The sequence below is a fragment of the Leuresthes tenuis genome, unplaced genomic scaffold (genome assembly GCF_036924035.1).
Source record: "Leuresthes tenuis unplaced genomic scaffold, fLeuTen1.0.hap1 SCAF_1, whole genome shotgun sequence".
NCBI classification, from domain to species: Eukaryota; Metazoa; Chordata; class Actinopteri; order Atheriniformes; family Atherinopsidae; genus Leuresthes; species Leuresthes tenuis.
In genome coordinates this window covers 33,472,482-33,594,377 of record NW_027325355.1, presented here as the reverse complement: position 1 = coordinate 33,594,377, position 121,896 = coordinate 33,472,482, and the positions used below count along the sequence as shown (strand labels likewise).

Below are 121,896 nucleotides of genomic sequence, written 5' to 3'. Positions count from 1 at the left end.
GAAAAGGAGGAAAGAGAAGAATGGTGGAAGTCTGTCTGAGCTCATTCTGAAGGTTAAAAGCACCAAATGTTCTCTGCAGTCAGATTATGGAGACGATGAAGTTTCTGTCTCTGAGTTCACCTTTGGAAGAATTTTCACTTTGATTTTCATGCTCCGATGGACTGGATGTGACGTCATCAGAGAGCTTCAGATATCAGATTTATCATCATGGTCAGATAATCGATAATCGACGACTCTTCTCGATGTCAGAGCCCAGCGCTCACATCACCAAACGCCACCTTTATTCACAGGAATGAACCTGAACCAGAACCAGAACCCAGCTGTGTGTCCATGAAGAGCAACGACTCAAAGCTGCGTCTCACGCTTTTTTCATTTTACCGACAGTTCTTCCAATTCCGACATCATATCGGCGAGTCCTGGAGTCCAGGCACCGTTTACCAGTTGGCTCCGTTAGCCCTGTTAGCTCCGTTAGCTAAGTTAGCCCAGTTAGCTCCGTTAGCCCGGTTAGCTCCGTTAGCTAAGTTAGCCCAGTTAGCTATGTTAGCTAAGTTAGCCCAGTTAGCTCCGTTAGCTAAGTTAGCCCAGTTAGCTCCGTTAGCCCGGTTAGCTCCGTTAGCTAAGTTAGCCCAGTTAGCTCCGTTAGCCCGGTTAGCTCCGTTAGCTAAGTTAGCCCAGTTAGCTCCGTTAGCCCGGTTAGCTCCGTTAGCTAAGTTAGCCCAGTTAGCTATGTTAGCTAAGTTAGCCCAGTTAGCTCCGTTAGCTAAGTTAGCTCAGTTAGCTATGTTAGCTACGTTAGCCCAGTTAGCTCCGTTAGCCCGGTTAGCTCCGTTAGCTAAATTAGCCCAGTTAGCTAAGTTAGCCCAGTTAGCTCTGTTAGCTCCGCTAGCTAAGTTATCCCATTTAGTTAAGTTAGCCCAGTTAGTTCCGTTAGCCCATTTAGCTCCGTTAGCCCGGTTAGCTCCGTTAGTCCGGTTAGCTCCATTAGCTAAGTTAGCCCAGTTAGCTCCGTTAGCCCGGTTAGTTCCGTTAGCCCATTTAGCTCCGTTAGCCCGGTTAGCTCCGTTAGCTAAGTTAGCCCATTTAACTCCGTTAGCCCGGTTAGCTCCGTTAGTCCGGTTAGCTCCATTAGCTAAGTTAGCCCAGTTAGCTCCGTTAGCCCGGTTAGTTCCGTTAGCCCATTTAGCGCCGTTAGCCCGGTTAGCTCCGTTAGCTAAGTTAGCCTAGTTAGCTCCGTTAGCTAAGTTAGCCCAGTTAGCTAAGTTAGCCCGGTTAGTTACGTTAGCCCATTTAGTTCCGTTAGCGCGGCTACAGTCAAATGACTTGATCTGACTCCCTAAAAAGAACCGAACTTCCTATCACTTGCTAGCGCTTGTGCACGATCACCTCCAGAGCCGTTAATGACTATCCCCACACTTCTGCTCATACTTATAACCATGGCTGCAGTGCACCAACCTTCAACAGGAACCAAAACAAAGTCCAATTCTGTTTTGGTTCTCCATACCCCTCTTTTTTATTATTATTGAATTAGTTTATGGCCCAGAGAGTGACCTTCAAAGAGAAAATACTTTTGAAGTTGGACACACACACTATTAACGCTGGTTTTTATTAGCTTAGCCATTTTAGAGATGACAATTCTAAAAAAAAAATGAATGGATATCCTCTGGAAAATTTGAGCTATATTCATTCAACACAACCAAAATGTCCCCATGATGCCTTATTGATCATTTTTCAATGGACATATTTATTGTTTTAGTGTGAAAAAGGGAGGGTGGTGGCAGTGGGGCCCGTTGGGTGCTCAGGACCCCGAAAGCTCCGACCCTAGAGTCGCCCCTGCCTGAGATTCTAGCGAAAATAATAAGTGTGTAAAACACACAGTCAGCGTTTTACTCCCATCACCCCATGAAAGAATGAATAAAGTCAGAGGTTTTCATGACATGTCACCAAGTGTGATTTTAATCCAACAAGATCACGCTGTTATAATTGGCTTTGTTCTTAGACATTATGTATTCATATTCTGTATTTTACTAAATAACCTCTGTTCCTAGCTGGTACTTTTCCACTCTGCTGCACAACAGATGACCTTAAATGGTCCAAGACCTTAGAAGGACATAAACAACTGGGTCAGACAGAATATCTCTATTAGGGCAGATAGGTCTGGTACATTAGATCCACGCCTAAAACAGCACTCACACACACACACATTGTTTATCACATCCAAAGAACACAACAAGGACAGCAGCTGGCCTGAGCATGTCACCCAAAACTGGCCAATTATACTCTGACAAGTGTGAAAACAACTTCTGTGAGATAAAGCTGAATATAAATATGACATGGTTCCGGATATCGGGGCTCGGCCTGACGGATTTCCTGCTCTGGCACTCCGAGTCCAGCTGCAATATACTTTACTATGTGACCACTAATAAATACTTTTTTAATAAACGATTTCTCCAGCTTGTTCTTGGGCTTCCAATGAAAAAATCGGGCTAACAACGCTGTTGACATTTTAACAGCTTGAGTTTGTAGCCAGAGCCTGAGTCCAACCCCCTTCTTTATTTCCGAACAGAGCCGTTTAACTTTCACTTTCCAATAAGTGGTGACGCAGTTAGTTTTCTGTGTCGCGCGCTGTTTTTCTCCGCGTGAAGCTCCCCGTGCAGGTAAAGTTAAGGTGTTTTAAATGTCTGACTGTGAACAGCAGCTCACTTACAGCAGGAGCAGCAGAAATCTGTGGCTTTATAGTTGGTAACAGAGCAACTAAAGCGACCGTGTGAGCAGGCTCATGGTTTAAGCCTCCATTTTGTGGCAGAAGCTGTGGAGCAGGAGCAGCGGTATTAATGTTAGAATTGGCTTTGTTCTTTGACATTATGTATTCACATTCTGTATTTTCCTAAATCTATCCAACTGGCCTAAATAACAGGGACAGGTGAAGCTTGTCAGTCTTGTCAGAGGTCTGTGAAGGAGGCGGAAATGAGCCGCTGAAAGCGCTCTGAGCGCAGCCGGACAGCCGCTGGAGAACAGCTTTATCCTCGCTGCAGGACTCCTGTGGAGACAGTTACTCACAGGGCCACATTCAATGTGAAGTTAATGTAGTGCTAGAAAAACAGATGTGCGCACATTTTCATCATTTTCACAAATCCCAAACAAGATATCAACGAATCTATACCTTTCTGGAATAATTGAATCCAGCTTAGATTTTTGTGGTTTTCACACAGCATCTAATCTGTTAGGAAAACATGTGAAAAAGTAGTGAAATGGTCCTTTATGGCGCGTTAATCGGCAGCGAACCTCAGCTCACAGCCAACGGAAATGACTGCAACCTGCCTTTTGGTTTCAAATTCTTCCACACTTTAAAGGACGCAACAACGTTTAAATTCATATGCAAACTGCAGGTTATTTTAAATCTCACATGTCTCTTCTCCCCATATTAACATATTCCAACACGCTGCTGTGTTCTGATTGGAGTTATATTTCCCTTCTCTGCATGAACTCTCTGGTTATGCTGAACAAGACAGAAAGGACTTTGTCCTTCAGTAGATGTTCAACTGAGACTGATATGAAACAGAGAATCTGAGCCAATCAGAGGAGCAGCTGATCTTTTACAGCCCAAACGATGGAAAGAGGGTTTGAGTTGATGTGCAGATGAATGATCTGTGTTTCCTCTGCAGCTGAAGGCAGGAAGTGTGTGAGCTGCTGTGAATCCAGCAGCATGGATCAGTGTGAGGACACTAAAACCACTCTGTGTGGGGAGCATGAGAGCCGGAGCAAAGCTCAGAGGTGAGACCCCCGTCTCCAACTGTCCACGACTCTTCTCCATGTCAGAGCTCACCTCACCAAACCACCTTTATTCACAGGATCCAAGCTGAACCTGAACCTGGACCTGAACCAGAACCTGGAGCTGGACCCAAATTACAAGCCTCAAAAGCAGAGTAAGTTAACATCAGTTATTTGATTTAAAGGTAATTAAGTATCTCATGCAGGCTTAAAAGCTTTGTTTTCCCATCAGGATCCACCAGAGACCAGAACCTGGATCAGAACCAGAACCAGAACCCAGCTGTGTGTCCTTTAAGAGCGACCAGTCAAAGGGTCTTGAGATAATTTTCAAATCAGACCAACATCCATCCTCTAAGAGGTGAGACCACCGTCTCCAACTGTCCACGACTCTTCTCCATGTCAGAGCTCACCTCACCAAACCACCTTTATTCACAGGATCCAGCCTGGATCAGAACCAGAACCTGGACCTGAAAATGAACCTGGACCCAGCTGTGTGTCCTTTAAGAGCGACCGGTCAATGCCTCGTTCTATTGAATTTAAATCAGGCCAACATCCGTCCTCTCAGAGGTGAGCTGAGTGTAAATGTTGTCACAGAGTAAAATGTAGCAGAGTCGGTCTGAACAGCTTTTATTCCAGCATGTGTTTAATGTGAGCTCAGCTCTGTTTCACATCCATTTCTATGTTCATATGGGTGATTCTCACCAAACTGTCCTAACTTTGGCAAAAACAAATTTAGGTCAATTTTAGGTCGAAATTAAGCAGGGTCTGAATTAACTGGCTCAATTAAAATTAGTGATCAATACACGTTCTTTAATACATTTTCGGAATGTTTTATTGAGTCATTGACCAAATAAATTCATTACCGTAACACATTTTCAATTGATGATAACTGAATATGTATGAAAGGTAGACCTTTTATTTTTTCCATGCATGTTCTATTAATAGTTCAGAATAGTCACATAGTGTAAACATTCAGAAATGTTTTTATTGATACAGTAATTTTAGTTATTATGTTCATTACCGTAACAAAATTGCTTTTTTTTTTACACTAAATCTTTCCTGTACTGTAAATTTCACAAATAATTAAAAAAACTGTCAATTCAGTAATCTGAAAAGACTTGACAAATAGTTCCTGTACAAAAATTAAATTTGAAGGTATCACTCATTCCCATCCAAATATTTACATATTTACACGACTCTTCTCCATGTCAGAGCTCACCTCACCAAACCACCTTTATTCACAGGATCCAAGCTGAACCTGAACCTGGACCTGAACCAGGACCCAGCTGTGTGTCCTTTAATGGACCTGAACCAGGACCAGAACCCAGCTGTGTGTCCTTTAAGAGCGACCGGTCAATGCCTGATTATATTAACTTTAAATCAGGCCAACATCCGTCCTCTCAGAGGTGAGCTGAGTGTAAATGTTGTCACAGAGTAAAATGTAGCAGAGTCGGTCTGAACAGCTTTTATTCCAGCATGTGTTTAATGTGAGCTCAGCTCTGTTTCACATCCATTTCTATGTTCATATGGGTGATTCTCACCAAACTGTCCTAACTTTGGCAAAAACAAATTTAGGTCAATTTTAGGTCGAAATTAAGCAGGGTCTGAATTAACTGGCTCAATTAAAATTAGTGATCAATACACGTTCTTTAATACATTTTCGGAATGTTTTATTGAGTCATTGACCAAATAAATTCATTACCGTAACACATTTTCAATTGATGATAACTGAATATGTATGAAAGGTAGACCTTTTATTTTTTCCATGCATGTTCTATTAATAGTTCAGAATAGTCACATAGTGTAAACATTCAGAAATGTTTTTATTGATACAGTAATTTTAGTTATTATGTTCATTACCGTAACAAAATTGCTTTTTTTTTTTTACACTAAATCTTTCCTGTACTGTAAATTTCACAAATAATTAAAAAAAACTGTCAATTCAGTAATCTGAAAAGACTTGACAAATAGTTCCTGTACAAAAATTAAATTTGAAGGTATCACTCATTCCCATCCAAATATTTACATATTTACACGACTCTTCTCCATGTCAGAGCTCACCTCACCAAACCACCTTTATTCACAGGATCCAGCCTCGATCAGAACCAGGACCAGAACCAGGACCCAGCTGTGTGTCCTTTAAGAGCGACTGGTCAATGCCTCGTCTTATTGACTTTAAATCAGGCCAACATCCGTCCTCTCTGAGGTGAGCTGAGTGTAAATGTTGTCACAGAGTAAAATGTAGCAGAGTCGGTCTGAACAGCTTTTATTCCAGCATGTGTTTAATGTGAGCTCAGCTCTGTTTCACATCTGCAGCCGGTCGAGTTTTTCTGCCTGTCTTGCCCCGTCCCTGTTTTTATTGGTTGGTGGCTCAGGTGGAACGTACAGGAAACTTAAAATAACCCAAATGAGACACAAAAAGACTCAAAGCTGCCACAACACCCTTAAAAAATCAAAACTTTTTTTAACAAAAAATGAACAGCCTCAAAGGGGTCTTAAGATGAGATTTATTGGGTTTAGGCACCTGTTGAACACCCTCATGGAGACAGATACCTCACACTGGCACGGAGCCGGGCTGACACCCCTCACCTCTTTTTGAATGGTGAGAGTGGAACCGAACCACCAACCAGGGGGGTATAAAAGGGGAACTCCGGTATTTTTAAACCTTATTTCTGGCATAAAATACGTTCATCTGCTCACCGAGAACAGTTAGAGTGCAGTTAGTGTGAAACTCCCTCCGTTAGCTAACCCCTAACCCTAACCCCGCTAACAGCAGCTATGAGCTAACAAAGCTATGAGCTAACAGCAGCTATGAGCTAACAGAGCTATGAGCTAACAGAGCTATAGCACACGTTCATTCATTCATTCTTCTTAAAGTGTTGGTGAAATAAAGACAGATAATGCCCCGTTCAAGTATTTAGGGGTTTTGAATATTTAACCGAGCATGTCTTCTGCAAGAAAGACCCGGGGGATGTTGCCATGAAAAAGGAAATCGAGTCTTTTATTAGACCTGCATGCTGTAATTTTAGTCATTCTTCATGATTCCTCCACAGAGTGGACCAGCAGAGCTCAGAGGTTCCCAGTGGTCAGTCTGCCCAGCAGCATCAGACACAGCTGGACTCCATATTTATGGTCTGTACATGTACAACAGCTACTTTTCCATCTATTGTGTTCAGTCATCTCCAGGCTGCACTTTGCAGACCAGCGGATTGTCAGTGTGTCCAACATGGATCTGATGTTTGGCTCCATGATTTCAGCCTGATTGGCTCATTCATATAGTGTTCTGTTCCAGCTGCTGGAGGACAACATGCTCACTTTTGTGAAGGAGGAGCTGAAGAAGATCCAGAAGGTCCTGAGTCCAGATTACCCAGAATGCTTAGAGAGTCAGAGGGAGGGTGAGGATGAAGAGCAGAGGAGCAGCAGAGAGGCATTAGTGAAGATCACAGTTCACTTCCTGAGGAGAATGAAGCAGGAGGAGCTGGCTGAGCGTCTGCAGAGCAGTAAGAGGATTTCTCTAAAGATTTAACCTGCTGGATAAATGACACATTTACTGATGTCTCAGCTCACAGAACAACACATGTTCAAATACTCATTCTTTACAGGGTGGAAATGTCTGTTTACTGATGTTATTTCTTGTCTTCATTCAGAACTTTTTCCAGTTTTGAAACTTAAATCTGCTCTAGAGAAGAAGTTCCAGTGTGTGTTTGAGGGGATTCCTAAAGCAGGAAACCCAACCCTGCTGAATCAGATCTACACAGAGCTCTACATCACAGAGGGGGGGACTGGAGAGGTCAATGAGGAACATGAGGTCAGACAGATTGAAGCAGCATCCAGGAAAGCAGGCAGAGCAGAAACATCCATCAGACAAGAAGACATCTTTAAACTCCCACCTGGAAGAGATGAACCAATCAGAACTGTGATGACAAAGGGAGTGGCTGGCATTGGGAAAACAGTCTTAACTCAGAAGTTCACTCTGGACTGGGCTGAAGGCAAAGCCAACCAGGACATCCAGTTCCTGTTTCCATTCACTTTCAGAGAGCTGAATGTGCTGAAAGAGAAAAAGTTCAGCTTGGTGGAACTTGTTCATCACTTCTTTACTGAAACCAAAGCAGCAGGAATCTGCAGGTTTGAACAGTTCCAGGTTGTGTTCATCTTTGACAGTCTGGATGAGTGTCGACTTCCTCTGGACTTCCACAGCAAGGAGCCCCTGACTGATGCTACAGAGTCCACCTCAGTGGATGTGCTGCTGACAAACCTCATCAGGGGGAACCTGCTTCCCTCGGCTCGCCTCTGGATAACCACACGGCCTGCAGCAGCCAATCAGATCCCTCCTGGCTGTGTTGACATGGTGACAGAGATCAGAGGGTTCACTGACCCACAGAAGGAGGAGTACTTCAGGAAGAGATTCAGAGACAAGAAGCAGGCCAGCAGCATCATCTCCCACATCCAGACATCACGAAGCCTCCACATCATGTGCCACATCCCAGTCTTCTGCTGGATCACTGCTACAGTTCTGGAGGATGTGTTGGAAACCAGAGAGGGAGGAGAGCTGCCCAAGACCCTGACTGAGATGTACATCCACTTCCTGGTGGTTCAGGCCAAAGTGAAGAAGGTCAAGTATGATGGAGGAGCTGAGACAGATCCACACTGGAGTCCAGAGAGCAGGAAGATGATTGAGTCTCTGGGAAAACTGGCTTTTGAGCAGCTGCAGAAAGGAAACCTGATCTTCTATGAATCAGACCTGACAGAGTGTGGCATCGATATCTCAGCAGCCTCAGTGTACTCAGGAGTGTTCACACAGATCTTTAAAGAGGAGAGAGGGCTGTACCAGGAGAAGGTGTTCTGCTTCATCCATCTGAGTGTTCAGGAGTTTCTGGCTGCTCTTCATGTCCATCTGACCTTCATCAAGTCTGGAGTTAATCTGATGGAAGAACAAAAGACATCCTTGCTGTCTGAAACAAAGGAAGATGAATCTGCAGAGACTGATATCTATGTGAGTGCTGTTGACAAAGCATTACAGAGTCCAAATGGACACCTGGACCTGTTCCTCCGCTTCCTCCTGGGTCTTTCCCTGCAGACCAATCAGAGGCTCCTACGAGGCCTGCTGACACAGACAGGAAGTAGCTCACAGACAGGAAGTAGCTCACAGGCAGGAAGTAGCTCACAGACAGGAAGTAGCTCACGGACCAATCAGGAAACAGTCGATTACATCAAGAAGAAGATCAGTGAGAATCTGTCTGCAGAGAGAAGCATCAATCTGTTCCACTGTCTGAATGAACTGAATGATCGTTCTCTGGTGGAGGAGATCCAACAGGCCCTGAGTTCAGGAAGTCTCTCCACAGATGAACTGTCTCCTGCTCAGTGGTCAGCTCTGGGCTTCATCTTACTGTCATCGGGAGAACATCTGGATGTGTTTGACCTGAAGAAATACTCTGCTTCAGAGGAGGATTTTCTGAGGCTGCTGCCAGTGGTCAAAGCCTCCAACAAAGCTGTGTAAGTGCAGAGATAGAGGGATGTGTATGAATATACTGCTGCTGGTTTTATAGGAGAGAAAGTCACAGATTTATCTCATTATTCCCTCCTCAGACTGAGCAGCTGTATCCTCTCAGGTAAAGGATGTGCAGCTCTGTCCTCAGCTCTCAGCTCCCCGTCCTCCAGCCTGACAGAACTGGACCTGAGGATCTACGACTCAGGAGTGAAGCAGCTGTCTGATGGACTGCAGAGTCCACACTGTAACCTGGAAGCTCTCAGGTCAGGTTTCTCTGCTGGTTCAGCTTCATACAGTCTCTGTGATGCAAGAACCTGAAAACATCTTCAGATCTTTTTTAAAAGCCACAAAGTAAAATGCTTCCAGATCTGTGTCACTTTCCTCTGATCGAGTGTGCACAGCACAGCACACACATGAACTGTGGCTGGAACATTTACTTATAGTCTGGTAGAGTTACAGGAAATATTCAGAATATTTGTTATAGCGTGTCATTTCCATTTCCAGGCAAAGATGAGAGGCTGAACAGCTCCTGCTCCTCTGCTGCATCCAGCAGCTGATCGGTCATGTGATCAGTCATGTGACATTTTAATTTACTCTCTGCATGTGTTTTTCTTCCATTTTAAAGCATGAAGCTACAGATTAATCTGTATATTTGTGGATCAGCCTTTATGAATCACAGATAAAGTGTTTCTGTGTACAGTGAGATATTTGTGGCCGATGGGAGACATTTTCATCATCTCTGCTGTGGATTAGTAATTAAAGTCCATTAAAACATCACTATAAAATACCAAGAATGAAAGCAGGGTGTATATCACCAGATTCAGAGACTCCTAACTAGAAGTTACAGAGATGTTGTGGCTGCAGAGCAGCTTCATATCATTATCGTCCCTTATTTGACTGTTTTCATTAAATGTGACTAAATTTAGGACTATTTAACATCTTCTCCTCAGGCTGAGCGTCTCAAACCTCTCAGATGAAGGATGTGCAGCTCTGTCCTCAGCTCTCAGCTCCCAGTCCTCCAGACTGACAGAACTGGGCCTGAGTAACAACGACCTGCAGGATTCAGGAGTGAAGCTGCTGTCTGGGCTGCGGAGTCCAAACTGTGGACTGGAAACTCTCAGGTGAGGCTGTGTTCATGCTGCAGCAGAGTGGGATGAGTTCATGTCGTCACAGTCGATGTTACAAAAGAAGAAGTTAAAATGTGTCAGTGAATGAAATGAAAAAGACTTTATTTATCCCAAAAGGAAACGATATCAGAGGGTGAAATCTTCAGCACAGAGTGAGAATAATTCTCCAAACACATGATAAAACAGATGAAAGTGTTAACAGCACTGATAGAAAGTCTGAGTTGTAGCTGTCACTGCTTTCCATCTTCTTCTTGTTTAGGGACACCAAAGTATTTAAATTCAGTTCCTTGTTCCATGAAAACGAAGCTCAGGATTTACTGAGCTTGCACGGAAATGTTCATAGGCTTATAAAGCTGCTGTTCCCTATAAGCTGCCTTTCGGTCCACATTCAGCATTAGAGGTGATTAATTCTGATGGCAGCTGTTCTTTTTCTCTGTAATTGTCTCTTCAGGCTGAGCGTCTGTAACCTCTCAGGTGAAGGATGTGCAGCTCTGTCCTCAGCTCTCAGCTCCCCGTCCTCCAGGCTGACAGAACTGGACCTGAGTAACAACAACCTGCAGGATTCAGGAGTGAAGCAGGTGTCTGCTGGACTGAAGAATCCAAACTGCAGACTGGAAGCACTCAGGTCAGGATTGATTCCCGTCTCTCGTCAGGTTTCCAACCGGCTGTAAGATGACCGAAAACCTGTCAAGAGGATCTTTTTGTTGTCTTTTGTCAAATCATACCCATGACCTGTTGGAGCTGAAAGCCAACAGACACATTCAGAGCAGCCAGTTGAAGGGGTTCTCTGTGGGTTTTATGGATTAGGGAGCTCCCTCGTGGGATTTTTCTTTGGTTTCATTTGCACCACAGCTAGGATGCTGTAATAATCTAACAGCCAGCCAAAGTTGGTAGATGAGTCAAAATCCGTAATTCACACCCAGCTTCACTCTCGCTCCATTCCTCAGTGTCATTGTTTCAGTCTTTAGAGGCTGATCTGCAGAACTGTCACTTATAATGGCAACATATACCCATGCTGAGCATGGACTGCATAGTGTGTACCATCTGCCATGAGTGTTGTTCTGTGTGTCTGCAGCCTGTCAGGATGTCTGATCACAGAGGAAGGCTGTGCTTCTCTGGCTGAAGCTGTGACCTCCAACCCCTCCCATCTGAGAGAGCTGGACCTGAGCTACAACCATCCAGGAGCCTCAGGAGTGAAGCTGCTGAGGGCCGCACTGAAGGATCCACACAAACTCAGGTAAAACTCCCTAAAATCTGCCTTACTGTGGGTGCTTCTCTCATAAAGTAGAATCTGCCGCTTCTTGGTGACCTTGAACATGTTGCATGTTCCCATCAGCAGCCACAAAGCCCGGATGTTCGTATCTGTTGAGCCTCTTCTGGACAAACTAACTGGGGAGTTTGTTATTCTCAGTGTCCTGATTTAGCTCGAGACTCCCCGACACAGCTGCTAGTTCTCAGACTTCTTATCACTTCCCAAAACAACTTTGCACACGTGGTAAATATCAGACACCTCAAAACCAATCAAAACACTTCTAGCGCCATCAGTTCCACCCACTTCCTGTCCCGCGTTAGAACCTCTTCCTGCGGAGCTGTGCGTTCAGAGATCACCAGAGAAAAAGGTTTGCTCTTGGATAAAATAACGCCAGAAAGCTCCCGCTTGAGCTCTGGATAGAGTCAGCCGTAAATACTGCTGCTGAGCGGTGGCTGGTTAAAAGTTACCGAAGTGAGTTTAATCCACTTTAGAGTCTTACGGTTAGCCTCCGTGTGCTAATGCTAGATGAAGCGTCACGTGGCTGCGGCGTGGCAGTGGCTGGGATCCAAAGCATAGAGTTTTGCTCTGCTCTCGCTCAGAGAAGCAACAATCTTGTGGTTATCCATCACGCTGTGTGCCTGAGCTCAATCCATCCAGAGATCGGTGAGCATGATGATTATGCGCCACAAAGAGTTTTTTTCTGTATTTTTGCACTTTTATTCTCAGGTAATATGTACAGTTCTGAGACATTTCATGCATTGCTGCTTTGAACATAGTTTCAGGAAGTTTTTCAAGAGCTTAAATGTGTTAAATAGCTTGTGATGGGACTTCATATCCAAGCTGCCCTGTTAAAAGGTTTTGAAAGGAATATTTCTTTATTGTTACATATTTCAGTTCTAAACTGAAGAAGAAAATGAGATTCATACAAGTCTCTGAACCGGTCTATCAACAGGTCAGTGGCCGTATTCACAAAGGATCTTCAGCCTAAAAGTAGCTCCTAACTGTAGGAGAGCTTAAAGTCCTCCAGAGGACTCCTAACTCAGTAAGACCTGTTCACAAAGAGTCGGAAAATGGCTGCAGCGACACCAAATGTTCTGGAGACGATGGCTTTGGTGCAGATCCTCCTCCAACAAATTAAATATCAGCTTCATTCACAACCTTTCGTGCCGCTGTAGCCTTTACTAATTGTATGTTTAATAGAACAGAAAATACTTTACTCATCCCCCAGTGGGGGAAATTCAAATGAGTCAAGCAGCTCATGCAAATGCATGTCCCAAATAAATGCGAGCAATGTTAAAAAGGACATAGCTGCAGCTGCGGCGGCTCTCTTAAGGCCTGCAGTCTGGAGCCTGCGCTGTGATTGCAGGGCATAACATCGCTTCTCGCAGTCCTCAGTACAGCGACGCACTGCTGGGAGCGTGCTGAGGCATATTCCTTCCCACGCTTCTCTTTACTTTTTACTGCTCTTCCCCCAGAGCCAAAGTTCCCCTTAATAATCCCTCTCCTCTGCAGCACAAACTGGGCCAGCAGTAGCAGCTGGTCCTGGGACCAGTTGGACTTTCGCCTGCGTTTGGCGATCTTCGCCTGTTTCACTCATCATGAAGGAGGACTTGAACGGCTGATATTTAAAGGCTTTAAATGCTGGAAATCTGCTCACTGGATAATGGATCATTTGCAGGGTGCAAACGCTGATTTAATGCAGTGGACGTATTTGTGTTGTTTGCTTTCTCTTTCTCTCTTTAACGTGCAGAACGTCATCATCGTGTTCTGCTAGCTGCTCTGTCCACAACTGTTTGATAGGAGCTCATCGTAGCCTCGGCTGGTTCCTCCTTTTCCTTCATTTAGGGCTCGTTTGTGGGATGTTGTGGAAGAGTTTCGCTGAGAGTCGCCGTACTCCACAGCAGCGGTGCGTCGCTCTCAGTGAACTCTGAGGGATTTATCCTCAGTGTGAGGAGGTCTCAGCAGCTTTTTGAATGACTTTGAAGGAAAAACTTCTCCGTAAAATGTTTTAGCGCGAGTTCGGAGCACTCCTAGCGCTGAGAGCTTTGTGAATACGGCCACAGGTTCTTTTCTCCCCCACCTTCTTTGATGGTTTATGGTGAAGTGGTTCAGATGTGGGTTTGATGGCGAGCCTCCCACCTGGATCGAGTGGAAAGAGACTGCGGTTTCTTCTGTGATCATTGGATGAAGTTTTCTGTGAGCTACAGTGCGGTTGGCCGGTATCAGCAACACCTTCATTCTCACAGTCTCACCTTATTTCTGACAACTGTAGACCTTTACTGGCTTTGCCAAGTTCCTTTGGACTCATTTTCTTCTCATTTCTTTGGGACTGTGTCTGGGTGCAAAGGAAATCCTCTTTTTCACAGAAGGTCGCTGTGACAGAGACCGTGAATCCCATCCAGTCTGAATCCTGTCAAATCCTGATGGCACACTGTGAAAATATGTCTGAGAGAAAGATTGGCCCAAAAACTGTATTATTATATCATATATTATATATATCATAAGCTGGAATGTGACTGGCTCATTCTAGGTACTAGTTGTGGAGTCCTGAAAACTCTAGCAGTTCTTTTCCTCCTTTCAGGGTGGAGCCTGCTGGAGAACGATGGCTGACACCAGGTCTGAGGAAGTGTAAGTGTGTTCTTCATCTGATTCATGACATCCAGCCATCTTCACTGTCACATCCCTCACTGATCAAAGTGAACAGATGATAGATCAATAACTGCAGCTGGATTGTGTTTGTTCTCTCCATCAGATTCCTGTCGACTCACCATCGACACAAACACAGTGAACAGGAGACTGAAACTGTCTGACAACAACAGGAAGGTGACACGTGTGGAGGAGGTTCAGCCATATCCTGATCATACAGACAGATTTAATGACTGTCCTCAGCTGCTGTGTAGAAATGTTCTGACTGGTCGCTGTTTCTGGGAGGTCGAGTGGAGAGGAGAAGTTTATATATCAGTGAGTTACAGAAGAATCAGCAGGAAAGGAGGAGGCAGTGACTGTTTGTTTGGATGGAACGATCAGTCCTGGAGTCTGAGCTGCTCTGATGGAGGTTACTCTGTCAGTCACAATAACAGAGAAACACCCATCTCCTCCTCCTCCTCCTCCTCCTCCTCCTCCTCCTCCTCCTCCTCCTCCTCCTCCTCCTCCTCCTCCTCCTCTGTCTCTCACAGAGCAGCAGTGTATGTGGACCGTCCTGCTGGCACTCTGTCCTTCTACAGAGTCTCCTCTGACACACTGATCCACCTCCACACCTTCAGCACCACATTCACTGAAGAAGAACCTCTGCTTCCTGGGTTTGGGTTCTGGTTCTGGTCACCTGGTTCCTCAGTGTCTCTGTGTTGAGCACAAAGAGTTTCCTCCTGTCAGAGAATCACTGTTGAACAGATAGTTCAGTCTCTACATGTCTGTCTCTTTCACTCAGAAACACCTTTTCAGATTCATGGATTCAGTCAGTTTCTGGTTGAAACTCTTCTGAATGATTCCTTGGAAACTTCTTCCTCTTCCAGTCCTTTAAAGATGGAAGCTGCCATTCTTCCAGGATGTTGTTTTTCTGTGTTTCCAGTCAAAGCTTCACACTGAATATCAGTATGTTGTGTTTCTCTGCAGCTCACTGCAGCTGAGACCATTCAGCTGCTGTCAGCTGCAGTTAGTTTGCTGCACATGTGACAAACTGTGACATCAGAGAGGAATCACTGAGCTGCAGTCAGCCCAGATGAATTTCCAACCTGCTGACAGATCTTCTCTGGTTCTGCTCCAATGAGCAGAAGTTTGCTGAGCAGCCAGGGTTCATCCTGATGTTTCTCCACATTCACTTCCTGTTAGATGATGAAAGGACAGCTGGACTGGAACTAGCTTCTGATGCAGAATGTTGCTGAATGTTGTTGTTGAACGCTCACAAAGAGGCCTGAAATGATCCTTTACAAACAACATTTGGACTTTAACAACATCTGCTTTGGACTGAAAGGTCCTGAACGTCTCGGCCGGTTTTCCTGGCTGCTGCTGTTTGGATCCAGATGTTGCAGACAATCTTCTTCCTTCTCTCAGTCCATGCATATTTACTGTTGTGTGAAATATAGAGTTTGCTGTGATCACATGATTTAAAGTGAACTGATGTGGACATCACAGGGTTTTCATGCATTTACATGCTTAATTTGTCTGTTTGTGTGCATGTGCAGACGGTAATAATACAGAAAGCAAATGTAACGCAGAACTAAATAAACACGAATGTTTCTTGATTTCTATTGATGGTCATTTGTGAATAAAATGTGTTTAACTGTGTAGCTGGATATCCCAGCAGCTGTAATGTTGGAGTAAAGAAAGATCCAACAAGGACCAGAATGTGGAATAAAGAGGCAGGTAAATCTGAGTGTGACACACATCGACACTTTGAGGAAGTTTTATTAGTTAAAAGTGCCCCATTTTTACTTCATAGGGAGTGGGAACCCTCTGTGCACTTTGGGCCACCGTTATCTTTTAACAACACCAGGTGGCGTTTAGGTTGAGCGAGTATTCACTTTCGCCCACCCGTGCCATCAGAAAAGTGTGCCAAATTGGACCATCCGCCAAAAAGGGTCCAATTCTGCATATTTTTTTAAATGACAAATGTTTGCCAAAGTGAACCGTTTGTTTACATGCTGCGTTTTCGAACACTTTTAACCCTTTTAAGTGATAAAAAGTGTGCCATATTTACTTGGTTCACTTTGGGGCTCTTTTATCGGTTAAGGGTACCCCATAGGTACTTCATTTTGGAACCCTTTTAACTGATAAAAAGTGTGCCATATGTAATTGCTTGACCATGGGGGTCTTTTATCGATAAAGGGTACCCCATAGCTACTTCATTTTGGAACCCTTTTAACTGATAAAAAGTGTGCCATATGTAATTGCTTGACCATGGGGGTCTTTTATCGGTTAAGGGTACCCCATAGCTACTTAATTTTGGAACACTTTTAACTAATAGAAAGTGTGCCATTTTTACTTGCTTCACTTTGGGGAACTTCTAGTTGTCAAAAGTTCCCCATTTTTACTTCCCTGGGAGTGGGAACCCTCTGTGCACTTTGGGCCACCGTTATCTTTTCACAACACCAGGTGGCGTTTAGGTCGAGTTAGTATTCACTTTCGCCCACCCGTGTCATCAGAAAAGTGTGCCAAATTGGACCAACTGCCAAAATGAGTCCAATTCCGCATATTTTTTTCAATGACGAACGTTTGCCAATGTGCACCCTTTGTTTACATGTTGCATTTTTTAACCCTTTTAACTGATACAAAGTGTGCCATATTTACTTGCTTCACTTTGGGGCTCTTTTATCGGTAAAGGGTACCCCATAGCTACTTCATTTTGGAACCCTTTTAACTGATAAAAAGTGTGCCATATGTAATTCCTTCACCATAGAGCTCTTTTATCGGTTACGGGTACCCCATAGCTACTTCATTTTGGAACCCTTTTAACTGATAAAAAGTGTATCATATGTAATTGCTAAACGTTGGGGCTCTTTTATCGGTTACGGGTACCCCATAGCTACTTAATTTTGGAACCCTTTTAACTGATAAAAAGTGTGCCATATGTAATTGCTTCACCATAGAGCTCTTTTATCGGTTACGGGTACCCCATAGCTACTTAATTTTGGAACACTTTTAACTGATAAAAAGTGTGCCATATGTAATTGCTTCACCGTGGGGCTCTTTTATCAGTTAAGGGTACCCCATTTTTACTTGCTTCACTTTGGGGAACTTTTAGTTGTCAAAAGTGCCCCATTTTTACTTCCCTGGGAGTGGGAACCCTCTCTGCACTTTCGCCCACCCAAGCCATCAGAAAAGTGTGCCAAATTAGACCATCCGCCAAAATGACTCCAATTCCGCATATTTTTTTCAATGACGAACGTTTGCCAACATGCACTCTTTGTTTACATGCTGCATTTTTTAACCCTTTTAACTGATAAAAAGTGTGCCATATGTAATTGCTTAACGTTGGGGCTCTTTTATCGATAAAGGGTACCCCATAGCTACTTCATTTTGGAACACTTTTAACTGATAAAAAGTGTGCCATATGTAATTGCTTCACCATGGGGCTCTTTTATCAGTTAAGGGTACCCCATTTTTACTTGCTTCACTTTGGGGAACTTTTAGTTTTCAAAAGTGCCCCATTTTTACTTCCCTGGGAGTGGGAACCCTCTCTGCACTTTGGGCCACCTTTATCTTTTAACAACACCAGGTGATGTTTAGGTTGAGCGAGTATTCACTTTCGCCCACCCGTGCCATCAGAAAAGTGTGCCAAATTGGACCATCCGCCAAAATGAGTCCAATTCCACATATTTTTTTTAATGACAAATGTTTGCCAAAGTAAACCTTTTGTTTACATGTTGCATTTTTTAACCCTTTTAAGTGATAAAAAGTGTGCCAAAAGTGTGCCATATTTACTTGGTTCACTTTGGGGAACTTTTATCGGTTAAACGTTCCCCAATTTTACTTCCTAGGGAGTGGGAACCCTCTGTGCACTTTGGGCCACTTTTAGGGACCCCATAGCTACTTCATTTTGGAACCCTTTTAACTGATAAAAAGTGTGCCATATGTAATTGCTTCGCCAGGGGGCTCTTTTATCGGTTAAGGGTACCCCATAGGTACTTCATTTTGGAACCCTTTTAACTGATAAAAAGTGTGCCATATTTACTTGCTTCACTATGGGGCTCTTTTATCAGTTAAGGGTACCCCATAGGTACTTCATTTTGGAACACTTTTAACTAATAGAAAGTGTGCCATTTTTACTTGCTTCACTTTGGGGAACTTTTAGTTGTCAAAAGTTCCCCATTTTTACTTCCTGGGGAGTGGGAACCCTCTGTACACTTTGGGCCACCTTTATCTTTTAACAACACCAGGTGGCGTTTAGGTTGAGTTAGTATTCACTTTCGCCCACCCATGCCATCAGAAAAGTGTGCCAAATTGGACCATCTGCCAAAAAGGGTCCAATTCTGCATATTTTTTCAGTAACGAACGTTTGCCAAAGTGCACTCTTTGTTTACATGCTGCATTTTCGAACCCTTTTAACTGATAAGAAGTGTGCCATATTTACTTGCTTCACTTTGGGGCTCTTTTATCAATTAAGAGTACCCCATAGCTACTTCGTTTTGGAAAACTTTCAACTGATAAAAAGTGTGCCATATTTACTTGCTTCAGGAAGTAAAAATGGAAATCTTTTAACCGATAAAAGAGCCCTATTTTTACTTCCTGGGGGAGTGGGAACCCTCTGTGCACTTTGGGCTACCTTTATCTTTGGGCCACCTTTAGGGACACGCAAGAAAAAACTCATGAACAGTTTCTCCCCAAAAGCCATCACCATACTCAATTCCCATCTGAAAATCAATGAACTATTAACTATTAACTATTAACATAACTTGTACAAATGCTCCACTTCTTATTTTGCACTACGTGTTTTTAATTCCGGATGCATACAATGGCACTGAGATGATGGCATAGTAGATGAATGGTGTGAATGAGACAGTGAGAGTATACTTATTTTTTTAAAACTTCCGTAAGTGCACTAAATTTCATTGTATCTGATGACAATATATTTCTATTGTATAATGAACAGTAGATGGCAGCAATATGCCATTGATGCATCTGGGCTGCCAAACCCAAAGAAGAAGAAGTACTTCTATGTCAGACCTGAACACCATGCCACACTTTCAGGTAACAAGAGTCTGGTTCCACAACTTGGAAGCCTGGGAGCTGAGGATTCTGCCTCCCATTCTACTTCTAGGAACCAAAGGTAAGCCTGCTGTCTGAAAATGGAACGCTTTGTTGGGTTAATATGGCTCTTTGAGGATTTTAAGTTTCACTGGGGCTTGGTCATTGAGTGCTTTGTATTTAGGGTGAATTATGATTCCCATTAGACACCAAGGATGTGCTTAACTTTGGACAAATTCCATCAGTGACAGAAGCTGCTCCCACAGACGGGTTTAGGTTAAAGGACACGTCCTGGGTCAAAGTTCTTTACAGTAGTTTTGGAAGCCAAAGTTATTTCGTTCAGATTCGCTGGATGGTAAGACGGTGCGTTCGTGGACAAAACGATGACTTGACATTTGTTTGAAATTAATGGCAGAAAATTCTTGTTCATTCTTGAAATGCTTTAAGTTTTACTGATCTGTTTTATTTATTCAACCTGTGTGGCAGTGAGTGTTGCCAGAAACAATACAGAACACCAACTGATGAATGTGTGCCTTTATTCATATCAAAGTGGGTTAAAATGAGTCACTCAAAAAGTAGTTCAGAGTAAAACTCTACATTGTGGAACTCTTGGTGAAACAATGCATTTGTTTTACCACAGATTATATACATTCCTAATGATGCTCCCAGGAAGGACCCCGGATGCAGTCGTGTTTACTGCCGATCAAGTCAAGATCGAGCTGGAATACCCACGACTACTGTGGAGTAAAATGACACCAAACTAAATGCCTAACAGATATTTTCTCTTATGAAATGCGTTCAAAGATGAACAGAACTGTTTTTTTTTGTAAAAACGGACAAATCTGGAACAGCAACATCTGAAAAAAGCTAGTTAAACAACAAAATACTGTCACACTTGTTATAGTTTGTGCGATTTAGCTGTGTCAGAGGTTAAAAATAAATGGCTTTTCTAAATTTGACACTTATCTCCATCCTGCACTCAGTTTCACCCCCAGTTTATCACAACGAAATGACAAAAATAAGATAAAACAGTATCGAATAACACCATTTATATACTTTGTACAAAATAGATAAACATGTAGATATACAAATAGTATCTGTCCATTTCTAATCAAATGTACTGCAATCGCAAGAAGTGCTTCTCTGAGTGGAAGAGACTATATCTTCTCAACAGAACCCAGAGACACAGAGGAGCCAGGCCAGAAGCCAAAGCCAGGATGCAGAGGTTCGGTGAATGTGATCTTTAAGGTGTGGAGGTGGATCAGTGTGTCAGAGGAGGCTCTGTAGAAGGACAGAGTGCCAGCAGGATGGTCCACATACACTGCTACTCTGTGAGAGGCGGCAGAGGAGTAGGAGAAGGAAGAGATGAAGTCCCTTCTGCTGTTGTGGCAGACGGAGTACCGACCTTCATCGGAGCAGCTCAGACTCCAGGACTGACTGTTAAATCCAAACTCGCAGTCGTTGCTGTTTCCTTTTTTCCTGATTTCTCTGTAACTCACTGATATCTCTACCTTCCCGCTCCACTCGACCTCCCAGTAACAGCGACCAGTCAGACCATCGCTGCACAGCAGCTCAGGCCAGAAGTCAAATCTGTCTGGATGATCAGGATACTTCAGATCCTCCTCCACCATGGTCACCTTCCTGCTGTTGTCAGACAGTTTGAGGTTTTTGTTCACTGTGTTTGTGTCGATGGTGAGTCGACAGGAATCTGATGGAGAGAACAAACACAATCCAGCTGCAGTTATTGATCTATCATCTCTTTATTCATGCAGCTTGGCAACTCTTTTTAGGATGCGTGCCTATCGTATGACCTACGACCTCAGCGTTATACAGAGAAATACAAGAAAAAGAACAGATACATCGCCCTGGCACCACTTATATTTCCTTTACTTACCTTGTTTGTGATGCAAGTGCCTGAATTGCTACACAGCTTTGTAACAAGTTCATCAGCACTGACGGCAAAGTTTTTGCTTTTGTTCCTGACTGTAGCACCACATAATGGTATTTACCTTAAAGCAGCACCTCAGCTGAGGTTCCAAGTGAGTTAAACTGATACTGAGAAGACTGCTGATTGGCTAGAGACAATCCTCGTCTATGGGCATTACAATGTCTCAGTGGCAGCGCAGGTAAAAAAGTGACCTCCCACTATCTTTTCCAAAGCTGTTTTCCTAGACCTCATGGAAGACGTGTTAAGAAAAAATGGCTGAAAAAATTCTCATGGACTCAGGAAAAGACAACCACTCCGCAGTGATAATTCAACCACAATTGCACTCTGTGCTCTTATGCCAAAGCATTGGACCTCATTTCCTTAGTATTTGGAGAATTCCAACAGCTCTTGGCTGCAGCTCAGATATAGTCAGTTAATTTCACACAGTTAGGAAGGTTCCTAAGCAAAATGGAGAACTGAACCAGACACCAGCACTATGATGGGAAAAGACCAATCATGCTGTGCTGAAAGAAGCGTCTCATGTCCATCAACCACCGCTGCAAACTGATGAGACGATGCATTGACACTTTGAGTCATGAGTGCTATTTCCTGAATTACCTTCCTTTTTTGTTGGTCCACATTTGTCATTGAAAAAATATGTGGAATTGGACTCATTTTGGCGGATGGTCCAATTTGGAACACTTTTCTGATGGCACGGGTGGCTGAAAGTGAATACTCGCTCAACCTAAACGCCACCTGGTGTTGTTAAAAGATAAAGGTGGCCCAAAGTGCAGAGAGGGTTCCCACTCCCTAGGAAGTAAAAATGGGGCACTTTTAACTGATACAAGTTCCCCAGTGAAGCAAGTAAATATGGCACAAATTTTATCAGTTAAAGTGTTCCAAAATTAAGTAGCTATAAGGTCCCTAAAGGTGGCCCAAAGATAAAGGTGGCCCAAAGTGCACAGAGGGTTCCCACTCCCTAGGAAGTAAAAATGGGGAACTTTTGACAACTAAAAGTTCCCCAAAGTGAAGCAAGTAAAAATGGCACACTTTCTATTAGTTAAAAGTGTTCCAAAATGAAGTAGCTATGGGGTACCCTTAACCGATAAAAGAGCCCCCTGGTGAAGCAATTACATATGGCACACTTTTTATCAGTTAAAGTGTTCCAAAATGAAGTAGCTATAAGGTCCCTAAAGGTGGCCCAAAGATAAAGGTGGCCCAAAGTGCACAGAGGGTTCCCACTCCCTAGGAAGTAAAAATCGGGCACTTTTAACTGATACAAGTTCCCCAGTGAAGCAAGTAAATATGGCACAAATTTTATCAGTTAAAGTGTTCCAAAATTAAGTAGCTATAACGTCCCTAAAGGTGGCCCAAAGATAAAGGTGGCCCAAAGTGCAGAGAGGGTTCCCACTCCCTAGGAAGTAAAAATCGGGCACTTTTAACTGATACAAGTTCCCCAGTGAAGCAAGTAAATATGGCACAAATTTTATCAGTTAAAGTGTTCCAAAATGAAGTAGCTATAAGGTCCCTAAAGGTGGCCCAAAGATAAAGGTGGCCCAAAGTGCACAGAGGGTTACCACTCCCTAGGAAGTAAAAATGGGGCACTTTTAACTGATACAAGTTCCCCAGTGAAGCAAGTAAATATGGCACAAATTTTATCAGTTAAAGTGTTCCAAAATTAAGTAGCTATAAGGTCCCTAAAGGTGGCACAAAGATAAAGGTGGCCCAAAGTGCACAGAGGGTTCCCACTCCCGAGGAAGTAAAAATGGGGCACTTTTAACTGATACAAGTTCCCCAGTGAAGCAAGTAAATATGGCACAAATTTTATCAGTTAAAGTGTTCCAAAATTAAGTAGCTATAAGGTCCCTAAAGGTGGCCCAAAGATAAAGGTGGCCCAAAGTGCACAGAGGGTTCCCACTCCCTAGGAAGTAAAAATCGGGCACTTTTAACTGATACAAGTTCCCCAGTGAAGCAAGTAAATATGGCACAAATTTTATCAGTTAAAGTGTTCCAAAATTAAGTAGCTATAAGGTCCCTAAAGGTGGCCCAAAGATAAAGGTGGCCCAAAGTGCAGAGAGGGTTCCCACTCCCTAGGAAGTAAAAATGGGGCACTTTTAACTGATACAAGTTCCCCAGTGAAGCAAGTAAATATGGCACAAATTTTATCAGTTAAAGTGTTCCAAAATTAAGTAGCTATAAGGTCCCTAAAGGTGGCCCAAAGATAAAGGTGGCCCAAAGTGCACAGAGGGTTCCCACTCCCTAGGAAGTAAAAATCGGGCACTTTTAACTGATACAAGTTCCCCAGTGAAGCAAGTAAATATGGCACAAATTTTATCAGTTAAAGTGTTCCAAAATGAAGTAGCTATAAGGTCCCTAAAGGTGGCCCAAAGATAAAGGTGGCCCAAAGTGCACAGAGGGTTCCCACTCCCGAGGAAGTAAAAATGGGGCACTTTTAACTGATACAAGTTCCCCAGTGAAGCAAGTAAATATGGCACAAATTTTATCAGTTAAAGTGTTCCAAAATTAAGTAGCTATAAGGTCCCTAAAGGTGGCCCAAAGATAAAGGTGGCCCAAAGTGCACAGAGGGTTCCCACTCCCGAGGAAGTAAAAATGGGGCACTTTTAACTGATACAAGTTCCCCAGTGAAGCAAGTAAATATGGCACAAATTTTATCAGTTAAAGTGTTCCAAAATTAAGTAGCTATAAGGTCCCTAAAGGTGGCCCAAAGATAAAGGTGGCCCAAAGTGCACAGAGGGTTCCCACTCCCTAGGAAGTAAAAATCGGGCACTTTTAACTGATACAAGTTCCCCAGTGAAGCAAGTAAATATGGCACAAATTTTATCAGTTAAAGTGTTCCAAAATTAAGTAGCTATAAGGTCCCTAAAGGTGGCCCAAAGATAAAGGTGGCCCAAAGTGCAGAGAGGGTTCCCACTCCCTAGGAAGTAAAAATGGGGCACTTTTAACTGATACAAGTTCCCCAGTGAAGCAAGTAAATATGGCACAAATTTTATCAGTTAAAGTGTTCCAAAATTAAGTAGCTATAAGGTCCCTAAAGGTGGCCCAAAGATAAAGGTGGCCCAAAGTGCACAGAGGGTTCCCACTCCCTAGGAAGTAAAAATCGGGCACTTTTAACTGATACAAGTTCCCCAGTGAAGCAAGTAAATATGGCACAAATTTTATCAGTTAAAGTGTTCCAAAATGAAGTAGCTATAAGGTCCCTAAAGGTGGCCCAAAGATAAAGGTGGCCCAAAGTGCACAGAGGGTTCCCACTCCCGAGGAAGTAAAAATGGGGCACTTTTAACTGATACAAGTTCCCCAGTGAAGCAAGTAAATATGGCACAAATTTTATCAGTTAAAGTGTTCCAAAATTAAGTAGCTATAAGGTCCCTAAAGGTGGCCCAAAGATAAAGGTGGCCCAAAGTGCAGAGAGGGTTCCCACTCCCTAGGAAGTAAAAATGGGGCACTTTTAACTGATACAAGTTCCCCAGTGAAGCAAGTAAATATGGCACAAATTTTATCAGTTAAAGTGTTCCAAAATTAAGTAGCTATAAGGTCCCTAAAGGTGGCCCAAAGATAAAGGTGGCCCAAAGTGCACAGAGGGTTCCCACTCCCTAGGAAGTAAAAATGGGGCACTTTTAACTGATACAAGTTCCCCAGTGAAGCAAGTAAATATGGCACAAATTTTATCAGTTAAAGTGTTCCAAAATGAAGTAGCCATAAGGTCCCTAAAGGTGGCCCAAAGATAAAGGTGGCCCAAAGTGCACAGAGGGTTCCCACTCCCTAGGAAGTAAAAATGGGGCACTTTTAACTGATACAAGTTCCCCAGTGAAGCAAGTAAATATGGCACAAATTTTATCAGTTAAAGTGTTCCAAAATTAAGTAGCTATAAGGTCCCTAAAGGTGGCCCAAAGATAAAGGTGGCCCAAAGTGCACAGAGGGTTCCCACTCCCGAGGAAGTAAACATTGTAGTGTACATCCACTGAGTTATCAAAAAGAAAGTCCTTATATTGGCCTGCTACTTACAACCATGCCAAGATGTTGTATGTTACCCTGTGCAGCCTTCTGAGACTAACTTTGGAGAGTCCAACTTCTGTGAGGCCTCTGAGTAAGCTTAGGGATCTCTTGCTCTTTGGGAACAGCTATTACAGTTTGAAGGTGGTTTAATGTGTGTTGCTTGTGTGTGTTGTCATGTATCAGATGAAGAACACACTTACACTTCCTCAGACCTGGTGTCAGCCATCGTTCTCCAGCAGGCTCCACCCTGAAAGGAGGAGGGGGGGGGGGGGGGGGGGTTAGAGCAGCACACATGGACATTACATGGTTCTCAGACTGGCATAAAAAGATCAAAACTTGCTGTTTCTTTCTTCAACACACCACTGTGCAGCACAGAGAACATGTTTCCAGCTCTTCCTCCTCTATCAGACACCGTGTGGCTGCAGCAGGCCTCCATACCTGAGTTTGTGTGGATCCTTCAGTGCGGCCCTCAGCAGCTTCACTCCTGAGGCTCCTGGATGGTTGTAGCTCAGGTCCAGCTCTCTCAGATGGGAGGGGTTGGAGGTCACAGCTTCAGCCAGAGAAGCACAGCCTTCCTCTGTGATCAGACATCCTGACAGGCTGCAGGCACACAGAACAACTCAAATGTCTCCATACCGTTACTAAATGAGACGCCTGGGATTTCTGGCTGATCGTCACTGATGCTAACTCACTACAGCCACCAATTGGTCTTGGTTGGAATTTCCTTCCTTTTTTTTTTTTTGTTGGAATAGTATTACCCCCTACTCTAAGCCAACATTGTAGTGCCCATCCACAGAGTTATCAAAAAGACAGTCCTTGCATTTGCCTAACATTTACAACCATGCCAAGATGTTGTATGTTACCCTGTGCAGCCTTCTGAGACTAACTTTGGAGAGTCCAACTTCTGTGAGGCCTCTGAGTAAGCTTAGGGATCTCTTGCTCTTTGGGAACAACAGCAACTCAGCCACAAAGTGGTAGGCCACGTAAAATGACAGAGCAAGGTCAGCAGAGGCGGAGAGGTCGCCAACTTTCAGCAGACTCAACCACTACAGACCTCCAAACTTCATGTGGCCTTCAGATCAGCTCAAGAACAGTGCGCAGAGAGCTTCAAGCAATGTGTTTCCATGGTAACTGCATCCAAGCCATACATCACCCAGTGCAATGCAAAGCGTCGGATGCAGTGGTGTAAAGCTGCCGCCACTGGACTCTAGAGCAGTGGAGACACATTCTCTGGAGTGAAGAATCACGCTTCTCCATCTGGCAGTCTGATGGAGGAGTCTGGGTTTGGCGGTTGCCAGGGGAACGGTACTTGTCTGACTGCATTGTACCAAGTGTAAGGTTTGGTGGAGGGGGGGTTATGGTGTAGGGTTGTTCTTCAGGAGCTGGGCTTGGCCCCTTAGTTCCAGTGAAAGGAACTCTGAATGCTTCAGCATACCAAGAGATTTTGGACCATTTAATGCCCCCAACTCTGTGGAAAAAGTTTGGGGATGGACCCTTCCTGTTCCAACATGACTGCGCACCAGTGCACAAAGCAAGGTCCATAAAGACATGGATGAGCCAGTTTGGTGTGGAAGAACCTGACTGGCCTGCACAGTCCTGACCTCAGCCCGATAGGACACCTTAGGGAGACTGCAAGCCAGGCCTTCTGTCCAACATCAGTGTCTGACCTAACAAATGCGCTTCTGGGCAAAGCTCCTAAAGACACACCTAAAACTTGTGGAAAGCATGCCCAGAAGAGTTGAAGCTGTTATAGCTGCAAAAAGTCAGCCAATGTCATATTAAACCCTATGGATTAAGAATGGGATGTTATTTAAGTTCATATGCGTGTAAAGGCAGATGAGCAAATAGTTTAGGCAATATAGTGTATGTGCACGATATTTAAACCCTTACCTCAGAGTTTCCAGTCCACAGTTCGGACTCTTCAGTCCAGCAGACAGCTGCTTCACCCCTGAATCCTGCAGGTCGTTGTTACTCAGGTCCAGTTCTTTCAGACTGGAGGACAGGAAGCTGAGAGCTGAGGACAGAGCTGCACAGCTTCTCTCTGAGAGGTTACAGCCACTCAGTCTGTGGAGATAATAACATCAGAAAGTACAATAAAGAAATTAACAAGCAGCCAGTGACGCTGTGTTTATCAATGACAATCTGTTAATCTAACTATTGGTATACTAACAGAGCTTTGTTGGAGGCTTTGACCACTGGCAGCAGCCTCAGAAGAGCCTCCTCTGAAGCAAAGTATTTCGTCAGGTCAAACACATCCAGATGTTTTCCTGATGACAGTAAGATGAAGCCCAGAGCTGACCACTGAGCAGGAGACAGTTTATCTGTGGAGAGACTTCCTGAACTCAGGGCCCGTTGGATCTCCTCCACCAGAGAACGATCATTCAGTTCATTCAGACAGTGGAACAGATTGATGCTTCTCTCTGCAGACAGATTCTCACTGATCTTCTCCTTGATGTAATCGACTGTTTCCTGAATGGCCTGTGAGCTACTTCCTGTCTGTGATCTACTTCCTGTCTGTGAGCTACTTCCTGTTTGTGAGCTACTTCCTGTCTGTGATCTACTTCCTGTCTGTGAGCTACTTCCTGTCTGTGATCTACTTCCTGTCTGTGAGCTACTTCCTGTTTGTGAGCTACTTCCTGTTTGTGAGCTACTTCCTGTCTGTGATCTACTTCCTGTCTGTGATCTACTTCCTGTTTGTGAGCTACTTCCTGTTTGTGAGCTACTTCCTGTCTGTGTCAGCAGGCCTCGTAGGAGACTCTGATTGGTCTGTAGGGAAAGACCCAGGAGGAAGCGGAGGAACAGGTCCAGGTGTCCATTTGGACTCTGTAAGGCCTGGTTCACAGCACTCTGGTAGAAGAGAGTCTCTTTCAGTGTTTCAGACTCCTGAGACGTTGATTCTTCTCCCATCAGGTTGAGTCCAGAGCTGATGAAGGTCAGATGGACATGAAGAGCAGCCAGAAACTCCTGAACACTCAGATGGATGAAGCAGAACACCTTCTCCTGGTATAGACTTTTCTCCTCTATAAAGATCTGTGTGAACACTCCTGAGTACACTGAGGCTGCTGAGATATCGATGCCACTCTCTGTCAGGTCTGATTCATAGAAGATCAGGTTTCCTTTCTGCAGCTGCTCAAAAGCCAGTTTTCCCAGAGACTCAATCATCTTCCTGCTCTCTGGACTCCAGTGTGGATCTGTCTCAGCTCCTCCATCATACTTGACCTTCTTCACTTTGGCCTGAACCACCAGGAAGTGGATGTACATCTCAGTCAGGGTCTTGGGCAGCTCTCCTCCCTCTCTGGTTTCCAACACATCCTCCAGAACTGTAGCAGTGATCCAGCAGAAGACTGGGATGTGGCACATGATGTGGAGGCTTCGTGATGTCTGGATGTGGGAGATGATGCTGCTGGCCTGCTTCTTGTCTCTGAATCTCTTCCTGAAGTACTCCTCCTTCTGTGGGTCAGTGAACCCTCTGATCTCTGTCACCATGTCAACACAGCCAGGAGGGATCTGATTGGCTGCTGCAGGCCGTGTGGTTATCCAGAGGCGAGCCGAGGGAAGCAGGTTCCCCCTGATGAGGTTTGTCAGCAGCACATCCACTGAGGTGGACTCTGTAGCATCAGTCAGGGGCTCCTTGCTGTGGAAGTCCAGAGGAAGTCGACACTCATCCAGACCGTCAAAGATGAACACAACCTGGAACTGTTCAAACCTGCAGATTCCTGCTGCTTTGGTTTCAGTAAAGAAGTGATGAACAAGTTCCACCAAGCTGAACTTTTTCTCTTTCAGCACATTCAGCTCTCTGAAAGTGAATGGAAACAGGAGCTGGATGTCCTGGTTGGCTTTGCCTTCAGCCCAGTCCAGAGTGAACTTCTGAGTTAAGACTGTTTTCCCAATGCCAGCCACTCCCTTTGTCATCACTGCTCTGATTGGTTCGTCTCTTCCAGGTGGGAGTTTAAAGATGTCTTCATGTCTGATGGATGTTTCTGCTCTGCCTGCTTTCCTGGATGCTGCTTCAATCTGTCTGACCTCATGTTCTCTGTTGACATCTCCAGTTCCTCCCTCTGTGATGTAGAGCTCTGTGTAGATCTGATTCAGAAGGATTGGTTTTCCTGCTTTAGCAACGCCTTCAAACATGCCTTGAACCTTGGTCTTCCACTTAGACTTCAGTTTTGAACAACACGTGTGAGGAGATCCTGAAAAGCACACATATTATCGTCAGCTTCCCATATTTTTTGCAATTACTTTACCATCTCTGGCTGATCCACAAAAACACAATGGACCAAAGGAAGAGAAGAGGGCATCATCAATGACATTCTGAAATAACAAAGTTGATAGAAGCACATCTGTACTTAAAATGTCAAAGAATGATAGTTCTAGGAGAAAGAGTAAGGTTAAAAATAAAGAGCAAAGTATTCCAATGCCACCAGAAAGTGAAAATATTCCTCTGGTAAACTCTAAAATAAGCTGTCACCAGTTCCCTGTTACCTGCCCGGGGAATTCACTGCTGTGCTTTTGGCCGTTGTTTACATCCCTAACGCCACAGCAGTGCCCAGCAGTCTCCATGACGACAGCAGCGCCTTAGAGGCCACTCATCCCGATGCTGTCTCTATTGTCACGGGAGACTTCCATCAGTGCGGACTGTCCTCACCAAATATTATCGACATGTGAACAGTCCCAGACTGGGCTGCACCTCCACTTGGGACCACATCTCTCTGTTCCTGTATCCGGCTTACAGACAAAGATTAAAACAAGCGACCCCAGTCCCAGCAAGTGGAACTCTGGTCCCCAGAGACTGAGGGCCACCCTACAGGACTGTTTTGCCTGGACTGACTGGATGTGTTTAAGGCTGCAGCCGCTCGGGAGGACTCTTCCATCCAGGACTATGCTGAGTCTGTCACCCATCTTCACAACATTGTACCCAACATACAAGTCAAGAAGTTTCCAAACCAGAAGCCCTGGATTAACAGTCGTGTGCTCGGTCTGTTGCATTTAACACCGAGATCGAGTCCAAAGCCGCCAAGTGTGGACTGAGGAAAGCCATCACAGCAGCAAGGAGGCAGTACAGAGAGAAAAGCTTCTACTCCACATCTGACCCCAGGCAGTTGTGGCTATATTCCCGTCCCTAACAACAAGTGTTTATGTTGGTTTAAACCTTTTTGTTCTACACAGATAATAAATTGCGTGTACACCATGAAATTCAATGACCAATAAACTCGGGAACTGTGCCCTTGTCATAACACCCCTTTATCATCTTGCTGCCGTCAATATTCCCAGGACCTGGATTTGAGGACCTGACTGCAAGGCACTCAAGGCTTCGTCCCCCGTTTTGTTTCACCTGCTTTGTTTAAATCTGACATTGATTCCTGATACGCCTCTTTTGATTAAATAACTTTTTATGAATGATTGAAAACTGCTTTTGGACAGTTATAGCAGTGACTAACTAACTAAACCCCTCATATGCAATGTAAGGGCTAAAAAATATAGACCTTCCTTGCTGACATGTCACATCTTTTAGAGAAATCCTCTTACTGCTCTGCAGACGCTCAGCCAGCTCCTCCTGCTTCATTCTCCTCAGGAAGTGAACTGTGATCTGCAGAAAGGCTTCTTTGCTGTTCCTTTGTTCTTTATCCTCCAACAACTCCTCATCCTCCACATCTAAGCATTCTGGGTAAGGTGCACTCAGAACCTTCTGGATCTTCTTCAGCTCCTCCTTCACAAAAGTGAGCATGTTGTCCTCCAGCAGCTGGAACAGAACACTATATGAATGAGCCAATCAGGCTGAAATCATGGAGCCAAACATCAGATCCATGTTGGACACACTGACAATCCGCTGGTCTGCAAAGTGCAGCCTGGAGATGACTGTGAACACAACAGATGGAAAAGTAGCTGCTGTACATGTACAGACCATAAATATGGAGTCCAGCTGTGTCTGATGCTGCTGGGCAGACTGCCCACTGGGAACCTCTGAGCTCTGCTGGTCCACTCTGTGTATAGAAAAATGTGTGAATACAAATAGAACATTTCTGGAAATTTTGGTATGGGCATGCCCTACTGCCCATTGCTCCCTTGCTGCTTTGCTTTGGGGTGGTAGTGCTTGTGTTGTGTTCTGTTTAAAGTGGTTCTGTCTAATGAGTTCTGGTTGTGTTTGGGGTAGTTGATAATGGTCAAATAAACCACACCCCCTGGTGATTGAGGGTTGTTTATGAACCACACCCGTTATTGTTTGGGGTTGTTCTGGTTCTGTCTGAAGTGGTTCTGGTTATGTTTGGGGTGGTTAATAATGGCAGATAAACCACACCCCCAGCAAAGGGTTGTTGATGAACCACACTCCCTGTTTCCAGAGCACCCCGGGTCTTTGAACATTTGAATGATGTCTCTACGATGAAATGTTGCCAAGCAACAAGCCTTCAAAATCAGCATATCAATCAATTAGCTTCAAAATTAGCATAAAGTTAAAGTTTACTTTCTCAAAGACTGTAAATCCCAGCATAATGAGGCTACAATATGTTGTGGTCCAAATCGTCCCGAGTCTTTAAATGTTTGTACGATGTGTGTACGATAAACTATGGCCGAGCAAAAGGCTTCCGAAATCAGCAGGTGTGTTCATTAGCATTAAAGTTACAGTAGACTTAACGTTGAAAATTCTCAAAAATTGTAATGCCACCCTAATGAGACTTTAATATGTTGTAGTCCAAACTGTCCCGAGTCTTTAAAAGTTTGAACGATGTCCGTACGATAAAGTTTGGCCGAGCAAAGCCTCTCCAAAATCAGCATGTCAAACATTAGCATTAAAATGATGACCAATTTAAAGTGTCATATCTCAGAAACCGTAGTAGCCAACATAACGAGACGAGAACATGTTGTAGTCCAAAGCTTCAGGTGTGTTTGAACATTTGACCGATGTCTCTACGTTATAGTGCGGCCGAGCAAAAGTCCTCCAAAAATCGGCATAATAACCTCGTAGCATCAGCTAACAGAGCACAAAAACATAGTGAGTTCATGTCTATGTGATGCAACATTAGCAAATATGCTAATGATGCTAGTATTTAGCATGATGCTAGCATCTGCTGGTTCTGTCTAAGTTGGTTCTGGTTCTGCCTGAGGTGGCTCTGGTTATATTTCATTCACTCTTAGGCTCCCCTTAGGAATGCATAGGATTTGTGTTGCCACGGTAACAAGCCTCATGTTAATGGTTTAACGGTTTTAACGTTAAATTTCTCAAAAACCGTAACAGCCAGCATAATGAGACTGAAATACGTTGTAGTACAACGCGTCCCGGGTTGGGGAACATTTTAATGATTTTTCTACAATGAGCTGTTGTCTAGCAACAAGCATCCAAAATCAAATTTCCACTTTTTTTTAATTTAAACATATATATGTGAATTAATTTGTGTATGTAGGAGCAGCTGAAGGTGGGTCCTCGATTTCCATGGCTTCAATCAAGAAATCACCCGAAATGACCTCTGTCTCCCAATGGTAAGCGGAACATTTCAATAGCTTATACTAGACAACAGGTCTTTTTTGAATATTAAACCTGGTTTATATCCTGTGAATATACCACACCTTTGTTGTGTTGCTCACTAATTTCTCAAAGCTTTAAGCAGCTAAGCAGCAGCCTGCTGACTGTTCCTCTCCTGAAGCTGGAACACAGCACCTCCATCAGCTGGATGGGGTTCAGACGTACAGCTTTTTAATTCTAAATAAATCTGTCTGTCCTCCTCCATCCAGCAACACCTGCCACCTGAGTGGAAGTTCCTGCCGACACTGTTAGAGCCAAAGCCCAAAGGTGCCACCTGCTGGACCAGCTGCTGTCCTGCAGACACCTCCTTGCATCTTCAGCTTCAGGCTTCCAGTCCATTGTTCAGATCAGCTGCTTTGCATTAAACCAGTTTTCTTTCTTCTCTGTTTCCCATTTAACATCAGTGTTCTGGTGATCCATTTAACCTTTGACCTTTTTCATGAGAATTGTTCATCTCTGTGGTGAAATCGTCTTCAGCTCTCACTTCTGCACTTTTAAAATTCAATTTAAGGTCCAATTAGGCTGGAATTCATTTAATTTAACTCTCAGAATGACTCAGCAACATTTCAAGACTTTTCCCTTTAAATCCTTTTGTTGTTTTTAACCCTTCAGCTTTTCTTTGCTGACACTTCTGCCTTTTTCAATCAGCTTCAAATCGTTTAATTTCTTTTTCTGAGGGAACTTTATCTGTGTCAGTGAAGGTGTACCTCTGAACATCTGGGTGGTGCCTTTTCCTCGGAGTATGTTTCATGGAAGGGTCAGTCTTCTGGGACTCAGAGCTGGGTTCAGGTGAGCCTGGGTTTTCCAGCTTCCTCCTAAACAACACAAAATCATTTATGAACATAGAAATGGATGTGAAACAGAGCTGAGCTCACATTAAACACATGCTGGAATAAAAGCTGTTCAGACCGACTCTGCTACATTTTACTCTGTGACAACATTTACACTCAGCTCACCTCTGAGAGGACGGATGTTGGCCTGATTTGAATTCTTCATAACGACCCATTGAGTTGTCGCTCTTCATGGACACACAGCTGGGTTCAGGCTCATTTTCAGGTCCTGGTCCAGGCTGGATCCTGTGAATAAAAAAAAAAAAAAAGCAATTTTGTTACGGTAATGAACATAATAACTAAAATTACTGTATCAATAAAAACATTTCTGAATGTTTACACTATGTGACTATTCTGAACTATTAATAGAACATGCATGGAAAAAATAAAAGGTCTACCTTTCATACATATTCAGTTATCATCAATTGAAAATGTGTTACGGTAATGAATTTATTTGGTCAATGACTCAATAAAACATTCCGAAAATGTATTAAAGAACGTGTATTGATCACTAATTTTAATTGAGCCAGTTAATTCAGACCCTGCTTAATTTCGACCTAAAATTGACCTAAATTTGTTTTTGCCAAAGTTAGGACAGTTTGGTGAGAATCACCCATATGAACATAGAAATGGATGTGAAACAGAGCTGAGCTCACATTAAACACATGCTGGAATAAAAGCTGTTCAGACCGACTCTGCTACATTTTACTCTGTGACAACATTTACACTCAGCTCACCTCTGAGAGGACGGATGTTGGCCTGATTTAAAGTCAATATAATCAGGCATCGACTGGTCGCTCCTCATGGAAACACAGCTGGGTCCTGGTTCAGGTTCAGGTTCAGCTTGGATCCTGTGAATAAAGGTGGTTTGGTGAGGTGAGCTCTGACATGGAGAAGAGTCGTGTAAATATGTAAATATTTGGATGGGAATGAGTGATACCTTCAAATTTAATTTTTGTACAGGAACTATTTGTCAAGTCTTTTCAGATTACTGAATTGACAGTTTTTTTAATTATTTGTGAAATTTACAGTACAGGAAAGATTTAGTGTAAAAAAAAAAAGCAATTTTGTTACGGTAATGAACATAATAACTAAAATTACTGTATCAATAAAAACATTTCTGAATGTTTACACTATGTGACTATTCTGAACTATTAATAGAACATGCATGGAAAAAATAAAAGGTCTACCTTTCATACATATTCAGTTATCATCAATTGAAAATGTGTTACGGTAATGAATTTATTTGGTCAATGACTCAATAAAACATTCCGAAAATGTATTAAAGAACGTGTATTGATCACTAATTTTAATTGAGCCAGTTAATTCAGACCCTGCTTAATTTCGACCTAAAATTGACCTAAATTTGTTTTTGCCAAAGTTAGGACAGTTTGGTGAGAATCACCCATATGAACATAGAAATGGATGTGAAACAGAGCTGAGCTCACATTAAACACATGCTGGAATAAAAGCTGTTCAGACCGACTCTGCTACATTTTACTCTGTGACAACATTTACACTCAGCTCACCTCAGAGACCGCTGGTCTGATTTAAAGTCAATATAATCAGGCATCGACCGGTCGCTCCTCATGGAAACACAGCTGGGTTCAGGTTCTGGTCCTGGTTCTGATCCAGGCTGGATCCTGTGAATAAAGGTGGTTTGGTGAGGTGAGCTCTGACGTGGAGAAGAGTCGTGGACAGTTGGAGACGGGGGTCTCACCTCTGAGCTTTGCTCCGGCTCTCATGTTCCCCACACAGAGTGGTTTTAGTGTCCTCACACTGATCCATGCTGCTGGATTCACAGCAGCTCACACACTTCCTGCCTTCAGCTGCAGAGGAAACACAGATCATTCATCTGCACATCAACTCAAACCCTCTTTCCATCGTTTGGGCTGTAAAAGATCAGCTGCTCCTCTGATTGGCTCAGATTCTCTGTTTCATATCAGTCTCAGTTGAACATCTACTGAAGGACAAAGTCCTTTCTGTCTTGTTCAGCATAACCAGAGAGTTCATGCAGAGAAGGGAAATATAACTCCAATCAGAACACAGCAGCGTGTTGGAATATGTTAATATGGGGAGAAGAGACATGTGAGATTTAAAATAACCTGCAGTTTGCATATGAATTTAAACGTTGTTGCGTCCTTTAAAGTGTGGAAGAATTTGAAACCAAAAGGCAGGTTGCAGTCATTTCCGTTGGCTGTGAGCTGAGGTTCGCTGCCGATTAACGCGCCATAAAGGACCATTTCACTACTTTTTCACATGTTTTCCTAACAGATTAGATGCTGTGTGAAAACCACAAAAATCTAAGCTGGATTCAATTATTCCAGAAAGGTATAGATTCGTTGATATCTTGTTTGGGATTTGTGAAAATGATGAAAATGTGCGCACATCTGTTTTTCTAGCACTACATTAACTTCACATTGAATGTGGCCCTGTGAGTAACTGTCTCCACAGGAGTCCTGCAGCGAGGATAAAGCTGTTCTCCAGCGGCTGTCCGGCTGCGCTCAGAGCGCTTTCAGCGGCTCATTTCCGCCTCCTTCACAGACCTCTGACAAGACTGACAAGCTTCACCTGTCCCTGTTATTTAGGCCAGTTGGATAGATTTAGGAAAATACAGAATGTGAATACATAATGTCAAAGAACAAAGCCAATTCTAACATTAATACCGCTGCTCCTGCTCCACAGCTTCTGCCACAAAATGGAGGCTTAAACCATGAGCCTGCTCACACGGTCGCTTTAGTTGCTCTGTTACCAACTATAAAGCCACAGATTTCTGCTGCTCCTGCTGTAAGTGAGCTGCTGTTCACAGTCAGACATTTAAAACACGTTAACTTTACCTGCACGGGGAGCTTCACGCGGAGAAAAACAGCGCGCGACACAGAAAACTAACTGCGTCACCACTTATTGGAAAGTGAAAGTTAAACGGCTCTGTTCGGGAAATAAAGAAGGGGGTTGGACTCAGGCTCTGGCTACAAACTCAAGCTGTTAAAATGTCAACAGCGTGATCTTGTTGGATTAAAATCACACTTGGTGACATGTCATGAAAACCTCTGACTTTATTCATTCTTTCATGGGGTGATGGGAGTAAAACGCTGACTGTGTGTTTTACACACTTATTATTTTCGCTAGAATCTCAGGCAGGGGCGACTCTAGGGTCGGAGCTTTCGGGGTCCTGAGCACCCAACGGGCCCCACTGCCACCACCCTCCCTTTTTCACACTAAAACAATAAATATGTCCATTGAAAAATGATCAATAAGGCATCATGGGGACATTTTGGTTGTGTTGAATGAATATAGCTCAAATTTTCCAGAGGATATTCATTCATTTTTTTTTAGAATTGTCATCTCTAAAACTGCTAAGCTAATAAAAACCAGCGTTAATAGTGTGTGTGTCCAACTTCAAAAGTATTTTCTCTTTGAAGGTCACTCTCTGGGCCATAAACTAATTCAATAATAATAAAAAAGAGGGGTATGGAGAACCAAAACAGAATTGGACTTTGTTTTGGTTCCTGTTGAAGGTTGGTGCACTGCAGCCATGGTTATAAGTATGAGCAGAAGTGTGGGGATAGTCATTAACGGCTCTGGAGGTGATCGTGCACAAGCGCTAGCAAGTGATAGCAAGTTCGGTTCTTTTTAGGGAGTCAGATCAAGTCATTTGACTGTAGCCGCGCTAACGGAACTAACCGGGCTAAAGCGCTAAATGGGCTAACGGAACTAACCGGGCTAACGGCGCTAAATGGGCTAACTTAGCTAACTGGGCTAACTTAGCTAACTGGGCTAACGGTGCTAACGGAACTAACCGGGCTAAAGCGCTAAATGGGCTAACGGAACTAACCGGGCTAACGGAACTAACTGGGCTAAAGCGCTAAATGGGCTAACGGAACTAACCGGGCTAACGGAACTAACCGGGCTAATGGAGCTAAATGGGCTAACGGAACTAACCGGGCTAACGGAACTAACCGGGCTAACGGAGCTAAATGGGCTGACGGAACTAACCGGGCTAACGGAGCTAAATGAGCTAACTTAGTTAACTGGGCTAACTTAACTAAATGGGCTAACGGTGCTAACGGATCTAACCGGGCTAACTTAGCTAACTGGGCTAACTTAGCTAACGGAGCTAACCGGGCTAACGGAGCTAACTGGGCTAACTTAGCTAACGGAGCTAACCGGGCTAACGGAGCTAACTGGGCTAACTTAGCTAACGGAGCTAACAGGGCTAACGCAGCCAACTGGTAAACGGTGCCTGGACTCCAGGACTCGCCGATATGATGTCGGAATTGGAAGAACTGTCGGTAAAATGAAAAAAGCGTGAGACGCAGCTTTGAGTCGTTGCTCTTCATGGACACACAGCTGGGTTCTGGTTCTGGTTCAGGTTCATTCCTGTGAATAAAGGTGGCGTTTGGTGATGTGAGCGCTGGGCTCTGACATCGAGAAGAGTCGTCGATTATCGATTATCTGACCATGATGATAAATCTGATATCTGAAGCTCTCTGATGAATGCAGGACTGAACATGAACAGCTGCAGATAAGTAGCAGCAGGACTCCATCCTGCAGGAACACTGCAGACTGACAGGAACCACCAGGGGGCGCTCACTGCTCTCCGTTAAATATGATTCACCCACTGATGAGCCCACACAGAGGCTCCAGACACACCTGAGTTCTGATCCTCCATAAAACAGCTGGAGGATCAGAGTCCAACAGGATCAGAGTCCAGGATTAATCTGGATCTCATACCAGGACAGAGTTTTATTGTGTTCAGAGAGCAGAGATGAACAGAGTGTGAGTGAACAGCACATTCCAGTCAGAGCTGGTCTGTTGGAGGAGAAAACAGCAGCAGGCTGAGTGGGAACATTTCATGTTGGTAACAAGCTGCAGCTCCTCATCAACACACTGATTGTTGCTGTTTACTCTCACCTCACAGGACTTGTGTCTCATCAGCCGAGGAAATCTCTCTCTGCTCGGAGACTTTGTTAAAGGACTCAAAGTGTCACTTACTCTGCTTCTTCCACGAACTTCTTCCCTCTGCAGCTCTCTGCTGTCCGGACCGGGTCTGTGTGGAAGAAGAGGAAATCCTCGGCTTCTTCTCTGACATCAGTCCTCTGTGTCTGCAGGCTGCTGCCGTCACTCTGAAGCTCTGAAAGCATAAAAGAGTCTTAAAGCGACCAGAGGTCAGCTGCTGCAGCTTTATATGACTTTAGTTCATCAATAATTAACCTGCAGCAGCTTTCTGAGTGAACCTGAAAACAAGCAAGTTTGGACTTTTATTTAAATGAAGTTCAGGATTCAGTTTGTCTGTTTCTGGTCTCCTTCATCCAATCAGAACATCCGATCATCTTTAATGGCAGCACATGTGACCAGTTTGTCCCTGATACCATAACTGGATCAACACAGATGATCTTTTAATAAACAGTTGATTTATGTTCAGTCTTTAAGGAAACGGACTCTTCATTGCTGGGGAGTTGTCTCCCTCTGGTGGTCAGAAGAGGAACTGCACGATGTCCGTTTGATGAACACAGACTTAAAGCGATCAGAGGTCAGCTGCTGCAGCTTTATATGTCTTTAGTTTCTTTGCCTTCAGAACTGCTTTCATTCTTCGTGGCGTGGCTCCATGCTGCTGAATTCACATCAGCTCACACACTTTCTGCCTTCAGCTGCAGCGGAAACAGATCAAGAGTTACAAATCACAAAGGAGTCATTTGTCCAGTAAGACGTCTCTTCTTGTGTGTGGAATACTATTCTTTGTTGGTGGAAGTCCCTTTGGACACTTATTATCAGAGGAAAAGAAAGCTCCAGTGTGGCATGCTGCACTTCTACCATCAGTCCACTAGATGGAGGCACTGAGCTGCAGCCAAGATTATCTGTCCAATAATCACCGAATAAATCGATTCTATTCAAGAGCAACATGATGTCCGGATGGTCAGTGTATGCAAATAATGACAACTAATGACATGAATGTTTAATATGTATGGAGTTTAAATTCTCTTGACTAAAGCAACTGTTTCAGTAACAAGAATAACACGAGTGAGGTTTTTTTTTCACATCTTTTAGATTATTTTCTTGCATAAATTCTTGTAAAAGCAAAATTCAATGCATAGGTGGAGGAAGCGAAAGCAATGTGGCAAAGATGAGGGAAATTACAAAGAAAATAACTGAAATAGTTGATTTTGTTTCTTTACATGCTTTCACAAATATGTTTTCATTGATTCGTCTTCACATTATTCCAGAAAGGTCCGAGAGGTCTTTATTTGAATCGTTTTTTTTCGTATTTTTGTTTTTCTGTCTTTAAATAAATCAAGTTTTACTTTTAAAATACATCTGCATCCAGGTCCTATCCCCACCACACTGCAGCAACCCTACCTGACAATAAAGTATTATTTAACCGACTACAACTATATTTCCACCTTTATTTGTTCAGCAGTTTTTTCCTTTTTGTAGCCATTAATTCCAGAGCTTTCACCGCATGGCTGCTGGAGCTTTTCTCTTTCCCCCCTTTTATTGCTTCTTGTAGTTTCTGCTCCCTGTGAGAGTGCAGAGAGAGTTGGAGCTGCTCTCCAGCGGCTGGCTGGTCGGGCTCGAGCTGCGTTTAGTGGCACAGACAGCTGGGAAGCAGCAGAAAAAGCAGCCTTCAGATGACCGACCTCACTATGCGGATGCTCTCATTGCACGGACCCTTTTCTTTTCTTCTTTACCCCGCCTTTACAGTTTCACTCTGGGTCCGTTAACGTGAGCCGATGGGCGGCTGTTTTCACTCTTTTATGAAACTAAATGCATCAAACTTTAAAAAACGCTTCCATTACCTTCAAATTGGTGATGGAATTGAAACTCTAAAAAAAAAAAACAGCAAACACTGACAGATTCATGTTTATGAAACCGGGTGGGGGGGCGGTGGGTGGATTCATTCTGGTATTTAAATAAAGTATTCACTCCCCTCTTGAGATGGGCCATTCATTTTTTATCGTATTTTATCAATGAAACTAAGTAATATCTAAGAATGTGAATACATCTGCTGTTCACACCTTTGTAACCTGTGTTCATAACTTGTGAATTGGTGCATTTATTCACTCTTTTGCGCTTGTGTGAGTCACTTCTACTATAGAATATCTTTGATTTCTGAATTACATTTCTGCTCTCACGACGCTGGAGTTGGCTTCAGATTCACAGTTTGCGATTAGTGAATTAAAGATAGGATGGGCACGCTGATCACACGAGTAAAACAATGAGTAAAGTTAATAAATAAGCTCTGTATAAAAAATTAGGGTGATCAGCATCCAAAAAAAAAACCGCAGTGAAAGAGCTCCTGTGACTATAGACGATCTTTGACTCACGTTAAACCAACGCGGGATTTGGAAGTATCGCGATACTGACAGGCTCAGCACCAGTCTCCGACGCTGGCTGCGGTCGGTGTGGCTGTTTTTCTGTAAATAGCGTCTAAAATGTCTGGTGAACTCGACTGTATATAAAGAAATAATTTAACGGAAACGTTTTGCATCCCCAGTGGTGAGAACTGACAGAAACATGGAGGCAGCAGACGGTGAGAACAAGGGTTTATCGTGCTAAAGATGCTACGTTAGCTTTAGATGCTAACGTAAATAAAGCTGCGGAGGTTCATGGTTTCGTGTTATTTTGAGCTGAATCTTCCCGCTGCGGACAGTTTCATCACAATCCTCAATCTGATGGTGGTGTCCTTTTCCCCCGGCCAGGTGTCAGCGCTTCCACGCCCACAGAGGAGATGAACGGAGCTGGAACCCTGATGGACTTCCTGGACGAGCCTTTCCCCGACGTGGGCACGTACGAGGACTTCCACACCATCGACTGGCTCAGAGAGAAGTCCAGAGACACGGACCGCCACCGCAAGGTTCCGAGCGGGCTCTCTTTCTGGCATCCAGCAGGTGTGATGAGGTGTGAGAGGCTGACTGTCTGTTTGTCCCGCAGATCACCAGTAAGAGCAAAGAGTCCATCTGGGAGCTGATCAAGAGCCTTCTGGACGCCTGGTCGGGATGGGTGGTGATGCTGCTCATCGGCCTCCTCTCAGGTCGGCTTGGGGGGGGTCGTGTTGTATTTATGTTTGTTGTTTCTGTATTTATCAGCTGCATTTATCCAAAGAGAGCTTTATAAAAAGCTAACAATAAGCTCCATAGAAGGAACCCAGGAGTCCGACTCTGTCAGAGGGGACAGAGCAGAGATAGGGTGCAGGCATAGAAGGAAGAGCAGAAAGATAAAGTGCAGAGATAGAGGGGGGAGGGAAGTACAAGGTAAGTGCTGGGATAGGAGATGCTCTCTGAAGAGCTGGGTTTTCAGGAGCTTCTTGAAGATAGACAGGGACGCCCCTGTTCTGGTAGCGCTCGGTAGGTCATTCCACCATCGTGGGACGACACATGAACAGAGTTTGGATTGTCTTAGGCGTGGTGTAGGAGCTGCTAGACGACAATCCTGGGACCAACGGAGGGACCCAGTTGGGACAGAAGCCTTTGCAAGAGCATTCAAGTAGATGGAGCCGCTCCATTAAGCTCTTTGTAGCTAACATCAGGGACTTGGATCTGATGCTAAGGGCAGCCAGAGGAGCTCAATGAACAGAGGGGGGACGGGTTCTTTTAGGCTGATCCAAGACCAGACGCACCGCCGCGTTCTGGACCATCTGCAGAGGTTTCACAGGCTGGAGACCAGTTAGGAGACCAGTTAGGAGACCAGTTAGGAGACCAGTTAGGAGAGCAGTTAGGAGACCAGTTAGGAGAGCAGTTAGGAAACCAGTTAGGAGACCAGTTAGGAGACCAGTTAGGAGAGCAGTTAGGAGACCAGTTAGGAAACCAGTTAGGAGACCAGTTAGGAGACCAGTTAGGAGAGCAGTTAGGAGACCAGTTAGGAGACCAGTTAGGAGACCAGTTAGGAAACCAGTTAGGAGACCAGTTAGGAGACCAGTTAGGAAACCAGTTAGGAGACCAGTTAGGAAACCAGTTAGGAGACCAGTTAGGAGAGCAGTTAGGAAACCAGTTAGGAAACCAGTTAGGAGACCAGTTAGGAGACCAGTTAGGAGACCAGTTAGGAGAGCAGTTAGGAGACCAGTTAGGAGAGCAGTTAGGAAACCAGTTAGGAGACCAGTTAGGAGACCAGTTAGGAGAGCAGTTAGGAGACCAGTTAGGAAACCAGTTAGGAGACCAGTTAGGAGACCAGTTAGGAGAGCAGTTAGGAGAGCAGTTAGGAGACCAGTTAGGAGACCAGTTAGGAAACCAGTTAGGAGACCAGTTAGGAGACCAGTTAGGAAACCAGTTAGGAGACCAGTTAGGAAACCAGTTAGGAGACCAGTTAGGAGAGCAGTTAGGAAACCAGTTAGGAAACCAGTTAGGAGACCAGTTAGGAGACCAGTTAGGAGACCAGTTAGGAGACCAGTTAGGAAACCAGTTAGGAGACCAGTTAGGAGACCAGTTAGGAGACCAGTTAGGAGACCAGTTAGGAGAGCAGTTAGGAGAGCAGTTAGGAAACCAGTTAGGAGACCAGTTAGGAGACCAGTTAGGAAACCAGTTAGGAGACCAGTTAGGAAACCAGTTAGGAGACCAGTTAGGAGAGCAGTTAGGAAACCAGTTAGGAGACCAGTTAGGAGACCAGTTAGGAGACCAGTTAGGAGACCAGTTAGGAGACCAGTTAGGAGACCAGTTAGGAAACCAGTTAGGAAACCAGTTAGGAGACCAGTTAGGAGACCAGTTAGGAGACCAGTTAGGAAACCAGTTAGGAGACCAGTTAGGAGACCAGTTAGGAAACCAGTTAGGAAACCAGTTAGGAGACCAGTTAGGAAACCAGTTAGGAGACCAGTTAGGAGACCAGTTAGGAGACCAGTTAGGAGAGCAGTTAGGAAACCAGTTAGGAGACCAGTTAGGAGACCAGTTAGGAGACCAGTTAGGAAACCAGTTAGGAAACCAGTTAGGAAACCAGTTAGGAGACCAGTTAGGAGACCAGTTAGGAGACCAGTTAGGAAACCAGTTAGGAGACCAGTTAGGAGACCAGTTAGGAGACCAGTTAGGAGACCAGTTAGGAGACCAGTTAGGAGACCAGTTAGGAGACCAGTTAGGAGAGCAGTTAGGAAACCAGTTAGGAGACCAGTTAGGAGACCAGTTAGGAAACCAGTTAGGAGAGCAGTTAGGAAACCAGTTAGGAGACCAGTTAGGAGACCAGTTAGGAGACCAGTTAGGAGACCAGTTAGGAAACCAGTTAGGAAACCAGTTAGGAGACCAGTTAGGAGAGCAGTTAGGAAACCAGTTAGGAGACCAGTTAGGAGACCAGTTAGGAAACCAGTTAGGAGAGCAGTTAGGAAACCAGTTAGGAGACCAGTTAGGAGACCAGTTAGGAGACCAGTTAGGAAACCAGTTAGGAGACCAGTTAGGAGACCAGTTAGGAAACCAGTTAGGAAACCAGTTAGGAGACCAGTTAGGAGACCAGTTAGGAGACCAGTTAGGAGACCACATAGGAAACCAGTTAGGAGACCAGTTAGGAAACCAGTTAGGAGACCAGTTAGGAGACCAGTTAGGAGACCAGTTAGGAGAGCAGTTAGAAGAGCAGTTAGGAGACCAGTTAGGAGACCAGTTAGGAAACCAGTTAGGAGACCAGTTAGGAGACCAGTTAGGAGACCAGTTAGGAGACCAGTTAGGAGACCAGTTAGGAAACAAGTTAGGAAACAAGTTAGGAAACCAGTTAGGAGACCAGTTAGGAGACCAGTTAGGAGACCAGATAGGAGACCAGTTAGGAAACTAGTTAGGAAACCAGTTAGGAGACCAGTTAGGAGACCAGTTAGGAGACCAGATAGGAGACCAGTTAGGAAACCAGTTAGGAGACCAGTTAGGAGACCAGTTAGGAGACCAGTTAGGAAACGAGTTAGGAGACCAGTTAGGAGACCAGTTAGGAGACCAGTTAGGAAACAGTTAGGAAACCAGTTAGGAGACCAGTTAGGAAACCAGTTAGGAGACCAGTTAGGAGACCAGTTAGGAGACCAGTTAGGAGACCAGTTAGGAAACCAGTTAGGAAACCAGTTAGGAGACCAGTTAGGAGACCAGTTAGGAAACCAGTTAGGAAACCAGTTAGGAAACCAGTTAGGAGACCAGTTAGGAGACCAGTTAGGAGACCAGTTAGGAGACCAGTTAGGAAACCAGTTAGGAAACCAGTTAGGAAACCAGTTAGGAGACCAGTTAGGAGACCAGTTAGGAAACCAGTTAGGAGACCAGATAGGAGACCAGATAGGAGACCAGTTAGGAAACCAGTTCGGAGACCAGTTAGGAAACCAGTTAGGAGACCAGTTAGGAGACCAGTTAGGAGACCAGTTAGGAGACCAGTTAGGAGACCAGTTAGGAGACCAGTTAGGAAACCAGTTAGGAAACCAGTTAGGAAACCAGTTAGGAAACCAGTTAGGAGACCAGTTAGGAAACCAGTTAGGAGACCAGATAGGAGACCAGAAAGGAGACCAGATAGGAGACCAGTTAGGAAACCAGTTAGGAAACCAGTTAGGAGACCAGTTAGGAGACCAGTTCGGAGACCAGTTAGGAGACCAGTTAGGAAACCAGTTCGGAGACCAGTTAGGAGACCAGTTAGGAAACCAGATAGGAGACCAGTTAGGAAACTAGTTAGGAAACCAGTTAGGAGACCAGTTAGGAGACCAGTTAGGAGACCAGATAGGAGACCAGTTAGGAAACCAGTTAGGAGACCAGTTAGGAGACCAGTTAGGAGACCAGTTAGGAAACGAGTTAGGAGACCAGTTAGGAGACCAGTTAGGAGACCAGTTAGGAAACAGTTAGGAAACCAGTTAGGAGACCAGTTAGGAAACCAGTTAGGAGACCAGTTAGGAGACCAGTTAGGAGACCAGTTAGGAGACCAGTTAGGAAACCAGTTAGGAAACCAGTTAGGAAACCAGTTAGGAGACCAGTTAGGAGACCAGTTAGGAAACCAGTTAGGAAACCAGTTAGGAGACCAGTTAGGAGACCAGTTAGGAGACCAGTTAGGAGACCAGTTAGGAAACCAGTTAGGAAACCAGTTAGGAAACCAGTTAGGAGACCAGTTAGGAGACCAGTTAGGAAACCAGTTAGGAGACCAGATAGGAGACCAGATAGGAGACCAGTTAGGAAACCAGTTCGGAGACCAGTTAGGAAACCAGTTAGGAGACCAGTTAGGAGACCAGTTAGGAGACCAGTTAGGAGACCAGTTAGGAAACCAGTTAGGAGACCAGTTAGGAGACCAGTTAGGAAACCAGTTAGGAAACCAGTTAGGAAACCAGTTAGGAAACCAGTTAGGAGACCAGTTAGGAAACCAGTTAGGAGACCAGATAGGAGACCAGAAAGGAGACCAGATAGGAGACCAGTTAGGAAACCAGTTAGGAAACCAGTTAGGAGACCAGTTAGGAGACCAGTTCGGAGACCAGTTAGGAGACCAGTTAGGAAACCAGTTAGGAGACCAGTTAGGAGACCAGTTAGGAAACCAGTTAGTTTCTGTTTAGTATAAAACTATAACTTTCAGTTAAAGTTCGCCGTCTATGGAGCTCAAATATTCCATCTCTCACAGTTTGTTGGTTCTGGATCAACAAGTTTAAATCTGAAGTTTTCACATATTAAGGTCCTAAATGCTCCTTTCACTTTATTTACAAAGTCATTAACATCTCAGTTTTTATACTTTATTTGATGTGTCGCTTCCTGTTTTGCTGTAAAAATGATGAAAAATGAATATGAAAAGCCAGAGGAGTTCAATGAACAGACGGGTTCTTTTAGGCTGAATATTTCCATCCAGACATCCTGATATCCGGATATTTAGACTGTTATCAAGCTGTTTTTATCCAGAGAGACGGAACATTTAGGAGCAAATGTGTGACCTATTTATTAATTATTTAACATCGGGTTGAATCTGTCTCACAGCTGCTACAAAATCTGCCTTTAAGTGGACTTTTGAGTCTCCTTTTATTCTTTTAATGATATTAAATCTGTTAGAAACGGTTTAATTTACACTTTATGACCCATTTTTCTACCCCGAGCCGTCCTCTGAAATGAGGAAACTTCTCTCCTTTCTGAGTCTGACTGGCAGGAAGTGGTCGATCTTTTCTCCCGGCTCTCCACAGGTACGCTGGCCGGCGTCATCGACCTGGCGGTGGACTGGATGACGGACCTCAAAGAAGGCGTGTGCCTGTCGGCCTTCTGGTACAGCCACGAACAGTGCTGCTGGACGTCCAACGAGACGACCTTCGACGACCGGGACAAGTGTCCGCAGTGGCAGAAGTGGGCGGAGCTGATGACGGGCCACGCCGAGGTGGGACCCCGTGGGGCTCGTGTCATCGGTGGTGAAGCGGCGGACTGAGCCTGTTTCCTGTGTTTCAGGGGGCCGGAGCCTATGTGCTGAACTACTTCCTGTATGTTCTGTGGGCGCTGCTGTTTGCCTTCTTGGCGGTGTCGCTGGTGCGCGTGTTCGCGCCGTACGCCTGCGGCTCAGGGATCCCAGAGGTACCGCCCAGATGTTCAGCTTCATGTGGGAGAAAAGCGAGGAATATCGGAGTTTGAGTTGATTTGAGTCATCTGTTGGTTCCGTGCAGATTAAGACGATCCTCAGCGGCTTCATTATCCGGGGCTACCTGGGGAAATGGACCCTGCTCATCAAGACGGTCACCCTGGTGCTGGCGGTGTCGTCGGGCCTCAGCCTGGGGAAGGAGGGGCCTCTGGTCCACGTGGCCTGTTGCTGCGGAAACCTCTTCTGCAGCCTTTTCTCCAAGTACAGCAAGAACGAGGGCAAGCGGCGAGAGGTACGCTGCTTCTGATTCGCTGCATCTGATTCGCTGCTTCTGAGTCGCTGCATCTGATTCGCTGCTTCTGAGTCGCTGCATCTGATTCGCTGCTTCTGATTCGCCGCTTCTGATTAGCCGCTTCTGATTCGCTGCTTCTGAGTCGCTGCATCTGATTCGCTGCTTCTGAGTCGCTGCATCTGATTCGCTGCTTCTGAGTCGCTGCATCTGATTCGCTGCTTCTGAGTCGCTGCATCTGATTCGCTGCTTCTGAGTCGCCGCTTCTGATTAGCCGCTTCTGATTCGCTGCTTCTGAGTCGCTGCATCTGATTCGCTGCTTCTGAGTCGCTGCATCTGATTCGCTGCTTCTGAGTCGCTGCATCTGATTCGCTGCTTCTGAGTCGCCGCTTCCGATTGGCCGCTTCCGATTGGCCGCTTCCGATTGGCCGCTTCCGATTGGCCGCTTCCGATTAGCCGCTTCCGATTAGCCGCTTCCGATTAGCCGCTTCCGATAAGCCGCTTCCGATTCGCCGCTTCCGATTGGCCGCTTCCGATTGGCCGCTTCCGATTGGCCGCTTCCGATTGGCCGCTTCCGATTGGCCGCTTCCGATTAGCCGCTTCCGATTAGCCGCTTCCGATTAGCCGCTTCTGATTAGCCGCTTCTGATTCGCCGCTTCCGATTAGCCGCTTCCGATTAGCCGCTTCCGATTAGCCGCTTCCAATTAGCCGCTTCCGATTCGCCGCTTCCGATTCGCCGCTTCTGATTAGCTGCTTCTGATTCGCTCACGGACTCGCAGAAAACAGCAAACTTGGCCTCATCTCGCTGTATTCCTTCAGGTGCTGTCAGCGGCGGCGGCGGCTGGAGTGTCGGTGGCCTTCGGAGCGCCCATCGGAGGAGTTCTGTTCAGCCTGGAGGAGGTTTGTTCTGACCCGTTTGGTCGGTCCGACTTGTGTTTTCTTCCATTTCTGACTCTGAAAAACCCTTTCTCCTGCAGGTCAGCTATTATTTCCCCCTGAAGACTCTGTGGCGCTCGTTCTTCGCCGCTCTCGTCGCCGCCTTCACGCTGCGCTCCATCAACCCGTTCGGCAACAGCCGCCTGGTTCTGTTCTACGTGGAGTACCACACGCCCTGGTACATGGCCGAGCTGGTTCCCTTCATCTTGCTCGGCGTGTTTGGCGGTCTCTGGGGGACGCTCTTCATCCGGGCCAACATCGCCTGGTGCCGACGGAGGAAGACGACCCAGTTGGGGAAGTATCCGGTCCTGGAGGTCATCGCCGTGACGGGGATCACCGCCGTGCTGGCGTACCCGAACCCCTACACGCGCCGCAGCACCAGCGAGCTCATCTCGGAGCTCTTCAACGACTGCGGCGCGCTGGAGTCGTCGCAGCTCTGCGACTACATCAACAACCCCAACATGAGTCGGCCCGTGGACGACATCCCGGACCGCCCGGCCGGGCCCGGCGTCTACAACGCCCTGTGGCAGCTCACGCTGGCGCTCGTCTTTAAGATCGTCATCACCATCTTCACCTTCGGCATGAAGGTGGGTGTGACGGCGAATCGGAGAGCAGATCGTTTCAGGATGTTTCTGTGAGATGCTGCTTCTGCTTCCTCCCCAGATCCCTTCAGGGCTCTTCATACCGAGCATGGCGGTCGGCGCCATTGCTGGGCGGATCGTCGGGATCGCCGTGGAACAGATGGCGTACCACCACCATGACTGGATCATCTTCAAGAACTGGTGCCGGCCGGGCGCAGATTGCGTCACACCGGGCCTCTACGCCATGGTTGGAGCTGCCGCCTGTTTGGGTGCGTTGACTCTGCAAAGGGAAGGTCTCACCGAGCCATAAACTCGACCCGACCCAGGGGTTGGGGGGGAGGAGTCTGGATTGGGTCGGGTCTGGTCTGGGGGGAGGAGTCTGGATTGGGTCGGGTCGGGGGGAGGAGTCTGGATTGGGTGGGGTCTGGTCTGTGGGGAGGAGTCTGGATTGGGTCGGGTCTGGTCTGGGGGGAGGAGTCTGGATTGGGTCGGGTCGGGGGGAGGAGTCTGGATTGGGTTAGGGGGAGGAGTCTGGATTGGGTTAGGGGGAGGAGTCTGGATTGGGTTAGGGGGAGGAGTCTGGATTGGGTCGTGTCGGGGGGAGGAGTCTGGATTGGGTCGTGTCGGGGGGAGGAGTCTGGACTTGGGTCGGGTCGGGGGAGGAGTCTGGGTCTGGTCGGGGGGAGGAGTCTGGATTGGGTCAGGGGGAGGAGTCTGGATTGGGTCAGGGGGAGGAGTCTGGGTCTGGTCGGGGGGAGGAGTCTGGACTTGGGCGGGGGAGGAGTCTGGATTGGGTCGGGGGGAGGAGTCTGGACTTGGGCGGGGGAGGAGTCTGGGTCGGGTCGGGGGGAGGAGTCTGGGTCTGGTTGGGGGGAGGAGTCTGGACTTGGGCGGGGGAGGAGTCTGGATTGGGTCGGGGGGAGGAGTCTGGACTTGGGCGGGGGAGGAGTCTGGGTCGGGTCGGGGGGAGGAGTCTGGGTCTGGTCGGGGGGAGGAGTCTGGACTTGGGCGGGGGAGGAGTCTGGGTCTGGTCGGGGGGAGGAGTCTGGACTGGGTCGGGGGGAGGAGTCTGGGTCTGGTCCTGATGACAGTAAAAGTTTACTCCAGTTTACTCCATCGCTCTCCGTCTCTGCAGGCGGCGTGACCCGGATGACCGTCTCCCTCGTGGTCATCATGTTCGAGCTCACCGGCGGGTTGGAGTACATCGTGCCTCTGATGGCCGCCGCCGTCACCAGCAAGTGGGTGGCGGATGCCTTCGGGAAAGAAGGCATCTATGAGTCGCACATCCAGCTCAACGGCTACCCCTACCTGGACGTCCGGGATGAGTTCACTCACCGCACGCTGGCCACGGACGTGATGCGCCCCCGCCGGAACGACCCCCCGCTCGCCGTCCTGACTCAGGACAGCACCACGGTGGAGGACGTGGAGACGCTCATCAAAGACACCGACTATAACGGCTTCCCGGTGGTCGTGTCCAGGGAGTCGGAGAGGCTCATCGGCTTCGTTCAGCGCCGCGACCTCACGCTCGCCATCAGTAAGTCGGACCATCAGATATTCAGACTGGTTTCAGTCGCTGAAATGTAATCGGCTCCTCCCCCCTCCCCAGAAAACGCTCGCCAGAAGCAGGACGGCGTGGTGAGCAGCTCGGTGGTCTACTTCACAGAGGACGCGCCGCAGCTGCCGGCCACGCAGCCGCTGAAGCTGCGCCGCATCCTGAACCTCAGCCCCTTCACCGTCACCGACCACACGCCCATGGAGACGGTGGTGGACATCTTCCGCAAGCTGGGCCTCCGCCAGTGTCTGGTGACCAGGAGCGGGTGAGTCTGTCCAAAGAGCTTTAACCCGACAAAAAAGCTCCTCAAGCAACCATAGGAAGAAGAAAGAAAGTCGGGATTTCCCTTTAAAAACACTGTTTTGGGTAAATGTCACCACCTGGTGGCCAAAAGGCGCCATTACACCTTAAAATGATTTTAGGCTCCATAAAGACGACAGAGAGCGCCTGAATATGAGCCCCACCCTCCAACTTTAAAAAGAAAAGCCTTTTTGTTCTTGTACAGGCTGCACCGGGTTATAAGCTGCGGGTATTTCCTGAGAAATATGAGATATTTACACAGACAGATGTTACACGGGAGGACTTTTAAACTTTAATTACATGCATGCAGTAACATAAACATCCTGTAAAGGCTTTTTCCAACAGTAGTTACCAGGAAGAGTCTTCTTCATCTTCCTCCTGCGCACTAAAACCCCCAAAGTCGTCTTCCTCTGTGTCCGAATTGAATTTATGGAACAATTTCAGCTAATCGTTCACCTTATTGCTCTGAAGCTACGAGCCTGGCTCATACTCCGCAGTTTACGGCATTTTTAATGTGACTTCACTGTTCGTTCTATTCATTCTCCTCATACTTCCTTGGTTGGAAGTGAGTGAGTTTGATTAGTCACAGTTGGGGTGTTTCAGGCTGAATCTTTCTGGGTCTCTGCAGGCGTCTCCTGGGCATCATCACCAAGAAGGACGTCCTGCGACACATGGCTCAGATGATGAACCAGGATCCAGAGTCCATCATGTTCAACTAACCCGAGGCTGCAGGTGTAAATAAAGCTGCTTCCCTTCCCCCCCCCCCCCCCCCCCCCCCCCCCCGTGGTAACCACATGTGACTCGTTTATTTATTGTAGCTGGTTTAATTCAGACAGGCGGCAGGACGAAGCTGCTTCCACATTTAACTGAGCCCCTAACGACCTTTAAATGACCTTTAAATGACCTCTGGAACGTTTGTGGAAGCCTTCGGCCTCTGAGACCTGGGACCGCTCTGAGCAGACGTGGAGCGCCACTTTAAAGCAGAAAGCACGCCGAGATAACTCCAGAAAAGAGTAAATCGGGTCACATATTTGTCTGTTTTGTTAGTATTTCTCAATCCGTGATTTTTAATTTGGCATGAAATGGCTTCCCATGCGCACTTTATCTTTTTGTTTCCTCGCTGCGGCCATTTTGTGTGGATCTCCCCGTGTCTGTGGACGCAGACGCAGGCGGTACGTTGGTCCGAAGGCAGCAGGAAGAGACGGTACCATAAGCTCCTCTTACACAACACTGGACCTCTGACACTAAAGTGAAACCCGAAGGAGGCGTTTCTGTTGTTCTTTCAGTGTTCGTTTCCCCTCCGCTGATCTCTGTGGTTGTGATTGTTGTCGTAGACTGGAAACACGCTCCTTACCGTTGCTTTCAAATGCCAAGAGAATGTACTGTAATAACAACTGTCTTATATATATATATATGTGTTGCAGGTTTATCGTGGGTTTTTCCTTTTTTTTATTTAATTTTGTTGAAGCCTGGATGATCAAATGCACTTTTGTTTCTGGATTTGTAAAAGAGGGGAAAAAATAAACGTTTCAACTGTCCGGAGACGGATTTCTGCCTCTTTAATGTGGTCACAGGTGAATTATTTGGTCGAACTGAAAGAAAAGAGCCTGTAAATCACCACATTTAAACACGGTTTATGATCAGCTGGTTTAAAAAGGCCTTTTTATTCTTCATTACTCCATATGAAAGCACCACTTTAAGTGTGTTAAAGCCTAATTGAACACAGGAACAGAACTTTTTCATCCTCCCTGACAAGAGAAACCTCACGTCTGTGATTAAGATGCTGGAGAAACTTTGCATTAGGCACAAAATTGAAATGTTTCTTTCTTTCTGCTGTGATTCGATTAAAAACAGGAAAAGGATTCTTTTTTGGGACTGAACAGAACCCAAGTTGGGTGGGTTTATGTTTGCATCAGCCCAGTGCTTTCTATTTATTCATTTATTTTTGTATCTGAACACAAATGTTGGCCACATCCGTAGTTTCCAGTTGATTCAGAGTGACTTTAACCAAACTCAGACACTTATCCACCAGAAATTGAGAAGATTATTTATTATTTTTGAGGACATTTGGACCATAATTGTCCGCAAAACACATGAGACCAATAATTTTATGACCTTTTTGCTGGTTGCTTTATTAAAAAGCAGATGAGACCGAAAAGTTGCTCAATGTAGCCACATATTAGCTAGGTGTAGTTACGCGGTCCTGCCAGCAGGTGTCGTCGTTCGGCGGCTTCACTTAGAGGCAAAGCACTCTACGGCGTCTGGTAAGGGACAAGCGTTATTTCCAAATAATCACTTTATTGTCTTTTTAATCCAGATCAATAAGTTGTTTCCCCCCCACTGAGAGTTATATTAGTTAAACTGAGTACGGTTTGGGCGGCTGTCGCTGCAGTTCGTGGGAGAGTGAGTGTCGGGCGGTAATGTGAAGTAACGGTAGTTTGTAGCCAGAGGCAGCATCGCCACTTCTGACTTTTTCCAGGGAACGAGTCAGTCCATCCGGTGAGTGGATGTGTCGCCGGTCACTGCATTAATAACTGATTAATTAACCAGCTAGAAGCCGGTAAGTAACGTCACGGGCCAACCGTTCTCCTCCGTAGTCGCCATAAAACTAGCTTAGCCTGCTGTGCTAACACTAGCTTCGACGTGTTTTGCATTGAAGGAGGTTAGCTTGTGCGCTAGCAGCAGGAGCTAACACTTTACCTCAATGTTTACCTGTTAACGAGGGGTTAGCTGCGCTTAAAGTGGCTCCGTTGTGATTAATGAAGACCCGCACGTCAGCAAGCTTGATTCCAACCAAACATTCAGTCAATAGATGTGAATTTAAATGAGGTAGTTTGGAAACTTTGCCTCATTCTCGCTGTTTTTCTTCTTGTTTGAATAAAGGATGATGAAGTGCATCCAGTTCAGCCTCCCATCACAGGACGTTATGCTGCTCGTCTCCCCGTCATTAGCTGCTTCCTAAAGGCTATTTCCAGTGTTTAGACGGGGGTCAGTGTGAGGGCTTTTCCTGGAGCAGATTCCCGAGGAGAGAAACCAGCTGATCCCAGAGCAGCCATGGAGGAGGAGGAGGTGAGCGTGGAGTACCTGCTGGAGCAGGTGATGCAGAAGGACCTGGGGGGGAGGCTCCAGGTGGGCCAGGAGGTCACCGAGCTGGTCCTGAGCGAGGAGCGCTGCCCCGAGCTGGAGCGGGACCAGAGCGCGCTGGACAGGATGGTGGACACGGTGGCCAGCTCCTGGGTCAACTCCAGCAACTTCAAGGTGAGCGAGAAACTAAGTGAACCCCTGATCCAGCAGCTTCAGCAGCAGTGAGTAAAACTAAGTGAACCCCTGATCCAGCAGCCTGTAGCAGTGAGTGTGAAACTAAGTGAACCCCTGACCCAGCAGCCTGTAGCAGTGAGCGAGAAACTAAGTGAACCCCTGACCCAGCAGCCTGTAGCAGTGAGCGAGAAACTAAGTGAACCCCTGGTCCAGCAGCCTGTAGCAGTGAGCGAGAAACTAAGTGAACCCCTGGTCTAGCAACTTCAAGGTGAGCGAGAAACTAAGTGAACCCCTGACCCAGCAGCCTGTAGCAGTGAGCGAGAAACTAAGTGAACCCCTGGTCCAGCAGCCTGTAGCAGTGAGCGAGAAACTAAGTGAACCCCTGGTCTAGCAACTTCAAGGTGAGCGAGAAACTAAGTGAACCCTGATCCAGCAGCCTGTAGCAGTGAGTAAAACTAAGTGAACCCCTGACCAAGCAGCCTGTAGCAGTGAGTGAGAAACTAAGTGAACCCCTGGTCCAGCAGCTTCAGCAGTGAGCGAGAAACTAAGTGAACCCCTGACCCAGCAGCTTCAGTAGTGAGCGAGAAACTAAGTGAACCCTGACCCAGCAGCCTGTAGCAGTGAGCGAGAAACTAAGTGAACCCTGACCCAGCAGCCTGTAGCAGTGAGTGGGAAACTAAGTGAACCCCTGATCCAGCAGCCTGTAGCAGTGAGTGAGAAACTAAGTGAACCCCTGACCCAGCAGCTTCAGTAGTGAGCGAGAAACTAAGTGAACCCTGACCCAGCAGCCTGTAGCAGTGAGCGAGAAACTAAGTGAACCCTGACCCAGCAGCCTGTAGCAGTGAGTGTGAAACTAAGTGAACCCCTGGTCCAGCAGCCTGTAGCAGTGAGCGAGAAACTAAGTGAACCCCTGGTCCAGCAGCCTGTAGCAGTGAGCGAGAAACTAAGTGAACCCCTGACCAAGCAGCCTGTAGCAGTGAGTGAGAAACTAAGTGAACCCCTGATCCAGCAGCCTGTAGCAGTGAGTGGGAAACTAAGTGAACCCCTGATCCAGCAGCCTGTAGCAGTGAGTGAGAAACTAAGTGAACCCCTGACCCAGCAGCTTCAGTAGTGAGCGAGAAACTAAGTGAACCCTGACCCAGCAGCCTGTAGCAGTGAGCGAGAAACTAAGTGAACCCTGACCCAGCAGCCTGTAGCAGTGAGTGTGAAACTAAGTGAACCCCTGGTCCAGCAGCCTGTAGCAGTGAGCGAGAAACTAAGTGAACCCCTGGTCCAGCAGCCTGTAGCAGTGAGCGAGAAACTAAGTGAACCCCCGATCCAGCAGCCTGTAGCAGTGAGTGAGAAACTAAGTGAACCCCTGACCCAGCAGCCTGTAGCAGTGAGTGGGAAACTAAGTGAACCCCTGGTCCAGCAGCCTGTAGCAGTGAGCGAGAAACTAAGTGAACCCCTGATCCAGCAGCTTCAGTAGTGAGCGAGAAACTAAGTGAACCCCTGATCCAGCAGCTTCAGTAGTGAGCGAGAAACTAAGTGAACCCCTGATCCAGCAGCTTCAGTAGTGAGCGAGAAACTAAGTGAACCCCTGGTCCAGCAGCCTGTAGCAGTGAGCGAGAAACTAAGTGAACCCCTGACCAAGCAGCCTGTAGCAGCAGCTTCAGCAGCAGTGAGTGTGAAACTAAGTGAACCCCTGATCCAGCAGCTTCAGCAGCAGTGAGTGAGAAACTAAGTGAACCCCTGATCCAGCAGCTTCAGCAGCAGTGAGTGTAAAACTAAGTGAACCCCTGATCCAGCAGCTTCAGCAACAGTGAGTGTAAAACTAAGTGAACCCCTGATCCAGCAGCTTCAGCAGCAGTGAGTGTAAAACTAAGTGAACCCCTGATCCAGCAGCTTCAGCAACAGTGAGTGTAAAACTAAGTGAACCCCTGATCCAGCAGCTTCAGCAACAGTGAGTGTAAAACTAAGTGAACCCCTGATCCAGCAGCTTCAGCAGCAGTGAGCTGCAGTGATGGTTTCCTGTGGGACGTTATCAGTCTCTCTCATGGTTCTGGAGGAATCTCGGCCACTCTTCGTGGATAAAGGCTCATTTCAGCCAACAGCAGCCCAACGTTGAATCATTGTGGCTTTTTTATTTGCTTTATTTGCACATCACGGGCAGATATTAGCCTAAAAGTTCAAACGTTGTGTCAGAAGAGGCTAGAAGTCAAACTATCTTCTGAAGACAGCTCCCAGATTCTGGGGAAATATTCCCTGCTAACCTGCAGGAATTCGACCAATCAGGACACACTTTAGCCCTCGTTCTGAAACCCATCCAAACTAAAGTGAATTCCTGCTGTGGCTTCTTTATGAAGCGACACATCAGCTGTGGTCACGTTCCCTCCTGTAATGGGGACGAGGCTCCCTGGAGGCGGGGGCTCGGAGCTTAATTTACCAGCAGCTTTAGCCCAGTTTCCTTCCTTCTGTGACGGAGCCGGCGGAGGGAGGAGCCATGCTGCCCGGCTGGAAATCAGCTGCCGTTTCTGGTGCTGAGAACAAATATTCACTTTAAACTCCTCAGAAACTCTTTTTTTGTTTCATTAAATATGTTTTTCTGTAAAAAAAAATACAAAGGTGATAAGACCGGGGAGTTGTGCCTCAACTTTCTTTGGATGGGGCCAAGAATTAATGAATGAACGCGCTAATTGTTTCGCTATGACAACCCGGAAGTCGGCAGCATTTTAGTCAACTGATGTATTTCCACCATGTGGCCACAAGATGGCGGCGGAGCGCGTGACCGCGTGTCCCAAATGTTCCGTTTAACAGTGAAATAGTGATGTGTTTGTTCCAAAAATTGCACCAGTACCCGAGCACGCGGCTCAGGTGATGCGAATGTGTCGATATGGTGTCAGCAGGGAGACTCTCACTATACGTTCATTGAGCTTCCCATACCACCCCATGACAAGGAAAGTTGCCGAGCGCATGCGCTGTGAGCTTCTAGTAAAATCTGAACAGCATCCTCGGTCATGGTTTGTGTGTTTCACTCATGTTTTAGTCCCTAAAATCAAAGGTTACCGTCTTATACTTCCATTTAATTGCTTTAAAACCGTTTCATTTGGTTTATTTTACGTTTTTTATAACAAAGATCCCTGCTTATGTCTGATTACCCATGATGCTTTGCGCGGATTCAGTCAGCCGCGGCCATAGTGATCAGCTGTGGCTGCAGCTCTGCACCCACTGGTGAGAAATAAACCCTCTCAAACTGCGGAGATGACGGCTTCACTGAAACTTTACGTTGTTATTTTCGTGCTGGCTGTATTTTAGTTGTAATTAAACTGCAGGAAAGCAGAATTTGAAGTGTTTTTTTTATTGTACTTTTTACTTAAAATACACATCAGAATGTGCTCAGTGGTACGTTTCTGTTAATAAAAATTTGTACTTAAAGCTTACCAACATGCTTTGTTCTTATTATATGTATTTTAGGCTCAAATATGATTTATAATAAGCTAAAAATGTATCATATTTGAACATATATTTGAAAAATATGCTAAATACCGGATGTTTAGCTTAAAATCTGAAGTAATTACGTTGATAAGTTAAACTTAAAGTATACTTTCTTTAATATAAACAGCAAAATATCTTTAAAGCGAGTGTAAAACCAGTTCAAAGTGTGACACCTCTCATGTATTTCTGCATTTTACGCTTGGATTTATTGAAAATGTTTGTGTTTTTTTGTGTTTCAGGTGGTTTTGCTGGGGATGGACATCCTGTCAGCTCTGGTTAGCAGACTGCAGGAGAGGTTCAGGACACAGGTGGGAACAGGTGAGCGAACACAGGTTACATCTGCAGCCGAAACACAGGAAAATAGGTTTTTATGAGCTGATCAGGTCATCAAATGAATGGTGTAAAGCTTGGTGTATTTTACAGTCATACAACTGTGGTAAATTAGCTCTTATTTTATATTTATTGGGATGATTTCCATACAATTTACTGTCCAACAATTGATGTTTTTGATCTGTTATATTAATCAAATCAGCAAATTAATTAGAAAGCCCCTCAATAACAAAGAAAGAAAGAGATAATCATTGAGTTTTTACAATAAAATGATTAAAAATGCAAAACTCTGCTCTTTATAGAATGTAAAATAGACTTTTAAAATTCTGTTTTATATCTTCTTTTCCTGATTTCAGGGGTTGTTTTAGATCTGAACTCTTTCAAAAGGAGCTCAAATATTCATCTGAATATGTTTCTATTTTAAGCTCATTTTACCTGAGGATCAAATTAAATTGGACCCCACACCTCACCTCCATCGAGCTCTTTGATCATTTCACCTCATCAAAGACGACAAAACGTCTCGGTTTTAGTAGATCAAAGCTTCTTCTTCTCTTGGCAGATGATTTTAAGTCGCTTACTCCTCATTTTCTCACAATTTTCTTGTTTTTTAAAGCTGAATATTTAAAATAAAACGTTAAAACCAGCGGTTACATTGTTCTGGTGACAGAAAATAATACGTAACGTGATGAAACATCGGATCCATGATCATAAATGTCGGTTTGGGTCCAGATTGTTTAAGCTGACAGTTTCGATCCACAGGAACCAGAGCAGAAACTATAAACTGAACTCTGAAATTGTGTGTTTGTGCTTCTGTGTCGGCTCAGTTCTGCCGAGTCTGATGGATCGACTGGGAGACGCCAAAGACCAGGTCCGAGACCAGGACCAGGCGCTTCTGCTGAAGATCATGGACCAGGCCGCCAACCCGCAGGTACACCTGGACGCTCACTCAGATCACGTCTTGGTGAGGCTCAGTTTCACACGGCTGCTGTGTTTCCGTCTCTCCTCAGTATGTGTGGGAGCGAATGATGGGCGGCTTCAAGCACAAGAACAACAGAACCAGAGAGGGACTCTGCCTCTGCCTCATCTCCACCTTGAATGTGTGAGTCCACATCAGATCCGGGAAATGAAAACGACTTTCGTTGCATGGCGTCAGATTATCTTTTGTTTCTTTTGTCTCTAAAACATCAGAAAGGACTCGTCTCATCTAGTTGGTTTTGTTCAAATAAACCCTGAAAGTTGCTTGGTTCGCAGCCACAGAAACAAACAAAAAGCAGCACATTTTCCCAAATGAAAACACTGAATCCTCAAGTGGGTGAATTTGTTTTTACAAACTGAGAAAGTTCTGTAAAGTAGGATAAAACATGACGATAGAAAGTCTGGAAGAAGTTAAAAAACAGATGAGCGGTCCAAATCTGGAGGCATCTTCTATGGCTGATGGTTGGAATAAAACATCAGGAGTCCTAGGATAGACCCCTGGGGAACACCACAGAAAGAACGGGCCCAGCTGGGAACGATGAGCCAAATAACCACATTAAAATCCATGTTTTTGTTCTGTGCTGTTTCAGGTTTGGATCTCAGAGTCTGACCCTCAGTAAAATCGTCCCTCACATCTGTAACCTCCTCGGGGATCCAACAAGCCAGGTATGACTCGCCGCCACTGCATCCTATTTCCTGCTCATTAACTCATTAGATTCAGCTCACAGATACACTTCCTTTTCAAAGTGTTCATAACAGAACATTCAAGGATCAGACCAGGTTGTAGCAGCAGGATTATTGATCTTTGAGCACCCTCTGCTGGTGAACACCAAACACTGCAGCTCAGAAGGTTCTTTCCTGAACATCAGAGCCTCTCACTGCAGTTTGTTGTTCCCTGATAGGCTGCAGACGCCTGTCATCACCTGACTCCTACTTCCTCCTGACGGCAGGAAGCCCTGCCCATGAGCTTCACATCCTGAAGCCAAACACACTCTCCAAAACAGTGGACTTTAGAGAAAAGTACCAACGAAAAACTAATAAAATACTTGACTTGACTCGAGTTTCGAGTTTCACAAGTGATGAGCTTAGTGATGTTCATCGCAGCCCATTTGGTAATAAATACTTGCACGTTTGCAGCTGTGGCTGGTTACAGTTAGCGGTTGTGGCTGGTTACAGTTAGCAGCTGTGGCTGGTTACTGTTAGCAGCTGTGGCTGGTTACAGTTAGCAACTGTGGCTGGTTACTGTTAGCAGCTGTGGCTGGTTACAGTTAGCAGCTATGGCTGGTTACAGTTAGCGACTGTGGCTGGTTACAGTTAGCTGTGGCTGGTTACTGTTAGCTGTGGCTGGTTACAGTTAGCTGTGGCTGGTTACTGTTAGCTGTGGCTGGTTACTGTTAGCTGTGGCTGGTTACAGTTAGCAGCTGTGGCTGGTTACAGTTAGCGGTTGTGGCTGGTTACAGTTAGCAGCTGTGGCTGGTTACAGTTAGCTGTGGCTGGTTACTGTTAGCTGTGGCTGGTTACAGTTAGCTGTGGCTGGTTACTGTTAGCTGTGGCTGGTTACAGTTAGCGTCTGTGGTTGGGTTACAGTTAGCAGCTGTGGTTGGGTTACAGTTAGCAGCTGTAGCTGGTTACAGTTAGCAGCTGTGGCGGGTTACTGTTAGCAGCTGTGGCTGGTTACAGTTAGCAACTGTGGCTGGTTACTGTTAGCAGCTGTGGCTGGTTACAGTTAGCGACTGTGGCTGGTTACAGTTAGCTGTGGCTAGTTACTGTTAGCTGTGGCTGGTTACAGTTAGCTGTGGCTGGTTACTGTTAGCTGTGGCTGGTTACAGTTAGCAGCTGTGGCTGGTTACAGTTAGCGTCTGTGGTTGGGTTACAGTTAGCGGCTGTGGTTGGGTTACAGTTAGCAGCTGTAGCTGGTTACAGTTAGCAGCTGTGGCTGGTTAAAGTTAGTGACTGTGGTTGGTCACAGTTAGCGTCCGTGGCTGGTTACAGTTAGCAGTTGTGGCTGGTTACAGTTAGCGGTTGTGGCTGGTTACAGTTAGCAGCTGTGGCTGGTTACAGTTAGCGGTTGTGGCTGGTTACAGTTAGCAGCTGTGGCTGGTTACAGTTAGCGACTGTGGCTGGTTACAGTTAGCTGTGGCTGGTTTACTGTTAGCTGTGGCTGGTTACAGTTAGCTGTGGCTGGTTACTGTTAGCTGTGGCTGGTTACAGTTAGCGTCTGTGGTTGGGTTACAGTTAGCAGCTGTGGTTGGGTTACAGTTAGCAGCTGTAGCTGGTTACATTTAGCAGCTGTGGCTGGTTACTGTTAGCAGCTGTGGCTGGTTACAGTTAGCAACTGTGGCTGGTTACTGTTAGCAGCTGTGGCTGGTTACAGTTAGCGACTGTGGCTGGTTACAGTTAGCTGTGGCTAGTTACTGTTAGCTGTGGCTGGTTACAGTTAGCTGTGGCTGGTTACTGTTAGCTGTGGCTGGTTACAGTTAGCAGCTGTGGCTGGTTACAGTTAGCGTCTGTGGTTGGGTTACAGTTAGCGGCTGTGGTTGGGTTACAGTTAGCAGCTGTAGCTGGTTACAGTTAGCAGCTGTGGCTGGTTAAAGTTAGTGACTGTGGTTGGTCACAGTTAGCGTCCGTGGCTGGTTACAGTTAGCAGTTGTGGCTGGTTACAGTTAGCAGCTTTGGCTGGTTACAGTTAGCGGCTGTGGCTTGTTACAGTTAGCTGTGGCTGGTTACTGTTAGCAGCTGTGGCTGGTTACAGTTAGCGTCTGTGGCTGGTTACAGTTAGCAGCTGTGGCTGGTTACAGTTAGCGGCTGTGGCTGGTTACAGTTAGCGTCTGTGGCTGGTTACAGTTAGCGTCCGTGGCTGGTTACAGTTAGCGTCCGTGGCTGGTTACAGTTAGCAGCTGTGGCTGGTTACAGTTAGCGGCTGTGGCTGGTTACAGTTAGCTGTGGCTGTTTACAGTTAGCAGCTGCGGCTGGTTACAGTTAGCGTCTGTGGCTGGTTACAGTTAGCGTCTCTGGCTGGTTACAGTTAACGGCTATGGTTGGGTTACAGTTAGCAGCTGTGGCTGGTTACAGTTAGCAGCTTTTGCTGGTTACAGTTAGCGGCTGTGGCTGGTTACAGTTAGCGGCTGTGGCTGGTTACAGTTAGCAGCTGTGGCTGGTTACAGTTAGCAGCTTTTGCTGGTTACAGTTAGCGGCTGTGGCTGGTTACAGTTAGCGGCTGTGGCTGGTTACTGTTAGCTGTGGCTGTTTACAGTTAGCAGCTGCGGCTGGTTACAGTTAGCGTCTGTGGCTGGTTACAGTTAGCAGCTGTGGCTGGTTACAGTTAGCGGCTATGGTTGGGTTACAGTTAGCAGCTGTGGCTGGTTACAGTTAGCAGCTTTTGCTGGTTACAGTTAGCGGCTGTGGCTGGTTACAGTTAGCGGCTGTGGCTGGTTACAGTTAGCAGCTGTGGCTGGTTACAGTTAGCAGCTTTTGCTGGTTACAGTTAGCGGCTGTGGCTGGTTACAGTTAGCGGCTGTGGCTGGTTACAGTTAGCGGCTGTGGCTGGTTACAGTTAGCAGCTGTGGCTGGTTACAGTTAGCAGCTTTTGCTGGTTACAGTTAGTGGCTGTGGCTGTTTACAGTTAGCAGCTGTGGCTGGTTACAGTTAGTGTCTGTGGTTGGGTTACAGTTAGCAACTGTGGCTGGTTACAGTTAGCGGCTGTGGCTGGTTACAGTTAGCAACTGTGGCTGGTTACAGTTAGCAGCTTTTGCTGGTTACAGTTAGCGGCTGTGGCTGGTTACAGTTAGCCGTGGCTGTTTACAGTTAGCAGCTGCGGCTGTTTACAGTTAGCAGCTGCGGCTGGTTACAGTTAGCGTCTGTGGCTGGTTACAGTGAGCAGCTGTGGTTGGGTTACAGTTAGCAGCTGTGGCTGGTTACAGTTAGCAGCTTTTGCTGGTTACAGTTAGCGTCTCTGGCTGGCTACAGTTAGCGTCTCTGGCTGGTTACAGTTAGCGTCTCTGGCTGGCTACAGTTAGCGTCTCTGGCTGGTTACAGTTAGCGTCTCTGGCTGGCTACAGTTAGCGTCTCTGGCTGGCTACAGTTAGCGTCTCTGGCTGGTTACAGTTAGCGTCTCTGGCTGGCTACAGTTAGCGTCTCTGGCTGGTTACAGTTAGCGTCTCTGGCTGGTTACAGTTAGCGTCTCTGGCTGGCTACAGTTAGCGTCTCTGGCTGGTTACAGTTAGCGTCTCTGGCTGGCTACAGTTAGCGTCTCTGGCTGGCTACAGTTAGCGTCTCTGGCTGGTTACAGTTAGCGTCTCTGGCTGGCTACAGTTAGCGTCTCTGGCTGGTTACAGTTAGCGTCTCTGGCTGGCTACAGTTAGCAACTGGAAAACCTAAGGTATGCATTGTGGTTGAAGCTGGTTTAAGACTGTGGAAATCAGTTGTGATCAGATGAAAATACTGGGTTGTATCACCATCTTTGTTTACTTTATGTTTCACTGCATCTTTGTTTCACCTTGTGTCCAAATTTCTCCCGAAATGTGAGTAATAAAAGGTCTAAAATGTAGTTTTGTACTGTTGACCCGAAGGTGCGCGATGGAGCCATGAACTGCCTGGTGGAGATCTACCGCCATGTTGGAGAGCGAGTGAGGATGGACCTGGGGAAGAAGGGGCTGCCTCAGTCACGGTGCGTTCAAGTGCCCTCGGTCATTCCACTGCCTAAGAGAGAACCTTAGAGAGGCAGAGGTTCAGAAATCTGGGTCCACAAATTGTAGTAAAACTGAATCCTTTGAAAAGATTCAAGGACATATTTATTGATTTAGAGATTTTAAAACCCCTGATTTCTGTTTTTCTCTAAGTCTTCCACAGCGTCCCGACGGGTTCTGCTGCAGATAAAACAAAGTGAAGTTTAATCTAACTCTGGATCACAGAGGATGGGGTTTGATTTGTCCAAAACCCAAAGACGAACATTTAACAGCAAGATGAACCATTACTTTGTCATTCGGTCTATGAAACAGTAAAAAATGTGTTAAACACCCAGTCCAGAATATGTTTTCAGCTTTAACTGGAATCCTCCAAACAGGAAGTACTTTTGGCTCATGTCTGACTGTCTGTGTGTGCAGGCTCAACGTGATCTTCAGTAAATTCGATGAGGTGCAGAGGTCGGGGAACATGGTGCTGTCGCCTGTATCGGGTAAGCTCTGCGTCACGGGGACATCAGCAGATCTCTTTGTTCTGAGGAAGGCTTCCATATTCCAGCTCGCCTCATTTCTGATTCATGTTTCTGCATTTAGCTTTTATCCAAAGCGACTTACAGGTAGGCAGGTAGGGTAAAGGGGGGTAAGTAGGGGGTCTTGCCCAAGGACCCCTACTGGAGGTAGGGCCTCTCATGCAGGGGATTTGAACCCAGGTCTCCCTCATGAAAGGTGGGAATCATACCACCAAACTATCCAGTCCAGTGATTTCAGAGTAGAGTTTCTAATTCTTCCAGCTGGGGCGCAGAACCAGAACCAGAATCCTGACTGGTTTCAGTCGGTTATTTCTTCAGGGACAAAACAAGCACCCGGATTTTCTCCTCTTTAACGACTCGACTCTTCTTCTTTGGTGCCCTCAGAACAGAACTCTTCTTGATTATTTCTCCCAGAGAAGGTCTCACACTGAGGCTCACAGCTGCCCACATCTGCATCTGAGTCTCAGGACTTTAACGCACCGGGAGCCTTCTGAAATATTCCTCGGCTCTGCAGGTTCAAACATCTGTAAGATCAGACGGAAGCTCAGCAGGAACTGACCGGCAGACAGTTTTCCAGCTCTGAGCTTCACTTTGTGCTTGAACAGTGAAGCTGGTCCCATCGTAGCGGGGGGGGGGGGTTGTAGATGGAGCTGCTCCTCCTGCAGTCAGTCTGCAGATAGAAGCTGGTCTGCAGGAGCTGTGCTGAGCTGAAGATTCAAACCGGTTCACTCAGTCCAAAAGAGCTTTAAACACCATACTTATGAACTTTTACTGTTCATAAACTGATGAAACCAGTGATGTGAACACAGAAGAAGTGAGAATATGACTCTTTTCCCAACATTAAATCGATGTTTTCAGTCCAGATGTTTCCTATTTCACATCAAACTTCATGGATTCATGTTGAATCAGAGCTCAGCTGAATAAACACGTTCATTCTAACTTCTAACTTAAGGACGTGGAACCAGTCGACTGCAGGAGAATCTGTTATTATCGCCTCACTGAGGTCGGGGGGGGGGGGTTTGCTGTCTTTCAGTCCTGATGCAACCTGAGCCGCCGCCTTTGTTCACTCCTCTGAAAGCTTCTGGAAAGGTTTCCCCACAGAAGCGACAGACAGAAGCTGAAAACTGGAGTTTTTATTGTCTCTAAACTTCCTGTTCACACACACAAAAGAGTCAAACCGTCCACCTGTGGGGATAAATCCAAGTCAAACGACTCAGAAACAGTCAAAATCAGCTCATTTAACCAGACGGCCGCTGTTTTATGTGCTTTTATTTAACTGTAGCCTTATATTTGTCCCAGTGTGAGGCTTTAAAACGCTTCCAGTCGGATCCTTTTAGCATAAAACTTTGATCCTTTTGTCCTACTTTCCATCATGAAACCTGACAGCTGTTGGCTGAAGTCGGCTAAAGAAGCAACGGTTCTTAACGTTGGCCTTCAGAGAGGTAAAGGAAACCCGGAGGAGTGAATTCTACCTGCTGGCCGGCAGCGATGTCACTTTAAGGATCTTATCTGTGGCTTGAAAGCACAACGATCCCACAGTGCTCCAGCATCCTGTGGATCTGCAGAGCCCTCAGACGGCTTCATTAGGGAACCAGTGAAACCTCACCCCTCTGAGAGGAGTCAGGTGAACAGGAGGCGCCACACTGAGCTGGGAAGAGACAGGAAGTGACGAGAGAAAGGAAAATGCAGGCTGTAAAACATTAACAAGTCAGAGAGTCGGAGCCGAAGGCGAAGAGGAAGAAAGGCGGAGTGAAAACTGTTATTCAGCAGGAGTCAGTGTCAGTTTCCGTCCTCATAGTTAAGACTGTGTGTGGGTCGGAGGGGCATCGGCTGAGGCTTCCTGCTCCAGTCCATCCTCAGAGGACGAACCATCAGGCAGTCCCCACAGGTAACTCATTCATCTGCAGAGCCGAAGCTTGACGCCACGCCGGCCGTTAAATATCAGGAGCTTTGTGCTGATCAGAAGGAGCTGAGCGCCACCGGTGAAGCCCGGTGGAGCAGGACCTCCTGCTGCTCTGCTGCAGCATCACATCTCAGAAATGTCATTTCCACAGTTCCCTTTCAGCTCATTATAGTCTAACCTGGGTTTTTAATCATGCAAAGTGTCTTATTTAAGGGATTTCTGCTTGTTAAAGGAGCTTTTATACTCGAGAAAGCAGAAAAACAAGGTCAAACGGAGCATTTCTGGAAAGGGAAATCCATGAAAGCTGATTTTCCGGCAGCTATTCGGGGAACATAAGGCTTGTTGTGGGTCAGAGACATTAGCTGGAGTCGGTCCATCTTTAAACTAAAAATAAGGGATCAGTTGATTTTCTACAGTTGTCTTGAAGCCAGTGATTGTGTTTCTATTTTAATCCGGCTGCAGCTGCGCTCTGCCCCACCTGAGCACAATTTAGCAGCTGAATAGAAGTAAAAAAGCCATAAAGGGCGTCGGAAACTAAATCCTTTGCTCCTGGAATGCTGTTATCTGCCGGTTTCATGTTCGGTTGTTGGTTCAGAGGCAGGAGGGCCGGCGGGGGGGTGCTGAGAGACCGGGACGGGTCCTCGCCGTTAGCAGGACGGGTTGCATGGGTGGAAACCTCCTGAATAATAAAGGATGTGCAGGAGGGAGTCTCAGCTGTTCATGAGATCCAGCCCAGCAGGAGCCAGAGATCATGTTCAAATGCCACAAGACTCAAGAAAAAGTTATGAACGAGTTTCCTCCGGAGCGCAGTTTTACCGGAGAGCGTGAGCATTACGAGGAACCGCGTCTGAAAGCAAACTGCATCCAATCAGACCAATGAAAGGTTTGATCAGAGAACAGGAGCTGAGTGTGCTTTGGGCTGCAGCCACAGACTGGTCCACAGAAGAATCCTCTGGTGTCCATCTGAAGCAATGTTAGAAAAAATCTCTCAAAATCAGGCTCAGAGTCGCTGGAGACGATGAACACAAAACATTTATCGGCACAAGCTGTCAGGAAGCTGCTCAGAGGTGTCTGCTAACAACATGCTGCTGTTGCTATTTATATAGTTTATGCTTGCTGGCCACACAAAGTTATGGGAAAAGGCCTTTTAATATTATGGGAAAGACTAGTGCAGGCAGGCAAAACACTTTGACTGAAGAGAAAAGATGGCGAGGAACCCCCCCCCCCCCCCATCACAGAAACTCTTATTCTTGCAGCTTTTCTCATAGTATAACTATATAATTTTTCCAACAAGCAATAAGGTCCAAACTTCACAAGCTGCTCCCAAAGAACCCAAAAAGCAGCTTTTTCTTGTTTTTTTTAAACTTTTTAACACAGCAGTCATCCATTCAGAGGATTCATCTCTGCCTCAGAGATGAAGAAGTCTCAGGCCCACAGAGTCCAGGTTTGAGCTCCTCTCCTGTAACTCCAGACCCTTGAAAGGATCTTGGTGAGAGCGCCCCTCCCACTGTTGTTGCAGATGGTTCAGGTGCTCAGATGGGGCGTTCCCAGCCTTTCATTCAGCAGTGAAAACCCTGAGAACCTCCTCATTCTCACAGGGTAACCCATAGCTCTGCTGGTTCTCTCCAAGCTGAGTGGGAAGAAACACCAAAAACCTCCTCAAACATCCATTTTGTGAATTTGCATCTGGGGGATGAGCTGTCGGGCTCCATCAGGCTCTGGGCTGCAGCAGACTTTGACCTGGCCTGCAGAGGAGGTGCCCAGTTACCACTTTGTCTGAGCTGTCCATCATGTAGCTGTGATTTAAATGGGAAGTTTGGAGGGTATGGGACCGATTTCACACGTCAAACCCATCCAGCAAAGGCAATAGATGTGTTGTTTGATCTGTAGAAGGACAGAAAACAGAGAAAAACTCCCATCACAGCTGAATTCAAAGATGAATACTGTACAGTCAGGATAAAAAAGATGAAACTTCACAGACACGTTAGGTGCTGATCGTTGGGCTTCGGCTTTTTCGTACCGGCGTGTTGTGGTGAAACGATCGTGAAGCTGTCGATCTACGTTCCAGCCCTCACTCCAGCTGTGTGAAGTTCCCGAATACAAGAGGGAGGTCGCTGGGCTCAGCCTCACCGGGGGGCCACCAAAAGCCTCGTGAGCGGCCAGCTGCCGTTCATTTTCAATGTGAGCTAGCATCGATGAGCGGCACGTTGTTAGCTTCAGGAGCTTCAAGAGTTGAGAAAGGCTCAACTTTATGCAAATGAGCAGTGATGCGACGCGACGACAGCCAATTAGGGCCGACCTGGATTCCGAAGGCGGAAAAAAGGCGGAAAAAAGGTGGAAAAAGGTGAGAAAAAAGGTGGAAAAAAGGCGGGAAAAAGGTGGAAAAAAGGCGAGAAAAAAGGTGGAAAAAAGGCGAGAAAAAAAGGTGGAAAAAGGTGAGAAAAAAGGCGGGAAATAGGTGGAAAAAAGGTGGAAAAAAGGCGAGAAAAAAAGGTGGAAAAAGGTGAGAAAAAAGGTGGGAAAAAGGCGGGAAAAAGGTGGGAAAAAAAGGCGGAAAAAAAGGCGGGAAAAAGGTGGAAAAAAAGGTGGAAAAAAGGCAGAAAACGGCAGAGCACAAACACAAAGAAACACAAAGAAGGCCCAGAGTACGATCCATAGTGAAAGAGGGAACCGATGTATGGATGGATTATTATATATATCTGCTAGTTGCTATACATATAAGCCCCGCCCATTTGGCTGCTTCCGGCGGCAGAAGAAGTAGAAGCGGCGGGTTGTGAGCCCCCGGTTTGGGCGAGGAGCATCCGGGATGGGCTGAAGTAGAGCTGAGGTGGTTCAGGCTTCTGATCAGGATGCAGAGACCATGTCCCTCGGTTGGCTTGGGAACAACTCGAAGTTCCCCCGAAACGGCTCTTAGGAGGTGGCTCAGGAGAGGGAGGTGTTGGAGTCTGATAGGCTGCTGCCCCATGACCCAGAAAGGGCATGGAAAGGGAACGTAAATCCTAGTTTACGTTCAATGATGTTTTTACTTGATTAATCACCCGGTTAATTTGTCAGAACTGTGTCAGGCAGGAGTTCTTTACTTCTTTACTATCAACCTTCCTTCTAATATACAACATTAGAGTCGGTGAAGTCACTGATTTGACTGAATCTGTTCTGAGTTAGATGTATTTCTGTTACCAACATGTTATCACCATCAGAGAATCGTGTAAAACGAGCCTGAAGAAGAGGAACTGCACCGGCATCTTGGGTTCACCACTTTTAGGCTGAGCCAGGAACCACTTTTGTTAATATTTAACAAGAATCTTGAGGTTGGTTTACAGCCAGATTAATCTCATGATCATATGTATCAGTATCAGATGGATCTGATAATCTGCAGAAGTAACCTGAAGCAGCTGATGGATGGAGCCATTCATTGCCATTATGCGTTATCTCAAAGCTCCATCCATCACATGAGCTCCTTTTCATCTCTCGGGGCAGTTTAAGTCCTTCGGGAACCACTGACCTCCCGATGAATAACTTTACTCCAGTTGCTGCACCTCTGAAAGTGGATTTGTGTCTTTGTGTATCACAACAGAAGGCTAACATAAGGCTCCACACACAGCTGTAAGAGGTTGAATTGGTTGTTTAATTGGGAGGAGAATCAGGTTATTGGTTATCGACTGAAAACCTTCCAGACCTCCTGCTGCCTCTAACCTCCTCTGTGGGAGCTCCTGGAGAAAATCAGTCTTAATGGGCTGATTTTAGTCCCAGTTTCTGACAAAATAAAAATATGTGAACGGCATATTAAAGGTGACTTTTTCTGCTCTTTTTAACAGTTTGACACTGTTTTCTGAGGTTTTATTGAGACGAATGAGACAGACTTTGGTCTAAATACCTGTTGGTTTAAACTCAGTTAGCTGTAAGTTAGCAGTTAGCTGTGAGTTAGCAGTTAGCTGTGAGTTAGCAGTTAGCTGTAAGTTAGCAGTTACCTGTAAGTTAGCAGTTAGCTATAAGTTAGCAGTTAGCTGTAAGTTAGCAGTTAGCTGTGAGTTAGCAGTTTGCTGTAAGTTAGCAGTTTGCTGTAAGTTAGCAGTTAGCTGTAAGTTAGCAGTTTGCTGTGAGTTAGCAGTTAGCTGTGAGTTAGCAGTTTGCTGTGAGCTTGCAGTTAGCTGTAAGTTAGAAGTTAGCCCTAAGTTAGCAGTTAGCTGTAAGTTTGCAGTTAGCTGTAAGTTTGCAGTTAGCTGTAAGTTAGCAGTTAGCTGTAAGTTAGCAGTTAGCTGTGAGTTAGCATGTAGCTGTAAGTTAGCAACAGATGCTAGCAAACAATGCTTTCTCATCACCAAGCCGGAGATGTGCACAGCGTAACTCGTAGTAAAGCATGTGTACCGTTAATTACGAGGAGTTGTTAAAACAGTCTTTAGCTAACTCTGCTGGAACATTAGCCTCAGATATAGTTTATCCACTGGGCTCTTATATCCTCTGAGGTTGCTGCTGGATGGAAGATGCATGCTCCTCAGTACAGCTGACAGCAGAACGGGGCTTAGTAGAGGGGCGGGGCTTAGCAGAGGAGGCGGAGCCAACTTAAGGAGTGAAAATCAGAACGGCTCGTTAAATGAGGAACTTTCACACAAAGGGGAACTAAATAAATCCCAGGGTTGTGTTTTTGGGGAGTTTTACACCCTGATATCTGCTCTCATAATATAATAATAATATAAATAATAATAATATGTCACACTTTGGCCCACTTATTATTCTGCGTGTCACACAGCTTTACTTTAATTTGCTTATTAACAGTTCAAATTTTGATCATTTTAATATAATAAATGTTTGAATTTATTTGTTTTTCTAGTTAATCTAATTTAATTTGTTTAAATTTGATTATTTAAATGTGTTAAACTGATTCAGTTTGGTTTTAAACAGATTTAATCAGCTTTAATGCATGAAGCTTAATTAGATTTGGTCCATTTTTCCGTATTTAACTGGTTTTAATCGAGGACCTGACTCATCACTTCTGGCTCCGCCCACTTGACCCCTCCCTTCTCCTCTGATTGGCCGGCTCCTTTCCCCTCTGACTGACCCCTCCCTTCTCCTCTGATTGGCCGGCTCCTGTCCCCCCTGACTGACCCCTCCCTTCTCCTCTGATTGGCCGGCTCCTGTCCCCCCTGACTGACCCCTCCCTTCTCCTCTGATTGGCCGGCTCCTGTCCCCCCTGACTGACCCCTCCCTTCTCCTCTGATTGGCCGGCTCCTGTCCCCCCTGACTGACCCCTCCCTTCTCCTCTGATTGGCCGGCTCCTGTCCCCCCTGACTGACCCCTCCCTTCTCCTCTGATTGGCCGGCTCTTGTCCCCCCTGACTGACCCCTCCCTTCTCCTCTGATTGGCCGGCTCCTCTCCCCCCTGACTGACCCCTCCCTTCTCCTCTGATTGGCCGGCTCCTCTCCTCTGATTGGCCGGCTCCTGTCCCCTCCTCTCCATCCTCTGTCCTCCACTTCCTCCATCCTGTGTGTGTCTGCTGAAGTGAATTAGAGGACGAAGGCAGAGGAGCATCGCGTTGAAGCTCATGCTGCCTGACAGGAGACGGGGGAGGCCGGCCTCCCTCCTCCCCTCTCGTCTCTGCTCTGGCGTGGGGGGGGTGTGAGGACCCCGGAGAAGGACCTGTCTGTCTGTTGCTGTGTCTGCCGGCATGCTGAGGAAACTGGTCTGCAGGAGGATCTGCTCCTGTAAGCTCCCTCCTCTGGGTCTGTAGCACCGAGTCGAACCGAGTCGAACCGAGTCGTAGAGGACGTGGTCAGTGCAGGACGGGCAGGAAGCGGGCCAGTGGCGCGAATGTAAACACCTCAGGACGGTTTCCTGGCCTGCTGGGGGTGGATAGTTGTGAGGTCGGGGTTCAGGACGGGATGCTGTCTGTCAGGAAACAGCACAGCCGGACTTCTGTTGCTTTCTGTTGCTGGTTTAGGAAGACGGAGGGTGTCCAGGTTGAGCTTTATCTTCACCTGAGGCTTTCTAAGGTCGTCTGCAACACTTCTTCTGTGATGTATTCTGAAGAAGAGCAGCCAGACGACCTCCTGGCGTTTCAGAACAGGGCAGAAACACGGGCTGGAGACGCCGTTATGGTGGTAAAAAGCGTCCTTTGAGCTGCGTCCAAACTGCTCGGCTCCAAAGTTCAGGAAGAAGCTTCCCTCAGCTTCCCGCTTCGCTCAGTGTCCGTAGTTCAGTGTTCAGTTGGCTGGTCGCTGCCAGCCATTTTCTACCCCCGTTTAATCCAGTTCAGGGTTGTTGGAGGGGGAGGAGCCTATCCCAGATGCCACTGGGCCAGAGGTCAGTGTGTTCTGATCATATCGATATCGAGGTGGAGCCTTAACCTTCCAGATCTGTGCCTGCGGCGCTGCGTCTGGTTCCGTTTAAACTAAACAACACGATGGCGTCGCCTCACAGGGACCAGCCTGATGTGGCGGCTGCTGACCCTCTGGGTGATGAATAATGAAAAAGGATCGATCGCTCAGGTGCCTGAGCTGAGGGGTTCAGCACAGAGCTGTTTCTCTGAAGCTCAGATTCTTTTCTGGTTCCAGTTTTAAAGGTTTTAAACACCTGATTCTGTGGTAAACTTCATCCTAAATGTGCCTCCCTTTGACCAAGCAACTGATTCTGTGGTAAACTGTGTGGTTTGTTGATGAATTGGCTTTAATTTGCAGCATTCTGCTCTGATAAAGATGATCAGGCTGTGAAAGTTTGACCCTTTTTAACCAAAAGTTAATTCATGAAAGCTGCTTTCCACAGAGCTCCACCCGGTGCTTTCAGGGTGGATTCTGGTTAATTCTGCCTTTTCATCTCCGTTATCTCGCATTTCATCCCTCACCTTTGATCAGATTTCACAGCTGTGGTGACGAAAGCACAAATCCAAGCATCCACAGCTGAGCACCACCCTGCAGGAAGGTGCCACAGCGCCACCTGATCTGGGAGCAGAAGCAGCTTAGATTAACCCGTACGATTGGTCATAAAAAGGAAGAAATACAGTAAATGATCAGTTGAAGGATTATTCAGCTTAACGTGAGAGCATCGTTCTGTAAAACCAACACAGGACCGATTGTTCGGTGGTGCCTTCATCAGCTGGTGGTGCAGCAGGAATGTGAAATATGTCACAGTCCGCCTGCTGGGACTCCCAGCGGCGCCGTTTCCTTCCAGAAGACTCGTTGTTCAGCTCATTCCTCTTCCTCCTCCAGATAAAACCTTTGAGGACGATGAGTCGGTGGACGGCGGCCGCTCCTCCTCCTCGTCCAAAGGAGCCTCGCAGTCCGGCAGGAAGGCGGTGAGCATGGGCTCGTTCCGGCGGCCCGCCTCCAGCAGCAAGTCTGCAGGTCAGAACCTCCCCTCAGTCTCTGAGCCTCTCAGCTCAGGTTTCCACCGCTTTACGCAGCGCTTTGTGTGCAGGGAGGGACGGGTCGGCAGCTGGAGCTGTGGACGAGGAGGACTTCATCCAGGCGTTCGAAGACGTTCCCACGGTGCAGGTAGGAAGTCTCCGTCAGTCCAGACACGCCTCTCACTCCCGCACATGCATTAAGCTCCCGTCTTCCTTCAGATCTACTCCAACAGGGAGGTGGAGGAGGCCATGACGAAGATCCGAGACGTGCTGTCAGACGACAAGCGGGACTGGGAGCTCAGAGTGGCAGCCGTAAGCCGTCCTCGCCGTCTCTCGCAGCTCGAAGCATCATTTCTGTCCGGTAACCGCCTCTTCCTCCCCTCTCGTGTCGTTCCAGCTGAAGAAGGTGCGTTCGCTGCTCCTGGCCGGCGCCGCAGAGTTCGACGGGTTCCCGCAGCAGCTGCGGCTCATGGAGGCGGCGTTCAAGCTGTCCGCCAAGGACCTGCGGTCCCAGGTGGTGAGGGAGGCCTGCATCACTCTGGGGTGAGGCGCTCAAGCTGCTGCATGAGCTTCCACATGAACAGTAACGCTTCTCTGAGGGAGCATTTCAGATGGAGATAGAGCTGATTTTTACTCATAAACTGTGTTAAAGCTACAAAAAACAACATGACAAACAGAAAATTAGTACCCGAATCTCCCCTGTGTTCATCTTTCTTCTTCTCAGACCACATCACACTCATGAAATCAGGAAATTCAGTGAGTTGGGCCACGAGTTTGGGTTTTAGAACATTTAAACTGCTGTAAACTCACCAGACTCCATTGAAAAAAAGTCTAATTTTACCTGATGGAGTTGCTGCTCTGCCGCTGCCTCCATCCCTTAGTTTCTGTGTTCATTAGAGACTTTGCTGCTTTGTTTGGCCAAGAGAAAACTAACCAAATTACTACTGATAACCACCAGGATAGTTTAGACCATCTACTTTGAAGAGTTCGTACGAGGGCAGAGGAGCAGACCCAGAAGTCTGTCTGTAGGCAGACCTTCTGGAGCATCTCTGGGTTTTTCACTGTGCTACAGGATCTCTGTAGTCCAGTTTATCATTACTTTCTGTGGCTCCACTGCTCAGCCTGAGAGGGGAATTATGGGTAAAGTTGGGTAGTGCTGTGGAAAGCAAAGAGAAGTGGTCCCAGTACCGAGCCCTGGGGTGAGACAGGAGACGGGAAGCAGCTGTTTGAAAACCCATTCTTGTGATTACTCTTTGGTTTTCAGCTGTTTTCAGGACATTCATTACAGCTGCTTTTGTACTCTTAACGGTTTCTGATGTCACTGAAGACGCCTTTCAACATGCCTCTCATTCAAAAACCATAAAACGTGTTCTCAACCGTCAGCTTTTTGTTTTCTTTTCTGTCTCCAGCCACCTGTCGTCGGTGCTCAGCAGCCGCTTCGACCACGCCGCAGAGGCCATCATGCCCCCCCTCCTCAACCTGGTCCCCAACTGTGCCAAAGTCATGGCCACGTCCGGCGTGGCCGCCATCCGCCTCATCCTGCGAGTACGTTCCAGCTCTCCTCCTCCTGCCGTGACGCCACGGCGACCACTGACAGCTGAGCAGGAAGCAACTACTTTTAATGGCTTTTAAAATTAGCCGCCACAAGGCCTGAATAAGGTCCCGAGGCAGCGTGTAACCAAGTTAGCTTGATGTAATAACAGGATGGAAGTCACCCACAGATGTCATTTGGTGCTGAAAATCAGATTTAAGGTCCAAAAGAAAGTCTTTTCCGAGGTCAGAGCGAGCAGATTCATTCATGTGATGGTCAGGGGCCCCTGGTGGTCATCGGTGGTACTGCAGAGGACTGTGTTCACGGTTTATCTGACAGAAGCTGTGTTTATATCCTATTTATCCTGCCTTTAAAAGCATTTTAAAGCGTTTGGTTTTGTTCTGCAGCACACACACTACCCACGCCTCATCCCCATCATCACCAGCAGCTGCACCTCCAAATCTGTGGCTGTCAGAAGGTGAGAAACTTTGATTTTATTCTATTCTATTCTGTTTTATTTTATTTAGTTTTATTCAATAGATCTTTTTAAATGATTTTATTTTAATAAAATGTTTTTATTTTTTTATTTTATTAATTTTTTAAGATTTAATTTATTTTCTTTTTCTTTTTATTTATTTTCTTTTGTTTTAATTTATTTACTCCTAAAATCTTATTTTAGGAAGAAATACATTAGAATAGATTTTTTATTTTAATAACATTTTTCTTTTAGTTAATTGTTTTTTCATTTTTATACAATTTTATTTTTTCTTTTCTTTTTCTTTAGTTTCTTTTGTTTTCATTTATTTTTTAAATTATTTTATTTTAATAAAATTTTTCTTTCTTTCTATTATTATTATTATTTATTTTATTTATTTATTTTTTCTTTTGTTTTAATTTATTTCTTCCTTAAATCTTATTTTATTTCATTTAGATTTCTTTTGTTCTTTTACAGTTTTTGACTGAATCTGTCATTCTTATACTTCCTCTGTTGCTGAGTTCAGGGACACCTCAGAAATTCCTAATAATTACATGGCGCTGGTTGTACTGACGGTTCTGTTCTGGTTTGCAGGCGCTGCTTCGAGTTCTTGGACCTGCTGCTGCAGCAGTGGCAGACGAGCTCTCTGGAAAGGTGAGACGACACCAATTTACTGTTTTTAGAGACAAAATCAAAGCTTCTTTGTTTTTAAAAACGTAAATAATGAGTGGAACCTGGAGAGAGAAGCCGGGGTCACACCAGCAGAGGAGAAACCGAGTCCTGCTGCTGTCCGGAGGGGAAACGTGACACCAGCCGGCAGGAGGCTGAGCTCAGCAGGGGGTCTCTCTGCCTCTCTGCTTCCGGCCGCTGGGGAGACACCCGAGCCGCCCCCCCGTGTCAGGGGAGCTCTCCGGTTCTGATGGAGCAGCCTCTCGGAGAAGCTGCTCAGTTTACAGGAGAATCATCGTTTTTTACAGCCTGGAGCCTCCGTGACTCCGCAGGCAGATTTCTCTTCCTGTTTGTTTGTTTTCCGATCAGATAATCTGATTTACATCTTCTGGCAGACTCCTCGCGCAGCTGCTGGTGTTTACAACATGTTTGTCCAAAGTAGAGTTTGGGAATCCCAAAATAGACCGATTACTGGAGCCTTAAAAGCCCAAAGTGTTGCTTTTACATGAGAACGCAGCTGTGTGATAGCAGACAATCGAGGGTCGGATTCACATGGAAACACGTTCATCGTCAGTGAAGAACTGATGTGGAGGATATAAGATATAAGAGCCCAGTGGATAAACTACATCTGAGGCTAATGTTCCAGCAGAGTTAGCTAAAGACTGTTTTAACAACTCCTCGTAATTAACGGTACACATGCTTTACTACGAGTTACGCTGTGCACATCTCCGGCTTGGTGATGAGAAAGCATTGTTTGCTAACAGCTAACTACTAACTTACAGCTAACTGCTAACTTATAGCTAACTGCTAACTTATAGCTAACTGCTAACTTGTGTTTCTGTTTCTGTATTTATCAGACGCTTTTATCCAAAGCGACTTACAAATGAAGATATAACAGCTTTATAAAAGCTAACAATAAGCTAACAATAAGCTCCATAGAAGGAACCCAGGAGTCCGACTCTGTCAGAGGGGACAGAGTAGAGATAGGGTGCAGGCATAGAAGGAAGAGCAGAAAGATAAAGAGCAGAGATAGAGGGGGGAGGGAAGTACAAGGTAAGTGCTGGGATAGGAGATGCTCTCTGAAGAGCTGGGTTTTCAGGAGCTTCTTGAAGATAGACAGGGACGCCCCTGTTCTGGTAGCGCTCGGTAGGTCATTCCACCATCGTGGGACGACACATGAACAGAGTTTGGATTGTCTTAGGCGTGGTGTAGGAGCTGCTAGACGACAATCCTGGGACCAACGGAGGGACCCAGTTGGGACAGAAGCCTTTGCAAGAGCATTCAAGTAGATGGAGCCGTTCCATTAAGCTCTTTGTAGCTAACATCAGGGACTTGACTTACAGCTAACTGCTAACTTACAGCTAACTGCTAACTTATAGCTAACTGCTAACTTACAGCTAACTGCTAACTTACAGCTAACTGCTAACTGCTAACTTACAGCTACACTGAGCTTAAAACAAACGGGTATTTAGACCAAAGTCTGTCTCATTCGTCTCAATAAAACCTCAGAAAACTGTTAAAAAGGGGATATTATGTCATCTTTTCAGTACATTTCACAGTGATGTTTAGCTCAGGGAAAAAGAGTTTCATGTTTTCCATCTTAATGAAACCCAGGCGTTGCCTTTTTACTGAGGCAAACAGCTCGGTTACAAGCTAAACTGCTGCATTTCCAACGCTCTCCTTCCTCTTGTAGGCATGGAGCAGTTCTGATGGAGACCATAAAGAAAGGGGTCCACGATGCAGACGCCGAGGCGCGCTCTGTGGCCAGGAAGTAAGTCGCCCCCCCGATCATCTTCATGAATATTGCTGTGTGAGTGAGGAAAGCGGCTGACCTTTGACCTGTGGCTTTGCAGGTGTTACTGGGGCTATCATGGTCACTTCAGCCGGGAGGCGGAGCAGCTGTTCCAGGGTCTGGAGTCGTCCTATCAGAAGGCTCTGCAGGCCCACCTGCGCAGTGGAGACAGCCTGATGTCGCTGCCGGCCTCCGATCGGTCCTCCTCCTCGTCTCAGGAGAGCCTGAAGTGAGATTCCTCCTCTCTGATCCATTTATTGATCAGCTGTGTCTTTGTGATGACTGAACTGTTTCCTGTCTCGTCTTTCTTCACCTCCCTCTTTCACATATTTACCCTCTCAAGTTGTCTTTGAGCCATTTATCGATGTCTGGAGAGGATGAGCCGAAAACATCCAGATTTATTTGGTATTTGTGTTAAATTGTGTTTGTTTTCTCTCACAGTCGCCCCCTGTCTGTGAAAAGCAGCGTTGGAAACAGCAGATGTAAGTACACCCTTTCACAGCAAGTCAAGGTTTTATGTATCAGGACAGAATAAAGATCCTCAGAAGGTGTTAAAACTGAGTAAATCCAACCTCAGATGAACACATTACACAAGGAGGAAAGACACCAGCAATGATCTTAGAGAAGCAGCTGCTGCTGCCCATCAGTCTGGGAAAGGTTATAAGGCCATTTCCAGACTATCTGGAGTCCATCATTCTACAGAGAGAAAGATTATTCACAAGTGGAAAACATTCAGGACAGCTGTCAATCTTCCCAGGAGTGGACGTCCCAGCAAGTTCACCCCAAGGTGAAGAAGCCCAGAGCTACATCTCAGACTCTACAGGCCTCAGTTAGCATGTTAAAGGTTAAAGGTCACCCCAAGGTGAAGAAGCCCAGAGCTACATCTCAGACTCTACAGGCCTCAGTTAGCATGTTAAAGGTTAAAGGTCACCCCAAGGGGAAAAAGCCCAGAGCTACATCTCAGACTCTACAGGCCTCAGTTAGCATGTTAAAGGTTAAAGGTCACCCCAAGGTGAAGAAGCCCAGAGCTACATCTCAGACTCTACAGGCCTCAGTTAGCATGCTAAAGGTTAAAGGTCACCCCAAGGTGAAGAAGCCCAGAGCTACATCTCAGACTCTACAGGCCTCAGTTAGCATGTTAAAGGTTAAAGGTCACCCCAAGGTGAAGAAGCCCAGAGCTACATCTCAGACTCTACAGGCCTCAGTTAGCATGTTAAAGGTTAAAGGTCACCCCAAGGTGAAGAAGCCCAGAGCTACATCTCAGACTCTACAGGCCTCAGTTAGCATGTTAAAGGTCAAAGGTCATACATCTCAGACTCTACAGGCCTCAGTTAGCATGTTAAAGGTTAAAGGTCACCCCAAGGTGAAAAAGCCCAGAGCTACATCTCAGACTCTACAGGCCTCAGTTAGCATGTTAAAGGTCAAAGGTCATACATCTCAGACTCTACAGGCCTCAGTTAGCATGTTAAAGGTCAAAGGTCATGATAGCACAGTTAGAAAAAGACTGAACAAGGATGGCTTGTTTGGAAGGGCTGCAGGAGAAAGCCTCTTCTCTCTAAAAAGAACATGGCAGCACAGCTTAGGTTTGCAAAGCTGCATCTGAACAAAGCTCAAGACTTCTGGAACAATGTCCTTTGGACAGACCAGAGCAAAGTGGAGATGTTTGGTCCTAATGCACAGCAGCACGTTTGGAGGAAACCAAACACAGCATATCAGCACAAACACCTCATACCAGCTGTCAAGCACGGTGGTGGAGGGCTGATGATCTGGGCTGGTTCTGCAGCCACAGGACCTGGGCACCTTGCAGTCATTGAGTCCACCATGAACTCCTCTGGATACCAAAGTATTCTAGAGTTAGATGTGAGGCCATCTGTCCCACAGCTAAAGCTGGGCTGAAACTGGCTCATCAACAGGACAAAGATCCCAAACACAGCAGCAGATCTACAGCAGAATGTGGGAAAAAGAAAAGAATCAAGGTGTTGCAACGGTCCAGTCAGAGTCCAGACCTCAGCCTGACTGAAATGCTGTGGTGGGACCTTAAGAGAGCTGTGCAGAAACCAATGCTGCAAACCTCAATGAGCTGAAGCAACGCTGGAGAGAAGAGTGGCTCAGCACATCTTTCTTTGACCAAAGAAGAAGAAAGAAGCCTGTGTTGTAGCCTAACGTTAGCTGTTGACAGCTAACGCTAACCACTGAGTCATGAAAGGCTGAGTCTCACCATTCAGTCACAAATTACGTGCTGCAGGACTATTGTTGGTGTTGTTATCTGGTGTAAAAGTTAGCTGACGTCTTTAAGTTGCTTTCGCATAGGGTTCACTTAGTTTTTCACACACTGTCTCAGTTTCTGTTCAATAAATAAAGTGCTGAGGTTGGATTTACGATGATGTCATTCAGCATCAAAGAGCACGAACACGTCTCCTTTAACTAAAACCTTCCATCAAACTGAAGTTAAATGTTGTTCTTCAGCCAAAGCTGCCCACTCCTCACGGACGCCTGCTGCAGCCTCCTCTCCGGGCTCGCTGCAGCGCTCCCGCAGCGATGTGGACGTCAACGCCGCAGCCACCGCCAACGCCCGCACTCGGATGCCCGCCGTTTCCTCAGCCGTGCCGTCACCGACCTCTCCGTTCAGCTCAGCCTCAGCTCTGCCCCCCGGGTCCTACGCTTCACTCGGTAAGACGTCCTAAAGTTATTGGTTATAAATCGGGACGCCGGGGAGGGCGATGTCCCGCCTTCAGATGCAAAAAAGGCGTTTCAATGAGCCGAGAAAACCAAAAAAACTACTACTTTTAAGACCTTATTCTCCAGATGAATCCGTGTTGTACGGAAACTGTGACCCTGACTTTCCTTCATGCCACTTCTGCATGTTGCTGCCTTTAAGGAAATATGTGGAACAGTCGGAGCTGCTCTTGGTTGTGTTGGTGCTGTTGTTGGTCCTTTGAGCTGCTGTTACACATATTCGTGTTTATCATCTCGTGTATCCTGCGTTTGTTATTATTATTTATTATGTTATTCTCCAGATGAATCCGTGTTGTACAGAAACTGTGACCCTGACTTTCCTGTTTTTGCGTGAGACTGAAACCTTTAAGGAGCTTCAGAAATATGTGGAACAGTCGGAGCTGCTCTTGGTTGTGTTGGTGCTGTTGTTGGTCCTTTGAGCTGCTGTTACACATATTCGTGTTTATCACTGCGTTTGTTTGGTGCGTCGGTTGTGCACGTCCTCAGAAATGAACGCTGCAAAATGTAGGTGACCAGAAGGAGGCGTGTAAGCTAACTTCTGCATCTTCAGTGCTTGGTTTAGGGGAACTGTCCACGCCGCTGTCACTTCTTCTGTCCTGATCTCAGGCCCAACAGAACGATAGCCTCAGCCCGTATTTACAGCTCCAAATGATGAAAACCAGCTGATGATCTGAAGCAGGTGAGCGGTTAGCGCTAACGTGGGCGCGAGGTGAAAACTTTGAAGCTGCCCAGCGGCGGGAAAGACAGAAGGTGGACAAAGATCTGTTGTCTTAGAGCTGTGCATCAGTCTTTTTCTGTGAGAAAATACCCACAATCCTTCACTCTGTGGGCTGAGAGCATCGCAACCGAAGACCGGTATAAATGGCTGTTAGCCAGCAGCTAATGAAGCCGCCTGGACAGTCCCAACGCAGAGAAGATGAAAAGGTTCCTGGTTCTGGAGATAAGCCACCGTGATTGATCCAAAAGTCTGGATCAGTCGGCAGGTGTCATCGGTTTGTGAAAGTCCTGGAAAAGCCTGGAAAGGAAGGCTGGAAAGAAAAGAAGAGAAGAAGAACAGAAACTATTTCTGTGAACCTGATTTCATGTTTTCAGACGGTTTGAGGCTCTCTCTCAGCTCTCACTCTGTGGTGAAGGTCGTTTAGGTCCCGTTCTTTTGATGTGGGCAGTAATAAGGTTTATGGATCAGTTTGATTCCCCTCCACCCAAACCTAACCCCGCCTCCTGACCCTGAACCCTGTTGTGTCTCCTGGGCGTCAGACGGCTCCTGGTCAGACGGTAAGCCGTGTGTTTGTGCTGATCTGGTGCATGTAAATCTATCAGTCTGCAGTTTGTTCTGAGGGGGGGGGGGGCAGCCGGGACCCCTGGTTGTTCCTAAAGGGTTCGTTTCTGGTTGTGATGTTACCTTCAGGACTTTCTGACTTTATTTGATGTAAATGTTTTCATATTAAACTCCTGATCAGCCTCATTTCCTTCTGACCTTCCTGAAACCTTTAAAGTGTCCTGATCAATAGTTCTGCAGCTTTCTGAAACCTTTAAAGTGTCCTGATCAATAGTTCTGCAGCTTTCTGAAACCTTTAAAGTGTCCTGATCAATAGTTCTGCAGCTTTCTGAAACCTTTAAAGTGTCCTGATCAACAGTTCTGCAGCTTTCTGAAACCTTTAAAGTGTCCTGATCAATAGTTCTGCAGCTTTCTGAAACCTTTAAAGTGTCCTGATCAACAGTTCTGCAGCTTTCTGTAACCTTTAAAGTGTCCTGATCAATAGTTCTGCAGCTTTCTGAAACCTTTAAAGTGTCCTGATCAATAGTTCTGCAGCTTTCTGAAACCTTTAAAGTGTCCTGATCAACAGTTCTGCAGCTTTCTGAAACCTTTAAAGTGTCCTGATCAATAGTTCTGCAGCTTTCTGAAACCTTTAAAGTGTCCTGATCAACAGTTCTGCAGCTTTCTGAAACCTTTAAAGTGTCCTGATCAATAGTTCTGCAGCTTTCTGAAACCTTTAAAGTGTCCTGATCAATAGTTCTGCAGCTTTCTGAAACCTTTAAAGTGTCCTGATCAATAGTTCTGCAGCTTTCTGTAACCTTTAAAGTGTCCTGATCAATAGTTCTGCAGCTTTCTGTAACCTTTAAAGTGTCCTGATCAACAGTTCTGCAGCTTTCTGAAACATTTAAAGTGTCCTGATCAATAGTTCTGCAGCTTTCTGAAACCTTTAAAGTGTCCTGATCAATAGTTCTGCAGCTTTCTGTAACCTTTAAAGTGTCCTGATCAACAGTTCTGCAGCTTTCTGAAACCTTTAAAGTGTCCTGATCAATAGTTCTGCAGCTTCCTGAAACCTTTAAAGTGTCCTGATCAATAGTTCTGCAGCTTTCTGAAACCTTTAAAGTGTCCTGATCAACAGTTCTGCAGCTTTCTGAAACCTTTAAAGTGTCCTGATCAATAGTTCTGCAGCTTTCTGAAACATTTAAAGTGTCCTGATCAACAGTTCTGCAGCTTTCTGTAACCTTTAAAGTGTCCTGATCAATAGTTCTGCAGCTTTCTGTAACCTTTAAAGTGTCCTGATCAACAGTTCTGCAGCTTTCTGAAACCTTTAAAGTGTCCTGATCAATAGTTCTGCAGCTTTCTGTAACCTTTAAAGTGTCCTGATCAATAGTTCTGCAGCTTTCTGAAACCTTTAAAGTGTCCTGATCAACAGTTCTGCAGCTTTCTGAAACCTTTAAAGTGTCCTGATCAACAGTTCTGCAGCTTTCTGAAACCTTTAAAGTGTCCTGATCAATAGTTCTGCAGCTTTCTGAAACCTTTAAAGTGTCCTGATCAATAGTTCTGCAGCTTTCTGAAACCTTTAAAGTGTCCTGATCAACAGTTCTGCAGCTTTCTGAAACCTTTAAAGTGTCCTGATCAACAGTTCTGCAGCTTTCTGAAACCTTTAAAGTGTCCTGATCAATAGTTCTGCAGCTTTCTGAAACCTTTAAAGTGTCCTGATCAATAGTTCTGCAGCTTTCTGTAACCTTTAAAGTGTCCTGATCAACAGTTCTGCAGCTTTCTGTAACCTTTAAAGTGTCCTGATCAATAGTTCTGCAGCTTTCTGTAACCTTTAAAGTGTCCTGATCAACAGTTCTGCAGCTTTCTGAAACCTTTAAAGTGTCCTGATCAATAGTTCTGCAGCTTTCTGTAACCTTTAAAGTATCCTGATCAATAGTTCTGCAGCTTTCTGAAGCTCTTTCACAGTTTTTCTTTGGTCATTTTCTGCTTTTTCGCTCATCTTCAGTCCTTGTTCCTGAGCATTTTCAGTGTTTTTTCTTTGTTCAGCCACTTAACTCTGACCTTTGAACCCTTCAGGCAGAAAAAAGGCTCCTAACTCAAGGGATGAACCAGTGTTGTGTCGACACAGAACAGACAACTTAGCAAAGAAGCCATTTTAAACTGGATCTTTAGGCACTTTGTTACCAGCAGCCTGTCACAAAGACACATCATTTGTTCCCATTTCTTTAGCTGCATCTATGAAAAACAGCAAAGAAAACACAGTTTGACAGACAGAAAATAGGATTTCTGCAGCAACAAGGTGATTCCCAAAGAGCTATTAGCTGAAAACTTGGCATATCTCAGCATGGTGTGCAGTGTGTCCTTAAAACATTTGAGGAAACTGGACAAGTGGAGGACAAAAGAAGAAGTGTCAGGCCTAAAAAACTATCTCCAGCAGATGAACAGGATCTGAAAGTGATGTCCTTAAGAAAGAGGAAAAAATCCAGCTGTGACCTGACAGGACCTGAGAGATGCATCTGGACCTTCAGCTGATCCATCTACTGTTGGCCCAAGCCTCATCAGAAATGGTCTCCATGGAAGGGTGGCTGTCAAGAAGCCGTTCTTAAGGAAGGGAAACAGGGAGAAAAGGCTGAGCTGTGCCAAATGACACAAGAAGTGGACTGAAAATCAGTGGCAACAGGTCTTATGGAGGGATGAATCCTCCCCAGAGCCCGGACCTCAACATTATTGAAGCAGTGTGGGATCATCTGGACCTTCAGTAAGACACGTATCGATCGATCACAGACAACTTAAAGGCAGAGACACGTCTTTAAGTCCATCCCAGACCGGACTGAGGGCCAACTCTGGAGACTGTTGTAGCGTTAAAGTGAAACACAAACCTAATTTCCAGGGAGGTTCTGAGGTTTCCTGCAACAAAACAAAAAGTTAAATCTGTTGATCAGTTTGAACATTAACACGCATTCAAGTTGTTTCATTTCATTATGTGAAGAGATTAAACAGTTGAACAAGTTGTTCTGGAGTCAAAGAAAGATCGGTGTTCCAGTAAGTCGATTAGGTTAAACTAGAAAAAAAGCTGTTCCTGCGAAACAGCTGTGAGAATGCTTTTTAAGTTGAATGGGATTAGTTGAACATGCTCAAAAAGCTGAATCTAGTGAAAATTTAGCAGAAATCAAGTGAGTAATAGTTAAAATGGCTTCAGTGTAATATACAGCAGGGAGTGGAAGAGTGATGTCATCAGTGATGTCATCAGTGATGTCATCAGTGACAGGAATGTTTGTCAACAGCTGCAGCTCTCTCCCTGTATAACCTGCAGAAATTGCATTTTGGATACTATGACCTCCTGTGAGAAAACCGGAAGAGCGAGGAAAATAATTTGAAGACCGTAAGAAGCAGAAGGCTTGGAGGAACGCAGCAATGTAGTTTTTATTTCAATGGAGTGAAAAATATTTAAACGGCAGCAGGTTGAACACAGTTGAACCTGTCTCTGGCGTTCCACCAAATTTCCATTGGAGTTAGTGAGAGAAATTTAAAGGTTTCTCTCGCTTCAAGGCTCATAGCTGAAATTCTGTAAATGTGAGCTATTTAGTAGTTACATCAGCTGAAAGAGGACAAGTGTACCTACATTTTAAGGTATAATCTGTTTGTCTGAGTTAAACAGCATGAAAGTTAGAGGCATTTGTTTGAATATCAGAAAAAGTTAAAATGATCGGTCTGCCACTCTAATCAGTTGAAACTGACCAACTGAGTCATAGATTTATCTTTAAAAGCTCCCTGACCTTTCTGGGAATGAGCGTCATGTTGGATGTGTTTAAACATGACGGATAGTCTGCTGCACGTGGCCTGGAGTCCGTCCTCATATCTCCATTTGTTGTGGAGTCAAAGTCCAGCTGCACGTCCATCTGTTCTGCCTCAGTCTGAGACCTTCAGTTAAACCGAGGCTTTACTGTTTCCTGCAGCCGTCTTCATCTCCATCTCTTCTGTTCCCTCTCAGTCTGAGACCTTCAGTTAAACCGAGGCTTTACTGTTTCCAGCAGCTGTCTTCATCTCCATCTCTTCTGTTCCCTCTCAGTCTGAGACCTTCAGTTAAACCGAGGCTTTACCGTTTCCAGCAGCTGTCTTCATCTCCATCTCTTCTGTTCCCTCTCAGTCTGAGACCTTCAGTTAAACCGAGGCTTTACCGTTTCCAGCAGCCGTCTTCATCTCCATCTCTTCTGTTCTGGTCTCCGACAGGTCGAGTGCGAACCAGGAAAACGAGTTCGGCAAACGCTCCTTTGGTGACGGACAGCCGCGGTCGGAGCCGAGGAAAAGTCGTCTCGCAGTCTCAGCGTGAGTAGAAGCTAACAAAGCTTTCACCACCAAACTGAGCTTCCTGCTCAGTCCAGAGGAGGAGGTTTCCACCGCCTTTCACGGCAGGTTGAGACCAAATCTGATCACGTTTGACTCCAACTCCAAAGTCTTTTTGACGTAATTCATGCCCAGAATCTGCATTTGAACTGAAATATTCCCTCCTGTGTTTCAGCCGGCAGCCGGTCGGGTTCCCCGGGGCGACTCCTGGGTTCCACCTACGGTAGGATGCCCAAGCCGAGCATGGGCGCCGCCGCCGCCGCCAACACCCTGACGGAGAAGGGTCGACCCCGAGGTCACCGCAGCCAGGGCTGCAGCCGGGAGACCAGCCCCACCAGATCAGGCTTGGGTAAGGAGCAAAGCAATAGGGCAGAAAGGAAGGGAAGGAAGGCCGTTTCAGGGAAGGAGAGGCAGGTAAAATGGTGGAATTAGAGGAGCTCAAACATCTTTTTCCAACTCTCAAACACCCAGTGAAGCCGAGGTCATATTGGTAAAGAGAACTTGTTTATTCAAGAGTTTCAGATCAGCTGTTCACTGAATAATTCTCACACATGGGCCTGAAGTATAGAGCAGAAGACATTTTATGGAGTACAATTAGATAAATTCAACATTGATTCTTTAAAAAAAAGCCGCCTTAAATGAATAAATGCCCCTGGTTAGGGTTATCTTAAGAGTATCTTTGAGTAGACTTCACTCCCGATCCCCTTACTGTTAGCGCTCTGTCTGCAGTCTCTGTCTGCCCGGATAGTCTTAAAGCTGAGCAGAGAGCTGTTAGAGCTGTTCCTGCAGCCAGGTCCAGGATTCCACCATCTGTTGTTAACCAGCTCTGTGATCCTCCTCCTTTACTGTTAGCGCTCTGTCTGCAGTCTCTGTCTGCCCGGATAGTCTTAAAGCTGAGCAGAGAGCTGTTAGAGTTGTTCCTGCAGCCAGGTCCAGGATTCCACCATCTGTTGTTAACCAGCTCTGTGATCCTCCTCCTTTACTGTTAGCGCTCTGTCTGCAGTCTTTGTCTGCCCGGATAGTCTTAAAGCTGAGCAGAGAGCTGTTAGAGCTGTTCCTGCAGCCAGGTCCAGGATTCCACCATCTGTTGTTAACCAGCTCTGTGATCCTCCTCCTTTACTGTTAGTGCTCTGTCTGCAGTCTCTGTCTGCCCAGATAGTCTTAAAGCTGAGCAGAGAGCTGTTAGAGCTGTTCCTGCAGCCAGGTCCAGGATTCCACCATCTGTTGTTAACCAGCTCTGTGATCCTCCTCCTTTACTGTTAGCGCTCTGTCTGCAGTCTCTGTCTGCCCGGATAGTCTTAAAGCTGAGCAGAGAGCTGTTAGAGTTGTTCCTGCAGCCAGGTCCAGGATTCCACCATCTGTTGTTAACCAGCTCTGTGATCCTCCTCCTTTACTGTTAGCGCTCTGTCTGCAGTCTTTGTCTGCCCGGATAGTCTTAAAGCTGAGCAGAGAGCTGTTAGAGCTGTTCCTGCAGCCAGGTCCAGGATTCCACCATCTGTTGTTAACCAGCTCTGTGATCCTCCTCCTTTACTGTTAGCGCTCTGTCTGCAGTCTCTGTCTGCCCGGATAGTCTTAAAGCTGAGCAGAGAGCTGTTAGAGTTGTTCCTGCAGCCAGGTCCAGGATTCCACCATCTGTTGTTAACCAGCTCTGTGATCCTCCTCCTTTACTGTTAGTGCTCTGTCTGCAGTCTCTGTCTGCCCGGATAGTCTTAAAGCTGAGCAGAGAGCTGTTAGAGTTGTTCCTGCAGCCAGGTCCAGGATTCCACCATCTGTTGTTAACCAGCTCTGTGATCCTCCTCCTTTACTGTTAGCGCTCTGTCTGCAGTCTCTGTCTGCCCGGATAGTCTTAAAGCTGAGCAGAGAGCTGTTAGAGCTGTTCCTGCAGCCAGGTCCAGGATTCCACCATCTGTTGTTAACCAGCTCTGTGATCCTCCTCCTTTACTGTTAGCGCTCTGTCTGCAGTCTCTGTCTGCCCGGATAGTCTTAAAGCTGAGCAGAGAGCTGTTAGAGTTGGTCCTGCAGCCAGGTCCAGGATTCCACCATCTGTTGTTAACCAGCTCTGTGATCCTCCTCCTTTACTGTTAGCGCTCTGTCTGCAGTCTCTGTCTGCCCGGATAGTCTTAAAGCTGAGCAGAGAGCTGTTAGAGCTGTTCCTGCAGCCAGGTTTCTGCCTGATATTCCTGCTGTGTCCTCATCAGGGCTCCGAGCTCGTCCGTTTTATCCACCAGAGATCTCACATTTCCCCTGATGATTAAAGGAAGAAATGCTTTAAACTTCCTCCTTTTCCTCCATTTTGTTCGTGTTCTTTATCCCAGGCGTCTCCACTTCTTATTGAGCTTTTCCTTCCACGGTTACGCATCAAAAGTAAAGTTTGTTTTATTTGTTTTGACAGCGAATAGCGCGACGCCGTCCTTCCACCTTTTTATTTCCAGACGTTTCCAGATGTTTTCTGTTCTGGTTTCTGCGGCGTTGAACTGAGAATAATCAGGATTCTCTAGAAAAACCAGAACAATCTCTGGTTTATGTACATTTTAAGGACTAAAAACCTGGACGATAAGTTTCGATAAGTGAAAGAAACTTATCTAACGTGTGTGTTTATATCTCCCGTTGGTTTAACCACCTGCATGCTCCTCCCACTAACCCCTCACTAACATCTATGCAGAGCTTCAGCTGTGTCAGCCTCTGGTTCAGTGTGCTACGAGCTAAACTCTCCCCTGCACTGCTGTCTGTCTGTCTGTCTGTCTGTCTGTCTGTCTCTCTGTCTGTCTCTCTGTCTCTTCTGGCCTCTGCAGCCCGGAGTCGAATCCCTCGACCGAGCATGAGTCAGGGCTGCAGCCGCGAAACCAGTCGCGAGAGCAGCCGTGACACCAGCCCCGCCAGGGGTTTCTCTCCCCTGGGTGAGTACGGCCCCTGAACCCCCCCCCCCCAGCCCGAATCACTGTTTCCACCCGTTTCTCTGCATGCTCTAACAGTGCCGTAGGCTCGTAAAAAGGTTTAAATCTTTGCTTTTTCCTCACAATAAACGTGTTGACTTAAAGGAGACAGAAGTTCTGAATTAAAAGAGTTCCCTCTGGTTTTTACGTCCTCCTCCAGCGACCCGCCGTCACTCCCGTTCAACCAGCGCCTTGTCCTCTGCAGAGTGCTGCTCAGGTTAGCCGGACAGAACCCCAGCTTTCTGTGCCGTCCGCCTGCATGGTTAAAGTTTATGTGGTCAGAGGGGGACACTTTCCTTTGAGCCGTTTTGGCTCTGATGGAAGTTTCCCACTTGGATCGACTCGAAGCAGTGCATCTCATTCACCTGCAGGGGGCGACATTCTCCTGGTCCGGAGCTGTTATGGGTTAAAAACAGGAAAAAGGCTTCAGATTTGTTCTTTTTGCTGTTCAGATCATTCCTTTTCTCACATTTCTTTGCATTTTGAATGAACACGCCTGATTTCTCGACCTCTTTTGTGTTCTTTTTGCAGCTTTGACGATTTGCTTTGCCGCTTTTTCTGCTTTCGATTTGCTTTCGCTGGGTTCAAACATGACTTTGCTCCTCTGTAACTGAATGGACCGGGACGCTCCTCGGAGCTGGGTTCGGTTTGCTGATGTGACTTTGTTCCTCTGCTGCAGACCGGCTGTCCCATCAGGCCCGGATCTCGGCCTCCGTCAACGCCATGAGGATCCTGAACACGGGCACCGAGGTGGAGGCTGCGGTCGCTGACGCTCTGGTAAGAACTCACACGCACGCATTTTCTGATGACCAGCACTGACTGAAGGTGATGTTGATGTTCCTTCTTTGTCTGAACTGAATTTCAGCTCTTAGGGGACTCCAGGAGTAAGGTACAAACCGCCGTGTCGCTGCATGTCAAGCATGAGCTTTAAAGTTTAAACTGTAGTGGTTTAAGTTAGAAACTGTTAGTGGTTTAAGTTAGAAACTGTTAGTGGTTTAAGTTAGAAACTGTTAGTGGTTTAAGTTAGAAACTGTAGTGGTTTGAGTTAGAAACTGTAGTGGTTTAAGTTAGAAACTGTTAGTGGTTTAAGTTAGAAACTGTTAGTGGTTTAAGTTAGAAACTGTAGTGGTTTGAGTTAGAAACTGTTAGTGGTTTGAGTTAGAAACTGTAGTGGTTTGAGTTAGAAACTGTAGTGGTTTAAGTTAGAAACTGTTAGTGGTTTAAGTTAGAAACTGTAGTGGTTTAAGTTAGAAACTGTTAGTGGTTTAAGTTAGAAACTGTAGTTGTTTAAGTTAGAAACTGTAGTGGTTTAAGTTAGAAACTGTAGTGGTTTAAGTTAGAAACTGTTAGTGGTTTGAGTTAGAAACTGTTAGTGGTTTAAGTTAGAAACTGTTAGTGGTTTGAGTTAGAAACTGTAGTGGTTTAAGTTAGGAACTGTAGTGGTTTAAGTTAGAAACTGTTAGTGGTTTGAGTTAGAAACTGTAGTGGTTTAAGTTAGAAACTGTTAGTGGTTTGAGTTAGAAACTGTAGTGGTTTAAGTTAGGAACTGTAGTGGTTTAAGTTAGAAACTGTTAGTGGTTTGAGTTAGAAACTGTAGTGGTTTAAGTTAGGAACTGTTAGTGGTTTAAGTTAGAAACTGTTAGTGGTTTAAGTTAGAAACTGTAGTGGTTTAAGTTAGAAACTGTTAGTGGTTTAAGTTAGAAACTGTAGTGGTTTAAGTTAGAAACTGGTAGTGGTTTAAGTTAGAAACTGTTAGTGGTTTGAGTTAGAAACTGTTAGTGGTTTAAGTTAGAAACTGTTAGTGGTTTAAGTTAGAAACTGTAGTGGTTTAAGTTAGAAACTGTTAGTGGTTTAAGTTAGAAACTGTAGTTGTTTAAGTTAGAAACTGTAGTGGTTTAAGTTAGAAACTGTAGTGGTTTGAGTTAGAAACTGTTAGTGGTTTAAGTTAGAAACTGTAGTGGTTTAAGTTAGAAACTGTAGTGGTTTGAGTTAGAAACTGTTAGTGGTTTAAGTTAGAAACTGTTAGTGGTTTGAGTTAGAAACTGTAGTGGTTTAAGTTAGGAACTGTTAGTGGTTTAAGTTAGAAACTGTTAGTGGTTTAAGTTAGAAACTGTAGTGGTTTAAGTTAGAAACTGTTAGTGGTTTAAGTTAGAAACTGTAGTGGTTTAAGTTAGGAACTGTTAGTGGTTTAAGTTAGAAACTGTTAGTGGTTTAAGTTAGAAACTGTAGTGGTTTAAGTTAGAAACTGTTAGTGGTTTAAGTTAGAAACTGTTAGTGGTTTAAGTTAGAAACTGTAGTGGTTTAAGTTAGAAACTGTAGTGGTTTAAGTTAGAAACTGTAGTGGTTTAAGTTAGAAACTGTAGTTGTTTAAGTTAGAAACTGCAGTGGTTTAAGTTAGAAACTGTAGTGGTTTAAGTTAGAAACTGTAGTTGTTTAAGTTAGAAACTGTAGTGGTTTAAGTTAGAAACTGTAGTGGTTTGAGTTAGAAACTGTTAGTGGTTTAAGTTAGAAACTGTAGTGGTTTGAGTTAGAAACTGTAGTGGTTTAAGTTAGAAACTGTTAGTGGTTTAAGTTAGAAACTGTTAGTGGTTTAAGTTAGAAACTGTAGTGGTTTGAGTTAGAAACTGTAGTGGTTTGAGTTAGAAACTGTTAGTGGTTTGAGTTAGAAACTGTAGTGGTTTAAGTTAGAAACTGTAGTGGTTTAAGTTAGAAACTGTTAGTGGTTTAAGTTAGAAACTGTAGTGGTTTAAGTTAGAAACTGTAGTGGTTTGAGTTAGAAACTGTTAGTGGTTTAAGTTAGAAACTGTTAGTGGTTTGAGTTAGAAACTGTAGTGGTTTAAGTTAGAAACTGCAGTGGTTTAAGTTAGAAACTGCAGTGGTTTAAGTTAGAAACTGTAGTGGTTTGAGTTAGAAACTGTAGTGGTTTAAGTTAGAAACTGCAGTGGTTTAAGTTAGAAACTGTAGTGGTTTGAGTTAGAAACTGTTAGTGGTTTAAGTTAGAAACTGTAGTGGTTTAAGTTAGAAACTGTTAGTGGTTTAAGTTAGAAACTGTTAGTGGTTTAAGTTAGAAACTGTAGTGGTTTGAGTTAGAAACTGTTAGTGGTTTAAGTTAGAAACTGTAGTGGTTTAAGTTAGAAACTGTTAGTGGTTTAAGTTAGAAACTGTAGTGGTTTAAGTTAGAAACTGTTAGTGGTTTAAGTTAGAAACTGTAGTGGTTTAAGTTAGAAACTGTTAGTGGTTTAAGTTAGAAACTGTAGTGGTTTAAGTTAGAAACTGTAGTGGTTTAAGTTAGAAACTGTAGTGGTTTGAGTTAGAAACTGTTAGTGGTTTAAGTTAGAAACTGTAGTGGTTTAAGTTAGAAACTGTAGTGGTTTAAGTTAGAAACTGTAGTGGTTTAAGTTAGAAACTGTAGTGGTTTGAGTTAGAAACTGTTAGTGGTTTAAGTTAGAAACTGTAGTGGTTTAAGTTAGAAACTGTAGTGGTTTGAGTTAGAAACTGTAGTGGTTTAAGTTAGAAACTGTTAGTGGTTTAAGTTAGAAACTGTAGTGGTTTAAGTTAGAAACTGTAGTGGTTTAAGTTAGAAACTGTTAGTGGTTTGAGTTAGAAACTGTAGTGGTTTAAGTTAGAAACTGTTAGTGGTTTAAGTTAGAAACTGTAGTGGTTTAAGTTAGAAACTGTTAGTGGTTTAAGTTAGAAACTGTAGTGGTTTGAGTTAGAAACTGTTAGTGGTTTAAGTTAGAAACTGTAGTGGTTTAAGTTAGAAACTGTTAGTGGTTTAAGTTAGAAACTGTAGTGGTTTAAGTTAGAAACTGTAGTGGTTTAAGTTAGAAACTGTAGTGGTTTAAGTTAGAAACTGTAGTGGTTTAAGTTAGAAACTGTTAGTGGTTTAAGTTAGAAACTGTTTGAGTTAGAAACTGTTAGGTCTCTGAACCCACGCCGTGTCTCCTGCAACCCAGCGGCGGCCCGTGAGGCGGCGCTTCGAGTCGCCCGGCATTTACTCCGATGACGACGCCAACAGCGACGCCTCCAGCGCCTGCTCGGAGCGGTCCTACAGCTCGCGTAACGGCGGCATGGCGCCGCACTTCCTGCGTCAGACGGAGGACGTGGCCGAGGTGCTGAACCACTGCGCCAGCGCCAACTGGTCCGAGAGGAAGGAGGGTCTGCTGGGCCTGCAGAACCTGCTGAAGAGCCAGAGGACGCTCAGGTACGGTGGCCTGCAGAGGGGGCGGAGTCTCGCAGGGGTTCTGTCGGGTTTGGGTCTGAATCTGCTGCTTCTTCCTCTCACAGTCGAGTGGAGCTGAAGCGACTCTGCGAGATCTTCACCAGGATGTTTGCCGACCCCCACAGCAAGGTGAGCCTCACCTGAGCGCCGCCCCCAGAACAAAGTCCAGGAGCTTAAACTGACATCAGTAAAAAGTGTCTCACTAACCGAAGGAGCAACTAACAGAGTGTGTTTTCTGTTGCATGTTCTTGCTGCCGCGGACTCTAACAAACACCAGAGAGTAAGTGTTTACTCAGCTGCTCACACGGCTGCTGAAACCAGCCTCCGAACCCAACCTCTTCATCGCTCTTTCTGTCTCAGGTCTTCAGCATGTTCCTGGAGACTCTGGTGGACTTCATCATCCTGCACAGGGACGACCTGCAGGACTGGCTGTTCGTGCTGCTCACCCAGCTGCTGAAGAAGATGGGGGCCGACCTGCTGGGCTCCGTCCAGGCCAAAGTCCAGAAAGCCCTGGATGTCACCAGGTCAGCAGCTGCAGAGCAGAAAAACAAAGAAAACGACAGTCTGAGCCTATTATTCCCTTTTTTAACAAGTAGACACAACGTACTGATTAAGCTGGAAGAAGGTTTCTGAGCAGAAGGTTTCCGTCTCTGACAGAACCGTGGAGTTATTATATGTTCAACCATCAGGACGTTGGTGACGGGTTAGTTTCTGTCCGTCACCTGTCATCAACAGCTGGACAGCTGCTGTGATTTAACGCAGAAACACAGACAGAATGAAGCTGTTCCTGCAGTCAGAAACACTCCAGCTCTGTAGATACAGATAGTTACTGATCCCAGAGGGAAACAGGTTAGCAGCTAGCTGTGAGTTAGCAGTTAGCTGTGAGTTAGCAGTTAGCTGTGAGTTAGTAGTTAGCTGTAAGTTAGGAGGTAGCTGTGAGGTAGCAGTTAGCTGTGAGTTAGCAGTTAGCTGTAAATTAGCAGTTAGCTGTAAGTTAGCAGTTAGCTGTAAGTTAAGTTAATGCAGAAACACAGACAGAATGAAGCTGTTCCTCCAGTCAGAAACACTCCAGCTATAGATACAGATAGTTACTCTGTTGATCCCAGAGGGAAACAGGTTAGCAGTTAGCTGTAAGTTAGCCGCTAGCTGTAAGTTAGTAGTTAGCTGTAAGTTAGCAGTTAGCTGTAAGTTAGCAGTTAGCTGTGAGGTAGCAGTTAGCTGTGAGTTAACAGTTAGCTGTGAGTTAGCAGGTAGCTGTAAGTTAGCAGTTAGCTGTAAGTTAGCAGTTAGCTGTAAGTTAGCTGTAAGTTGGCAGTTAGCTGTGAGTTAGCAGTTAGCTGTAAGTTAGCTGTTACCTGTAAACTTAGCTGTAAGTTGGCAGTTAGCTGTAAGTTAGCTGTGAGTTAGCAGTTAGCTGTAAGTTGGCAGTTAGCTGTAAGTTAGCTGTAAGTTGGCAGTTAGCTGTAAGTTAGCTGTGAGTTAGCAGTTATCTGTAAGTTAGCAGTTAGCTGTGAGTTAGCTGTTACCTGTAAGTTAGCTGTAAGTTAGCAGTTAGCTGTAAGTTAGCTGTAAGTTGGCAGTTAGCTGTAAGTTAGCTGTAAGTTGGCAGTTAGCTGTAAGTTAGCTGTGAGTTAACAGTTAGCTGTAAGTTGGCAGTTAGCTGTAAGTTAGCTGTGAGTTAGCAGTTATCTGTAAGTTAGCAGTTAGCTGTGAGTTAGCGGGTAGCTGTGAGTTAGCAGTTATCTGTAAGTTAGCAGTTAGCTGTGAGTTAGCGGGTAGCTGTAAGTTAGCAGCAGATGCTAGCAAACAATGCTTTCTCATCAGCAGTAATGGACCAAGCCGGAGATGTGCACAGCGTAACTCGTAGTAATGCATGTGAACCGTTAATTACTGCGTTTAAACATTTTGGATATATTAACCTCATTAAACAGTTGTACCTGGAGACCTCCATCTTTATCAGAAACATGCCGATAATGTAACGTTAGCACAGCGAGAGTGAGGAGAGGACCGGTGTTGTGTTGGAAACACACCTTAAACACAGCTGCAGGTTGTCTGAGCAGATATTCGTGGGGTGACTCCTCTTTAACTGGTTATGAACGGGGCTGCATTCGTTCAGTTTGGGCTGGTGTTGATCAGGAGTGGGTCGGGTCGTCTCCCCGCAGAGAGTCCTTCCCCTACGAGCAGCAGTTCAACATCCTGATGCGCTTCATCGTGGATCAGACGCAGACGCCCAACCTGAAGGTGAAGGTGGCCATCCTGCGCTACATCGAGGCTTTGGCCCGCCAGATGGACCCGGCCGACTTCGTCAACTCCAGCGAGACGCGGCTCGCCGTCTCGCGCATCATCACCTGGACCACTGAGCCTAAAAGCTCCGACGTCCGCAAGGTAAGACGGCGTGGAGTCTCGCAGCCTTCATCCTGTTCTTTGTCTGTTCAGCTCAAACCTTGGTCGTCATATCTTGGTTTTGTTTTCCACGCCGTTCCTCTGCCCACAACAAACCCCAGACCCTCCATAACTGGGCAGGGGAGGATCTGTCAGGCCGAGCCAGCACCGTGGCCTCTCTGCCTGGGGAGGGCAACCTGGAGGAGAGGTGCAAGCAGGTAGAGTCTCCACCGAACAGCATGAGCGGCTCACATAACCTGCTGTAAAGCTACCAGAGGAAACCGTCGACTAACTGCTCTCTAACCACTGCCTGGATCCTGTTGCAGGTCTTGTTCTGGTGCGGTTTGAACTCTGAGTTTCTGCAGAAGGTTTGAGTAAAGGAAGACTCAGAGTGGAACTGCATGATCTCAGCAACAGATTGTGCTTGTTAACATTAACTCTAACTGCTTGTTTTTCGAAGCTTCGTCCGAGGTTTCAGGAGCAGCAATTGGCGCTAAAAAGACTTTCTTATCTTCTCCCTGCAGTATCAGCTCCGGCTGAACCGTGTCTGCGCCGTAGATCCTAATCTTAAAGGACTGTTTGCCGTGTTTCTAACACCAGCCACGGTTTCTAAAGCGATGCCAGTAAAGTGATGTGTGTGTGCAGGCGGCCCAGGTGGTGCTGATCGCCCTCTTTGAGCTCAACACTCCAGAGTTCACCATGCTGCTGGGCGCTCTGCCCAAGACCTTCCAGGACGGGACCACCAAGCTGCTGCACAACCACCTGAGGAACGCCAGCGCCAGCAGCGGCATCACCATGGTAACCAAACGCTCATTTCACATGTTCACAGTGCGGTCAGCAGGTAGCTGTGAGTTAGCAGGTAGCTGTAAGTTAGCAGTTAGCTGTAAGTTAGCAGTTAGCTGTGAGTTAGCAGGTAGCTGTAAGTTAGGAGGTAGCTGTAAGTTAGCAGTTATCTGTAAGTTAGCAGGTAGCTGTAAGTTAGCAGGTAGCTGTAAGTTGGCAGTTAGCTGTAAGTTAGCAGCTAGCTGTGAGTTAGCAGTTAGCTATAAGTTAGCAGTTATCTGTAAGTTGGCAGTTAGCTGTAAGTTAGCAGGTAGCTGTAAGTTAGCAGTTAGCTGTGAGTTAGCAGTTAGCTGTAAGTTAGCAGGTAGCTGTAAGTTAGCAGTTAGCTGTAAGTTAGCAGTTAGCTATAAATTAACAGGTAGCTGTAAGTTAGCAGTTAGCTATGAGTTAGCAGGTAGCTGTAAGTTAGCAGTTAGCTGTGAGTTAGCAGTGGCATCAGCATGGTAACTCCAAATGCTCCAAACTCCACCTCCCAGTTTACATAGATTAAAGACCGACTCAATATCCTGCAGGTGGTCATAATGTTATGGCTGTTGGGTGCAGCTTGCTTCCACTTTTTGGACCCGTCTAATTCCTGAAAACAAGTAAAAGACTTCATCAGATTCATCAGATTTTTGTGGTTGCAGCGATGCTCCCATGAGATGTTTCTGCTTTAGGGTTTTTTTACTTTTCTTTGACAAAACAAGACGTTTTTAGATGGATATCTGAGGCTATTTTCTGTCCGAATGTGCATGAATTGAGGGAAATCTGTTGGTTTTCTGCAGGCGTCTCCCAGTAACCCGGCCGGTCGGACGCCTCCACGCCAGCCCGGCGGCCGCAGCAGCCCGCTGACCTCACCCACCAACTGCTCCCACGGCGGCCTCTCCCCCAGGTACGTCCCCAGGAGGCCTGTTGGAGTGGATCAGTCGGTGTTTGAACACTCTGCTTGCAGCTGATCCTCTCAGAGTCACAGTTGGTGTATTTCAGGGCGTCAGACGACCTCCAGCTGCTCTCACAGACTGACAGCAGCTCTCCTGACTTTTCTCACATTTCTCTCTGGGCTCCTCTTCTCCTTCCTCCCCTCCTCTTGCTCTCCCGGCCGGCTGCAGTCGGCTGTGGGGCTGGAGCGCAGACGGGCTCTCCAAGTTCCCTCCTGCACCCTTCCCCTCCCCTCTTCCTGCTCCTCCTCCCGCTGCCCACTCCTCCCTCAAGGCCCTGCGGCGAGCCTACTCCCCCAGGTAACCCCGCCCCCTTTCCCCTCGTCTTCCCTCCCCTGACGGGGTTTCACAGCCTAACAGAAACCCCACGATGTTGTGTTCAGGCTCACAGTGGAGTTAGTTTAGCTGTGAAACCCCACAGCACCCTCTGTGCCTCCATCTGCTCACCTCGCCTCCACTTCCGCATGTTTACCTTCTGTTTTCAGCGTTCAAACCTCTCAGGTGAGGAATTCGGTGCTTGATTCATCTGTTTGTCTGTCAGCTGTTTGTGAACTGGATCGCAGAAAAAGTGGACTCTTTCTAGTCATGGACTAAACCTTTTGTGGTTTTACATTTTCGGAGAAGTTTAAAGGAAAGAAAGTGTTTCATCTGAAGATTTGGAGGCAAAATATTCACAAATACCAACCAGGACTGTGTTTGGTCCATGTCTACGAAGGTTCATCTTTCACTACTCTAAATAAAATGTCAGGGTCAGATTTACTAAACCTGAACCTGAAAATATCAAATCAGTGAATCAACCACATTAGACCAAACTTCAGCCTTCAGATGTCTCCAAACATGTTTCAGCTTCCTAAATATATATTTATATACATATTTATCCACAAACCCCCGGTAAAATCTGCCTTTTCTGCTTAATTCTGAAGTTTTTATTCACCAGCAAAGCAAATCTGAAACAGTCTTTTGAAAACATGTATAAAAAAATATGAGTCAGAAACACAACAACAAACACTGTGGTGGACACCCACAGGAGTGAGATATCAGACACTCAGAAACACAACAAACGCTGTGGTGGACACCCACAGGAGTGAGATATCAGACACTCAGAAACACAACAACAAACACTGTGGTGGACACCCACAGGAGTGAGATATCAGACACTCAGAAACACAACAAACACTGTGGTGGATACCCACAGGAGTGAGATATCAGACACTCAGAAACACAACAAACACTGAGGTGGACACCCACAGGAGTGAGATATCAGACACTCAGAAACACAACAAACACTGTGGTGGACACCCACAGGAGTGAGATATCAGACACTCAGAAACACAACAACAAATGCTGTGGTGGACACCCACAGAAGTGAGATATCAGACACTCAGAAACACAACAACAAATGCTGTGGTGGACACCCACAGAAGTGAGATATCAGACACTCAGAAACACAACAACAAACGCTGTGGTGGACACCCACAGGAGTGAGATATCAGACACTCAGAAACACAACAACAAACGCTGTGGTGGACACCCACAGGAGTGAGATATCAGACACTCAGAAACACAACAACAAACACTGTGGTGGACACCCACAGGAGTGAGATATCAGACACTCAGAAACACAACAACAAACGCTGTGGTGGACACCCACAGGAGTGAGATATCAGACACTCAGAAACACAACAACAAACGCTGTGGTGGACACCCACAGGAGTGAGATATCAGACACTCAGAAACACAACAAACACTGTGGTGGACACCCACAGGAGTGAGATATCAGACACTCAGAAACACAACAACAAACACTGTGGTGGACACCCACAGGAGTGAGATATCAGACACTCAGAAACACAACAAACACTGTGGTGGATACCGACAGGAGTGAGATATCAGACACTCAGAAACACAACAAACACTGAGGTGGACACCCACAGGAGTGAGATATCAGACACTCAGAAACACAACAAACACTGTGGTGGACACCCACAGGAGTGAGATATCAGACACTCAGAAACACAACAACAAATGCTGTGGTGGACACCCACAGAAGTGAGATATCAGACACTCAGAAACACAACAACAAACACTGTGGTGGACACCCACAGGAGTGAGATATCAGACACTCAGAAACACAACAACAAACACTGTGGTGGACACCCACAGGAGTGAGATATCAGACACTCAGAAACACAACAACAAACACTGTGGTGGACACCCACAGGAGTGAGATATCAGACACTCAGAAACACAACAACAAACACTGTGGTGGACACCCACAGGAGTGAGATATCAGACACTCAGAAACACAACAAACACTGTGGTGAACACCCACAGGAGTGAGATATCAGACACTCAGAAACACAACAACAAACACTGTGGTGGACACCCACAGGAGTGAGATATCAGACACTCAGAAACACAACAAACGCTGTGGTGGACACCCACAGGAGTGAGATATCAGACACTCAGAAACACAACAAACACTGTGGTGGACACCCACAGGAGTGAGATATCAGACACTCAGAAACACAACAACAAACACTGAGGTGGACACCCACAGGAGTGAGATATCAGACACTCAGAAACACAACAAACACTGTGGTGAACACCCACAGGAGTGAGATATCAGACACTCAGAAACACAACAAACACTGTGGTGAACACCCACAGGAGTGAGATATCAGACACTCAGAAACACAACAAACGCTGTGGTGGACACCCACAGGAGTGAGATATCAGACACTCAGAAACACAACAACAAACACTGTGGTGGACACCCACAGGAGTGAGATATCAGACACTCAGAAACACAACAAACACTGTGGTGAACACCCACAGGAGTGAGATATCAGACACTCAGAAACACAACAAACGCTGTGGTGGACACCCACAGGAGTGAGATATCAGACACTCAGAAACACAACAAACGCTGTGGTGGACACCCACAGGAGTGAGATATCAGACACTCAGAAACACAACAAACGCTGTGGTGGACACCCACAGGAGTGAGATATCAGACACTCAGAAACACAACAAACACTGAGGTGGACACCCACAGGAGTGAGATATCAGACACTCAGAAACACAACAAACACTGTGGTGGACACCCACAGGAGTGAGATATCAGACACTCAGAAACACAACAACAAACGATGTGGTGGACACCCACAGGAGTGAGATATCAGACACTCAGAAACACAACAAACACTGTGGTGAACACCCACAGGAGTGAGATATCAGACACTCAGAAACACAACAAACGCTGTGGTGGACACCCACAGGAGTGAGATATCAGACACTCAGAAACACAACAAACGCTGTGGTGGACACCCACAGGAGTGAGATATCAGACACTCAGAAACACAACAACAAACGCTGTGGTGGACACCCACAGGAGTGAGATATCAGACACTCAGAAACACAACAACAAACACTGTGGTGGACACCCACAGGAGTGAGATATCAGACACTCAGAAACACAACAAACGCTGTGGTGGACACCCACAGGAGTGAGATATCAGACACTCAGAAACACAACAACAAACGCTGTGGTGGACACCCACAGGAGTGAGATATCAGACACTCAGAAACACAACAAACACTGAGGTGGACACCCACAGGAGTGAGATATCAGACACTCAGAAACACAACAACAAACGCTGTGGTGGACACCCACAGGAGTGAGATATCAGACACTCAGAAACACAACAAACACTGTGGTGGACACCCACAGGAGTGAGATATCAGACACTCAGAAACACAACAACAAACACTGTGGTGGACACCCACAGGAGTGAGATATCAGACACTCAGAAACACAACAACAAACACTGTGGTGGACACCCACAGGAGTGAGATATCAGACACTCAGAAACACAACAAACACTGAGGTGGACACCCACAGGAGTGAGATATCAGACACTCAGAAACACAATAACAAACGCTGTGGTGGACACCCACAGGAGTGAGATATCAGACACTCAGAAACACAACAAACACTGTGGTGGACACCCACAGGAGTGAGATATCAGACACTCAGAAACACAACAACAAACACTGTGGTGGACACCCACAGGAGTGAGATATCAGACACTCAGAAACACAACAACAAACACTGTGGTGGACACCCACAGGAGTGAGATATCAGACACTCAGAAACACAACAACAAACACTGTGGTGGACACCCACAGGAGTGAGATATCAGACACTCAGAAACACAACAACAAACACTGTGGTGGACACCCACAGGAGTGAGATATCAGACACTCAGAAACACAACAACAAACACTGTGGTGGACACCCACAGGAGTGAGATATCAGACACTCAGAAACACAACAACAAACACTGTGGTGGACACCCACAGGAGTGAGATATCAGACACTCAGAAACACAACAACAAACACTGAGGTGGACACCCACAGGAGTGAGATATCAGACACTCAGAAACACAACAAACACTGTGGTGGACACCCACAGAAGTGAGATATCAGACACTCAGAAACACAACAACAAACACTGTGGTGGACACCCACAGGAGTGAGATATCAGACACTCAGAAACACAACAACAAACACTGTGGTGGACACCCACAGGAGTGAGATATCAGACACTCAGAAACACAACAAACACTGTGGTGGACACCCACAGGAGTGAGATATCAGACACTCAGAAACACAACAAACACTGAGGTGGACACCCACAGGAGTGAGATATCAGACACTCAGAAACACAACAAACACTGTGGTGGACACCCACAGGAGTGAGATATCAGACACTCAGAAACACAACAACAAACACTGAGGTGGACACCCACAGGAGTGAGATATCAGACACTCAGAAACACAACAACAAACACTGTGGTGGACACCCACAGGAGTGAGATATCAGACACTCAGAAACACAACAACAAACACTGTGGTGGACACCCACAGGAGTGAGATATCAGACACTCAGAAACACAACAAACGCTGTGGTGGACACCCACAGGAGTGAGATATCAGACACTCAGAAACACAACAAACACTGTGGTGGACACCCACAGGAGTGAGATATCAGACACTCAGAAACACAACAACAAACACTGTGGTGGACACCCACAGGAGTGAGATATCAGACACTCAGAAACACAACAACAAACACTGTGGTGGACACCCACAGGAGTGAGATATCAGACACTCAGAAACACAACAACAAACACTGTGGTGGACACCCACAGGAGTGAGATATCAGACACTCAGAAACACAACAAACGCTGTGGTGGACACCCACAGGAGTGAGATATCAGACATTCAGAAACACAACAAACACTGTGGTGGACACCCACAGGAGTGAGATATCAGACACTCAGAAACACAACAAACGCTGTGGTGGACACCCACAGGAGTGAGATATCAGACACTCAGAAACACAACAACAAACACTGTGGTGGACACCCACAGGAGTGAGATATCAGACACTCAGAAACACAACAAACGCTGTGGTGGACACCCACAGGAGTGAGATATCAGACACTCAGAAACACAACAAACGCTGTGGTGGACACCCACAGGAGTGAGATATCAGACATTCAGAAACACAACAAACACTGTGGTGGACACCCACAGGAGTGAGATATCAGACACTCAGAAACACAACAACAAACACTGTGGTGGACACCCACAGGAGTGAGATATCAGACACTCAGAAACACAACAACAAACACTGTGGTGGACACCCACAGGAGTGAGATATCAGACACTCAGAAACACAACAAACGCTGTGGTGGACACCCACAGGAGTGAGATATCAGACATTCAGAAACACAACAAACACTGTGGTGGACACCCACAGGAGTGAGATATCAGACACTCAGAAACACAACAACAAACACTGTGGTGGACACCCACAGGAGTGAGATATCAGACACTCAGAAACACAACAACAAACACTGTGGTGGACACCCACAACACCGGGGTGCACAAACTAATGTTTAACAAGGCTGTTGAAGGCAGTAAAAGTGTTCCCTTTGACCCTTTGACCCAATAAAGACCCTGCAGCCCTTTCCCTTCATGTTGCAGAACTAAAGCTCCCTTTGGTCGGACTGGTGTTGGTGTTTTTTTTTATTGCTAACCAGAAACACGCGTTTACCAACCAGAGGTTCTGAGACTGACAGATGTGGTTAAACGCAGCCTACATGATACGGTGCTATGACATCATCTCCTGTAGGTGTAGTTTGCAGGTTTGTTTCACTCGCAGCAGCAGGATAAACGCACCGCTACAGGCAAAGGAAAGGGTTTAAGCAGCCTGCTCCAGTTGGCATTTCAAGGTTTAAAAACACTGCTTTGGATGTAAAAAGGGTGTTAATGACCGAAGGCCCAGAGAGCAGGGCGTCCCGCTCTCCTTCCTCCTCCATCACCGCTAACACAGCTTCTCCACGCCTTTCCCCGCTCTATTTGTTCCCTGTCCTGTAAATTTAGCACCAGGATGTCTCATGTACTGAAGCTTCAGTGTGGTTCCCGCTTGTAAGTCCCTTTGGATCAGAGTCACTCCCAAATTACAGCATGTTTTTCAGCACAAAAAGTTAGTAAATCTGGCCCCAAAGCGGCGCCGATTCCATGCCATCACATGACGGTTTTTGGTGAACCCCGTCTGAACTGTCCGTGCACGGTTTCTTCAAAGAAGCAGGGACTATTTCTTTCAAGCAGCCCCTCCCCTGATGATGAAACCTTAGCTGGAGCCGCTGCCGTGCGCTTGTTTTCAGTCCTGCCGTGTGTTTGTGGTACCGCAGCATGCTGGAGTACGACAGCGAGAACCTGAACTCCGACGACATCTACAGCTCGCTGCGTGGCGTCACCGAGGCCATCCAGAACTTCAGCTTCCGCAGCCAAGAGGACCTGATGGAGCCGCTGAGGCGGGACAGCAAAAGAGATGGAACGGTGAGGACTGTGGACTCAGAAAGTGAGTCTTTGAGCTTTGATCCGATGGAAGTTACAGCTTCGTTTGTCTCCTCAGGCTGGATTCGCAGCATCCTCGGATGCGGACCCTCGGCACTGTGCTGATGTTGTGGAAGGTGGACGCACAGCTCTGGACAACAAGACTTCACTGCTCAACACTCCTTCGCCGCGATCCTTTGCCGGGCCGCGCTTCCGAGAGTACAACCCGTACAACTACACCGACGGCTCGTTGGACAAGGCCGCTCTGTACGACGATGGCATCGAGCAGCAGCGGGACGGTGAGCGTGTTCGCGTTTCTTTCCCTTCATCACGTCGTGTTTTCCTCTCTCTGAAGCTTTCTGTTTGCAGGCCGCCGACAGGAATGTGTGGAAAACAAGATCCTGAACCCCAAAAACTTCCCAGGTAACGAGTGACCGAGAACTCTGAGAAACGGTTTGTAACGTCTTTAAAAAGTGGCGAGTAAATAACTGTCCTTCCCTCTTGGTGCAGCGGCACCTGCTGAACAGGTGCAGCTGGTCGGGGAGCTGCTGAAGGAGCTCTCCCAGGGTCAGGCGGCAGAGAAGGGCCCAGAGGAGCGTCGGGGGACCCTGCTGGAGCTGCTGAAGGTGGCCCGCGAGGACAGCCTGGCGGTGTGGGAGGAGCACTTCAAAACCATGCTGCTGCTTCTCCTCGAGACGCTCGGCGACAAAGACGTGAGGACATATGGTGCCACAATGGGTCCTTTCAGACGACTGTTGAAATGTTTCTGAGGTTTTCTGACTTCTCCTCCGTCAGCACACAATCCGAGCGTTGGCGTTACGGGTGATGAAGGAGATCCTGAGGAACCAGCCGGCCCGCTTCAAGAACTACGCCGAGCTCACCATCATGAAGACGCTGGAGGCTCACAAAGACTCGCACAAGGAGGTGATTAGGATTGTTTCAGGACCATTTGCTTGCTAATAATGAGAATACTTTAAGGCATTCTCACTATTGTTTTCCTGTTTCTCTTTTTTGGCACTTAACTACTCCTGCAATCTTTCACTGATTTCAACAATGTTGGTATCAAAACGTTCAGCTCCTTCCGGAGATTTATGCTATGACTTTTGGTGTTTATAACTTTTATACTTTTTAAACTATTTAACTTTTAATTCAAATTTTCCCGTCATTCAAATGAATGGAAATTTCTTTCAACTCTTCAAAAACTTCCTCCTCTTTCCAACCTAACTAGTTCAACATACATTCAGCTGGAGACACCATTCAAACTTTAAAATGTTCACAAGACATTCAGCTATTACCAAATGATTCAGCTTTTTAAAATATTAAGCCAATTTTGAAATATGACAGTTTAAAAAACATTTTTGCTCCTTCTTGATTTTTATGAATGAGAAGATTAGAGTGGCAGACTGAACATTTTAACTTTTTCTGATATTCAAACAAATGCCTCTAACTTTCATGCGGTTTAACTCAGACAAACAGATTATACCTTAAAATGTAGGTACACTTGTCCTCTTTCAGCTGATGTAACTACTAAATAGCTCACATTTACAGAATTTCAGCTATGAGCCTTGAAGCCAGAGAAACCTTTCAATTTCTCTCACTAACTCCAATGGAAATTTGGTCTGACACCAGAGACAGGTTCAACTGTGTTCAACTCGCTGCCGTTTAAATATTTTTCACTCCATTGAAATAAAAACTACATTGCTGCGTTCCTCCAAGCCTTCTGCTTCTTACGGTCTTCAAATTATTTTCCTCGCTCTTCCGGTTTTCTCACAGGAGGTCATAGTATCCAAAATGCAATTTCTGCAGGTTATACAGGGAGAGAGCTGCAGCTGTTGACAAACATTCCTGTCACTGATGACATCACTGATGACATCACTCTTCCACTCCCTGCTGTATATTACACTGAAGCCATTTTAACTATTAATCACTTGATTTCTGCTATATTTTCACTAGATTCAGCTTTTTGAGCATGTTCAACTAATCCATTCAACTTATAAAGCATTCTCACAGCTGTTTCGCAGGAACAGCTTTTTTTCTAGTTTTAATTGTGATTCGACGCCTTGTCTTCTTCTTCTTGGTCTGTTGCAGGTGGTGCGGGCGGCTGAGGAGGCGGCCTCCACGCTGGCGGGCTCCATCCACCCGGAGCAGTGCATCAAAGTCCTCTGTCCGATCGTGCAGACGGCCGATTACCCCATCAACCTGGCCGCCATCAAGATGCTCACGAGGGCCATCGAGCGCATTGCCAAGGAGCCGCTCCACCAGCTGCTTCCTGACATCATCCCCGGGCTGCTGCAGGTGAGGCGCCGGTCCCGGAGCCGCTTTAATTCGGCTCGTTTTGCAGAGTGTGGCGGGTCGTGCAGTCGCTTGTTGGTCAGTTCGATTCGTGTGTTGATGCAGGGCTACGACAACACAGAAAGCAGCGTGAGGAAGGCCAGCGTTTTCTGCCTGGTGGCCATCTACTCTGTGATCGGAGAGGAGCTGAAACCGTACCTGGCCCAGCTGACCGGCAGCAAGGTACCGTCGCCTAAAGCTGAACATTAGAAAGGATTCACTGCAAAACACAAGGGTCAGAAAATCAGGATGTTAAAAAAGGGATATGGATAGCCAAAAGGGTCATAATTCACCTGGTGTGCTTATTCAATTGGCTTCTTAAACCCAACGACTTCCTGTCTCCATCATAACTGACGGGTTACTTTGAATGTTTCCCTCCTGCAGATGAAGCTGCTGAACTTGTACATCAAGCGAGCTCAGACCTCCACCAGCAACAGCAGCAGCTCCTCCGACATCTCCTCCTACTAACTCCTCAGCTTCCAGCCTCACAGAAACTTTCCATTCTGCTGGGCGATGATAAGTCTAGAGTTAAGCGTCTTTGTAGGACCAGGCCTCGTGCCCACACTTCATCTTTCCTTCACCCATCTCATTTCCTCAGCAGCCTCGCTGCTGAAGCCATCTGAGGAGCTCACGGCTCCAGTTTCAGGACCATTTAGGAGCAGATCTTCCACACTACCCTTAGAGTCGTGAGCCTTAAGACTTCCTCTTCCATCACCGTACGATGGAAAAAAGAGTAGAAACCATTTTTAGCTCATTTTGAAACCTTTTGTGGAGCTGAAGTGACCCTGAAGAGTATCTTAGCTTTGTCTTCTTAAACCCATGAAGGACCTGAGGTGAGTTTGAAGGAGAGTTTTAGGTTCCTTCCTCTCAGTGCAGCAGGAAACTTGTTGCCGTCAGTATTTGTATTGATTTTCAGTACCTTTAATCCGCTTTGCTTTGACACATCAAACCTTACAGTATATCGAATGTAAAGAGCTCCTCCTCCCTCCTGGACCACTGCCTCATTGCACCCGGTGGATCAGTCTGAGAAGAATTCCACTTTTAAAGAGAGCAGCTCTGTGGTCTTTAAAAGGCTGTTTTCCTTTTTCAAAATGAGTGCAGCGAAGAGCTTCCTTTTAAAAAGTGGGTTTACAGCGACCCATCATTTGTCTGGCCAATGGTTTTCAGCGCTATAGATGTATTTTAAAGAAAAGAGGTTGTTTTATTCTGGGCCCAAACACCAGCAGAATGTTGTTTTAAACACAAAACATCACAATCTGCTCAATTACTGTTCCGGTATGAGCAGAAGAAGAAGCCAGTCTGTGCGACACTTATCAGTTATTTCACCAGGAAGTTTCTGCCAGGATGGAAAAAGGTCAAATTAAAAGGTCTCAGCCATGAAAAAACAATCATCTCAAAACACTAATTTTGTGCTTGTTGGCGTAAAGTCAACACTGTGAGAAGGAACTTAGTTTATCTTTTGTATCATGACTGAACAGCTTCTAGAATCTGTGATAAAAGCTTCTTTTTTAACTAAAAATCCCAGTTAGATCACTTTTGAACCTCTGCAACATGCAAATTTAATGTTTCCTGACGTATCGTGAGTCAAAACTGTGATAAAGATGAAGTATTGACCAATCTGCATGAAGTAATATTTAGATTTTTATTAGCTAACATCAAATCATGAGATTATCATCTGTTTTAACACCTTCAGTCACAACCTTTGAGCTTTAAATCTTTCAGATTTACAGACAAGTTCGATCCAGTCTGTTCTGACATGTTTCCTTAACTGGTTCGAAGTGATTAAATCAGTTTATTAATTAAGATTAATTCAGTAGGAGAAGTAGTTTAACTTTATTTCTACGGCACATTTAAAACAGCCACAGTTGAAGTGCTGAACTCGTTTAAATACATCCAACAATCTCTAAAACAGCAGTAATCGTGTTAAAGTTTAATAAACTTTGAGTAAAGTTGAATAAAATGAGACAGGACCAAAAGAAAAAGGAAAAAATTACATCTCAAAGTCATGAAAGGATCAATTTCATGGAAAATAATTCCTAAATATAAAGTTTTTGGGTTTAAACGACACCCAGAAAATGACCTTTAATGTTATCTGTCTTCACTTTACTTCAATAACAGGAAAAAAAGTTAGTTTTCTGGGATTTTTTAGTAGAATTTCAGAGTTTTCCATTTCCTGGAAAAGGGTTAAAAAGTGCTGATGACTCATCCTGTACTCATGGGCGTGTCCTAACCTCACAGCCAATCAGATGCTTTCCTTACATTTTGAGGTGGGCGGAGTCCAGCTCAGCCCACAGGAGCTGACCAATCACAGCACAGTGGGAGGAAGTTGGCCTCTTAGCTTCACGCGACTCGTCCAACTTTAGTTTTTACTTCTATCGGGACCATGTTTGATATAAAACATTCCTTTTTAAATATGTTTGTTGTTCCATTTGTGGAATTTTGCTGTCAATGAAAAAAAAACAAGCCTAAAACTGTAAATATTTAGTTAGTTGTTTGAAAATGTTTGAAAATAAGAAAAAAGCTCAGTTTAATGAGCAAAAAGACCCCAAAAAACCTGTTTTAATGATCTGTTACCGACGTCAGCGGATAAGTGTCGCACAGCTGGGATTATTTTTATCTATGCATATTTAAAACAGCTCAGCAGAGTCTTAAAGGCTGTAGAGTGATGTTCTGACCTGTGAATCTTAAGGCCCAGCTGCGTTTGAACTGGGAGTTTGTTAGTTTTGATTTCTACTGTCAAGTCAAGACTACTGTTTGTTGAGTTTCATTCCAAATTACTGTGGAGGTGCACCTGAAGGTTAGATTAGCGGCAGCTCGTCACAGCTGGATGCTGACGGACCGTCAGCAGGAATCTTTGAATAAGGCGAATAAATCGAATGTAAGCCACTTTGAGACTTCAACCTTCGAAATGTGAAGTAGCAAAACAATGGGCGACGTGTAAATGTGCCAGAGGTGGACAATCTGAACCGTGAGACGCTCCGAGCAGCAGGCGACCGGGCTGATGGGCAGCTGTGAAGCGTTGTGGGGGTTCCCGCTGATTATGAACGCAGTAAAACAGTGTTTCATACCTGGACTTTAGCAATAAACAGAGAAATCCAGCCGGGGTTTCCACGTCGAAGCACTGTAAATCTCCATTGTGTTCCTGTCAGTGTACAGAAGTGTCATTCTATGATAATAATAATAATAATAATGAAATGTTACTGCTGCTTCTTATAATACTAACAGCCTGTTAACTCCAGAGAATGTGCTGTCTCAGCAGAAAGGGGGAAGGACGGGGCTGCGACCTGAAAAAGAGGAAAGAAACCAATATAAAGAGGGAAGGATTCATCCCAAACCTGTAGAAATGCAAACAAATTAGAAATAAATGTGCGTAGATTTAGATCCATTTAGATTTATGTACTTTTCCCCCGTTGGTTCTGTTTTAAAGCCTCCCCCAGTTATTTATTTATTTATTTGATGGGAATGACTCCCCAGAATCTGCCTCCACAATGTGACCTCGGATAGTTCCTGGAGGACGATGGAATTAGGAAATGGGGGAAAAAGGGGGAAAAGTATATAAATGGTAAAAAACTAATTTATTTCTTGAAAGACATAAAGATACATTTAAAAATGGACGCCCTTTGCTCTTTTTCGTGGCGCTCCTGAAACTTCCTCCTGAAAGCCTCTGACTGGTTGGACTTTCCTGACGCTAAGCTCCACCCGTCTGGCGCACTCAGCAAGTCCAACCAAACGCTCCAGAGGAGCCTGAGGACGAGGGCACTGTTGGACCTTTTGGGAAATGTTCTCATTTGTTTAATAAGTTCCTGTTCACTAAGAAATCGGAGAAAGTTACTGAGAAAAAGCCCCGACTAGAAGCTTTGTGTCAAATTCTTTAGCGTTAAGAGCAGCTGGCTGCTTCGGGTCTTAGTCACGCCTTCATTAAAACAGACTGTTCTGAAGTCACATTAGGGCCTCTGCCTTTGGCAAAATGCACTTTTATGATCTGCATTGGCAGTAAATCTCACCACAAAAGGCTGAAATGAAACTGAATCTCAACTGAAAAGCAAAAAAGAACATTTCCAACTGCAGAAAATGAAGGATAATGTTACCGAATACTTCCAGGCCTTACTGTATCTCTTCAACCACAACACTCTGACTTTTAAATGTACTGTACCAGTCAACTCTGGACTGAATGTTGGCTCCAGAACCAGCGGAGTCCAGAGCCGGTGATCCAGCGCCAGGCAACGACAGCTCGCTTCCCTTTACGTCTCTGTGCAGCGTGACTTCAAACCTGCATGAGAAACTCACAGATATCTGCAGCATTGTTGCCGTCTAAGTAGTTAGTTTGACTATAAACAGCAAAAACTCCAACTTGAAATGTACTTTTGATTTCCTGAATGTGTGCCTTTTGGGTAGAAGAGTTCTGGGAACACACCTGGTCGTCCTGCACAATGCTAACCGTGCTAACGCTAGCATCACCGCTTCTTACGGCAGAGGGAACAAATGAAGAGATGCAGCGCTGTAAATAAGCCTCAGTTTTTCCATTGAAACCGCTCACATTGCATGGCTCCTGTTTTTGTTTTAGCTGACTAGTTTTATTTCATGCTACACGATATTTATATTCAGTTTTATTTCCTGTGTATGTATATATTTACATGTTTGGTTCTCTTTCACCTGTGATAGACTTTGCAGAATTGAAATAAAGTATTAGACTTCTTTTCTCTCGTCTCTTCATTTGTTTATCAGCCTTTCTAAAGGTTTGCGATGCTTTATTTTCATTTATTTGTTGTCAGCTCTGATTTGGCTCCTGTCTCTTTAAGACCCCGCCCACTGAACGGCCCCGCCCTCTAGGGGGCGGGGTCTCATCTCATTGGTCAGCTTGCTGCTAATTGCAGCTAAAAGTGGCATTAATCAGAGTAACATTAAGGGTCTTTGTCTTGTCCAACATGCTTTTTAAAACTGTTCCCTGAACCTTTCTGATGGTTTTTGGGGGAAAAGTGTCTGTTTTTCTCTCTGGTAACTGATGAAGTAGACATTTGGGATACATTTTTAATGTTTAGAGCTTCTACAAACTTAATTATTTAAGCACCAAATTGGGTCGAGCATCTAAAGCTTGTTTCTACTCGCTACCACTAGAGGGCAGACTTGTTCTTTTTAAAATGAACCCCTGAACTGAGGCGTCTTTAACCTTTTCAGGTAAATTGATGGATGGAATAAAATGTCTGTGGCGCCGTTAGCTCATGCAGCTAACAGGAAGTGTTTATGTGGGAGATGTCCGGGGGAAACTGAGAGAAGATGAATGAAAATATTGAACAACAGAAGATGTTTTGGTTCAACTCTTTTCGACGGGTCGGAGGACAGCGAAGGTCGACGAGGTCATGATGAACAGATATGAACTCCAGTTCTTCTCAAACACTGAAGCCAGAATCAGGATTGGACTGATTCTTACTGTTTTTCTGTGGATGAAAACAGGAGAAAGATCAGCTTTATGAATCACTGGGTTTGGTCATTTCCCACTCTGTGGAAGCTCCCTGCTGGCCTTAATGTGACCTCTCACCTCTTTGACCCCCGAGCGACACTCAAACCCACTTTTATTTCCAGCCCAAAAAGGTTTTTGCCTCGATGATAATCGGCATCTTTTAAAAACTGTTGATAATTAATCTTGAAAAGAGTTTCTTTTTCCTTCTTCCAGCTCTGTGAGGCTGGAACTACATTTCCCATGAGCCCTTGCAGGTTGAACCGCAGGTGTTTTCCATTAGAAGGAAAGGTTTGTTTGCTCAGATGAAGATCTGATGGACCTGAAGGTATTTTTATGATGTCTGCTGGTAAACTTTTAGATTTGAAATGATTTAATCCACCAGCAGATGGCGCTCGCAGCTCTCTTACAGCTGTTTCCACGCCGTCCTTCAGCCTCTGAAGCCTCCTCCAGGTGTGTTTTCGCTGCTCTGAGGTCACACTTCCTGTCTGTTGGAGGTCAGCGGCGCCGTGAGTCTGGGGCAGGTACACATCCTCACAAACACTGACCTTTAACCCTGAACTTCTCCTTCTGCTCAGCATCTTAAAGCTTCTCCATCTTTTCCTGCTGGATTCTCTCTCATTGGAGACTAATTTCACTGTTTTGTGTGAAGTGTAATGAAGCGGCGCCCTGATCGGGTAAATCTGAGGGAACCGTCGTGGTTCTGCTTCAACAGCCTCTCAGGAAACCCTTTAAACAGCTCCGCCTCAGAAAAACAATGTTTCTGTCGCAGGAAAATGTACAAATTAATCAATTAGATCAATAACGCTGGACATTAAAGAGCAACTGAGGCGCAAAAGACAAAAATCCAGCTCTTATTAGGAGTTAAGTTTGAGTTTTATACGAAACTATAAGACCTCAGGCCTCACAAAGTGTCTCATAAATCAAGAAAAACCCCTTAAAAACATCCTAAAATGTGAATAAATGAGGACATTTAAGCACAAGCAAATACAGTTAATTTGTCTGTTTATTCGTGTAAATATTTAGATTTTATTTCTAAATAAATTAATCTGTTTAACGGAGATAAATTACTCCATATTTGTCATTAGTTTTTATCTTTTCCTGATTTTATTGTTTTTTTTCCACCATTTATTTGCTTCTTCTCTGAGGTTTGACTCGTCTGCTTCCTCTTTATTTACTCTGCTGCTGTGTGTAAAAACGACTAAATATCTTGAATATTTTAGCTCGACTGTGCATCCGAAATCTGTTTCTAAACACATCGAAGACCAGAAATTAACAGAATCTTGGACCTGGATTAAAAGTGATTCTCAAAGCTGTTTTCTGTCCTTGTTAGAAGTTAAAAAACAGATTTTTGATGTAAAGTTGAGGTGAAAAACAGATTTTTGATGTAAAGTTGAGGTGAAAAACAGATTTTTGATGTAAAGCTGAGGTGAAAAAACAGATTTTTGACGTAAAGTTGAGGTGAAAAACAGATTTTTGATGTAAAGCTGAGGTGAAAAAACAGACTTTTGATGTAAAGCTGAGGTGAAAAAACAGATTTTTGACGTAATGTTGAGGTGAAAAGCAGATTTTTGATGTAAAGTTGAGGTGAAAAACAGATTTTTGATGTATATCTGAGGTGAAAAAACAGATTTTTGACGTAAAGTTGAGGTGAAAAACAGATTTTTGATGTAAAGTTGATGTGAAAAACAGATTTTTGACGTAAAGTTGAGGTGAAAAAACTGATTTTTGACGTAAAGTTGAGGTAAAAAACAGATTTTTGACGTAAAGTTGAGGTAAAAAACAGATTTTTGACGTAAATCTGAGGTGAAAAACGGATTTTTGATGTATATCTGAGGTGAAAAACAGATTTTTGATGTATATCTGAGGTGAAAAACAGATTTTTGATGTATATCTGAGGTGGAAAAACAACGGTTAATAAAGAGGAAGCAGTCAAATCTGATTGGATAAGATAAAAATGGATAAAAACGTCTGAGCTGTGATCAAACCCACTGTTGTGTGTTTATAACTAATTTCAGTTGGTTAAAGTTGGATTTTTACAGTTTTCCTTTAAAATATATTTTAACACTGAAGTTGTTTCATAGTTTTTTTTCTCCAATGACTTAAATTTGAGGTAAAATGTTCATTCAACAGCAGAAGAATGTGATTGTAAAATATCTGGGAAAAGATGCAGTGCTGTGTCAGTGTCTGGAGGAAATAAACCTGGATGAGAGAGAATTTTCTACAATTAAAAGAAGACAAAACTGAGATCTTTCTGTTTGGTAGGAAAGAGAAGAGGGTCAGCTTTGGTAAATACCTGGAGACTCTGACCCTTAAAATCACTGACCAGGTTCGTAACCTTGGAGTGTTGACAGACTCAGATCTGACTTTCAGCTTTTTACCAACTCAGAAACATCAACAGAATTAAAGGTTTTCTCTCCCAAAAAGACCAGGAGAAACTCCTCCATGCATTCATCTCCAGGAGACTCCATTACTGTAATGATCTGTTAAACTGGACTCCACAAAAAGAGCATTAAACATCTGCAGCTCATCCAGAACGCTGCTGCTGGAGTTTAAACCAGAACTCAGAGATCTGAACACATCACAGCAGCTTTAAAGTCTTTACTCTGGCTTCCAGTCAGTCACAGAATAGATTTTAAAGCCTGCTGATGGTTTATAAATCCCAGAATCTGTGATATGTTCAGAGAATATAAACCCAGCAGAGCTCTTAGATCCAAGGACTCAGGTCAGCTGGTCCAGTCCAGAGTCCAGACTGAACCTGGAGAAGCAGCATTTAGCTGCTATGCTGCAAACAAGTGGAACAAACTGCCAGAGATAGGGTTAGAGTTAGGTTAGATTAACCCAGAGATTAAACTGTCACCAAATGTTTTTAAAGCCAGGTTAAAAACAGTTCTTTTCTCATGTGTTTATGCATGAAATCTATAGGATATCTGTTAATTTATCCAGACTGTTGCTTGTTTTTAATCCTTTTAATTATTTAATTTATATTCTTTTACATATTTTAATGCTTTTTCTGCTCCCCGCTGCAACGCTTTTATTCTATTTAAAGCACTTTGAATTGTTTTGTGCTGAACAAATAAATTTGACTTTGACTTGACGGCGCAGGTGTTGAACTGAACCCTCTGAATTAAATCATCAATAAGCAGGAAAACAGCTGGAATATGAAAAGAAACTCGGAGCAGCTTCAGTTTTCTGGAACATTTTCAATGTGAAGACGTCCTAATTCAGATCAAACATGTCCGTTATCTGGCTGCAGTGACTGGAAACAGCATCTGATGTGAATGTGGGGGCTGAAAGGGCTCCGCTGGCCACCCTTTGCTCCGCCCCTGGCTTTGCGCTGATTTTTCTGGCGTCTTCTCGTCTTTATTCGGCCGGATTTTGCGCCAGTTCTGCAGGTTCTTGCTCGGTCCCTGGTGGATAAATGTCTTCGCTGGTGAAGCCGCGTCTCGGGCGGGTTCCTGCACCTTGTGGCGGTTGTCGGGGTGAAGTCGTGTTTGCTGATCCGCGGGGCCACACTGTTTAGTCTACACTGTAAATGTTTAATCTGTGGATCGGCGGCTCCTAATGAGGCGTTTCATTCCGTGTCATCAGTATGCACGCGCTGTTAAGAATTAATTTCATTAAGGGCCCCTCTGTTTGGGCCCCCTCCTCCGGTCTAAAAGCCCTCATAGTGTATGATTAGCGCGCGTTTCCCCAACCTGGCTGCCGGGTCGGGAGGTCGCCCAAATGAAAGAGAACAACTTCATTGTGAGATGACTGGCCCATAAATCATCGGCCGTTTTCTATAAATCACGGCAGATGGCAGGGAGCGAGCCGGGGCTCCTGGGAGCTCGCTGCGGCCCCTGTGCATGATGGGAAGGGCTGGGCCGGGCTGCGGCGGAGGCTGGCAGAAGCGCCGGGTCAGTTTCAGTTTGAGGGCCGGCGGAGGCGCGCCTGATGAGATGCAGACCCCGGAGGTCCGCGCGCGGCACCTCTCCTCGCTGCCCTCCGTTTAACGGGTCTAATGTGCTGCTTAATATGGAGACAACTTCATCCCCGAGCTGCTCCCGGACCTGTCAGGCTGACAGGAGGGGCCCGCTCACACCTTCATTATTCATCATGATTATTTAACAGAGCCGCCGCACTGCAGCCCCGCTGCTGCAACATCACCCCCCCAACCCCAGAAAAAGTCCAACTTGCTGCTTTTACTCCAAACTGTGCAGAAAACCAACAAACTAATGAACTGAGACACACCAAATTGTTTCATCCACCGTGTTTAGAGCCTAAAAACCGACCCCCAGAAGCAGAAAACAGCGGAAGTTGGGCCCATTTTTGGTGAAATTGTGTAAAATGAAGCTCGACATTTGTGGAATACTTCTGTGGGATGAATTAATGACCTGGCAGTTGCTCTTAAAGCTGTGAAATTACATTTTTACACTTCAGCCTCTTTAGTTAAAAGGGAAAGATGCCAGTTTCTGAGAAATGTGCAGAAAATCAGTCGGAAACGCTTCTTATAAAGTGGAGCAGCAAGCAGGTAATTAATTAAATTATCCCTTTTCAGGGAGGTCTCTGTGTGTGGATTTAACTCCATTCAGAGCGGAAATCCAGATTTTTCTGGAAGGTTTTCTCCTGCAGACACGCCGTGACGTCATTCCACCTGCGGCCATTAGAGGGCGCCTCAGAGCTGCTGCTTCAGCTTTGAAACTTTCTTCTTCTTCCTTCTTTTAAAAGCTGCTTTTTGTGCAGTTGGATTGAAGTCGAACAGCGTTTGAAACGGTGTTGATGGAACCAGATCCGGTGACCACAGGTCCAGATGACGGAGGACAGGATTAGCGTGTTTTTCTCGGCTTTAGAGCACATTTTAGAGTTTAAACAAAGAGAAGACATCTTATCATTATCTTCAACATGAATACAGCATATTTAACATGAACACCCAGCAGTTTGTTTCCATTTCTTACAGGTTTCCGGGTGTTAAAAAAATTAAAATCCTTAGCTAGGATATTAATTTTTTTGATTGGCTCTATATGAATTAATTGGATTATGATTGCAATGAATTGAATTCCAATTGGCTTGAATTGGACTTTATTACTTAAGTGCCTTGAGATGACATTTGTTGTAATCTGGCGCTTTATAAATAAAATTGAATTGAATTGAATTGAATTAAACTCTCCTGTCGTCGTTAATTCTGCACAAAGAACTTATAAACTTTGTCCCGAACGTTTGATTGTTTTGAAAAACCCGAAAGGATTCAGATTATTCGGATCTGTGGCTAAATTTAGCGGCTTCTGTGCGACACGGCGGCGTTACGACCTCCGTTTAAATGATGGAAAACATGCGCCCTCTAGTGGCCGCGTGAATCAGCTTCTCTGACCTGTGAGCCGGGAACAGGAGAAACCTTCATCTGAGCCGGCGTGGGTTAACCTCCGAGGCTGCGGTGGACAAACGGCGAGTGACAGTTGTCATGGCGACCTGAGACGTCCTTGCTTTCAGGCCATTAAATATGTGTGACACACCCTCTGATCGCGCTGATCATGAGTTGTGTTTAATTCCTTCTGTCAGACGGGTTTTGAATCCAGTAAATTTAATTTTTAATTCAACTTGAGGAGTCGGACTGATGTGCTTCGTGTTCCTGAAGGAGGTCGAGGCTGCAGGAACCTCAAAGGATAACCTGCTTTATCCTCAATTATCCATTATTTCCACATGATGTGGTTCTAACTCCATCTCATACACTCCAGTCACGTCATTAGATGAACGTTATCCCATAACGTTAGAGGCAGTGTCACAGTTGGTACAACTTGAAGAAAATCATCGAGCGTCGCTGTAAAAGTGGCCGAAATCTTCTCCTTCCTCCTGTAAAGGAAGTTCGTTGGATCCTATGCTGAAGGAGATCTGAAAGGAAGCTTTGGAGCTCCTTTTCGTAGCATTTAGAGAGTCAAACAGCTCTAATCTTGGCTGAGATAATTCAAGGTAATTTCACTCGGTTAGGAAGGTTAAAGCTTCATAAACCCACAGCAGCCCTCTGAGGACAGAAGGCAAAGCTGTTCCTGAAGGTTCAGAACATAGAAGATCTGAGATGGAACCAGTTAAAGCTTCATAAACCCACAGCAGCCCTCTGAGGACAGAAGGCAAAGCTGTTCCTGAAGGTTCAGAACACAGAAGATCTGAGATGGAACCAGTTAAAGCTTCATAAACCCACAGCAGCCCTCTGAGGACAGAAGGCAAAGCTGTTCCTGAAGGTTCAGAGCAGAAGATCTGAGATGGAACCAGTTAAAGCTTCATAAACCCACAGCAGCCCTCTGAGGAAAGAAGGTAAAGCTGTTCCTGAAGGTTCAGAACATAGAAGATCTGAGATGGAACCAGTTAAAGCTTCATAAACCCACAGCAGCCCTCTGAGGACAGAAGGCAAAGCTGTTCCTGAAGGTTCAGAGCAGAAGATCTGAGATGGAACCAGTTAAAGCTTCATAAACCCACAGCAGCCCTCTGAGGAAAGAAGGTAAAGCTGTTCCTGAAGGTTCAGAACATAGAAGATCTGAGATGGAACCAGTTAAAGCTTCATAAACCCACAGCAGCCCTCTGAGGACAGAAGGCAAAGCTGTTCCTGAAGCTTCAGAACATAGAAGATCTGAGATGGAACCAGTTAAAGCTTCATAAACCCACAGCAGCCCTCTGAGGACAGAAGGCAAAGCTGTTCCTGAAGGTTCAGAGCAGAAGATCTGAGATGGAACCAGTTAAAGCTTCATAAACCCACAGCAGCCCTCTGAGGACAGAAGGCAAAGCTGTTCCTGAAGGTTCAGAACATAGAAGATCTGAGATGGAACCAGTTAAAGCTTCATAAACCCACAGCAGCCCTCTGAGGACAGAAGGCAAAGCTGTTCCTGAAGGTTCAGAGCAGAAGATCTGAGATGGAACCAGTTAAAGCTTCATAAACCCACAGCAGCCCTCTGAGGACAGAAGGTAAAGCTGTTCCTGAAGGTTCAGAACACAGAAGATCTGAGATGGAACCAGTTAAAGCTTCATAAACCCACAGCAGCCCTCTGAGGAAAGAAGGTAAAGCTGTTCCTGAAGGTTCAGAACACAGAAGATCTGAGATGGAACCAGTTAAAGCTTCATAAACCCACAGCAGCCCTCTGAGGTCTGCTGGAGATAAATTCGTCCTTTTTAGTGCTTGACATCGTCTAAAGGCTCACTTTTAGTCCACAGTGACCCCAGGTTTGTGGCTCCTCGTGAGGACTTTGAAGCTTTGCTTTTGCTGTTGGTGTGAAGTCCAACATGTGGGAAAAGCTCGAGTCGTATTTCGGTGGTATTTGGTTGTTTCCTGCTGCCTAAACGACCTTTGGCCCGACTCTCGTCTGCCTCTCAAAGTCATAAGATCTGACTTTGTGTTGTTAAAACTCCTTAAAAAGTAGCATTTATGATCCAATACTTTCCGGACGTGACTATTTCCTGCAGAGCTGGTTTGAGACGGACTAAAAGTCAGTGTGCAGTGATTAAACAGATCAGTTCTTCAGACTAACTCAGTCCTGGAGTGCATTAAAGTGTCATTAAAGTATAACTCCAAGTTAAAATTCCCTTTTAGCTAGTTTTGAGGCGTCAGAAGTAAAGTTTCATGCAGCAAACCTGTTTATTTGGTAATTCTTCACACTTTGGTTCAACATTCAGACTGAAACCCTCCGGCTGCTCTGGCCTGTGACGCATCATCTCCGTCCTGCACCTGGTATCCTGAGGCCTCCGAGTCCTTTTGGACTGTGAATTCGGGGGAATTCTCCACTCCATGAATTCCTCTGGTCCGCTGCACTTAAAAGCAGCAGAGCCCCATTAACTGCTGCCCTCTTTTCTTTTCTCTGCCTTTATTTTGTCCCCCTGCTGGATCCTTTCCAACCAGCAGCTGCCGTTCCCTCCGAGACCCGTTTGAAACACTTAAAAGGATGGCTGAGGAGAGACTAAGGGGCTTAATGATCTTAATGATCACTCTGATAGTTCGAGGCTCGGCCGCCGGTCTGAGAGGGTGCGTTGGGGTCATCGACTCCGACTCGTTCAGGTTTTATCTTTTGGTTTCATCTCATTTTTCAGGGCTTCTTCATTCGATTTCACCACGAAAGCTAAATCCGTTTTGTGCGCACCAAAGAAGTCTTTCTCCTCTCTGTTAACCTGAAAATTGGTCGCGATACGTGTCCAAAGAGGTTGGGTTCAGGTGTGCTGAGTCCCGGTTGGACATGAAGCAGAGCGGGGTCATTGATCCTGGTTTATGGCACCTGGTTTATGGCAGCTGGTTTATGGCGGCTGGTTTCCGGCGGCTGGTTTATGGCACCTGGTTTATGGCACCTGGTTTATGGCGGCTGGTTTCCGGCGGCTGGTTTCCGGCGGCTGGTTTATGGCACCTGGTTTATGGCACCTGGTTTATGGCGGCTGGTTTATGGCGGCTGGTTTCCGGCGGCTGGTTTATGGCGGCTGGTTTATGGCGGCTGGTTTCCGGCGGCTGGTTTATGGCACCTGGTTTATGGCGGCTGGTTTATGGCGGCTGGTTTATGGCAGCTGGTTTATGGCGGCTGGTTTCCGGCGGCTGGTTTATGGCACCTGGTTTATGGCACCTGGTTTATGGCGGCTGGTTTCCGGCGGCTGGTTTCCGGCGGCTGGTTTATGGCACCTGGTTTATGGCACCTGGTTTATGGCGGCTGGTTTATGGCGGCTGGTTTCCGGCGGCTGGTTTATGGCGGCTGGTTTATGGCGGCTGGTTTCCGGCGGCTGGTTTATGGCACCTGGTTTATGGCGGCTGGTTTCCGGCGGCTGGTTTATGGCACCTGGTTTATGGCACCTGGTTTATGGCACCTGGTTTATGGCACCTGGTTTATGGCGGCTGGTTTCCGGCGGCTGGTTTATGGCGGCTGGTTTATGGAGGCTGGTTTCCGGCGGCTGGTTTATGGCACCTGGTTTATGGCGGCTGGTTTCCGGCGGCTGGTTTATGGCACCTGGTTTATGGCACCTGGTTTATGGCACCTGGTTTATGGCACCTGGTTTATGGCGGCTGGTTTCCGGCGGCTGGTTTATGGTCCAAAGAGGTTGGGTTCAGGTGTGCTGAGTCCCGGTTGGACATGAAGCAGAGCGGGGTCATTGATCCTCACCTTCCTCAGAGAGAAGCCTCACGAGTTCCTTCATTCACCGTCACCAACGAGTCTTTAATTCAACGAGTCAACGCAGTGAATGTCGTGAACTTTATTTCAGACAGAAAACAGCAAAAATACGAAGCAACAGCTCAGTAAGATGAGGGGGTATAAAAAGAGAACCTCAGAGAGGCAGAGTCTCTCAGAGATAAAGGTTCAGAAATCTGTGTCTTTGACTATCAAATCATCTGTAGTTCATCATATGATTAAAAGATTGAGATAATCTGGAAATTTCTGTCCTGGAAATCATTGCATGGGTTCAGGAACACTTCGGGGGGGCATTAGTTCCTATAGAGCTGTAAACCTGCACATCTGGAAAGGCTCCATCACTGCTGAAAGGTATAAACAGGTTTTAGAGCAACATCTGCCCCCTTCTTCAGGGAAGAAGAAAGAAGAGCCAGGAATCCTCCATCAGGACAACACTCCTTTCCCAAAGGTCCAGCAGCTGGTTTCCGGCGGCTGGTTTATGGCGGCTGGTTTGCGGCGGCTGGTTTATGGCGGCTGGTTTGCGGCGGCTGGTTTCCAGCGCCTGGTTTCCGGCGCCTGGTTTCCCACAGCGGCTGATTTATGGTGGCTGGTTTATGGCGGCCTGTTTCCGGCGGCCGGTTTATGGCGCCTGGTTTGTGGCGGCTGGTTTATGGCGGCCTGTTTCCGGCGGCTGGTTTATGGCAGCCTGTTTCTGGCGGCCGGTTTGTGGCGCCTGGTTTGTGGCGGCCGGTTTGCGGCGGCCGGTTTGCGGAGGCCTGTTT

The 121,896-nt window shown here is 45.7% G+C and overlaps 4 protein-coding genes and 1 non-coding gene across 9 annotated transcripts; 3 read left to right on the top strand and 2 right to left on the bottom strand.

Moving 5' to 3' along the window:
- Nucleotides 1-2,555: 2,555 nt before the first annotated feature.
- On the top strand, nt 2,556-15,879 carry LOC140288389 (uncharacterized). Of its 4 annotated transcripts, XM_072379182.1 has the most exons (16): nt 2,556-2,654; nt 3,663-3,771; nt 3,849-3,923; nt 4,001-4,126; nt 4,204-4,335; nt 5,013-5,174; nt 5,855-5,974; nt 6,822-6,900; nt 7,061-7,268; nt 7,416-9,261; nt 9,355-9,519; nt 10,207-10,377; nt 10,835-11,008; nt 11,459-11,620; nt 14,217-14,263; nt 14,388-15,879. In XM_072379182.1, exons 2-16 carry the CDS (start codon nt 3,704-3,706, stop codon nt 14,981-14,983), a joined length of 4,131 nt encoding a protein of 1,376 aa, XP_072235283.1. In that variant the 5' UTR covers nt 2,556-2,654; nt 3,663-3,703; the 3' UTR covers nt 14,984-15,879. The 4 variants fall into 4 exon arrangements, with proteins under 4 accessions (XP_072235283.1, XP_072235282.1, XP_072235284.1 ...); XM_072379181.1 differs by having other exon boundaries at nt 2,559-3,771; XM_072379183.1 differs by lacking the exons at nt 5,013-5,174; nt 5,855-5,974 and having other exon boundaries at nt 2,560-3,771.
- A 3,958-nt stretch (nt 15,880-19,837) lies between these two features.
- LOC140288482 (uncharacterized) lies at nt 19,838-38,744 on the bottom strand. Of its 2 annotated transcripts, XM_072379189.1 has the most exons (13): nt 38,601-38,744; nt 35,326-35,434; nt 35,135-35,248; nt 34,343-34,456; nt 33,732-33,851; nt 33,483-33,590; nt 31,162-31,240; nt 30,786-30,999; nt 27,430-29,449; nt 27,150-27,323; nt 25,698-25,859; nt 25,460-25,506; nt 19,838-21,026 (listed from the first exon to the last, which is right to left on the bottom strand). In XM_072379189.1, exons 1-13 carry the CDS (start codon nt 38,695-38,697, stop codon nt 20,476-20,478), a joined length of 3,909 nt encoding a protein of 1,302 aa, XP_072235290.1. In that variant the 5' UTR covers nt 38,698-38,744; the 3' UTR covers nt 19,838-20,475. The 2 variants fall into 2 exon arrangements, with proteins under 2 accessions (XP_072235290.1, XP_072235291.1); XM_072379190.1 differs by lacking the exon at nt 33,483-33,590.
- Nucleotides 38,745-40,967: 2,223 nt separating this feature from the next.
- On the top strand, nt 40,968-52,275 carry clcn4 (chloride channel, voltage-sensitive 4). The gene is made up of 12 exons (XM_072379180.1): nt 40,968-41,136; nt 41,306-41,460; nt 41,538-41,637; nt 46,687-46,874; nt 46,943-47,065; nt 47,155-47,361; nt 48,178-48,258; nt 48,336-48,881; nt 48,958-49,144; nt 50,011-50,409; nt 50,482-50,692; nt 51,356-52,275. The coding sequence occupies exons 1-12, from the start codon at nt 41,121-41,123 to the stop codon at nt 51,444-51,446; spliced, it is 2,304 nt and encodes a 767-aa protein (XP_072235281.1). The 5' UTR covers nt 40,968-41,120; the 3' UTR covers nt 51,447-52,275.
- An 822-nt stretch (nt 52,276-53,097) lies between these two features.
- Nucleotides 53,098-111,250, top strand: LOC140288341 (CLIP-associating protein 1-B-like). Its single transcript, XM_072379177.1, has 41 exons — nt 53,098-53,287; nt 53,611-53,985; nt 57,699-57,777; nt 58,614-58,717; nt 58,797-58,888; nt 59,355-59,430; nt 63,333-63,430; nt 63,867-63,937; nt 73,076-73,210; nt 73,284-73,360; nt 73,432-73,524; nt 73,610-73,755; nt 74,622-74,757; nt 75,151-75,221; nt 75,813-75,872; nt 77,581-77,658; nt 77,741-77,908; nt 78,121-78,161; nt 80,146-80,349; nt 85,901-85,996; nt 86,190-86,363; nt 88,807-88,911; nt 89,108-89,164; nt 89,627-89,724; nt 89,813-89,836; nt 92,904-93,151; nt 93,235-93,298; nt 93,530-93,693; nt 95,332-95,554; nt 95,674-95,769; nt 96,197-96,349; nt 97,159-97,265; nt 97,483-97,611; nt 104,080-104,227; nt 104,304-104,523; nt 104,594-104,647; nt 104,735-104,937; nt 105,020-105,148; nt 106,313-106,519; nt 106,622-106,738; nt 106,940-111,250. The coding sequence occupies exons 2-41, from the start codon at nt 53,782-53,784 to the stop codon at nt 107,021-107,023; spliced, it is 4,833 nt and encodes a 1,610-aa protein (XP_072235278.1). The 5' UTR covers nt 53,098-53,287; nt 53,611-53,781; the 3' UTR covers nt 107,024-111,250.
- Nucleotides 56,799-56,927, bottom strand: LOC140297512 (U4atac minor spliceosomal RNA). The gene has a single exon (XR_011913240.1). It is a non-coding gene; the product is annotated as a U4atac minor spliceosomal RNA (small nuclear RNA).
- Nucleotides 111,251-121,896: the final 10,646 nt, after the last annotated feature.

What these genes read in the sequence shown, in the direction of transcription:
- LOC140288389 (XM_072379181.1), top strand. Translation starts at nt 3,641, where the DNA reads ATGATCTGTGTTTCCTCTGCAGCTGAAGGCAGGAAGTGTGTGAGCTGC. An exon ending in AAAGCCTCCAACAAAGCTGT is followed by an intron (nt 9,262 to 9,354) that starts GTAAGTGCAGAG and finishes TTCCCTCCTCAG; the next exon opens with ACTGAGCAGCTGTATCCTCT. An exon ending in TGCAGACTGGAAGCACTCAG is followed by an intron (nt 11,009 to 11,458) that starts GTCAGGATTGAT and finishes GTGTGTCTGCAG; the next exon opens with CCTGTCAGGATGTCTGATCA.
- LOC140288482 (XM_072379189.1), bottom strand. Translation starts at nt 38,697, where the DNA reads ATGTCAGAGAAGAAGCCGAGGATTTCCTCTTCTTCCACACAGACCCGG. An exon ending in TCAGACCAGCGGTCTCTGAG is followed by an intron (nt 34,457 to 35,134) that starts GTGAGCTGAGTG and finishes CTTTATTCACAG; the next exon opens with GATCCAAGCTGAACCTGAAC. An exon ending in GACACCAGGTCTGAGGAAGT is followed by an intron (nt 21,027 to 25,459) that starts GTAAGTGTGTTC and finishes TCTCTCCATCAG; the next exon opens with ATTCCTGTCGACTCACCATC.
- clcn4 (XM_072379180.1), top strand. An exon ending in TGGAGCTGCCGCCTGTTTGG is followed by an intron (nt 49,145 to 50,010) that starts GTGCGTTGACTC and finishes CCGTCTCTGCAG; the next exon opens with GCGGCGTGACCCGGATGACC. An exon ending in CGACCTCACGCTCGCCATCA is followed by an intron (nt 50,410 to 50,481) that starts GTAAGTCGGACC and finishes CCCCCTCCCCAG; the next exon opens with AAAACGCTCGCCAGAAGCAG.
- LOC140288341 (XM_072379177.1), top strand. Translation starts at nt 53,782, where the DNA reads ATGGAGGAGGAGGAGGTGAGCGTGGAGTACCTGCTGGAGCAGGTGATG. An exon ending in TCGGGGATCCAACAAGCCAG is followed by an intron (nt 59,431 to 63,332) that starts GTATGACTCGCC and finishes GTTGACCCGAAG; the next exon opens with GTGCGCGATGGAGCCATGAA. An exon ending in TTGCCGACCCCCACAGCAAG is followed by an intron (nt 93,299 to 93,529) that starts GTGAGCCTCACC and finishes TTTCTGTCTCAG; the next exon opens with GTCTTCAGCATGTTCCTGGA.